General features: G+C 35.8%; 9 protein-coding genes and 2 pseudogenes across 13 annotated transcripts; 9 read left to right on the top strand and 2 right to left on the bottom strand.

The window, feature by feature from the left end:
• The first annotated feature begins 31,631 nt into the window (after positions 1–31,631).
• LOC143634431 (uncharacterized) lies at positions 31,632–34,492 on the top strand. 3 transcript variants are annotated; one of them, XM_077102520.1, is made up of 5 exons: positions 31,632–31,939; positions 32,283–32,337; positions 32,937–33,046; positions 33,131–33,375; positions 34,289–34,492. In XM_077102520.1, exons 3-5 carry the CDS (start codon positions 32,975–32,977, stop codon positions 34,437–34,439), a joined length of 468 nt encoding a protein of 155 aa, XP_076958635.1. In that variant the 5' UTR covers positions 31,632–31,939; positions 32,283–32,337; positions 32,937–32,974; the 3' UTR covers positions 34,440–34,492. The 3 variants fall into 3 exon arrangements, with proteins under 3 accessions (XP_076958635.1, XP_076958634.1, XP_076958633.1); XM_077102519.1 differs by having other exon boundaries at positions 32,283–33,046; XM_077102518.1 differs by having other exon boundaries at positions 31,632–32,015; positions 32,160–33,046.
• Positions 34,493–42,439: 7,947 nt separating this feature from the next.
• LOC143634449 (uncharacterized) lies at positions 42,440–57,825 on the top strand (annotated as a pseudogene). Its single transcript, XR_013153857.1, has 3 exons — positions 42,440–43,536; positions 55,994–57,001; positions 57,445–57,825. The product of XR_013153857.1 is annotated as an uncharacterized LOC143634449 (transcript).
• An 8,185-nt stretch (positions 57,826–66,010) lies between these two features.
• Positions 66,011–83,759, top strand: LOC143634466 (uncharacterized; the record flags this gene model as incomplete). Its single annotated transcript, XM_077102544.1, has 5 exons — positions 66,011–66,913; positions 70,662–71,594; positions 78,970–79,971; positions 81,218–82,233; positions 82,298–83,759. Coding segments are annotated over 3 exons (1,935 nt in total), but the record flags the coding sequence as incomplete, so codon positions are not given.
• Positions 80,799–82,078, top strand: LOC143634465 (receptor-like protein kinase HERK 1). The gene is made up of 2 exons (XM_077102543.1): positions 80,799–80,888; positions 81,218–82,078. The coding sequence occupies exons 1-2, from the start codon at positions 80,799–80,801 to the stop codon at positions 82,076–82,078; spliced, it is 951 nt and encodes a 316-aa protein (XP_076958658.1).
• Positions 82,361–82,849, top strand: LOC143634464 (putative receptor-like protein kinase At5g18500). The gene has a single exon (XM_077102542.1). It carries the CDS (start codon positions 82,361–82,363, stop codon positions 82,847–82,849), a length of 489 nt encoding a protein of 162 aa, XP_076958657.1.
• LOC143634462 (receptor-like protein kinase ANXUR2) lies at positions 82,937–83,401 on the top strand. The gene is made up of 2 exons (XM_077102541.1): positions 82,937–83,290; positions 83,396–83,401. Exons 1-2 carry the CDS (start codon positions 82,937–82,939, stop codon positions 83,399–83,401), a joined length of 360 nt encoding a protein of 119 aa, XP_076958656.1.
• An 11,096-nt stretch (positions 83,760–94,855) lies between the features above and the next one.
• LOC143634448 (putative serine/threonine-protein kinase PBL28) lies at positions 94,856–97,361 on the top strand. Its single transcript, XM_077102533.1, has 3 exons — positions 94,856–95,406; positions 95,722–96,627; positions 96,910–97,361. Exons 1-3 carry the CDS (start codon positions 94,990–94,992, stop codon positions 97,219–97,221), a joined length of 1,635 nt encoding a protein of 544 aa, XP_076958648.1. The 5' UTR covers positions 94,856–94,989; the 3' UTR covers positions 97,222–97,361.
• A 16,527-nt stretch (positions 97,362–113,888) lies between these two features.
• On the top strand, positions 113,889–116,203 carry LOC143634430 (uncharacterized). The gene is made up of 2 exons (XM_077102517.1): positions 113,889–114,311; positions 115,622–116,203. Exons 1-2 carry the CDS (start codon positions 114,032–114,034, stop codon positions 115,990–115,992), a joined length of 651 nt encoding a protein of 216 aa, XP_076958632.1. The 5' UTR covers positions 113,889–114,031; the 3' UTR covers positions 115,993–116,203.
• Positions 116,204–118,337: 2,134 nt separating this feature from the next.
• LOC143634447 (uncharacterized) lies at positions 118,338–123,237 on the bottom strand. Its single transcript, XM_077102532.1, has 5 exons — positions 122,900–123,237; positions 120,675–121,901; positions 120,451–120,600; positions 118,871–119,051; positions 118,338–118,697 (listed from the first exon to the last, which is right to left on the bottom strand). Exons 1-5 carry the CDS (start codon positions 123,128–123,130, stop codon positions 118,510–118,512), a joined length of 1,977 nt encoding a protein of 658 aa, XP_076958647.1. The 5' UTR covers positions 123,131–123,237; the 3' UTR covers positions 118,338–118,509.
• Positions 123,238–124,255: 1,018 nt separating this feature from the next.
• LOC143634429 (small ubiquitin-related modifier 1-like) lies at positions 124,256–125,647 on the bottom strand. Its single transcript, XM_077102516.1, has 3 exons — positions 125,325–125,647; positions 124,527–124,676; positions 124,256–124,432 (listed from the first exon to the last, which is right to left on the bottom strand). Exons 1-3 carry the CDS (start codon positions 125,430–125,432, stop codon positions 124,370–124,372), a joined length of 321 nt encoding a protein of 106 aa, XP_076958631.1. The 5' UTR covers positions 125,433–125,647; the 3' UTR covers positions 124,256–124,369.
• Positions 125,648–133,815: 8,168 nt separating this feature from the next.
• On the top strand, positions 133,816–141,819 carry LOC143634461 (pentatricopeptide repeat-containing protein At5g48730, chloroplastic-like; annotated as a pseudogene). The gene is made up of 4 exons (XR_013153861.1): positions 133,816–134,081; positions 139,798–140,204; positions 140,937–141,632; positions 141,772–141,819. The product of XR_013153861.1 is annotated as a pentatricopeptide repeat-containing protein At5g48730, chloroplastic-like (transcript).
• Positions 141,820–144,179: the final 2,360 nt, after the last annotated feature.

The raw sequence follows: 144,179 nt of genomic DNA, 5'->3' as shown, positions 1-144,179 counted from the left end.
ATTTCACACAATGTCGAATTTTAAATTTATAGAAATGATTTTATCTTAACTTAACCACACACATATAGGCAAATGCACCTATCGTATATGTAGAATAGTATTGGTAAGAACTAAGTATCGATCTACGGACACACTTGTTTGATTTTTACTACTAAATTGTTGTACTTGTTTTAACTGGAGTAAACTTCAAGATAGTTTTTGTTTGACAAATATATCTAAGGAAATTTAAAGACACAAATTAAAAACAATATTTTTTGGGTTTTTATAATTTTTTTGTAGAGATGATCAAGGATAAAAGTGTATCATCTTGGTTAAGACTCCTATTAACTTGTTTAAACAATTAAAACATATGATATGAGTTTGCTATACTGATTAAATGTGGGAATAATACCTTATTTCTAAGTCATGTTATTCCATGATAATTAAAACATCATCTTATGTAAGCAAGTGATTTATATTAAGTATTTCTAAGATAACTTACCTTAAAGATGAGACAACTCCTTAAATTATTAAGTGAAATGTCCTTGATATTATAGTTAAGTTGTAGATGATCAACCTTGAATTGTCAAGTGTTAACCCGCACAACTCTTGAACAATTATAGAACTTATGTAATAACCAACCAAGAGTTGTTTAATTTAGGTTATGTTGCACACTCACTTGACAAGTAACCAACTGAATTTAGTGGATTAATATCAACAATGCCTTTTCACATTAAAGTTGACATTCTCATTTTAAAATGATCAATTACTACCAATACTTCATTTGATCCATGTTCATATTAAGAGTTATGTTAATATTAACCAAGCCCTCACAAGAGTGGTAATTTCTCAACTTATCATCAAGTTCGCTACTTGGTGTCTCTTTCAAGATTTATAGTTTATCAACCAAGGCCTCAAAAGAGTGCCAATTCCTCAGCTTGGCGTCAGGCTCGGCACTTGGTGTCTCTTTTATAGTTCATATCTTTTTATTTAACCAAGGCCTCACAAGGGTGGCAGTTCCCCGGCTTATCATCAAGCTCGGCACTTGATGTATGTTTTAAAAGTATTTTAACATTCCTCGAGTGATAATTACAATATAACATTACATTTTAGAAACTAGTCATGTTTAAACAATATTATTAAACTTAATTAAGATTCATTATAAACTAAGAGGATACGATGAAAGTTTAGTTAATAAGAAGCATAATGTTATTCATCAAAGTAATAGATACAAACATCATCAAATTAGAACAATCGAACCAATTTTGATGACTAATCTTTGATGCTATTAATCTCCTTGATATTCAAATATGGATAGGATAATTCCCTTATTAATGACGGTGAAAGGAGGTGGCTGAAGAATTAAGTGAATTTGAAGAGGTAGATGGGTGTTATTGATGTGCATTCAATGAAGAATGATATGGTATTTATAGGCTGATCGGAGCACTCAACACGACTGTGGTGAGTTGGGCACGGCCGTGGTGATCATTTTGCCCCATTATAATTAATGTTCCTTGTCAGATGGTATAGCAGGAGAGAGAACACGACCATGGTGAGTCCAGAAGAGTCCAAATTTGTCTTTTTTTCTTGTACTATCAACATAGGCGTGTTTAGGGTAAACATGACCATGTTGAGCTTTAGAATCTTCTATTTTTTTTTCTTTTCCTATTGTTTTTGACAACATGGGGTGTGTTGAGGTTAACATGGTGATGTTATGTCTTCTTGAATTTTGTCTTTTCTTCGTATGTTCTTGACATTTCCATGGCATGCTCATCATGGGGTGTGATGAGTCTGTTTTTACATTTTTCTCTGTTTTTCTTTGTATATCATCTCGTTTTATTCTTTAAGGTTATATTTACATAGAAATAGAAATTATATACATTAATGGTTGTTTATTCTAATATAGTTGCGGAAATTATACCTTTTTGGAGATATTTTAGTGCTGAAAACATGTATAAATTGTTATACATCAGAACTCCAAATTGATTAATGAGCAAAGATAAACGGTTCAATGACGATAGGAACATATTCCTAGATGTTGATGAACACAAACCAATTGGTTGATAAGAAACTAAAATCCTAGAAAAACATTTGTTTAATCAATTTAAATATATGTAAAGCTAGATTAACCGAGTGATTAATCAAACCTCAATCCAGTCATAGATAGAAGTCACAAAAACCATTAGTTCTTACAAAGCCTACATATGAAGTGGTCACAAGTGATTTAGCCTTGCCACTGCATCTCGGTTCACTTGATTCTTGGTTGGAAGGATGAATTCATTAATGATTTGGTGATTCACATGTGTTGATTTGATGATTCAGAGCTATAAAATCGTCCCAAATGGCAGAGGTATGAAGATATCTCGAATTAGGGTTGAACACGGCTTAAATATGGAAGAAAAAACCCAAATGTTGACAATATGCGTCGGTTCCATCGTAAACTATGGTGGAGCCACTTTATCTTACGGTGGACTCCACTCTTATGGTGGTTTGCTTCTGCTTTATGGTAAGGTTACGAAATTTTCCCTTGCCTCCACCATAAGCTACAGTTGAGCCATCATAGCTTACTATGTACTCAAAACTAACTTCTTCGTTTTCCATTTTTTATGCTTGTTCACCGTTCTGAACTCCCGGTTGCTTCCTTTCATGCATAAATGATTCCTCATCCTCTTAAATGATTCCTCGTCCTTTCCAATTAGTTCCTTAAAGCTCTGAACATCTATAATCATTATATCAATCAAAGTAATCGTGTTCCGTAAACATAACAACTAAAACAAACGATATTAAACACTTAAAAATCCATCCTTTTACAACCCACACTTATCTTTTTCATCACGGATAAGTTTTACGATGGAATCATAATCAGACGCTGATCTTTCAAAACATCTTGGTTACTTATTTAATGGCAGATTAACACAAAAATTTCGATTGTCGGTATTTATGTCCAATTAAACCCATGCCCTAATACTTACCGAGACAAATGAGGTGTGACAAATTCATTAGTTCATATGATTAAGGGAGACCGCACTAAAAAGCCCTGAAGCCACCTTACCACGCTTCATTGTGGTTTTATCAAACCAGACAACCCCAACTTGACTTAAACCTTAAGCCCAGTTGATCAAAACTTTACACGACAAGATGTCCAATTTTTAATCACATATGTTATAGCTAAGACAATCAAGGACGTTGTTGTCCGCCTAAGCTCAAGCATCAAATGGCCATTAGATACACTTTAAGGTATAATTAAGTAACTACCTATCAAGTGGTCCCCACTACATGATATATATCCATTATCAAGCAACACCCTAGAGCTCATCATCCCAGGTGAATATACACGATTTCATTTGTAGAGTTTACACACGTTGAGTCTCAGGTAAGGTCTTTCTTAATGCTATGGACCATGTCAAAAAGGACAATGTGTAGCTAACAGCGGGAGTGATCAACTCATTTGTTTAAGTTTACTGCGAAGTACCTTGTGATCATAACAAAGTTCATGTATATTTAAACACTCATAACAAAATACACAGTAGATATTTTAACGTTCAAAACCTGAAGACACTTATGTACATTTAGACAATTAGAACAAAATACACGACGTATATTTAAACACTCAGAACAAACCTTTATATATTTAGAACAAACTTTGAACGCTCATAATAATAACTTTAAAAACTCGGAAAAAAAAATCTAAGGCATAACAAATTTATGTCCAAAACGAAGTGCACTCTTTAAACCTTCATAACAAAAAACTAAGACAATCTAAACAAATTTCTTGCTATAAACAAACACACTTTAAACATTCACGACGAAAATCTAAGAAACTCAAAACAAATTACACACTTTGAACACTCAGAACAAAAATCTAAGACAATCAGAACAAATTTCTAACCAAAACAAACATGTTTTAAACGTTCAAGACAAAAACTAAGACACTCATAACAAAATTCTAACCAAAATGAATTACACACTTTAAACTTTCGGGGAAAAAATCTAAAACACTCAGAACAAAACTTTAAACAACGTTCACAAGCACATATCTGAAACTTAAAATTTATGTAACATGAAACTAACACTGAAATCATTTCATATAATCTCGTAATCATCAAATGATTCATCGATTTCATCATATGAACAAAACTGGAACGTATTTAGACTTTTATCAATTTAAATCTATTTTCAGTTTTCAATTGAAGTGGTATCTGCAATGTTGTCAATGACGATGGTTGAATGATCGTAATGTTTAGCTAGGTTGGGAACGAATTGAAAGAATTTACAATTTTGTCATGTAACATCCCGTTTTTCGGGTTTTCGTTTAATAAATTAAAATACAAGTTATTATGAGTCAGACTAGTGTTGGGTTAAATGGATATGGGTTATGGACTTGGGCTATGAAAGAAAGAGGAAAGGACCATGGGCTTAAGCCCATGATCCATAATTATATAAGTCATTAAATGGCCTTTAATCATTCATTTCACACATTCCATACACCTCCCAAAACACAAACTTAAGCTCTCTCTCTCTAGTCTCTCTCTAGCCGAAATATCGAGGAGGAAACGGATCCCGACCCAAGGTATGATAGTATTTTGTCGTATGAGCTTAAATCCGTTAGATAAAATCATGAAACGACGAGCCGACACCGTTAAACCGTTTAAGTCATGAGATCCGGGTGGAATCGGGTATAAACCGAACCTAATATGAGCTTAGGGGTCACCCTAGCTCAGATCTGGATCGAACGGAATGAAAAACGATGAAAAACGGTGTAAAACGGTGAAGATACGTTTTTCCGGTGAGTTTTCCGGCAATGGCGGCGCCGGAAAAACGTGTACGAGGTTGTCAGGGAATGTTCTGACAAATCTAACCTAACCCTAATTCGCTAAGGAATAACTAGCGAATTAGAGGTAATTCGCCAGCTGATTCGCTAAGGAAAGATTAACGAACTAGCTGTAGTTCGTATCCAATTCGTTAAGGGAAAGGGGTAACGAATTACCCTTGATTCGTTATGACCAGTTCGTTAAAGGAGATAACGAATTAGAAGGTCCAATTCGCTACTTGGACTGGTTCGCTACATAGACTAATTCGTTAAGAGTCCAGTTCGTTAAAAGTCCAATTCGTGTAAGTAACCAGTTCGTTAAAGGTTCCGATTCGTTACAAGAACCAGTTCGTCATGGCAAGTCAGTTCGTTAAGGATAAGTAACAAATTAGAAGTTTAACAGAATGACAGAATGGTCCCTGGACTTAGAAAAGAATGATTTAATTAAAAATAAGCCCTTGAACTTTTAAGTAGCATATTATTCAATGATTCAAAATGCTAATGGAAAATGTGTTAAGACAGTTAATGAAAATAAAATTTTTCCAAGCTGACCTGGCAGCTTAACCCCAGCCAGGGGCTCTGCCCCTTGGACCCCGCTAGGAGCTGCCGCCCCTAGAACCCCGCTGCCAGGGGCGCTGCCCCCGGACCCCCGTTCGTTGAGGGTTATAATTAAACTAGAAAGGCGATATGTGTAGTGATAGTTTACTGAAACGTATAATTATTATACAGTTAGTCGTGCACAGCTCAAGAAGGGAATAACCGTAAACGGTGAACGCAACCGCATTGAGATGAGTTTCCTGCCCCCACTTCCTTGTTATGTTTTCGGAGTTGTGTGCATACTCAATGTGATAGTTAATACACTTACCTTTAAGTGGTAAGTGTATGCCTTGTATGATTTATGTATGATGATTGCCTGACGGTGCGTGAACGATCTTCGGATATTGCATGTACCGTCAGGTGGTAGCTAAAGATGTGATCGCCATGTATGATGTAAGATAAGATGCATGTATGAATATATATGATGTATGCATAATGTACGTACGATATGTTAATGGTACGTGAACGCTCTTCGGAGATTGCACGTATTGTCAGGAAAAGTATTTAAGAACAGGTATAGTATGAAGCTATGGAAGAAAGGGTACCGGACCCTAATAATATCCGAGGATGAAGGGTGACCGGACCCTAATAATAATATCCGAGGATGAAGGGTGACCGGACCCTAATAATAATATCCGAGGATGAAGGGTGACCGGACCCTAATAATATCCGAGGATGAAGGGTGACCGGACCCTAATAATAATGTCCGAGGTATGTAGGTGAAACGCCCTTTATAGTGTATGGTTAGATATGAATGTGTATGGATGAATGATGAACATGATATGTATGTAATGCGTACCTTTGGGCACGTATATGTGTATGAAAAGTAAGTTATGTGATTAACTAGAACTCACTCAGCATAGCTGACTTTTAGTATACACGCACGCAAATAGGTTGAGGCAGCTCGCGTGACTGAAGACACATGGCATGGAAATCGAAGATACTGGCATCTCGAAGAAATGTTGTGATGTTTTAATGACTATGTTTTGTTTTAATTGACTACGAATGTTTTATAAGACATGATTTGATGGTTATGTAAAATGTTATGGTTGAAGTTTTATTATTCCGCGAAAGTTTTTGTTAACTCTGATATTTAGAACTGCGTTTATGAGTAAATCCAACGTTAAAGTAGGGCTACCGGTAACGGGGCCTTACATGTCACCGCGTGTTTTGTGAAATCAAGGGTGTTGATAGTCGTGTACGTAAAATATGATGCGTAATTATTTTATTGGATTATATATATATATATATATATATATATATATATATATAAAGGTTTCAATATAATAATCCTTAATCGTACATTACGTACGTGAGTTCTTACACCATTGATTTCAAAAAACATGCGGTTGGAAATATTGTAAATTCCATCAACTCTGATTCACTGCTCCCATCGATTTCGTCCACCTTCATCGTCACCATTCAGCAATCCGTCATCGTACAACGCTTTCGTCCACCGTCCACCGTCGAAACCACCATCCACCGTCATCATACATCGTCGTCTATTGTTGTTCACATGTTTGTTTATCTTTTGATAAAACTGAAATTGAAATTCACATGTTTGTCATCATACCGATACCGATTGGGTACCGTCGATACCGAATCGGTACCAAAGTTTTGAGTTTCGGGATCTACCCGGAACCGATATTTCCCGAATTTTACCTTCAATACCGGTACCGAACCGAATATTTCGTTACCGGTACCAAGAATTTGTGATTTTCGGAATCTGTATTTTCGGTACCAGTACGGTACCGAGCTCATCCCTAATTATAAGTGGCTGAAAGGTCAAATAAGAGTAGAAAAAATAATATGCCCGTCTTATAAAATTATAACATGTAACAATATATAAATAGTTACTTATTTATTAAATAAGATATGGCTCATGGTGACAAATGATTAAATTCAAGAACTTAAATTAATTAGTAGGTAATCACTATATGAAATATATTATTTTTAGTATATGTTTGATTTTATTTATTTTATTGAATTTTATATATTATTTATCTTTAATAAATGCAGCGAATAAAATATAAATAAATAATTGTAATCTTCTATTTGTGGTATGGTGGTAGGACTAAGAGGCTTGGGTTCTCCCATTGAGACCCAAGTTGAATATCACTTGTGTCACTTTTATGTGTATATTGGCAATAAAATAAATGATTTTATTTAGATCTTGTGCAAAGGTTGTCAATTTGAACAATGAGTCATTTCTTTTTAAGTTTGTCAAACCATGAAATATAATGCAAATAACATATATGTAAATATAAACATACTAGTTTTTATCCCTTGTATTACGGGGGTTGTTTTATATTATTTGTTTCTAATATATATTTGTTGTTTGAACTTTTTTTTATTGTATGAAATTTAATAATATACTTATGGTTTGATGATAAATTATTTCACAAATAAATGAGATGTTATAATTCGGTTTAAAAGTTATACGGATTTGATGAGACCCAAGACCCGTTTATTTTTTTTACTATAAAATTGGTTTTTTAATTTAAATTATATAAATCTTTTTTTAAATAAATCGTATATTAATTTTTTAGTGTATACCTACTTTATAAGATTTTTATATCAAATATTTGGTGAGATTAGTTTTTAATTTAATGAGATGTTATAACCTGTTTAAGAAATATATGGGTTTGGTAAGACCTATGCTCGTGAATTCAGGTCAAATGCATGAGAAGCCTCCAATTAAAAATCAAGCAAATCTGATGACTCCAAAAAATGGGGAGCGACCACATCGCGACACGTAGGATTTTTATGTTTTCATTTATATATATTATAGATAGATTTTACGTGTAACATTTAATACCAAAATGGCTTGTATTCAAGTGTATAAACGTATTTATTAAAAATGAAATCTCTTTCAAATTATTTGGGTGATCAAGTACTATAATAAGTATATATGATGTCGTTAAAAAATTGACATTTAATGTTACAATGTGATAATGATCGACAGTTATGGTTTATGACGTATCTTTAGGAGTATTCTTAACCTATCCTTTAAAAATATGTAAGGGATTTTATAAATGATATGATATGTTATAAGTGGTTATGCGTAGATGAAAGAGAAAATATTATAAAGGGAAAGTTAAATTTGAGGTTTCACTATTCACATCGTATATTATTTTAATATTTTCATAAATTTGTTGTGAGTGAAAAGAGGGAAACGATAAAAGTGTATTATTTAATTGAAAATGAAAGAAAATCTATAATATTTTTTTTAGTTATATGATATATATATATATATATATATGGATATATGGTAAAGAACAATGCTCTAATGTTTTTTTTTTCTCTTTCTTTTATTTTTTTTTTAGAGTGAGAAAGAATAAAAAGAGGTTTATTATGTAATAATGATTGACACTTAATGTTTATAAGTTGGTTGTGGCTCAATAGTAGAGCACTCACTTTACAAGTGAGAGGTAGGGGAATCAAATCTCACTATCACCAACTTATATGGGAGATATGAGGGATGACCCTGGTTTGCCAGGGTTCGAGTCCTGATCTCACCCGGTTTTACCGGCTCCTCGCTGTCGTGCCGTTTGGAGGGCGTGGGGGTCGGGTTTTATCCGGTGAATCCCTCAACAGGTGGACCGCTAGGGGCTCCGTCCGTCCGGACTAGTGGTCGGCTCGGGCTACCTTTAGCCAATGGAAGCCACGTACGGGGTACCCGGCGTTACTTAGTTGGCCGTTCAAAAAAAATTGACACTTAATGTTTGAAGTATATATCTTTAATGCTATTAATAGCAAAAAAAATAAATAATTAATGGGTTAGGTCAAATAAATGTGTTATTCCATTTATGTCATTTCCCACGTGATTTCCTTCATAAAGTAATTTCAATTATTACATGATTATTTCTTATTCTTTCTACAATAACTAAACTTTTTATTAGGCCGTCTGTAGTGCCGGCGTTTTAGGCTATAACGCCCGGGGCACACCCCCCCCCCCCCCCCGGTGTTTTGGGATGTTTATTTTGGTCCGGCGTTTCATGGATAACGCGAGAAATGGCACAAAATTCAAAAATATATCCGTTGCAATTAAAAAAAACTTTTTAAATATTAACACAAATATACTATAAAAACAAACTCAAACCTCAATTTTTTTTTACACAATTCTACTACTTCTCTATCACATATTCTTTACACAATTCTACTACTACCAAAATATTTCTGTTTAACAACCAAAATGTTCTCGGTTTCGGTCAATATGTCCGACAAGGCAACGCAATCAATCCCGGCCCGAATAATCCACAACCGAACCCATCTACCGTCCCTATGCCAGTAGTCTCCGTCCCTCAATCCCCGTATCCGTTCGAAGCGCAAATGGCCGCATACAGGCAATATCTAAGTTCCGGAGCCCCTATCCCAAATACGGTGCCCGGTTTCCAAAACCCAACCACAAACATGATGGTCGGTCCGGGTTCCCAACCCGACTATGAGACGGTGCCGAAGACACAATTCAACCCGGAGCAACAACCCGTCCCGGAGACTCGCAGCGGTTCGAGCCAACGTGTACGTCCGAGAAAACGCGTAAAGTAACCCGCCGGCGAAGCTCGGGTTAAAAAGAGGTTTCACCCAAAATGGGGTCCGGTTATGGAGGTCGACACCGAAAGTTGTCAGCCTAAAAAAAGGTCTAAAACATCGTCTTCGATTGATCCAGAAACGCCCTGTTCCGACGCTCGAAACTTCAACTTAAGCGACAAAGAAGCCGGGAATCCCTATGCGGATATTACCGAGATGCCTCGACCGGGGGGTAGAAAAAGCAGGGGGAAAGGGGTCGCGTCGTCGTCGGCAACGGGTTCGAATGCCGAAATGGAAAGTCATTCAAAGAAATAAACATTCGACTCAAAGATATACAAGAATTTGGAGCTAAACGTATTCAAGTAAATTTAGAAGCCGTCGAAGTACTTAAAAATAATGAATTGGACCACGACATCGAGGTTTTAACAAATGTGTTATCCGAAGACGACCCGAAAGTCCAATCTCTAAAAGCAATTCGGCAAGTGAAAATTTTTGAAAAATACATGTAGTTTTATTATTATTTATTGTTGTATTTTTTTAATGTAATGTATTTTTTTACTTTAATTTAGTTTTTATATGTGAGTTTAATGTATTTTTTTTAATTTTAATGTATTTTTAATTTTATATTTAATTATTTAAATGAATTACTATTTAAATAAACAAAAAAAATTAATAGTGACTGGGCATCACGTGGCGCATAACGCCTGAGGTGGAAAGTTATAACTACACCCTGTTTTTGTAAAATATAAAATATCTTCTTTTCATTTAACACCTGCAGATCAGCTTTCGATAAATTAACAAGATGCATCGGATCATACACTCTTAGCACTTCTTGTTCGTCTTTGTCTTCCATCACGGCTTCAGCAGTCTGGCAATCAACATACCACCATTTCAGATCTTTCAACACATCTTGAGGCATAGTCTTCATTGGAACCTCTTTCATGCATCGAATCGGTTTGTACTTCATTACCATCCATGGCTTGCCATCTGCTCTCATTCCTCTTTCCTTATCTTCCACTAGCTTTCCCTTCTGTGGCTTTAATAACTCAAACTTCTTTTCTTTAATACTTTCTTTCCACACGATCTTCCCAATAACTCTGGCCATGTTGTCGTCGCTTCTATTAATCAACCCCAATCTAGCCAAATCCTTCACCTCACATTCAGGCAATGTATTGAGAGATCTCAACGTCCTCTTAAAGTATTGGATCCCATCATATCTTTTCACCACGAACACTTTTAAATGTTCATCATATAGCCAACAGATAATTCCTTTCTTTGATTCAGCATAGCCTTTGATATTATAACTTTTCTTGAACATGGTTGGAACAGCAGGCTTCTTGGTTTTGATAAACCAATGAGCATAGCCTTCCTTCCATTTAGGCTGCTCCTCCCATTCTGTATCATCATCTACTGTATCTTGACATACATCTGACTTTTCAACTTCAGGGATCTCGTGTTCAATATTCTCCTCAACTATTTCACCTTCTTCAACATCATCTTCTATCACAATTTCTGCACCAATCTTTTCAATCTTTTCGACTGGTAGAACATCATCTTCACACATAAATTCATCATCCAACATATCATCATCCAATTCCTTCAAGGCATCGATCACATCATCTCCCATCTCCTCGTCATCTACCATCACCACCTCATCACCACCAGAACCGCCAGCTGCACCTGCAGACTCCCCCTGAGCTGTGGTTGTCCCAAGAGCTTGAGTAGTTCTTGGCAACTCACCACCTACACCTTTCGATGCATTGGGATCATCGTCTCTGTCATTCTTCTTCTTTGTCCTGAGCTCGTCGCCTTTACAGCTCGTCTCCCCCTGAGATGCCAAGAACTCCTTCATAGCATCTATAATTTTTCCATGTTCAACAGGAGGGACGACTGTAGTTGATTTTCTGCTACTAGGCGTTGAATAGCCTGGGTCTGGATAAGATTCACCCTTGATTGTTCTGCCACGACCAGTTCAAGTGCGGCTATTCTTTCCGAGTCTGATAGGGTTGCATCGAAATCGAACCTCATATGCGATAAATCGTGAGTGTACTGAGGAGGGATTTCCGATGAAACCGGGACATCAGAAGTAGCTGTGGACGTAACCGCAGGTGGTATCGTGACCGACAACCCTGCAGTGTGAACCACTGTCGACTCAATAACCTGTGCAACAACCTCCGATGCAGTAAGCGTTGGAGGCGGCAACGATACAATATCTGGAGTCGTCAGCTGGAGTGTGATGGATGGGAGGCCAACAGATGATAATGTAGCCACCACGGGAACGTCCGTGGCGCTTGGCCTTGTGACCTGTAATGGTGTAGGGACAATTGACATACCTGACAGTGCGGGCGGAGCGAAACGTACCACCCTAGAGCTCTCACCGGCTCCCCTACCTGCACCTGTCCTGTCCCTTCTTGAACGTCTGATCAACTTATGAATGTCTTCTTCTTCTTCTGACTCACTGTCGTCATCTGTCCTCTTTCTCTTCCCATACGTTCTTTCTCGAGTTACCATCATACGTCTTGCCTCATCCATTACATCATCAAAATCTGAGTCAGCCACCGTCGTAGCTGCTCTAGTAACATCCACCCTCGAAACTTGTGCTACCGAGACCTGTACATCTTCTTGAGGATCAACTCGGTCCATATAGAAGTAGCCTTGACCTCCAAACACTTCATCAAGGTCTATGTTCTCCTCTAGTGACACAACAGGCGCAGCAGGTATATGTTGAGGTGCTCCTGCCTGTTGTGGTTGAGGGTCTCTGAACTCGTCCCCATTGGCAGGAACATACTCCGGGTTGATTAAATACCCAAAGAGTGGAGTATGCCTAGGACGGAGCTCAGGTTTGCTCCTCGCGCTCGATGTCCTGCACTGAGCGAAGATACGTTTGTTCACACTCTCCACGTATCTGATCGGGCGGCGCTGAGGTAGATTTGGAGCCACATGGTTCAAGATCATCTGGATGAATCTTGGATACATAATGAACCTCTCACGCGCCACTGCCCGTCTTTGTCTATCGATATCATAGAAGACCATCTGACTGAAGCTATAACGTTTGTTATAAGTCAGAGCAGTCATCGCCGACTGCATGGTCGCACCCATCCCGTCAGTACTCGCCTTCCTCCCTGACATGCAGACAATTATTACGTGCATGAGGAAGCGCCACTGATCGAGTAGGAAACCCTTCCTTCTTTGTGTATCGCCCAACGGGCCCGAATAGCCCATTCGTAAAAACGCTCCATCTCGGAAAGGAGCCACAAAGTCCGTCGGGTCATCCCTGGTCTCATTCCCGAAACGTAAAGCCGCCCGGATTTGTTCAGAAGAGAACTGAACTTCTTGATTGTTGACGGTTGCTCGCATAACCGGGGGCTCAACGCGGCAATCGTATTCCACCGTCTGCCAAAAATCCTCAATATTGGGTAAGGATATCGGCAGAGTAGTTGTGATCGCGTGGAATATCCGCGAGCGAAGGAGGAAAGTGATGATTTCGCGGTAATCCTCCACACCACTCGCATCTGGGTCTAACGTAATATACATATTATGACCCGGGAAGAACTGCCTTTGATTATCTCCTCCATCATCACCGCATGCACCACCAACTCCAGCAATAGCAGCCATATCTGCAACAAACGAACCAAGTTAGATAAACGTTAAAGCATAACACAAGTTCGCTTGTTACCATGAGCGAAGTTGTGATAAAATCTGTATAGGCGAAGTTAAAGGTGGGGCGAAGTTGGAAACAACTTCGCTTTATCTTTAAGTTCGTCTAATAACTAATACGTAAAAAGGTCCAGGCGAAGTTAATGATAACTTCGCCTCACCACAACATCGCCTCAGGCGAAGTTGCGGATAACTTCGCCTAATCCTTAAGTTCGCCTGAATCTGAAACGGCGACTGTTAGGTTTACGAAACGACGTGCAGTTGGTGAATTTAACGATTGTGGACTCCGTAAAACTCGATTTTATGATGGTCTAGACGTTCAGGTTGTTCACAACCACGTAAAAACAAGTTTGAAAAAAAAAACGGTTAATAATGGCCGACCGACCGAGGTCATGAAACCGGTCTAAACGACCTTTGATAAAACACCAATGACAAAGATTATTAGCTATGACGACACTACGAACCTTGAATCGATAACGGAAACTGAGAAAAAGAACAAAGATGAAATCGAAAGACAAGTTCGCTGGAAATAGGTTAAGTTCGCTGGAATTTCGGAATAAGTTCGCTGTGTTCTTGGAATAATGAAACGTTTGACTTTTAAAAACCTTTATATAGGGTATGGGTTATACAGGCGAAGTTACGGTTAACTTCGCCTAGGCGAAGTTATTCACAAGTTCCCCTGTTTAACAACTTCGCCTATATTTACAAAATCAAACCTCATAATTTGAACATTTTGCAATTAACTTTTAAAACTTCCTTTAAAGAGTTAAAAGATACAATCAAGACCAAGTAACCAGTTATAAAATCATAAAACTACCTAAGTACGAAAAACTTTTAAAAATTAAAGTACAAGGGATCAAATTTCAGTCTCGACAGGGACTGTTACGTTTTAGAAAAGATCCGAACAGGAATCATGCTAATTACGTGACTGTCACATAGATCCGTGTTTAGCTGTATTATGACATAAAGAAACAGGTTGTAAGCAGGTAAATAACTTAAGATGGTTTTCATCGTTTCTGTGATACGAGTTAAGTTCAATTAAGCTCAAAAATTAAGTGGGCAACAACTCAGAGATTATGATGCCTCCTATCTATTCTCAAAGCGTGTTTGGCTTTCCCCAAGTCACCCCGAATTGACTTTGACCCGTAGTGTCTGATTAAGTTGTAAGTATTATTCGATCTTTAGACTCTGCTTCCCGTTCTCTTTCTTACATCATGATTGACATTTTAAGTTAAAGAATGTCTCAATGACTTAAATTTTTTTTTTTTTTTTTTTAACAAACACATAGAGAACAACTGCAAGTTCCGAATCTGGATCACTGCAGTCTCTTGACACGCTTTCTTCACGGGAATCAGAACAATAACAGGCTCGTGTATGACTGGGTAATCGCTTTTCTACCTATCATTCGGAAAGATATATATGAAGACATGCAGAACTCTTAAGAAGTTTCCACATAAAATCGAGTAGATTTAGTTAGTATCACTTCTACTTTTACGCACCATAAAAAGCTACCATGACATACAATGACTGTTCTTAAGCCTTTTAAGCCTAATAACTTCACTAGTTAAGCACACAGAATCAGTATATCTATCATTTTCCAAGGTTGGATCAATTTTCTGTTAAACATAGCAAACGAACTTCTTACGAAGTAGTAGACTTGAAAAATAATTTCATTTCCCTTAAAGAAAAATTTAACTTCTATCGCCCCGACCAAATCAAAGTCTTCAGGTCAACGGCTATCCCGAAGATCCAATGGATCAGCTGGACCGACCACATACTAGTATGTGTCCTTCTAACTAAGTATGATCGACTAATTTTAAGCGAAAGAATGAAAACTCATCATAAACCGCCCCGGTCACTTTCAGTCGTCTAGTTAATGGCTATCCTCATATTCTACAAGTAGAAATGAGGACCAAACATATCCGAGGATATGTCCTTCAAACTGAGGTAACCGACATAATTTTAAGCGATAGTGATATTATTATTATTATTATTATTTATATATATATGCACAAAAAGCATGGTTACTCGGGATTGATCATCCCATTCAACTCAACAAGGTTTTGAAATCTTGATTTGTCAAACGCTTTAGTATATAAATCAGCGAAATTATCAAGCGTATCCACCTTTTCAAGCACAATCAGTTTCTTCTCAGCACAATCCCATATAAAATGATGACGTATGTCAATATGTTTAGTTTTACTGTGCTTCACGGGATTGTTAGTTACTGAGATAGCAGCTGTGTTATCAATGCAAATAGGAGTAAGTGAGAAATTCAGACCACAGTCGCGCAACTGTTGTTGAATCCACAGAACCTGGGAGCACCAGTTGGATGCTGCCATGTATTCTGCCTCACATGTTGAAATGGCGACTGATGTCTGCTTCTTGCATTGCCAGGACACTAATCTGCCTCCTAGAAACTGACATCCTCCAGTAGTTGACTTCCGACTCTGATTGCACCCTCCATAATCAGAATCTGTGTAAGCGACTAGCTCCAAGTCTCCTCCTCTCGGGTACCACAACCCCAGCTTCGGCTTGCCCTTGAGATACCGCAGTATCCTCTTCGCACCCTTCAAATGAGATCCTTTTGGGTTTGCCTGAAAGCGTGCACAAAGACAAACAGCAAACATTATATCAGGCCTAGAAGCAGTTAATTACATTAAAAAACCTATAATAGCCCGATATTGGGTTGGGTCCACGTCTGCATCGTTGTCTGAATCAGCACCCAATTTGTGATTGACGCAGACTGGAGTATCGAATGGAGTGCTGTCCTCCATCTTGAAATGTTTGAGCACATCATGGACATACTTGGTCTGATGAATGAACATCCCATCCTTCTTCTGATCAACCTGCAATCCTAAAAAGAAAGTTAGTTCACCCATAGCACTCATTTCAAACCTTTTCTTCATGACGGCCTCAAAATCCTGACACATGGAGACTTTTGATGCAGCAAAGATAATGTCATCCACGTAGACTTGCACCAGCAGGAAGTCGCTTCCTTCTCTCTTGAAGAACAACGTGCTATCTATCTTCCCTCTTTCAAACCCATTTTCAAGCAAGTAATCTGATAAAGTTGAGTACCAGGCACGAGGTGCCTGATGTAGTCCATACAACACCTTGCTTAACTTGTACACGTGGTCTGGAAAGTCTGGGTCAGGAAAACCCGGAGGTTGCTCAACATACACAACCTCATCAACTTTCCCATTTAGAAACGCACTTTTCACATCCAACTGAAATACCTTCATCTTCTTATAAGCAGCAAATGCCAAAAACAATATAATGGCTTCCAATCTTGCCACAGGAGCGAACACTTCATTATAATCAATCCCCTCTTGTTGATTAAAACCTTAAACGACTAGCCTCGCCTTGTTTCTTATAATAATCCCTTTCTCATCTCTCTTGCACTTAAAACCCATTTTGTGCCTATCGCATGCACATGCTTCGGTTTTTCAACCAAAGTCCAAACTTCCATTTTCTTGAATTGAGCCAGCTCTTTTTGCATGGCCTCGACCCACGAGCTGTCCTTTAGAGCCATTTGGTAATTCTTTGGTTCAATCTGGCTGATAAAGCAGGTGTACAAGCATTCATTGATTATGCCTGTCTCCTTAATGCTTGTGTAAACACAGGTGTGCTCATTCAAGCTACGTCTTGTTTGTACACCGGAGGACACATCACCAATCACATTCTCCAAAGGGTGATCTTTATGAATTCTCGTGGTCGGAACAGAACCGACATGCAAATTGTCTTCCAAGTTAGAAGAGAGCTCGTCAATGGTTGTTTCTTGCTGAGAGTGAAACGGATTGAAAAAATCTTCTTCAGGAGAGGCAGCAGGGGTATCGATAGCATTTGATGAGGAAGGTTGACATTTATCAAACAGCTGTCTTTGCACTAGATTTTCTTCCTCATCAAGGATCATCTTCGTAGCAACTCTCTCTTCTTCTTCTGCACTATCCAAATACGGTATGTTAAAAGACTTAAAAAGTCTATCATAGTCGAAAAACTCAGCAGGTCCGTTGCTTGGTTTTGGCGGTTGGTAACTTGTGATATCGGTGTTACACACCACCTCAACCTTGCCGGTCGATGTATTAAAGACACGTCTGTTGGGAGTTGCAACAACATAACCGACTAAGATTCCTTCATCGGCTACTTCACCAAATTTAGAATTTGTCTTTAAAATCGAACAAGGGGACCCGAATGGTTCAAGACCACTCAAGTTGGGCTTTGTAAGGCCCCGTTACCGGTAACCCTACTTTCGTGTTGGATTTACTCATAAACACAGTTCTAACTATCAGAGTTGATTAAAACATTTACGCGGAAAATAAAACTTTCATAAAACATTACAATATTTCACAACTTGTCCCAAAACATCCCTTGTCTTCCACATTAAGACATTAAAATTAAAACATCGTAAGTCTTCAGATGCCAGACTCCTGTTCAGTGCCATGTGTCTCCTCAAGCGAGCTGCCTCATCCTACTCACCTGCGTGCATACTAAAAGTCAGCTACGCTGAGTGAGTTCTAGTTAATCACATAATCATACAATACCTTCTTACATTTCATACTTAATCTCTTAACTTTCTTTCATATACACCTAAGTGCTCTTACCTTCATTTTTACTTTCTTACTTTCTTTACATACATAATCATACTTTTTAAAGAGCCTTTCGCCCTATAACCTCACAGATATTATAAGGGTCTGGTCCCTTGTTTTCGAATATTAGAAGGGTTCGATTCCCTAACATCACAGATATTATAAGGGTCTGGTCCCTATCATCACAGATATTATAAGGGTCTGGTCCCTAGTTTTCGAATATTAGAAGGGTTCGATTCCCTAACATCACAGATATTATAAGGGTCTGGTCCCTAGTTTTCGAATATTAGAAGGGTTCGATTCCCACTTCGTTACCATACAACCATACATCATACCTCAAGTATTATTAGGGCTCGGTACCCTTTTCGTAACCATACAACCATACATTATCATTTCTTTCTTCTATTATCACTACCATGCTCATATACATAACATACATAACATTCTTACCTATACCTAGCGTTACAACCTGACAGTACGTGCAATATCCGAAGATCGTTCACGTACCATCAAGAAACCATTCTTACATAACACATATATCACATAGGGCATACACTTATCACTTAGGATAAATGTATTAACAACACATCAAGTATGCACACAGCCCCGAAAACATAACAAGGAATGGGGCTAGAAACTCACCTGAACACGGTTACGTTCACCGTTAATCGTAATTCCTTTCTTCAGTTGTGCACGGCTGACTGTATAACAAGTATACGTATCAATTAACTATCACTTCTCATAATGTATTTCTATCTTTATATGACCCACAACGAACGGGGGTCCGGGGGCAGCGCCCCTGGCAGCGGGGTCTAGGGGCGGCAGCCCCTAGCAGGGTCCAAGGGGCAGAGCCCCTGGCTGGGGTCGAGCTGCCAGGTCAGCTTGAAAAAATTTTATTTCCATTAACTGTCTTAACACATTTTTCATTAGATTTTTAATTTATTTTCTAAACGAACTTGGCTTTAGGCGAAGTTAAACCTCAGGCGAACTTGGCTTTAGGCGAAGTTAAACCTCAGGCGAACTTAGCTTTAGGCGAAGTTAAACCTCAGGCGAACATAGCTTTAGGCGAAGTTAAACCTCAGGCGAACTTGTCATCAGGCGAACTTAAACCTCAGGCGAACTTATCATCAGGCGAACTTAAACCTCAGGCGAACTTGTCATCAGGCGAACTTAGCTTGCAGGCGAAGTTCATCAGGCGAACTTAGCTTGCAGGCGAAGTTCATCGCTTGAAGGCGAAGTTGCCCAGATGAAGGCGAAGTTGCCCAGACAGCCTGCTGTTTGGTTTCTGTCCAACATTTCGAGCGATTTTAACACCCCCGCTATGGTTCAATATCACCCACTACGCTTCCCGACCATTTCCGGTCACTTAACACTAAAAAGCTTGGATCTTTAAACTTCAAAGTTCAAGGATCTTACCTTTTTGAGCTTGTTGGATCTTGTTTCCTAGCTTAATCACAACCAACCGCTCTCTCTTCTCTCTCGGATCTTGGTCTCTCTCTCTACGGCTCTCGGCCTCTCTCTCTCTCCTCGGATCTCGGCCGCCGGTCGGCTGGTGTATGGGGTGTGTGTGTGTTTTGGAAGTGTGAAGGAATAGATGTAAATGAGGATATTTTTGGGTTTAGGGGATATTTATATCCCTTAAATCCCATTCTCATTTAACCCATCTCAATTAATCCAAGCCCCTGATCCGCTCCTACCCGATATTAATAATTAAAAACGCGAAATCACTAACATAACTTTCTTTATTCAACATTATAAATTTTAGGATGTTACAGGCTTCCTCCCATGCATAAGCTCATAACACGTTTTATTAAGTCTTTTAACAGTCAAGACTCTGTTCAGGATATAACATGCTGTAGCAACAGCTTCAGCCCAGAACACCACAGGAAGCTTCGAATCAGCCAGCATAGTTCTAGCTCCTTCAATTAACGTTCTATTCTTCCTCTCAGCCACTCCATTTTGTTGCGGAGTATACGGAGCGCTGTACTGGTGCTCAATCCCTTTCTGAAGGCAGAAGATCTCCATTTCAAAATTCTTGAACTCCGTTCCATTGTCACTCCTGATGAACTTAACCCTTTTATCCATAACGTTCTCAACTTTGGTAATCAAATTCTTCACCATTTGAGCCGTTTCATCTTTTGATTTCAGGAAATATACCCACGAATATCGTGAGTAATCATCAGTGATCACCAAGCAATAAGAAGTACCTCCTAGACTTTTTGCATTCACGGGACCGAAGAGATCCATGTGAAGCAATTCTAGAGTACTAACAATAGAATTGACCTTCTTGGTGTGATGGGATTTCTTGTGCTGCTTTCCCTTCTTGCACGCTAGACATTTGTCTTCAAAGTTGAAACTTTTCAAGGGAACGCCCAGCACAAGTCCATTCTTGACAATGTGGTTCATCTTCCGAAGATGAATGTGCCCCATTCTCCTATGCCACAATTCGGACTCCGATTCGCTCGCTTTTGTCATAAGGCATGATTCTTCCGTGGCCATTTCAGTCGACCTCATGTCCATAATATACGTATTTCTCTCACGTGGAGCCGTCATCACAATCCACTCCTCTGGTATCTGAAAACCAGGATGTAACACAATCGCCTCATTCTTCGTAAAATGTACGGTGTACTCCTTATCATAGATCTGCGACACACTCAGCAGATTGTGCTTCAATTCTTCGACAAAGTTTACTTTTTCTAGAGTCATCTTTCCATTAGACACCGTTCCCATTCCTGTAATCTTGCCTCCACTTTCTCCAGCAAAGCTCACTCTCCCTCCTTGAACAGGTTTCAAATCGTGTAACAAGAATTTGTTACCCGTCATGTGCCGGGAACAGCCGCTATCCACAACCCATTGATTGTTGGCAGCCCTGTTCAACTGTTCCTGCACGATTAAAGCAGAGAGTTAAAATCTGGGGACCCAAGACCGATTGGTCTTGGGTCGATACATCCCGTACCTTGGCTGTCCAAAGTTAGTATCATAATCATTTCTGTGAGTCCTAACAGGATACCTTCTTGTGGATTGTCTATGAGGCCATCCAAACCGTCTTGAATTAAATGAATTATTAGTTATGGTTTGGGTGTTACCAGTGAAAAACTGAGATCTATTTCTTTGAAAACCTGGATTAGTCCATTTTCTGAAATTCAATGGGTTTTCAGTTTTATCATTAAATTGATTACTGTTAGCTCTTTTCTCAGATTTTAAAGGCCTCACACCTCTGAATTTTTGCCTCAGAGGGCAATCAGCAACAAGATGTCCTTGTTGATTACATCTAAAACAACACCTATGCTCAACTTTCTTTTCAACAGTTGTTTTGGATGTCGAGGCTGTATTACTGCCCGTTTGTCTCACATATGGTGGGACATACGGGTTTAGTGGAGACTTCTTTTCATATGTTTTCTTTTTCTCTCCACTTTTTGGTAATACTTCCTCTTGATTTGCCTTACCAGGCTCGGATGACTTATCCGAACTTGATGAGACTGGACTCGGATCAGAAATTTTAACACTTGAAACAGGCGAACTTGTTTCGCCTCTACTAACATCTGGTTCTTTACTAGTTACTTTAATTGGAACTGTCTGAACAACCTCAAAGTCAACAGATTTCTGAACACTAGGATTAAAAGTGTAATAGTGATTATAAGGTGGTGGAACCTCATGATAACCAATTCCTCCCCTCTTAACAAAGGAACCTTGATCACTAACAAGGTGATCAAGAATAGCAGAGGAATTTCTGAACTGCTCAAGTTTTCTATTCAGTTCCACCACTTTCACCTGGTGATCAGCAATCTGTTTTTCTCTTTCAGCTATTAGCTTGGTTTTTTCTTCCAAAACTTCATAGCTTAGATCAATCACTTGTATTTTTTCTGCAAGTTTTGCTTTTAGACTTTTAATATCCTTTTCACAAGCTTTTATTTTAACTTTATAGCTATTTTCTCTTGCTTTAGTAAAGTGATGATCTTCTTTTAAAGTTTTAAACTCAGCATCCAAACCAACATACTGATCAGTTATAGTTGCTAATTGCTCAGACAAGTTTTCACATTTAGAACAAGTAGGTTTAGAACATACCTCGGAGAGCTGGTCTTTAACATCTGCCATGAGAGCTTTTTCTTCTCCGGTAACCTTCTCATTTCCTTCAGTTTCAACCTTCGCCAAATTGGCCTGTTCGAAAGTTTCTTCAGAATGCAGGTTCCAGTTGTATTCACCATCTTCTCTGGAAATCATAGCACTATAATCTTTACTACCCCCATTATGCTGTGTAGACTTGCCTTGACCACGTTCTACACGCTCATTTCTGCACTCCTTAGCAAAGTGGCCGTTTTGCTGACAGTTGTAGCATCTTACCTTCGTCTTGTCAAACCCTGGCCTTCCACCGACAAACTTTCTTCCGGTCTTTTTCATAAACCGTTTCACTCTTCTCACGATCATAGCCATCTGCCATTGCAGATCCATTTCTTCCAGATCATCAGCATCAATCTGGTCATAGTCTTCATCCAACATAGCTGGATCAACAATCTTCCCCTGAATGTAGTTCTCATAGGAAGCAATAAAAGAAGCATAGAGAGCAAAATGCTCTTCAGCAGATTTGACACTCATAGGCATCTTAGAGTAGTTGTTGCTAGGAATACTTAGAGAGAAACTACTCTTGCTTGCTTGCGGTTTAGAAGCACTAGATCCACCTGCTACAAAGCAAACATCACCATTCGTGTTGACTGACACATGCCCTCATGTGATGAGTTGGCACCCGACTCTCCCTTCGAGTAGTAGGCAGCTGATTCAGTCTTCGAACCTGAACTAGAGTTGACTTTAGCACCATACATACCTGGATCTTGAACCTGATCCGTAGGTGTCTCCTTTCTAACCATGTTAAGCTCAAAGGTTCGGAGCTTGTTGACTGCCGTTTCCAGATCATATTGGGGAAAGTCTTTGTCTTCCCTCATCAGCACCGTGTACATCTCCCATTTTGGTGGGAGAGCATCAAGAAGCTTCTCAACTATCTCTTCTTCTCGGTAAGAAATTGAATAGTTGCTCAGTTCAGTCATCAGATGATAATATCGGGTGATGATATCATCTAGAGATTCATTCTTCAAATACTTGAAGACTGAGAACTGGGTTTTGAGCAATTTGATCTTCGAAGCACGGATTCCCACATTTCCTTCAAACCGGTTCTCAAGAGCTTCCAAAAGCTCTCTTGCTGTCTTGTACTTTCTAAACGTATGAAGGATCTCTTGTGGAAGAGCCATAGTGATAGCAGCATGAGCCTTGCTCTATGCCTCATACATCTTTTTCTCTTCATCTTCCATTTTGCTGTACTTCTTGATCTGATCACGACCTTCGTACTCCATAGTTAGTGGAATATAACCATCCTGGATGCATACCCACATTTTCGCATCCTGGTACTTGACATATTGTTCGAACCGATCCTTCCATGCAACGAAATCGGTTCCCTTTAGCAACCTTGGTGCTTTTGTAGCTGAGCCTGCTTCTACTTCCATCTTTACTAACTCAGAGATGTTAATTGATGACATCTTTCTCGAAAACTAAGAAACCCGAAAAAATCAAAAAAAAAAAATTTCATCTGAAAAGTACTGTAGGCGAAGTTACGGATAACTTCGCTTAGACTTAACTTCGCTGGATCTTTCTTAAATTCTTCTGAAAAGTACTGTAGGCGAAGTTACGGATAACTTCGCTTAGACTTAACTTCGCTGGATCTTTCTTAAATTCGCGTGACTTGGCGAAGTTGAGTGTACCTTCGCTTAGGGTAAGCGAACTTAGGAAGTAGGCGAGGTTGTAGAGAACTTTGCTTGAGATAGGCGAACTTGAGAAGGTAGGCGAAGTTGTTGATAACTTCGCTCAACCTTTTATCTTCGCCGAAACCCTACGAACAGTGACGGCAACTTCGCCTGATGAACACGAAGTTTATGCAGATCTGATTTCTGGGCTTTTCGAGGTTTTTGACGGTGTAAAGGGTTAAATACGATGGTAGGAGGTAAGAATGACACAAAAACACAGAAAACACGTCCCGCGAATAGTCGAAACGGGACGATTTCTACACCCGCGTGAATATCCCGAACCACACAATCGAGCAAAAGCTCTGATACCAAATGTGGGTTCCCTGGATGGATCAACACGAGATATCTCGATCTACGCAGGTGCGGAATCCCTGCGTAGGTCGTTACGAGCGTAGAAGACACGAATAGATCAAACACGATACGATAAACAAACACGTTATATTATAACCAAAACACGTGATACAATATCACTATTACAGACACGAACTCTCGTCCTCACGTTACAGCTCTCGTAACTTCGATAATGATCACACCAACTCCTTTTCTAAGCTAAGCCGTAACCTATATAAATACACGACAACTTCGCCTGGCATGTTCAGGCGAAGTTGTCCATAACTTCGCTTGACTAACAAGTTCGCCTAAACAGCGAACTTGTTAGTAACTTCGCTTAAGACATATAAAACATAATTAATCATTACAGACTCGATTACAGACACTAGACTATGAACTACTGACATTATGCACCAACAGAAAGTAACTGTAACTGAAGAAGTAGTCAGAAAAGCACTTCAGATTGGAGATAAAGCAGACTATCCTCGCACAGATTTTACTGAACAACAGCTAGCTAATTATTTGCATGAGATTGGCTATGAGAAGGCTCATTCATCTTGTGAAAAGAGATATCTGCCAAACTACTGGAAGCTATTGGTTCATATTGTTGCTCACTTCCTGTCGGCACAAAAAGGCGGGTTTGACAAAAGCAACACTGATTGGGTTGGAATTATGATAATTTTGACCTAGAGAAAAGAATATAATTATTCAAGGCTGATCTTCTTATATATGCAAGATAATACACTCTCAAAGAAGCCAAGGATGATTTATCCTCGATTCATCCAGTTGATTTTGAATCACTTGCTTCCCCGATACTCCCAAACCAGGTAAAACAGATAAAGTTGGTAAAGATGGGAATAAGATAAAGTTTGTTAAGCCCTTTCATGCCAAGGAGGTTAGAGATGTGGCAATGACTATTATTCTAAAACCTACCGGTAAAAGTTGTTATAAGTATCAGGGTAAGCAACCGGGTCCCAAGATTGGTCAGTTTGTTGAAACAGAGTCAGATATGGATGAGGCATTTGTTGGAGATGATGATGATGATGATGATCCTGATGATGGTCAGGATGGAGGTGATGATAATGAAGAGGAAGAACATGTTGATGAGCCTGTTGATGATTCAGATAATGTGGAAGGCGAACACAGATCAAAGCACAAGCACGATAAGAAGAGAAAAGAGAAAGTTGGTGAATCCTCTAAACGATCAGCATCAAGAAGAGGAAGACGAGTCAGATCGTCCTCTCAAAAGGGTAAAGAAGACAAAGGAACCCAAGAAACCTTTATCTTCCAAGCTACCTCCACTAAAGGTAAATTTTCCTTTGACTTCTGAGATGGTGTCACATTCCCTAGTTACCCAAACCACAGCACCTCAAACCACCCTTCCCGACCCACACGTAGTTTCCCCTAGAACATTGGCCAAAACTCTTAAAACCATACAAGATAAACTGATAAAGATCACAAAAACCACAACCAAAGTTACCTCACCTAAGGCCCCAAACAAACCTCGGCCCAAACTTCACATTAGGGAAAGACCTGCACCTCAAAAGCTATCCTTAGTTGACCAACCCATTACCCCTCCTGAAACCTCATTAGCTCACTTAGATGAACCAATACCCTCCATATTTGAGGACATACCCACAACCACCCAAACCGAAACCTTTACCATACCTAGGACCACATCACCCACATACCAATTTACCTCACCTATCAAAGACACATCCTTTTAGACATCCACTTTCACTACCTCTAGTCTAACCGAAACCACCCCAACCACCATAGAAACAACCACCACAACCACCAGCCTACCCTTAGACACAACCACACCCTTCCCAACCCTAACCTTGTTTATACCAATCACACAACAACCAACCATAGCCACCACATCTCCCTCAACCCATAGGAGCCCCGTGATTAATATCACGTCAGTCTCAACTAAGAAGTCAAAGAAGTCTCCAGTGCTTAAAGACCATATCCAAGATAGACTAGCAGCATTGGAAGAGGCTAATGAGAACCGTGCCCAACGGGAGCTCAAGTTGATTAAGTTTATCAAAGATCAACTAGCCGTCAAATAAGAGGTCACTCGCCAGCTCGATGCTTTGGTTGATCAGTTGGCCATTCTTCAAGAAAATCATAATGTTGATCGAGCAAGAATCGAGAGTCTGCAGAAAAGGATTGAAAATCAGCATTCATTAATCACAAAGAACACTCTGCAAAATGCTGAACAACACGCCAACATGGAAAAGATTGACTCTAGAGTGAGCAAGATAGAAGTTGATTTTCCTTCCACCTCTAAAATAGTTGACGATCTTAGGAAGGAACTTAAAGCTTATCTTGAACGTGTTTTTTTGGATTACGAGTGTCTTGATTCAAGAGTTGGTGGTTTGGAAAGTTCTGAGAACCAAGAGGTGAGAAGACTTATGGGTGAAAGTGAAAGATTGAGGACGTTGGCTGAGAAGTTACAGGGACGGATTGAGGAGGAACGCGCACTACAGGGACGCATGAATGAGTCGTTGGTCAATCGATACCTTGCTGTCATGGAGGTTATGCGATTGACCAATGAGGATGTGGAGAACCTAAGGGTTCATTTGATGGGTACGTTTCAAAGGTTTCTACGTGTAGCCGAGCTAAGGGCTGAGCTGGTCAATAGACAACAAACCTTGTTTGCTCAATTAGCCACTGATGCCGAGAGGGTCATAGCTCAAGGAAGTACACATAGCTTTCTCTACGCGGGAGAAACAGGTACAGAAGGATGAGAAGGTGGATCAGGCTCAAAGCATATTGATGAGCCTGAAGTAGTTGTTGGAACTGTCACCGGCACTGAGTTTGTGGTTACTACTATTGTTTCATCTGAACAGGTCAGTACTAAAAGCTCAAAACTTGTTGCATCCACCACTCGTGCAAAAGTAAGTGCCACACTCACCACCGAGATGATTACAAGTTCCGATGTGCAACCCGCAGCACAAGGTGGTGGTGATGATAGTGATGATGAGGATGATGATGACGAGTCCAATGGTGATGACGAGGATGATGATAAAGGGAAAGATGATGATGATCACGAGCAAGATAGTTATGATGAACATCGTCATGGTGGAAATGATGATGGTAGTGGTGGTGGAAGTGGAAGTGGAAGTGATAGTGGTGTTGCCACTGAAAATAAGACTTCTGATGTTGAGAAGTCAAAAGAGGCTGAGAAAACTAGGGAAACGGAGGCTGCGGTGGATGCCGAGCTCGACTCTTTATTTAACGTATGCTCTTTTGCAGGTACCGTTCTCATTGTTCAAGAATCCGTGGAAGAATATAAAGATGATGATGACGGCATCAATTATTCTTCCAACCCCGACACACCACCAGCTGAGGAGAATATTGAGCTAACCGTTGACAAGCATGTTGTCACTCCCGTTGCTGCTCTTGTTCGAGGAAGACCAATCAGAGGAGTCAATTACTATGGTGTGAGCAGGATAGGAAGCATTCGATCGAGGTCCAAGCCGTATCATGATTTGAGTCTCATTGCGTACGCCAAATACCATAGAGATAGCAACAGTTGGGTTGTCAGACGTACAAATGGAGATCTCACATATCTCACCATGCAAGACTAGCATACTCTATCAGAACTTGACTTGAATTTCTTTCGAAAGACAGTAACTCGAGATGACGAGAGACATACTACCGAATCATTCTTTCAGAATAAGTTTTTGAGAAGAGAATGGAGAGTTGGCTATCCAACGTTTGCTGTCAATCCAGGTCGGCCATTCAAGATAAAGAAGATCAATCCTTACAATGACAAGCCATCCAAAGAAAGACTCTACAGGATGACCGACAATCACGGTCCGCCGATCTTTCATAGGATGCCCTTCGCGGATGACCTTCTTCATGATATTATAGCTTGGGAGTTCGACAACACATACGATGATGTCATCATGCATTGCACTCACAGCCACGAGCTCACATTCTTTGATGAGCATGAACTGGCTGGACTTGGACTCAGCGACCTGAGGAAACTTGTAGAGTCGCCCCTTTGCACAGTTGAAGATGTCCGTCGTGACAACATGGACGCCATCGTGGGAAAGTTCAACAAGTTTGCTAGACTACTTGTTGAAAGGCAACCGTTTGAAGAAGATCCAGATGGTGTATTTGACTATGAATTTGAAAGCGAGTGGTGAGAAGGAAATAAGACAAATACCAAAAGACTAGAGGGAGATTGTAATGCCCAGTTTTGTTTATTTAAGTCTTTCGTATTTGTAATCGTTAGCTTACGTTTATGTTTCGTTTACGCTTGTAAGTTTTGGGCCCGAGGCCTCTTGTACTTGAAGCCTATTGGGCTTGTTAGTAATGAAATGGTGTATAACATACTCACACTATATATAGTGTGTGTATGGAATACACAGTATTCCATATTCTCTCTAACTCCCAAACTATCTCCAATTCCTAACCCACCTTCTAGTTTTTGGCCTCCCCCTACCACATATAAGATTCGAGATCTCGGTCCAACTAGTTGCTTCCGCCGACTAGTTGTGAGGTTGATCCAAGAACAACTAGTATCTTAGTTTGTTTTGTTGTTTGATCCGGTTTCGGAACCTACATTTAAGTAATGGAATCTTTCAACGATGCTTATGCTTTATTTCCTTTGCAATAATTGGAGATTATCCGGGCTTCCAGGAAGACGACCTACTTCAGCTAATAATCATTAATTTCACAGGAGTTAATTTATACAATAGGCTCAAGTTCAAGGGGTTACAGTTGTAACTAACTCAGTTTGTTCTGTTTTTCTTCCTTTGGTAATATTAGATATCGGGGATTATTAGATATTTTCACAATTTCACTCCAACTCGCTGGCGTGGCCGCCAAAATCCATCTATCCTCTCCATCTTGATCTCCATCCCATGCACTCTTACTAAAAACACATAACAATTATCCTCTATATTAATTTGCAACTTTTGCAAGCTTCTTATGTTGTAATCTTGGCTTTTTATGTTGTACAAATTCTCCTTGCCTTTCTCTAAAACATTTTTAAACTGTGTGCTTCTCTGATTGGACCACAAATACCATTAACCACTCCAGGGGCTTCTAACCATTCCAATCCTCAAAAATAACAACGATAAGTCGATGGTGGTGAGGCATAGCAATGACGAGGAGGAAGCATCTCGCCGACTCACCGGTATGTCTTTCTTCAAGCTCGACCCATATTTACTTCGAGACCTAATGTTTGTTTGAATTGTTTAATAAGAAGCTGGACATTTGTAATTGATTGATTGTTTTTTTTCGTTGGTATTGTAAATCAGGTAGGTGGTGGTGCATCTGGTCATTGTCGCCTCCTATTCGGTCGTCTGGGTCGCCGGAAATCGAGGGGACTGGTAAGTTGTTTGTTTTAGATATTTTTATTAATTCTTGCTTTGAATTTGTTGTGGAGTTTATGTTAATCGACTCGAGTATGTGGAATTGAATAATGCACAAAACGTTCGTTCGAATTTAGGGTTGGCCTCTGTTCAATTTTATAAACACTGATTTTACAGGCCATTGATCCATCATCTAATGTTTTTGTTCGAATCCAGATAATAAGCTTATAAAGTTGTTGTTACCAAACCACAAACCCTATTTCTGTAAAAAAAAAAATTAATTGAGTTCATATTACATGTTGGTAACTGTAGCTGGGGTTGACCTTCCAAAAGAAGAGAAGATGCTGGTAACACATTACAATTGTTAAAATTATGTATGTGTTTTCAGCGCAAAAGAAATATTATTTTTTTAGTGTTATTTTTCTTTTGCAGATTGTTGTGTATTCTGTTGTGTATCACATCCCCATGAAATGATAACAACCCATGGGTGCAGCGACCCACAAAGGACCCAAATCCAACGCTCTCTGCAATAGGAAAACTTAAAACTGATGATGGTCACCCTCAAGAGCAACCACATCTTGGCAGTCAACAACGTAAGTGAACCGACAATCACGACACCAGCGAACACACAACTTATGTGAAATCTTGCAGCTTGAGTTTATTCTAGATATTTATTACTGGATGCCTAATGGAGTAAGAGGGCCGAATAGAAGAGCTAAAGGTGTGTTCTACTGATTTTGTCATTTTACTCCCTTGGGTTTGAATACATGATGTTGTGATGTAAAATGTTTATAAAGTGCTCTTGCATGATAAATGATTTTTGCAAAAAATAACAGCTCAAACGGCCAGCCAAAAAATAAATAGTTAAAAAACCATATGTGTATGTAAGTATCTGGATGCTATATATAAGTGTGTTTGTATGCATCTTAGTATGTGTGCGTATACAAATTTAATAAATATTAGAAAAACTAAATTGTTCAAAATTAGTCAACACTGATGACAGTTTTGGTACAAGTAAATTATGGGTCAAATATTAGCATGAATGTGTGTTCTATGCAGTTTTGGAATCAATTGTTTCATTTTGGTATGGAGCTGCTGATTTAAAAGAATGCTACATATTAAAAGACGAATTTGGACCTGCAACTTTCAAAGGATTCAAATACAACAGTGAAGGATAGTTTTTGTTTGAGTGAATGATAGTTTTGTTTGTGTAAAGGTTATTCCATGTTTTGTTTACTAATGAGTTAAAGCCTTGTAAATTTGTGTGACATACATGTAATGGAACTAAAAAGATTTTCTTTCAATGTGTTTTTTTTCATGACTTCTCAGGCTGTGTGACAACACACGATGTCGAAACTTTTAAACAAACCCAAGCGAAACTTTTAAACACAAACCCGCGCAACGCGCGGGTTATAAAACCTAGTTTCTATATATCTTTGAAATTCTTAAATTATGATTGCTTGTTATGGAAATCATTTTCATGGGTTACAAAAACCATGGATGATTATTGAATAATAATAATAATAAATAAATATATATAACAATTTTTGAAAATTTATCATGTAAATACAAGGAAGCAATCTGATTCATCGTAGACAAAAATTCATTTTCCACAATAACATACATGCATACGGGGGATTAATTAATTGTACCTCATGCAGTGATAGTTGCACCATGCCTTGCTTACAGGTAAGAATATATGAAGTCAAACCCGAAAAACCATCAAATATTCGCTCTGATATATTTTAGAGAAGTCTCTTAATATTACTTAACAGTCCCAAATGTTATATAAAACGTGTATCTCTCGCGTTGTATTTCTAAATCTTCAAATTTTTTGACACATATTTGTTTTATCATTATTGCCCTTTTACATAATCTATTATCTATCTATCTAAAGTAAATACGAAGTTTGGCGGCACAAGAATCTTACTGCACGTCCTTGTACATTTATGGGTTATCCTCTTTACTGCCACGTTTCTTTCTCACCTCGCGATTGATGTTATACAATCTGCCCTTCATAACTGAAAACAAAACAACTGACCCTAATTGATCGACTCTGTGTATTCTTCTTTATAACTCAGCAGATTTCCATCGATTGTTGCCGGGTTTCCGGTAGGTGGCGGTTGTGTGGTGGTAGTCTGCTGAACGGTGGTCTGAGTCGTTGTCGATGGTGTTGTACGATGACTGACGCAAGGTAACCTGTATCTCTTCTCCTGTTAGCAGCCCCACGTTCATCTTCCCTGACCGTCGTCGCCGGATTCTTCTGTGGCGGCGATGTCGTCGTGGTAGTGATGTGGTGGCCGTCTGTGATTCGAAGGTTTCTGTGTAGGTGCTTCTCTGCAATTACTTATTTTGATTTTGTTGAAGGGTTAACATCAAACCCTTTATTTATGTATTGTATGTCTCTAGATGTAGGCTACGATGATCACTTTAAATAATGAGATAACGATGACCCGAGTTGTGTTTAACGTTTCTTCTTCTTCTACCTGTTATGCATGTTACGGCCATTTATGTATGCTATTTGTCTAAGATTTGGTGTTGTAAGCTTCAATGGAACCCTATTAATTGCATTTAAAATAACTTAAATAGTCTCTTATTTCAGCTTTTGTTGCTAAAGCTTGATTAGGATTTTGATAAATATATTTGATTGATATGTTATTTGTCTCAGATTTGGCGTCGTAAGCTGCTCAACACCCGCAATAGCAACAAAGACAAGTTAAAAGGTACTGCGCAGTCTAGCGTTTCATTTGAAATGTTATGAGCAGATATTATATCTTTTAAAATCTTTATTTCAAGGATTAATTAACCAACAAGAGATATTATTGCTTAGAAAATGTTGATTTCTATTTAGCGTCAAAATTAAACCTGATTACAAGTTTGGTTTTCGACTCAGTCTTTAACCGAAACCGAATTCATTATTCAGCTTATAGTTCAGTTGCATCTAATAAGTTAACATTTTTAGTTTTTACACCTGGCCCGTTTTTTAGATTTTATCTACATGCGTTCATTGTTCATTATCCGGTTTTTAAAGCAGCTTACCAAAAAACTAAACTGAGCCGGAGCCATTAAAATCGAACCTGATTATGCATTCGTTTTCTGATCAGCATTTAACCGAATACGTTCTTCTTTATAGTACGGATACAGTTAAGAATACGCGAGATTGGTTTATGTTAACGAAAGTTGTGTTGTTATTGATTACTTCAATGTTGTAACGTGGTGTATATAGGTGTTAAAATCCGTTAATGTTCTAATGAGAATGCGACTTTCTTTGTCTGGATGTATACATTTTTTTTCTTAATTTAGATTTACTTTCTTCATCCAGGTAACAATGACCCTCCAAAAGAATCGCTGCAATAAGAAATGGAACTAATGACGCACCACTTGAAGTTAGGGTTGTCAGAAAATGGATATTTCCTACTGGTCGACATCAACGTAAGTCTGCCTTACCATCTCAGCCATCATGTCTCTCACGCATTTACCAAATATTTAGCCCAATAATTATCAAAATGTTTACAGGGAGATGCAGTTGAGGCTGTGGCTCCTGCGAAAACCACACAACACCCGATTGGATCACTTCAAGTTAATTGGTGCTACTCAATCCAAAAACGTATTTGCACTTTGAAGCGATATACGATGCAAACAGTTTATCACAAAGCTTCCACAACAGTGGAAAAATGCATGCAGAGACAGCATACCTGCATTTCACCTAAACTTGACACACGAGCTGTTGCATACCCACACCAACAAAGATCTCCTGGCAGGTACTTAACATGTCTTACCAAAATTCTGTTTCCAGTTCTCTATACAATGCTAACTTAACTAATTCGTAGTGACAAACGACCCTTTTGACCTTCCCATGTTGACATGAGCAAAAATATCCTAACCAGGCCCGTCTCCAGAATTTATGCTTCGATAACACCTGACATATCCCACATACTAGACCAAAAGGCCATAGATCCTCGGCGGATCTACTATCTGGTGTCGGTTTCAGCCAACACCGTATGTTTTTGCGTTTATAAATAACGCAAAAGGCTACAAATTGTATACGCCGACTTATGAACAGGCCTGTCTCGCCTTTACTCATTACTGTTTGGACTAACAAAAGGGCCCATTAAATTATGTATAAATACATAATTAAATAGAGGGAAATTACCAATAGGCATAATGAAAATAAGTCAACAAATGTGGTGATTGTGTTATAGTTAACTTTTCGTAGTTCCAACAGCTTAGGTTCTTAATCTTTGGATTAAACAATGTTTTACCTGTTATGGTTTAAAGGAAAATTGTATATGAATTGTTTTGTTTTTTACATGATTAATGAGGTTAATCTCTGAAGATTGCATACATTTGATACAATTTTAGGAAGTAAATTTGTAGTTTTAACAAATATGATTAGCCCATATGAACATAATCTCTAATTCTTTTGTTGATAATGATGTGTGCACATGAGTTTTATGGAATTTGATTTATATTTTGCATTAGTTTAATGTTTTGACAAATTGATATGTAATATGCAGTTTGAATATTTTACATCCTTTTAATTTTGAAGGAAAATTAGTATATCGTCTATGGGTCTACGGTAATGTTTGAATGGTATGCCATTGATGTGGTCACCAAACATAATACAAACTCCTAATTCTGTGCTTCATTATACTAAAACACCTTTCAATACAGGTTATGTGAAACCCATCAGTCACTTAAATCTATCTCTTTGACTGCCACAACAGCGGACGCGCCGGCAATAAAACAAGTGCAGCACCGGATATCCATCTTTTGCAACAACGGCTTACTGCAAGTATCTTACAAACCTAGAAGCTGGGAATAATTGTAGTTAATCATCTATAAATCATGAGCATAACTGCAGCTCCAACACTACAAAGCCCGCGCGCAACGCGCCGGGTCAACCACTAGTTTAGACTAAAATAATAACCACATCAAACATCGTTGATTCATCAATGCCATATGGACAAAAACACTCAGCATATGCTCACATATATCCAAAAGAAAAAATGAAGATCCACACAAAGCCCAAAATGAAGTGAAGACCCACTCAAATGTTAAGTGTATGATGAGAGTGGCCCAAGTAGAAAAAAAGCCCAAAATCAAACTGATCGTGTAACTGATAACCTATGTTAAGCCCATAAAGGTAGTGTATCTTTAACATGATCTCAAATACTAGATCATATTATGTCCCTCCTTGATTCACTTATTTTGATCAACACAATAATGGGATCTAGCTATCCGCACAACTTTCTAAAACAGGGTTAATGCGGATATGGGAATTCGGGTTATTGTTCACCTAATTGACTAGATTGATATTTCGAAAGTGTTGACCGCAAATGGGAGGAGTATTTGACAAGTGAAACTGATAACCGCATCTTCCTTGTCATAAATCATTCTTTATTGATCTATTTGCATGCTGTTTATTCTCAAATGTTGATGTTTATTGTTGTCAATTGGCCGCTTTACAAAACAATTAATTTTGTATACACTTAAATCTTCTTTTGTTAGCTGCTACGGTATCACGACTGAGAGAAAAACAAGTGGAGATCCTATGAGCTGACATCCGGATGCTCCTAGTTGATATTTTTGTGCTGGTCTATAAGCTCAATGCCCGTAAGTCATGGATCCACTGGTGTCACTTTGGAAGTAAAAAATGTAGACAAAAATTATTGGCAAACAACATGACAATTTTTCAAATGAAAGGTTATGTTTTTCTTAGCAGACGATTTTTTAGCAATATAAGAACTCAGAATTTGAAACTTCTTAAAATCGAACAATCATCATCGATCTCGCATGCAATTCTTTCGAATGGTGTCGTCATTTACAAGTCACGGTAATTTTGTGATACATGCAAATATATTTAGTATTTAGAATTTAACATCACTTGAATAATGATTAATATTTCTAATCTACGTCCAGATACGTGAAACAAATTATTATAAGAAATTAACCTTCGTTACCCTGAATAGGTCATATCCAAAGAATATTAATGGAAGCCCACTTGTTGAACTAAAGAAATAAAGAAAAACAACAAAATGTAAGCATCACTAAAATATAAATATTTTTGGATTGTGACCTGTGAAGACATATTGGTTAAGGATACTAATTTGTCCAGCAAATGTGAGCAGCAAGAAAGGATATACTATTTGTCCATTGATTATGGCATGTATTACTATATTTCTTAAATGAGAAAATTTCAATTTGCCTCCCTGTAATATATCGTCGCGAGATGGAATATTCATTGAAAAAGAATTTGCGTATGTTGAACCATTGTATTTCTCGGGCGGTTTTTTTTACTCCTACCGTCAGTTGACTATTAATGGTGAAGGGTCAAGTTGTCATTGTACATAATAATAATAAATTAATAATAATAATAATAATAATGATGAGTAGATCTGATGATCTTCATCATCATCAACCTCATCACCTCCACCCTTCCCGTCGCACCATCAAAAGCTCGCCAAAGGAATTTTTTCCCTTTTGACATCAAGATTCTGATTTTCAACCTCCATATTATTTTCCTCATTCACTATAATAACCTTATCACCGTTGGGATTTTGATCAATCGATTGAACATCTGACATAGACTCCTCCCAAATTTCATCATCATCTTCTTGAACAGGCCCTAATTGCATAAAATCTGTTGTGTACACAGCATCATGGGCCACCGATTTGAGTCTTTCTGCCCGGATACGCTTCACTTCAGCTGCAGATGGCTGATTACGAGATGGTTTTACACCTACGGACCTTGTTTTTTGCACAAAATCATTAACCGGAAGATCATAAAGCATAGGATTATACCTTTTCTTAGTTTTAATTGGACCCTTCTTTCCTCCAACCTTGATTCTGGTATTTGTCCGATAGCTTGAGGAGGCCGGTTGAACAGAGGGAGCAACACCGCTACGTGGGAGCGCCCATTGAGGAGACAAACCTTCAATTGAGGCTTGAACATGTTCAATTGATGAGAAGTTGATGTCGATGGAGGTTTTAATTTGCTCTGATGTTGTAAAATCACCCTTAATTGGGTTCGATTTAGGTGCAGAGGTAGAGGATGGAAGCACGTCTTCCTTATCTACGGGTCTTGAGGGCAAACTCACAATGGGTGCAAGTGGATTAGGTTGTGAATGATTTATATCAGGTGGTTGATCGGTGGACTTGAACCACCGATTCAAGAGTTCATGACAAAAGAAAAGAAACGACTCCATTTTTATGTTTTAGGATAATCTTTCTGCAGATTTGGATCAATTAGTATGTTTTATGCAGCTGTAATTTATATACTTTGGTATGTGGAGATGATGACGAGGAAGTGATGAATATATATTTCATTTTGTATAGGTATAACAAACATCAGATTAGTTCAAATGGTATGTTTTTTTTTTTGTTAAACCAAAGGTCGGGGGTTCGTACCTAGCCTTTACACGATTTTTAAACATAAGTTTTAGAATTAATTATAGGCTTAGGGGTAAAATGGTCATTTCAACCTTTTTTGGTTAGTCAAATAACGGTCAACTGATGGGAAGGGCTCAAACTGACCCGCCCAAATTTCACAGACGTGCAACATGCGTAAATTCTTTTTCAATGGTTATTCCATATCCCGACGATATTTACCTGGCAGGCAAATTGGAATTTTTTCTTTCTTAATTTTGACAAGTTTATTTCAACACCAAACAATCAAAGGCATAGTGCACCATAGTTGACCGAGCTAGACTCATAGCTTTTAAAAATGATTGTGGGGCTTCTAGTCGCTAGAAGGTCATGTAAGCAGAGTAGGTTAGTTTGGTTCAAGTCAATTTTTTGTATTAACTAATGTAAACAAGTTTTTATACCCGCGCTTTTATTTGTGTACATGTTATACTCAAATCTTCGATGCAGTTGAAACCTACGCTGCTATTCCAAAGTTTATCATAGCCCTAAGATGACAAACGATGAAAAGGTATAAATCTTTGGACATATACATAAAAAACACAATAAACTAATGGTCTAAGAACTTTATCACGGTCGGTCACTTTCATCCGCCTAAAAGATTATCATCCATGAAAAAGTTGTTAGAAAATCCTATTTAATAAAATTCAGAGATGTAAATATCAATTTATACCTATTTAAGCAACATAAGGAAAATAAACTACAAAAAAGCTATGAATTTCAAACTGTTTAGACATCATTACATTAACGGACGAATAATATAACAGAAGAAAAACACAATGGGTGTATAAATTATAATCATCGTCATGCAATTGAAGCATAGCCTTCCTTCGAGACAAACAGGGGTCGACAGGTCTAGGTCTCATCACAGCCGTAACCTAGGGTCCGGCAACAGTTACAACATCACAATATATAGAACAAATGAACAGTCATTGCCGCTGCCATACACGACATCCGTATCGTTAATTTACAAATGGGTGAAAAAAATTATAAGAGTAAAGAAAGGCCACCGGAACACCACCTCCGCCTACGGTTTCCTAACGGCGGAAACCCATGGGTAAACGGCCGACAACACAGTAAGAGGCCATCGGACCATCACCGCTACTTAGGTTCCGAAACAGAAACCAACCACCATGCGTTTATAGATCTACCCCCTTCCGACTGTCTCCACGCCAACAGGCCACCGGAGCATCAACCGGTTCTAAAGTCGATGTCGATGATGTTGTGAGACAACGGTTAACCGGTGATAAGACGCTCGATTCGGTACAACAGAGGAAGACAAATCCGCTACCGTAGGCGTCGTTGAGCGACCACCGGCAACATAATAACCATCGCTACCACATGCGTCGTCCAACGATAGCCGCAACGTCAACCATCACCATCACCTCTCTGTTTGTGATCGGCGGAGACACGATGGAAGTGAATAAGAAAACCTTTGGAAGTAAGATGTGATATATCAGATGAGAAAGTAATAGACCACCACATATCTGTGATGACTCATACATTAACGTTGATTGAAGAGTCATCTAACCATGTGTGTCATCCAAGTGTGTGGTTGAAAAACGATTATTTGATGAATAGTGCTAAGTGTGAGACTGACAATATAATGGTTTTTGATATTTATATAATTATTACTCTAGTCTGTCATTTTTCTTTAAAAAAATCACTAACCACTTTTTTGGTAAACATTTTCTATTCATGTATTTTTAAAAACTTTCTGAGTAAACAAAACTCACAACTGACATAAAATTTATGAATCACTTGATTTATCAAGAAAGTTATATAATTATTACGCATTCACACTAACAACTTGATTATATTAAAATATGGGTAAATTTTGTTTGTGTTAATTCTCTCAACATCATTTATTGGAAAAACCAAATATTTAAAAGAAAAAACTATTATTTATTATGTTGTAAAACAAAATAAAGTCAAATAATTATGTTATCGACTAGAATAAGTATGTACCAAAAAAAGTGAGAATTCATGATTGGTGTGCACAAATGGAGCGGATTCCCGTGCTATTTTCTTTTGCTAAACAAAGCATATCAATCAACTAAGTGGAAGAGCTGTCATTTTTTTACACTGAACTGTTTACACGAAACGCGCTTTAAATGATTCAGGATTGAGCTTAACAAATTTCATGGTTTAAATAGGTCGATATGCTTAAAACATGTATAAATTTATGACTTAGTAGGTTAAAACTTGTTTGTAACCTGTTTAGATTTTTTTATTTAAAAAATATATATATATATACTCTAAAGTCCTAAACTGAACTTATAGTTACATACGACATTTCATTTTTATCTGTAAAAACTCGATATTATATTTTTTATGGATGTTATGAATTACTTCTATGGTCTTTTGTTTAAAGTATATTATGACTTTATGGTTTTCTGTTTCAAATATGTTATGAGTTGACTTTTATGCTTGGTTTTCAATTTTTTATTTCATCACGTGTATTATTTGTTGTGTCTTTAAATAGTTCACTTAGCAGGTCTTAACATGTTAACGTGTTACTAAACAGGTCCATGTTTGTGTTTGGAAAAATTAACATGATTGTTAATTGTTTTATGTTCGTGTTTAGTACCACAAATCATTGTGTCTAGCTTATCGTGGCGTTACTGACATGTTATGAGAGTCTACTCAATGGTGTGTCCAATTTGTGAGGAAGAGATCAACTTGGCGGAACACTTGGTGTATCATGTCAATTTGCACAATCCGTGTGGAGCGTTATTGCTACATGGTCTAAAATCCCCCTAATTTATGCTTTTTCGACTAGAGACCTTTTGGGATTACATTGAGACTCTCCCTTCTCACCATAGAAAGCAAAGCAGGGGTGGCGGGGTGGTCGACGGTCATAGGCCCGACACCTTGTTAGGCCCGAATTTTTTTAATTATTTTTATTAAAAATAATATGTATATTTAATGTTTAAACTTAATTACATAACCACTAGTTTGGTATAGTGGAAAATGAGTATTACTCTCAATAAAAAAAAGGTCATGGGTTCAACTTTCATTTGAGACATGTTTAATTCTATTTTTATACCAAAAAATTTTACACAACCCAAATTATAACTAAGTAAACTTATATGATAATTTAATTGTTTAAACCAACAAAATACTCCTTTTTAATTAAGGCTTAAAAAAATTTCGCCTTCGGCCCAAAAATATTTTTGCTTTCTCGGAACCGGGCCTGAAGCAAAGGTGTTCTATGCGGTATTCTTTTATGTTCGGGTGTTGAGAGGTACATGTCAAAACATTGAAAGATTATGTTTATGTGAATTGAAACTCTCTCGTCTTGGTTTACCACTCTGCCGATCCTAAGTTTCTAACATTTTCTATTAGGATTAGGTAATTTCAAGATAAGAACTCTGGAATAAACAAAACTTCCAACTTGGACATTAAATATACGAATCACATGTTCATCAAGAAAGTTATATAATTAATTAAGCATTCACATTAGGGGTGTGCACAATTTGATTTGGCTATTAGGTATATCGAAAATAACCAATCGGTTTTTGATTAATCGAGTAATTTAGTTGAAACAAAAAAAGTTTGTCATCATCGTCGTCGTCGTACTCGGTAAATCCCACTAATAACAAAGCTATGGTAGGGTATGAGAAAGATAAAATGTATATCCTTATTTTTATCTCTTAGGAATAAAGAGGCCGATTCCGGTGAGCCTCCGGCTCGATATTACTACTTTTGTAAGTAAACTAATTGAGACAATAAAAAGTTAGAGTCACCTAGTTGATACTATAGTGAAAGTTTATTTCAACTTTTTTTGCGCAATAATCTGAAATTTAGTCAAATTAATATCTGATACATTCTAGAGAATTACTCAACTGTGGAGATTAGGAGTGAACACTTCATAGTTTTCAAACCATAGAGCCGATTTAACCGAACCAACCTTGGAATCAATCAATATCGCTTTAGTGGTTCTAGAACCTACAATCTTAAGTGAGGCCAGAACGTATAATCTTTTGGTTGAAGGCTATACGCCTTAGGTATTAGTTCTTGAATTTCCTTCCATGCATGTTGAGTATGGTTAGAATTTTCCACGTTTTTTTTTCAAATATCATGAGTTTACCATTAAAAGATTGAGATTGCAACCTAACCGACAAACTTGTATAGGAAAAATCAAATACGGATTCTGTGATGTAAGACCATCAGAAATGTTAACGCAAGTTTGCATTGTATGGGCAAGTATACAAGCCGGATGTTGGAAATTGCACGTAATCTGATGGATTAACAACTTATTTGGTAATCACTATTCGACAGTTGAACGGAAATCAACCTTGTATAAAGCTGGCGACGAAAATATACACCGACAGAAGATCTTATTTTTCAAGTTTTTATAATTAATAATGTTTTAACGATATCCTTCGCTAATTTTCCAACAACTCTTCCAATAGCTATAAGTCCATCGATGAAACTCCAGTTTTCTAGTGATGCTCTCACGTCCCCATTCTCTTGTATTCCATAGTGCTCTCGCATCCCTCTTTCTCTTTACCTGATACCCACACATCCACTTGCAAGGAATTAAGGTAGTGTGTAGTGGAGAGGAGAGGGGTACCAACCACAATCTACATCAGCACAAAGAGACGCTAAGCCCAATAAGCGGTCGCCAAACCTCCATCCGACAAAGCTTTAGCGGGCGCTATAGGAAGGAGGGTATGCATGGGGTTAACTCAAAACCAACCAATTTATCTTTAATTTTTAGTTAAAACTACTACAATCTTATGAAAATGTGGTTAAGTTAAAGTTTCACTAAACATAATCTAAAAAAGAATAATGTATTTATCCCTCTCAATCAATAACCTATAAATTAAACCATCAATATTATTGAAACTGTATATAGAAACTGTATCGATTAACCGGTCGCTTTAGATTCTTGTTCATGTCGAACCGATCAGAATTACAAATGAAAAGGTTAATAAAAAATTGAGAACATGAATATTAATTTCGTATTACAATAAATTTAGAAAAATAATGGAAAACCATGATTGTTATCAAATATGTAGACATAAAGTCGTTTGGATGTTTTTTTTGACAAAAAAATCTCTCAAGGTGGAGGGATACTTTATTGAGAAATGGCGGAATTTTAGTCTATTATACATGGTTTGGTGATTTGAATCATTTGATGCAATTTTTGTTTGTAAATTTGATCATTTTTGACCAAATATTATATATAAATGATTAAGTTGGTCGTTAAATAAATAAAAAAATTTGTACCTACTGTCCCATACAATATTCATTTTTGTCCACTATATTAGAGGAGCCAACTCGATCGAAACTAGCTAATTTATTTCATTTACCTTACCACCAACTTTGCCTTTTCGGTTTGTGTTTTTCGATCATCTCTCTTTCCTTTTATTCTTATTAATAATCCCTCTCACATCTCCGCTTGATAGCTGCAGTTCCCTGGTATGTCCGTTCAACCGGCACACAAGGCGGTTTTCGTAAATCAAAGAGAGGAGAACCCGGGTAACAACACGTCTATAGTGTAACCCATTTGTTTGGCTCTCTGTTTTACTTAATAAACAGATCGATCGAAACATGGCATCTACTTTACACACCAAGCTTGCTCACTTACTAATCCCACTTGAAGACGTTGTAAACGCCACCAACAACTTTCATCAACATAACCTCATCGGACACGGTGGACTTGGAACAGCATACAAAGGACAACTCTTACGGTCTGGGAGTTTGATCAAGATTTCTGCGCTCAGGTTAGATCATCGTAAGCATGGGGAAGGAGACATCGAGTTCTGGACGGAAATCACAATGCTTTCTGATCTCAATCATCCAAATCTAGTCTCTATTATTGGATTTTGTGATGAGAAACACGAGAAGGTCATCATAACCACTTACGCGGCCAAAGGAAGCCTTGAGAAGCATCTGGACAATCCGAACCTCACATGGACACAAAGATTGAAGATATGTGTAGGCGTGGCCCATGCGTTGAGTTACCTCCATCATGATGAGGGGCGTGGTTATGGTGTTATACATCTTAACATCAACAGCTCCACGATTTATTAGACGAGAACTAGGAACCCAAGTTATCCGGTTTTAAAGTTTCCGTCAAACAATCAGTTAACCGAATGGACCGGGTCATTCTTTCTGAACCTATTGGCGCAATAGGGTATGTAGACCCAGAAATTGAAAAGACCAAAGGTGTGACACACAAGTCTGATATCTACTCATTAGGTGTGGTTTTATTCGAATTATTGTGCGGGAGAAGAGCATATATTAAGAACGAGACGAGTAGTTTTCTAGCTCGATTGGCCAAATATCATTATGAAAATGAAACGTTGCAAGATATAGTCTATCATGATCTAAGGAATCAAATGTCCCCGTATTCACTTAGAATATACTCAAAAACGGCATATTCTTGCTTAGAAAAAGAACGAGCAGACCGCCCAAATATCCTCATTATTGTCGATAAACTAGAGAAAGCATTGAAGCAAGCATTAAAGTTTAAGCCGGGTTTTGTAAGTCATTTCTTATTAAACTTTTTTTTATGTATGAGGTTTAATTTGTTTTTTAACACCAAATTATTCCACCTATTTTCATACACCATGAGACTTAGAACATCATCATTTCAGATGTCTATCATCTCAAAACATATTTTGATACGTTGTCTCTCATCTCCACACACATTTTGATACGTTGTTTAATTTACTTACAAATAGCAGTTAAGAAAGAAATAAATTAAATTACCATAACTTTTTTGTATAACACCTGTTTATTACGTAATGATTGTTATATATTGTTTTTTTTTTTCATATTTTAACTCTCAATATAATTTTTATTTTTACTTTTTTATTGGGAATGATAATTAATGGAGTGATTATTGACAATCCTAAATCCTAAGACTATGTGTAGTGGGACATTTTCCAAAATGCCCCAAAAAGCGTTGGGAAGACAACCCCATGGCGCTTTTTTTTTTTTGGGGGGGGGGGGGAGACAACCCCATGGCGCTTTTTTTTTTGGGGTGGGGGCACTTCCCACACAACGCCGAATGGGGTAGGAAAGGAGGAAGATGACAGGCTGTTTTATTTTCTTTTTCTTTTTAATATAATAATAATAATAAAATATTAATGAGAAAATGATTTGAATTGGTTTCATCCACTACACCCATTTTAGTCAAAAAACCTCTTTGGTGACGTGGAGCCACACGACGCAAAAAACCCAAATAAGGGCTCCATCCACTGGACAAGTCTGATTTCATAATGAATCGCAACAATTTGTCTTATGTTTGCCTAATACATGATTAGTATGTGTTGGTTTTTGTAACACCTCGGCTTTAAGCGGAATACGCCCAGGTGTAACGTACATATCACTCATAGCTCGTAACACTATTAAAGTGACAATAATTATATTTATTTCATTCGTAACATAACAAGTACACAATTATTCATAATTAAAAAAAACACTTCATCGAAAAAATAAATAAGTTCTTTATTCAAATAACTTAAGGTATACTAATGATCTTCATCCTTAGCATGTCATCAATTAAACCTATAGCACGTTGAAAATAATATATTTGTCAACAATTAAGTTGGTGAGTTTTCATAAGTTTTTGTGTATACATATATATATATATAAACGGCACGATTCAACTTTCGTAATGTAATAAATATTCAAGCGTAAAGTAAATAAAATCAATTAAGGTCGTCCTCCCGTTCCTTTAGTCGAGGCCGTAGTAATAAGGGAAATGAGAACCACCTTACGAACTGTGACATTCGTCAATTTCGGATTTCGATTTTTCCTTCGCGATTTATTTTAATAAATTATAGTTCAAACCCGTATTGTATTGTAAACCTGACCCGGTAATTTTATTAATCATTTAAGTCGATCTTTAAAGTTCTCACGTACTTGGTTCATCAAGCCCGTCATGCAGGCGTGTACTAATCGTTGTTCATTTAACATAAAATTTGTTTATAAATTGTAAGGGGTACTTCTTGCCATTCTCAATCTATGTTAACAATTTGTTAAGTTTAGTAACCTTAGTATAATATTTAGGAGTTGGAGGACCTGTTTGCAAATAACTAATATATATATATATATATAAATACATAAAACCCTAAACCTAAAACATAAACATCAAACTACCAGCCGCCACCCCACCTTTGTAGCCGTTTTCCGGCGGCCGGAATCAATTCCGACGGCCCCATCACCTCCGGCGGACCACCGACGCACGCCACCACCACCTCCATCTTCTTCCTCTTGTTTTTCCGGTGAACACCTCCGACCCCATAACCCCCCTCATATGTTTTTCCGGCCACCTCCCTTTCTCCCCACGATTTTCCGACCACCCCACCGCCCTGCCGTTTTTCCGGCGTCTCCGGATCTCCGGCGACGAGCTCTCTCTCTCGTCGTCCCCCTCTCTCTCGGCTCCCTCTCTATCTCTAACTCTCTCGCGTCATCTCTCTCCCTCTTCACTTTCTCTCTCTCTCTGTTTCGTTTCCGGCGCGTCTCCGACGGCCGGAATCGGCTCCGGCAGTTTCTTTGTTTCTTCATCTCCGACGGCTCGCAAACATACAATAGGTAAAGTTAATTCGAGTTTTGGTATTGTTATTTTTCGTATAGAGATTGTCATATTTAAACCGTTAAAAAAATCGATTATGTTGTTGGATTATATAATTTGAAACGGGTTGATTTGGGTATTGAGTTGGTTTGTTTTGGGTAAAAGATGAACACCCGGGAAATGGATATAATAAGTTCTTAGGTTTAATTATTTTGGTTCGGTTGGTTTGTACATAAGTTGTTGAACGAGAGGTCTCGGGTTCGAGTCTCGTCCTAGCCGGTTTTGGTAGTACCTTTTCATACAATAAAATTTATTGTTGCTATTAATACTTATATCGCTACGTAAAGATTATTATTAGTATTATTACATATAACTTACTATTATACTTATTTATCAGTAATATTATTATTATCATTATTATTATAAATATTTATATTATTATTAGTATTATTATCATTATTATTATAAATATTAAAGTTGTCATTATAATCAATAAAGATCATATTATTATCCATTAAAATCATATTGTTATTATTAATTACTTGCAATAATACTATTGTATTTATTTTTGTGAACTCGTTTAAAACTCGAACCGACATCGAGTATGGTATCATTGTTTATTGTCAATATTATTTACTATTATTATTATTTTTTTACCAACAACACTTTGATTAATACCAAGGTTTTTATTATATAACTATTATTACTTGTATTATTAATAATAATTATTGTTATATATACTATACTATTAGTAATATTAATAATAATTATTGTTATTATTATTATCTTCATTATCTTATATATATATATATATATATAACATATCTTTTTTTGAAGTATTATTATCATTACTATCATTACCATTAATAATAATATTATAAGCTTTATTATCAACTCATTTATATAAAACCGAACTCTTGATTTAAATGTGGTTAGTTTTCTATTTAATATTTGTGATCATTAAAGCTCATTAGTACGTTATCATTTTATTTGGATTATCAATTAAGTATAAGTTCAAGCACGTTCACCGGCAACCCGATTAACAACCGAACCTCCTCGTTCAATATTTCCAATATAGTTTCATTATGGTTTCAAGTTAATTAATAAATATTACATTATTTATTTTAGCTAAGGTGCTTATCGTTTCAAGTCGGATCTGTTCGTTTACCGTTCGAGCTTCGTTTATTTATCTATTTATTTCTCGGTTCATCAGTCGAGGTGAGTACTTTCATACCCCTTTTTCCATCTTTTGTTTTGGGGTGACATTTCATACCTATCAAACTAAATGCTTTATTTACTTGAATCTTAAACCCACAAACGTGATTGTATACTTTACTTGAATAATTGCTTGATTTGGTGTTCTATGCTTACATTTTATGTGCCTATGTTTTTATCGCTTTCAATCATGGGGAAGTCTATAAATCCGTGATCTATCTGGTATTCTCTTATAGCACGGTGTCGTTAACGTAATGCAATTAACGATATTCTATTAAATCTAGACTACTTGGCAACCCCTTGTAGCTAGGTGGCGCTAACGTAATTCTATTAACGATTGTCAATTTATCCAAGTTGTTGCTTTTATTTATTGTTTTGTATGCAAGTTTTGTGGCTTTTTATTACTATATACTTATATGCTCAAACTTATGAATTGCTCACCAACCTTTGTGTTGACAAACTTTATTTTATGAAATGTTACAGGTTTGATTTTTGTTGACTCGAGGGCTTGACGGAAAACGTTACCAAGACTATTAGGGTATTAGTAAAATGAACAATATGAATGCTATTTGTTTATATGAACGAGATGTGTTATTATTGATTTGTTGAAATAAAATGAGTCGAATAAATATTGTCACTTTAAATAGTGTCTTGTGTATTTGTCAAATCACGTTGCACCCCAGCATGTTCCGCCTTTGGTCGGGGTGTGACACGAACAATCAAAGTCGTAACTTTAGACGGCATAGGTACGTCCCATCGGACTCTCCCACTATGTGTATGCGTTTGCGTAACTTCCACCATAAGAATAGTAAACAAGTTGCAAGCAAGTTCACGTATAATCATAAAGAATATGCAATAATAGTATTAGCATGTACGCTAATTGTGAATTGGTTTATAAACAAGCACATAACTAACGATATAAAATTTGTGACATGCGCTACACCCCAAAAATATTAAAAACGTTAAAAATGGAATTTTGAATAACTCACTTGGAATAAGGAATACGGTAACGAGGAGATGGAAGTGATTAGAGCAACTAGTTGGTCTCGCGAGAAGTTCCGACAATTTGTCATAGTTTTAAAAGTATAACCAACATAAACATCCTAACGGGGTAAAATAAAGGAAGAAAAAAAACATGAAATACGATATGACGGGTTTATGACGGATTTGGGGATCGTTAAAGGGTTTATTATATTTTATAGAATATTTGATAAAAGTGAAATAACATTTCATTAGTTTAATTACAAACGTCGTTTTCTACTTTTCTACCCTCTCCACCACGATTGCACATGCGCCACACCTCCTTCCTCCGGTAGTCCAAATACTTGGCCGACCACATACCACCGACGTCCTCCGCCGTGGGCTCACGCCTTTTTTTGGCCGCCTTCCTCCAGCCTTGCTTGTTGGTACTCTTTCTCGAATCCTCTGATCGTGACGGTGAGTTTAGATTCATTTGTTAATTGTTCTTGATATTGTTATTTATTTAGGTTCATTTGTTAATTGTTAAATTTTAGATTATAATTAGCAAATTAAACCCGCGGTAAAACACTATTATGTAATGAACCGACCTGAATCGTTGAACTGATCCGAAATTTTTATATCTGATTCCATAAACACTATTACAAAAAGAGGTATTTGCTACGGTCAATTTTGTAGCAAATCTGTAGCAAAACAGGGTTTGCTACGGGATTTGCTACGGATTTGGTCCGTGGGTACAAGTCTCGTAGCTAACTTATTTGCTACGAGTTTTTGCTACGGAATCGGAATTTTGCTATGATCTTAGATACCAAAATAAACGTCGTTATTTTAGTTGCATTAGCTACAGATTTTGCTACAAAATTGTTGGCTACGGATTGTTAGCTACGAATTATTAGCTACAACATTTTGCAACGTTTTTTTTAACTATGAACTTTTAGTTACAAAATTTTGCTACGATATATAACTACATAATTTTGCTACAGAATTTTTTAGCTACAGAAATTGCTACCAACTTCAGCAACAACTTTGGCTACGGGAATTGGCTATGGTTTTTGCTATGAAATTTAGCTACAAATTCGATTGAGTTTTGCTATGAATGTAGCTACGTAGATTCCCATGCTTTCACAACAGATTTAGCTACAATATTTTCTTAATATTCTTTCGAACTTTTCTCTATAAAAAATATATTCAAATTTTTGTACAATACCATACCAAAGATAAAAATAGCATAAAATATCCAAAAGTGCATACAATAAAAAACAAAATTTAGTTTTGCAATATCAACCTATATATGAGAAAATATTTCTAGCTGGTTTCATGATAATAACTAAAGTTTCTCATTTATTTGAGCATATAATCTCTCATTTTCTTCAATTTTCTTCAACACAACATTTTTTTTCTGCTTTTCGTTCCAACCCGCTCTATATTCTCGTTCCAACTCAACTATCTTTTCGTTCCAACTCCGCTCTTTATCATGTGCAACTCTACTAGGATTGGGCTCCCGAGACTCAACTCCACAATCACTGGGTCTCCGTTCACCATGGAATCAACTACCAACATCATGAACACCACCACTACCATGGTTATCTTTACTACCATTCATAATGTATATACCGGCACCCTACGTACAAATAAAATTATAATATGTTAAAAAAATTAGCATTTGATGATATACAAATTGCATTATATTATATATATTAATATGAAAAATCAACATATATATATCGGAAAACTGTAAAACATAACTAAACAACGACATTTATAATTAGTCATACCTTTAAATCGAACAAAAACAAACACACCTCGTGAAGTTGGAGCGACTCATAGAAAGTGCACCTGAAAAGCACAGTAAAACAAAAACAACATGTGTCATTTTACTAATATTGAACCTCATGATGTGAGATCTAATATTTATGTTTGTGACTAAGAAAAACTTAAAAACAAATTATGTAAGTTGTCATATCTTATATAACGAATCAATATCAAAATTCGTCGAGAAAGTAATAGCCAAACTGGTAAATCGAAACCGTTATATCAAAAAAGGCATACAACATAATCAAAGAAACCCGTCAATTCAATAAGTTTATAAACAACAATAAAAAGTAAATGTAATAACTCACAATGCAAAAAGTTTGACCCGATTACCGGTTGATGATTATAGTAATGTCACAAGTGAAAAGTAGTTCTAATATGTTTCATACATCATGTATTGGCCAAATAAACAAACATCTCATCACAAAACACATGAACAGATTCAGAATTCACAAGACAGATTTTAACATGCAAATGTGTATTTTATTACCTTAGGAAATCATGAAAATAAATTATGAAAATTTTAAAACAGTAACACAAATGGACTAGGTTTCTCAAAATATTTTTATTATAATTTTATCTTACATACAAAAAAGAAAACAATTCAATCACTACAGATAGGTACAAAGAGTTCAGCAGATTGCGTAACAAAACGTGTTGACTTGGTTAAGCCACAATACTAATCCAAATCAAGCAAGACCAATTAGATTAAATCTTAACTCAAAAGGTGAAGTTTCAAAAGTGGAACAAGCCCATTTTGACTTGTCAAAAAAGAGTTATGATGTCGGAAATGTAGACCAGATCTCGAATCCCAGCATCAGCTTTGACACATGTTTTTGTAAAATCATAAAAATCATTCAAAACTCGTCCAAAAATTACAAATAGTAACTTTCTGGAAACTAGACTCAAAGTAGAACATCATGGTAACAAGAAAAGATCTAAAAAAATAAATTATCATCGAGTTAGAGACCAAATAATAAACGAGAACAAATCTGTAAGCTAATTGCTGTCATCAAACCTCAAACCCTAACATGTTTATGTCATCTCTAAGGTTCTAATTCATCAATTAACATCATAATCATCCATATTACAAAGATTTAACATCTAGGTTTGTACAATAACTAATCAAAAACATGAAATCAATGCATAAAACTTACCATCTAGTGTTAGGAATGATGAGAATCACTCATATGCAACACCAATTGCAAGAATTGAAATTGCTTATGGTTTGTTGGTGGTTTGTGATCGTGAAAAGGGATGGAGGCAGAAGTATCGATTGTGGGAGGGGAACTAGGGTTAGGATTTTGTTTTAATGTTATTTTAATCATCATTTACAATAATAGTCCCTTATTAAACAAGTTTTGACTAAAATGAGCAATTTTAACACCAAGTCGGGTCATAACGAAACATTATGAATAAAATACTAAGGCAAGAAAATAAAATATAGCCTCGTTGATATTTTTGTTAAAGATATTTTATAAAATCCGAACACGTACAACTTACACGTAATGGATTGTAATTTCATGAAATAAGCTATGAACTAAACACATAATCACTTGACATGTAATTCACGTAGCTAAATTTATAAACATATGTTCGAGATATTATTTTCGTATTTCACCAACGTTCGGGGTTAGGTTCACGTGATTCGGTAATTCCTGAATTACCGCTATGTGTATGTATGTGCAATAACCGGCACACTTAATTAATCCTAACTAAGTGAAACGCATGAATGAATGTTTGAGATAATGGAGTTTGCATTAACGACACTAAATCCTAAACATAAATGAGTAAGCCACAACAAATAACAAAATAAAAATTAAAACAAAAAGGACAAAACACTGAACATTGCGGCGACGAACCAACGCGATTTCAGTCGGTATCAATATTGTCTGTGTTAAAGTTTATTTATGAGGTTTTAAATATTTATTTTCTGATTTTACTATGATATTGCTACCGTTTTTTTGAAATCAGTTATATAATACGTGTTTTCTAAAGTTTTCTGTGGATTTTACTACTGACTTTATGAAGTTATTTTCATAATACATATTTCTCAAGTTTGGAATGGATTTTGCTACCAATTTTTGAAGTCGTTTACATAATACTTATTTTCTCATATTTGCTATGAGTTTTGCTACCGTCTTTATGGAATCATTTTTAAGATACTTATTTTTTAAAGTTTTTTACGGATTTTGCTAAGATTTTTTTTGCAACAAAATATTCGTAGCAAAATATGTCTCTAGCTAATCCGTAGCTAATCGTAGCAAAAATTGCGACCGATATTTTATGTAGCAAAAATCCACAGTAAATGCCATGTAAATTAGTTTTTTCTATTATAGAATTAATGGTTCTTGTTCGTTATGGAGTTATGGTAAAAATGATATATTTCTTTTTAAAGCAGTCTAAACTATTTTTTTTATCATCTTTTCACTATGCATGTCAACTTGTTTTAAAGTATTCAAACGCAGGTTTACAATAATAGTTGTTGACAAAGATCTATGTTATTTTGCTACGTTACAGATTTCGGAAAATTAGTTTTAAATTTGTTTTCTTTTCCTACCATTTTGAAATGAATTTTATGTTACTTTTTTTATTTCCCCAAATTTGCTACGAAATTTGTTACGAATTTTACTAAACTTTATGTTATAAAGTTTTAAATATTAATTTTTTTATTTTGCTACGCATTTTTGATACCGTTTTTTTTTGAATCATTTTTGTGATACTTATTTTCTCAAATTTGCTATGGATTTTGCTACCAATTTTAAGATTTCAGTTTTTATAATACTTATTTCTCAAGTTTGTTACGGATTTTGCTACCGATTTTATGAACTAATTTTTATAATACTTATTATCTTGAGTTTGCTACGGATTTTGCTATGAGTGTTTTCTTGCAACGTAATATTCGTAGCAATATCGTAGCAAAATGTGTCCCTAGCTAATCCGTAGCTAATTCGTAGCAAAAATTGCTACCGATTTTTTTCGTAGCAAAAAATCGGTGGCAAATACCTCTTTATGTAGTAGTGAAAACTGAAGCATTTTAAACCAATGCACAACCTAAAAAATTAATCAATCCACCACTGATAGCTAGATACACTATAAGAAATACCTATGAGATCGTTAGAAGTAACAGTTTAAAATATCAAAATATATTTCTTGTTATGTTACCTATAAAAATGCATGCTATTGGTTATGACTTGAGTAAGATGAGTGCATATTTTTGGTCATCAGGTCGGTATCTCATGATATTATCCCGTGAAACTTTTTAAAAACTAAGCTAATACATGAATACTCGTTTCATTACCAATTACAAATATAGGTTTCGTGATTATTCATCTGTCCATGTTTGTTTTCCGTCCCTATTGTGTATATAACAATCATCTCACACAGCCACTTACCACCATTTGTAACTAGTGGCTAACCACCACTACCAAACGGAAGAATAAAAAAAAATTCAAAACACATATGCTAATTATAAATAGACAAATCATACTTATCATTGTGTATGTATATTGATATTCCATTTTTTTTCGTTTTATTAACTTCAACAACTACCCTTACTGTTATTTAATTACATTTACATTTACATTTACTTATTTTAGAAAGATCATGTCACACGCAACTTAATCATACTCCTAAATATACACCTTATCTACAATGGTGGTAGAACCTAACCTACTTGGGAAGAACACCGGCATGTACAATTACTATTAGACTATAAGCCCCTTAGTTTTGTTACGCTTCTCCCATTTATGTAGATGAGAATTTCTAACTTGTGTCCATTTGAAAATTATAGAAAAATTCAGTTAACACTACTTGTCTTGGTTAGAACATTCCCATATCTTCCACTATATTTAAATCTAAAATTACAATAAAAATCACTACATTTTCTCTCGTTTTCAATTAAATAATATTTTATACCATGATTATTACATTTTATCGCTGCTTCACTAACATCCACTTTCAAAGTATAGTAAAAATTACTGGGGTGATGTAGGAATTTTTTAAATATACAGAAAAATCACTGCATAATCACTCGCATCTACTCACAACATCTTAAACCACTCCTTAAATTATAAAAGTCTCACTCACATTATTTGATGGATAGTACGTTAATGCTCTTACATCCTCTTTAACCAGTTGCATTACTTCTCCCCTTATAAAAATTTTATACTTGCTGAAAAATGGGAAGAAAAAAAAACCCTTCAACCCAACCCTCAAATGTAAACGAATTTAGGTAACACCACCTTCTTCTCCATGGCCTATATCTTAGTTTTTAACACGATCATCCTCCCATACTCCGTATTAGACTATATCTGTCTTTGCTCTGACCCTTCTTTGCTCCGACCGACCAATATTTGTGTTATCCCTCCTAACATGTCTTGCAAGTTCCTAATAGTCTTGAAAGAGTACAGAATGACCTAATTGTTCAATCATCTCTCATCGGCTACATCACATGGGATTGGGGACTTTTGCTACTTTACCGTTGGATTTAGCTCCCACAGTGGGTTCTAACGCTTACATGTACCACTCTAGCTAAGTCTTGTATAAAAGCGCACTTGTTGCCGTTTTAATTTAAGGCGCGATTGGTTACAAAATAGGAGTCTGACTTTGTTGGTGTTTTTTTGTCAAAGAGGTGGTTAAATAAAGGGTCAGGCTAAACGTGCCTCCTGCTACTTGTCATACTCCTTCCCCGGAAAAACCAACTTTCATATTACCCCTTGAAATCATATAATTAACAAGTTAACACAAAATTAATTATTTCAGATTATTTTTTTTACAAGTTGCGTTTTCTTTTTATGATTTCAGGTTTAGGATTTCGGGTTTAGGGTTTCGGGTTTAGGTTTTAGGGTTCGGGTTTAGGGTTTATTTTGTAAAATATATATATATATATATATATATATATATATATATATAAAGATATACTATTAAAATTAAAAAAAAGATATTATATATTTACAATATTAATACTTAAAAAAATAAATTAATAGTAATACTTGATAGTTTTTAATTTGATATGTGTAGTGGAGATTATTAAGTGAAAACAAATGTTGTAGAAACTAATATGTATATTATTAAGTGAAAAATAATGTTAAGAGTTAATGATAATTAATCTAAAAAGTTCGAGAGTATATTTAGTAAAAATGGTTTTAAAAAGGAGGGGGGGGGGGGGGGGGGCGGGGTGTTACGTTTAGTAGCACCGTTAAATAAATGTATAGATGTAGTTCCAGTTTCTTGATCTAACTTTTTCTTCCTTTTTTCTTGAAACTTTGTTTTGATGTTTGAATAAGTTTCGGACTTGTTTCTAAAGATTATCTTTTTAATAAAAGATATTAGTTTATTTAAGGAATGAGATGTTTGAGGTTTTTAAATTATGATGTTTAAATTTTGAAAATATATATATATTTTTTTAGTCAAATGCATTGAAAATAATCAAATTATACATAAGATAAATAGTGGTTGTCGGTGTCTAAATTTTTTGGTTAATTTTATATAGACTTTACTTGCCTTAAAAATAAGAAACAACCAAATGCATTTCACACTTCCGGTTGTCATTTCCATTTTGATAAGGTGGTAAGGTGGCTTGGGTACGAAATTGTTGGTCAATGGTTGAATCTGATAGTGTATAAATATTTAGTTGTAAAATAAATAAAATAAAACTGTTCAACCACCATCTCTGGTCAACATCCAACCACCAGCATCTCAGTAGGATTCAAGGTCAAGAAGAGAGTCACGGAATTACACTTTTAAAACCTCCTCGGTGACAAACCATTTTCTGATCGAAACCCTTGATGTGAGTGGGTTGTGAGTAGCAGGTCGGAAAAACGAAACCCAATAAAGATGAGAAACCCAGAACATTGTGGTTCACATCAAGAAATGGAAACACAGTGGCTGTGGTGTACGTGAGGGAAGACACGAAGCCACTAGCATCAATGGCATGAAGCCCTTCACTCCTTCTGCCCATGCCACATAAGCTTCCCAAATTTTCTCTCTCTCTTCTGCTGTGGACCATGATATCTTTTTTTTATCTTCTCTCCCCGCCCTTATATAACCTTATCTACAAGATTTTCCTCTTTCTCATCCAAATCACCATGCCATCTCAACAAGGACATGTAAGGGCCTCACTTTTTCTCCACCATTGGAGATAGTCTAAAGATATTATTTATTGATGAGACGCACTCGTATAAGATATTATTCATTTATTGATGGGACCTATTAACATAATATATTATTTATGTATTAATAGGACCCACTAGCATATGACAATATTTTTCTTTTTATGTTCAACTTTTTTTGTTATTTCAATCTAAGTGATTACAAATATATTAACCACAAAATATTGTTCTCAAACTTTTAACAAATATATATAATTTCATACAGTAACTCTCTTTTCTCTTCTTACATCATGTTTGTAGGGAAAGAACTTGGAACAATTGAAGATTCAGCTCGATGATGTAAAGTTAGCCACCAATAATTTTTCAGACAAATCCAAAATTACATCTAACAGTTACTATACTTGGTACAATGTAGAACTCGATCATTTTGATAACAAAAACACTTTCTCTATAGAAAGGAAGAGTAAAAGTGAACCACTCAAGACAAACAACACTATAGTTATTAAGCGCTTCCTTCCTGTTGATGACGAGCAAGAAGAAGAATTATTTTTTACAGAACTGGAAATGCTAACTAGTGTTAAGCATCACAACATAGTCAATATATTAGGATTTTGCGTTGAAGGTTTTTATATGATGCTTGTCACAGAGAAATTTTCAAATGGAAACCTTACTAATTATTTGCGAAACATCCAAGCAATGAGTATTTTGACTTGGGAAAAACGTTTGAAAATCTGCATTGGTGTTGCACATGCCTTGAATTACCTTCACTTTGAGATGGAAGATAATAAAGTGATGATACATTCTAATATAAATTACGCCAGAATTGGGTTCAATGAGAATTGGGAGGCAAAGATTGAGGACTTTGAGCATGCAATATTCCTGCCTCCAGATCACAAAGACGAAGCTGTATATAGAAAAACATATTTTGATTCATGGTACCACGTAGATCCAGAATATGAGAATACCGGCAAGTTAAAAAGAGAGACAGATGTGTATAGCTTTGGAGTAGTTTTGTTTGAAATCATATGTGGAAGGCACGCTAGAGACGAAATTTACCTTTACGTAAGCAAGAAAGGTCTAGCTGATGTGGCAAGACAAATCTCCTCCACAGGAGCATACGAGTACATGATAGATCCTGCAGTAAAGGAGGAAACTGGTAAAACGTGTTCTATTCCAAACAGAAGAACCAACAAGGATTCTTTGCAAACATTTTTAAAAATTGCAAATCAGTGTGTGGTAGAGACTCAAGACCAACGTCCAACAATGAAAGTTGTTCTCAAGGAGCTTGAGAAAGCATTACTTTTTCAAGTAAGTCAGGTGTGTGTAATATACATGTGTTTTAATGCATAAGGAATACATATAAATTGCTTCATTTTTAATAGCTAAATTACATATTACATGAAATGATCACGAAAGAATTGGCACGTAGACATCAACATTGATCCAAACTGAAACGGTTGAAGCTTATGGGGGACTTTGCCGATTGCCTTTTCATTTTGATTCAAAATGTGTTTGTATTGATGTATTCCATAAGGTCGTAATATTTTTATCTCATGTCAAATTTCCGTTATCTTAACTAATTATACTTCACTAACAAATTTGGCATGTAATCTATTTATTATTTATTTGGTGGTTTTTAAGGCGTTATCTTTGAACACTGGTTTCGTCAACATCTTATCATCTATTATATTATCAGTTTCCTCATTGTATTATAGATTTTACTCAATAAATATTTATATTATTTCTTAAAGGTTGAGGGAGTACAACAGCCAGATAAGGATCAAGTTGTTAAGAAACTTGAGACACCAACTCATGAAGTTCTCGTAAGACCTTTCTTCTGTTTTTTTTCCTATTCGCCACTTCATCATTTTTGTCATTAAAATGTTTTTAAACGAATTGAGATATGCAAATTGAATATGTTTTACATCACCAAATTTATAGTTTTTCATCATAAATATATAGCTTCTCAACACTAAAATGTTGCTTTTATCAGTAACTTTTTTTATCTCAATTTTTTTTGAAGGAGCAAGTACAACAACCAGAAAATGACCAAGTTGCTGAGGAAGTTGACAAAGTATCTCATGAAATTTATGCATGGCCTTTTCTTTGTTTCTTTTTTGACTTGATCATCCTTTCTTGTATTTTTTTTAAAAGAAAAGGGAAATCTATAAATTTAATTGGAATTTCACGAAACTTCAATATAATAGAAATAGTAAATTGTTATATATAGTTTTTGAATTAAAACAATAATCTACACAATGATGTTGATCAGTTCTTCATGTAAGTAAACATGAATAAAATTAAACCTATGAACCTATGAAGAATAGTAATCGCAGCAGAGTATGATGTAGTTGACATGTTTGTCATCTTGATCGAGTTCTCCTTTTAGGATGTATAGTTAAGGATGATGTTAGGGTTCTTGAGAGGAATCCGGTTTTAGGAGAGATGAGGCACACACAATTGTTATGTTTGTGTGATTAAGTTATGATGTTAATATTATCTCTCTTTATATATACCCAATGGGAAACCCTTTATTAGTTAGTAAGGGTAATATAACCCATCAACAATTACCAAACTAATATATAATAAGGTATAATTTAAATTTTGATCTATTATAATATAAATGATTATAATGGCCATATGTATATATATATATATAGATAAAGGATCCAATACAATAATGGTTTATCATACAATACGTACGCGACTCGTATACCCGTCGATCTTCAATTTAACGCGATGGCAGTTTTGTAATTTTCGTCAAATCTGATCCACTGCTCCCATCGATTCCGTCCACCTTCATCGTCACCATTCAGCAATCTTCATCGTACAACGATTTCGTCCATTGTCGAAGCCACCATCCACAATCATCATACATCGTCGTCTATTATTTGTTCACAGGTTTGTTAATATTTTGATAAAATTGAAATGAAATTGAAATTGATGAACCTAATTCATCAATTAACCTTTAAATTGATCTAATTAATCATCAATTTGAAGATTCGGTCGATTAATTTTTTCAATTTTTAGTGGGTTATGCCTGAACGTTTAAACTCTTTTGCCTGAACGTTTAAACTCTCTTGCCTGAACGTTTAAACTTTTTTGCCTGAACGTTTAAAGGTTTAACATTTGAAAAAACACAACATTTAACATTTGTTAGTTTAGAAGTTCTGTTTAGAAGTTCTGAACTTCAGGTGTTTAATTTTTTTTTTGTTAGTTTAGAAGTTCTGTTTAGAAGTTCAGAACTTCTAAATTTTTTTGAACACCCAGAACTTCTTAGAACGTTTAAAGATGTTCATGATTTTTGAACACCCAGAATTTCATTGAAAGTATTAGAACGTTTAAAGATGTTCATTTTTTTAACACCCAGAACTTCATTGAACGTTTATTGGTCTTCAGTTTTGTTTCAGAACGTTTAAACATAACATTTTGAACTCTAATAAGAGCTCGATTGAGTGCGTTATTTCTGCAATCCCATAATCAATTGATGATTCTAAATACTTCTACACATCAATTCGATTGATTAAAATCATCATTTTGGTGTTTATTTTGGTCAGAACGTATAAACTTTGAGTAGAACGTTTAAACATGAACCCTAATCATAGCTCAATTAAGTGTGTTAATCTGTATTTTCATAATCGATTGATGATTCTAAAGCCTCTTACACATTAATTCGATTGATTAAATCATCAATTTTTGATCAATTTGAAGATTTTTAATGTTTAGTGACGTTCTATTTCAATTTTGGTTTTTGACTTTTGAGATTTCATACTGTAAGCTGTGATTACAGTTAAGAAATTGGATTATATTGAGCGACAAGTTCCGAATTTGGATCAGAGTTGATTTGTAATCGACGAATTTTGATTGCGAACTACTGTTGGGTTATTTACGAAATTGCCACCGCGCGTTTTTTAATCAAACGTTCTGGAATGTCGCGTACCTAATGTACGATAAGCCCTTATTGTACGTTAACCCACTCCTATATATATATATATATATATATATATATATATATATATATATATATATATAGGGTAAGGATCCTAAGAGAACCCTTTGCAAATTGAGAACTTTGAGAACCATTTTGGATCACTATAAACACCTTTAAAAAAATATTTAAAAAAATCATAAAACAAAAAATAATAAAAATTTTAAAAAAGTAAAAAAACCAAAATTCTTATATTTCATTCCGGTTTCACTAAAAAAGTAAAAAAAAAAACGTCGTATTATACACATATGTATAATTTTATTTAATCTTTAGTTACGTAATATACACATATGTATAGTATCATTTATCTTAAATTATACATATGTGTACAAAAAAACATGTAAATGTACATATATGTATATATTATACATATGTGTATATAATTTAGCTAAACCGAGTTTTTTTTTATTTTTTTAGTGAAACCGGAATGAAATATATGAATTTTGGTTTTTTTACTTTTTTGATTTTTGTGTTTTTTTTATTTTATGATTTTTTTTTTATTTTTGGGTTTTTTGTGATTCAAAATGGTTCTCATAGTTCTCAATTTCAAAAAGGTACTCTCATGATCCTGATCCTATATATATATATATATATATATATATATATATTGTTTGGTTGTTAAGGGTTCCTAAGAGTTTTTAACTTTTTTAAAGTTCTTAAATGATACCAACCCTATATATATATATATATATATATATATATATATATATAATCTTACATTCTCCCACTTGGCCGAGTAATCATTTATTATGAGTATTAGATAAGCCTGATCAGAAGTTAAACACTCATTTTAGCTTTAAACTCAAACTGGGGCAGAGAAATACATTCATTGAATTGAACATTAGCTCAAGACCTCCATTAATCATACTGCAGTCCATATTTAAAACCTAAGTAGTTATGATCAAAATTTTCAAGTAATCCCTTCAAACGTTTGATTTGTATAATAATTTGTCTATATGTCATTATGCATGCAGAACATATTAGGAATACAAAATCAAAATTGACGAGGAAAATTAATAGTTAATCATTCATAGTACGATATGAAATTGTACATGGTCATCAATAAACCCCTCATGATTATAAGCGCTTTCATAATACTTATGGGTAATAGACATTTAGTTTTAGGATCCTTAAGCATATCATGAATGTATTCGATATGAAAATTTAGACTCCTCAATTCGTTCATAAACGAATAATTAGTTTCATATCAAAATTTAATACAACACCTCTCAAATTGTTTCTGTTTGAGAAAACATGGTAGTTGACTTTATCACAATAAGTTTTTAATATATAATTTATATGGAGTTTAATAAAACTTATGAGTCCACTAATAAATATTCAACAACAATTATTGACAACGTTGTAATTAATCAACATATTATGTCATTATGACTTAGGTTGTTGTTATCAGTTCATTATGACTCCTCCATGAGACAGATTTATTTACTGCCATAAGAATATATCTCGAAAAGTATATTTTCTTATCTATGAATATGACAAAGTTTAGAGAAATCTACTGGTTTGAATTCTCACTTTTTCTTTTAAATTATAGTCTTTTGTTTCTGCTAAAGATATTTTAATACTTATTTAGATGTTTCACATTAATCTAGACAAATCTAGTGTGTTGCAGTTTTGAGTAATATCTGAACGAGTATATACTTGAACTTATATAAGGCTTCTACTTAATGAAGCATAAGGAAATAATCCATATGATCCTATTATCCTCTAAAGTAGAGCAGTAATGTTTGTTACATGTGTAAGGAATATCTCTGAGATCTATATTATCAAAGTATGTGTGAACAATGCTTTGACTTATGTAACATATACTTGTCAGAAGAATGTCATCTATATAAGGGCAAGTTTGTTTTTAGTTTCTCCCACTCATTTTAAGGTAGGTACATTAATCCACTTGGTTTTTGATGAAAATAATTGTATAAATATTTCATCTCATTTTGATGTTTGCATTAACCCATATATGGATTTTATTGACTTATAGACTAAAAGTTCTTTGACCTTTAGTTTATAACTTTTAGGTTGTTTTATAAACAAACAAGTATGTAAGCCAATTGTTAGGGAAAATTGTTTTAATGTTCATCTGATGTTGCTCTTAACTATTATAAGCTACTAGAACAATAAAGATACTTAAAGAAATCATTTGTAATATAGATAAGAAGATTCTTTGATAGTTGGTTTCTCCTTGAATATAACATTTAACAATCAATCATGCTTCTTAATGTCTTAACTTTTTTTATTGGGATTTAGTTTAGTTATGAACACTCTTAGGTGATTCAACCAAATCTCAAATGTTATTTTGACTTATGGAGTCAATTTTGCTAATACTAGCTTTATTCCATTCAGAAGATTGATTGATTTAATGGTTTAATTATAAGGGGTAGGATCATCAAACTTTCCAACATCCATTTCAACTTTAGTTAGGAAGGTTACATAATGATCAATGTCAGTAGGTTTTAAAATTCTAGATGGCCTCCTAAGTTGATCATTGGGTAATTTAAAAAGTTTCAGTTTTATGGATTAGCTCTTAGTTAGGTTGCTATCATTTTCAGGATTCTAAGTGTGTAAGAGTTGGTGCAGTTGGTGTACAAGAGGTGTAACTGGAGTTAAATTTGGAGGAAAATTTAATGACTCTCTCCCCCCGCTTTTTGTACTTTTAACAAGTCATTATAAGAACTTTTACTGCTCCTACTGACCTTAGAAACACTTATATTAGCATGCCTACATTACTACTCCCCCTGTTCATATGTCAATATTTAAATACCAATAAATTCTAATAAAGAAACAAGTTAATGATGTAAGTCGTCATAGTTTCTCTTGTGAGGACTTTTTTAGTTAGAAATCAGAGTATGCCCACATTTAAGAAACAATGAAACTTTTGTAAGAGTAGTAATAAATTCTAAATTATTAAGTTTTGATGGAATAGTGTGCGATGGAGCAGTGTTTTGTATAAGAGGTGTAATTGAGATAATATCAAGTTTTCACTCCCCCACCTCTTGCAAATCTACTAAGTTATAATTGAGACACTTAAAGCTCCCACTGATCTTTAATATCTCCTGAAAAATACAAGAAAAGTTTCAATGATGTACATGACGCGGGAATATGTCATATATATGTTAGACTTGATTTGATTCCATTAACGTTCATATGTCATAAGAGATATAGGAACATAAGTTGAAGAAATCATATTAAGTATATATATGAATGGATTTCTTTAAAACCGTGGACCATGGAAGACATATTAGATACAAGTAAATAGCCTTTTAAATGATAAAAGAATTATGTCTGAATTATTCCGTTTAAATAAGTTTCATGAATTTAAGTGAGATATAACTTCTAGTGGACCATACTTATTTCTTAAGCCATGTAATGTTTAAGGCATTTAACACATGATTGAAAATCACTAAAAATGAGATTATGAAACCCCCCCCCCCCATCAACCATTTCATGATTTCTTATGAAATTTGGTTTTAATGGATGAATTTTATAGGTCTCATTTGTATTTTGTTAACTTTTTATTTGCATGATAACAAAAGTTGTGAAAGTATATAGTATCATCTAGTTTATTTTATAAATGTTTCAGTTCAGATATTGATAACAAATAATATGAGAGTTTAAGGTAAGAGTGATTTTATGTAGGCTATGCAAACCTCATAACTGTCATAATATAGCTTAAATATTGATACTAAATTCAGATTAATCTCCAGAATATTTAAGGTATCATAAAGTGTAATTAGAAGACAGTTTATCATGGCTCTAATAACCTTAACATTTAAATTTGTCACTAACACTCATGTTAGTTAGTTGTTAATTTCGGGTAAACATATAGAACTAGACTCAACCAATCATGTGTTAATGGGAATATTAGGATTAGCAGACTTAAATATCATTAATATACAACTATCAATTTTAGCCGGTTGTTCTTTTGAATTACGGATAGTCTTGTTGCTTATGCCTAATCTAATGACATATTTTTACAATGAGACTTCTCCTTAGAGAACTTAGAGCTGGAAGTAATACTTGTATTTTCTCCATGAACCTTAGAATTATCCTATTTTAGGTTTTAGTGGTAGTGAATTGAATATCATCTTATTTCCAATGCCAAACATTTATTTTCTTGTACGTATGTTGCTGATCAACACACTCATTTCCTTTGGAACTTGATGAGTGTTATAGTTAATTCTTGAGGCATCAAATTGTACTAGTCAAAATGTAGTATGTAATGCATTAGAAAAGGGTCATTATTTCCATTGTAAGCCCTTAATTTTATGGGTAATGGTTTTGTACATTATGATGTATTCAACGATACCATTTAACCTTGTAGTTAGAATTTGGAAGGTATGCATGCACCTTATGAGTTATTTTGATTAGTCTTAGGAAAAACTAAATCAAGAATAACTCTAGTATAGCATTTATTTAAATAAGTTCTTGATTATCATTATCATAAGAGACATTATGAGAATAGAGAAGAATAAAACATGGCAAATGGTCCCTCGGCCTCCAAATAAAAACATTGTTGGGTTGAAATGGCTATTCAAAACGAAGCTCGGGCCCAAAGGGGAGATTCTAAAACATAAAGCAAGGCTTGTAGCTAAAGGATATTCTCAACAAAAGGGGATAGACTTTAGTGAAACCTTTGCTCCGGTTGCTCGGTTTGAGACTATCCGAATGGTCTTAGCCACAGCAGCTCAACGTGGGTGGTCCCTCCACCAACTCGATATGAAGTCTGCATTCTTAAACGGGGATCTTGAAGAAGAGATTTATGTTCAACAACCACCTGGGTTTGAAGTTGAAGGTCAAGAGGATAAGGTGTACATGTTAAAGAAAGCATTATACGGGTTGAAGCAAGCACCTCGTGCTTGGTATTCCCGTATTAATGGATATTTTACCTCAAACGGATTCATTAGAAGTTACAATGAACCTACACTGTATGTTAAGAAGGATAGTACAAATAATGTTATCTATGTGTGTCTATATGTAGATGACATAGTTTGTACAAGTTCTAGTGTGAAACTAGTTGAAGAATTTAAGAAAGGTATGATGGTGGAGTTTGAAATGTCGGATATGGGCCTTCTCAAATATTTCCTCGGGCTAGAGGTGAAACAAACAAAAGATGGTGTGTTTGTTAGTCAAGGAAAGTATGCAGAAAGTTTGCTAATTAAGTGTGGAATGATGGGCTGCAATAGTGAAGAGACTCCTATGAACCCAAGCGAAAAGCTGCAAGTTGAGGATGGTGCAGATAAGGTGGATGCCACCTTGTATAGAAGTCTAATTGGAGGGCTGATGTATTTAACTCATACGCGGCCTGATATCAGTTTTGCTGTTAGCTTACTGGCACGGTTTATGCAAACTCCATCCAAAATTCACTATGGTGCAGTCAAACGGGTTCTGAGGTATGTGGCAGGAACAATAAGGTTTGGTATTTGGTATGAAAAGGGCTGTGAAATAAATCTTGTGGGCTATAGTGACAGTGATTGGGCCGGATGTGTAGATGATCGAAAGAGTGTGTCGGCCAACGCGTTTGGATTGGGAAGTGGTGCGGTTAGTTGGTGTTCTAAGAAGCAACATACAGTTGCTTTGTCAAGTACTGAGGCTGAGTATATATCATCCACGGGTGCAACGTGTCAAGCCATTTGGTTAAGAAGAATGTTGAAGGATCTGTGTGTTGAGCAAGACCAAGCTACGGTCATCTACTGTGATAACAAGTCAGCAATTTGTCTTACCAAGAATCCAGTGTTAAATGGAAGATCAAAACACATTGAGCTAAAGCATCACTTTATTAGAGAAATGGTTGCTCAGAAGGAGGTGTCTCTGGAGTTCTGCCGAACCGAGGATTAAGTGGCTGATGGTTTAACTAAAGCCTTATCTCGAGAGAAGTTTGTGTATTTCAGACATCTGATGGGTGTTCGAGAATTTGAATTAAGGGAGGATATTAAAATATAATTCAAATTGAAGTGGTTGAAGTTTCCTACTTTCTAGTAATTTCTGTTGAATAAGAGACGTTCAGAAGTAGTTGCTGGAGGTCCTATTTATTTGGTCAAAGCTCTTGTTTACGTTAGTTTGTTTCAGTATTTAAGGAGTCTTTTGTGTTCTTGTTTTAGATATATTTTCCTTCACTTTCAATTGATAAATCCAGAAAGTAATCTTTGAGTGATTCATTTGTTATTCAATTACTTTTTATTATTGCTTGCTCATACCAACATTCAGATAGCACCCACTAATTTGTATAAACACCATTTTAATCACCCGTTATTATTTTAACAACTTATTTATTATTGTGATCAATATATGTATTTTAATTGGTGCGTCATGTCTGACAGAAAAGCAAGACGAACAATCCCAGAATTTCACTTGAAGACATAAAAGTAGCCACACAAAACTTCCATAATGACAATTTCATTGGCGGAGGAGGATTTGGGGGAGTTTTCAAAGGAAAGCTGCAAGGCAATGAAGAATTGAAAACCATTGTTGCAAAGCGACTGGATAAAAGACTTGGTCAAGGGGAGCAACAATTTTGGAATGAGCTCCAAATTCTTTTCGAGTATAAGCACGAGAGCATAATTGATCTTATAGGCTATTGTGATGAAAAAGATGAAAATTTTATTGTTTATGAGTATGCACCCAAAGGAAGTCTTGATAGGTATTTGAAGGATGTTTCTCTTACATGGGTGAAACGACTTGGTATATGCATTGATGTTGCAACCGCGTTATATTTCTTACATGGAGTATATGGAAAACAAGCAAAGGTGATACATAGGGATATTAAAAGTGCTAACATTCTACTAGACCTTGAATGGAAAGCAAAACTTTGTGATTTTGGGCTTTCCTTAATAAGCCCAATAACTCAAAAAATAGAGTATGTCATCGATTATGCTTGTGGCACACCAGGATACATGGATCCACTTTATGAAAAGTCAAGATTCCTAACCATAGAGTCTGATGTTTATTCATTTGGTGTGGTTTTATTTGAGATCTTGTGCGGAAGCTCGACGTTTGAAATTCAAAAACATAAAGGCCATTATCTACCAGAGTTCATTAAAAACTTATTTGAAGAAGGAAAGCATAATGAAGTGGTGTTTGAGCAAATAAGGGAACACATCGAGCCAAAATCTTTGGCTACATTTCAAGAGATTGCCTACGAATGCTTACATCATGAAAGAGAAAAACGGCCTACAACAAAACGACTTCTAACGCAGCTTAAGAAGGCACTTGATATTCAAGTAAGTTTCAAATGCTTTAATATAATCAATAATCTAGGTCCTCTTTGGATGGATCTAACAACCTTACTCGTATCGATCCGTGTTGTTAGCTAGCAGAAATCACTAACAACACTCAGATCTTAGTTTTGTATGAAAAGAAAGAAAATAGAAAGTGGAGGTGTTTGGTAGAGAGAAAAGTTTGTATTTAATTTCCAAGTGGGTTGTTTAGAGTTGTGGAGAAATGGGGTTAGCGGTTAAGTGACCTTTTATATGGTCCCCCATTTCTCCAGGTTTACATAACATGATACAAAATAAACGTACTAATATACGTAATACACCGACTAATAGCAAATAGAATATTAGCCATACACTCTCACTTTAGGATTGAGTACGCCCAGGAACCTTCATCAAGTTCCTTGCTACGTCTTTATTTCTTGAAATCTAGTACTTGTCTTGATCCAAGAGTTTGAACGAGATTGGATCTTGGACAATTCTTTATTTTCCATTCTTGCATACTTGAACTTCAATCTTATTTTCTGGGAAGGATCGGCAGCAGCAAATTTTAGAAATATAATATGCGGGAGGCTCGACATCTAACTTTCCTTTGTTGACTTTCTTGTGCCGGCTTGTTTATTTGTTTTGTCCTTCGACTGATCAGTAATTTTTAGGTTCAACCGTCAATTATCACGTTCTCGTGTTCTTTTAAGCGCTTCATCTGCAACTTAAGTCTCTGCAGCCCAAGACACTTGATCTTGATCTATCTGTCCATGTGCAGCTGCACAAAACTTATAGCGAATAAGACTAGTTCATATACCCTCTTTGGGGTCAAAGACGAATTTTCTTTCTCAAAACATGCTTTGTTTGAAGTGTTTGCAAGATAACTCTAAAATTTTAATTTTATAAAAACTTCTCATAAAATACCAATTTCAGTCAACTTGTAAATGATTGGTTTAAGTCCCAGTTTTCCGAAGAACTTTGCATGAACGACCTTGACAACAAAACACATGATTTTAATAAAACAAAGATTTAATACAATATGTATGAACACATAAAAACTTAAAATCTTTTTGGCATTTTCATATGCTTTAAAATTACGTAAATATCTAAAATATTTTGAATTTGAAACATAAAATAAAACAAGAAAAATGAAAAAGACAAGAGTAAAGATGAAATTAATATTATATAACAATAATATTTATAGAGTTTTCTAATGACTTATAACTTTTGCGAGAAAGAACACAACATGGAATCATATTAATCGATAACGTCCTAGATCACACTTATATTTGGATGTTATTATGCAAGAATCCAAAGTCGATTGTAGATATAATTTGTCCATTTTAAATTTAACAAGTATTTTGATGTCAACGTGATATGTTAAGGTATATATTAAGCACGACACTTATGCGGTCCCCATTTAATATGACAAATTACAAACTCCATCATACCTCGGGCATAGTTTTTGTTTATCAGTATCACCCCGAATTGACTCCGACCCCTAATGATTGATCAAAACATTTTGAGCTTATTTGAACTTTTTGCAAATTTTCTTTTCAAACATAAAGGTTGAACCATGGACTTACTTGCCATATGGACTTACAAGCCTTCATATACAGTGTTTAGGACTTACTTGTTTACCCCCACATTACTTGGTTCTAATATACCCCTTTTTGTTTGTTAATTTTCAACATTTTTGTGCTGAAAATAAATTCTCTTAATTAAGCACTTTGCAGTTTTTCTGTTTTATCAATTTGATTTTCAATATTTGTATGTAAAGCAAGAATAATTTTTATGGTGATCAATCACTAATGGGCTCGTGCAAGACAGACTAATAAAATTTTTGCCTTCATCGATATGACTTATATTGGAGTTGACAACCGCTTCATAATAGTGTAACCACTAGCATATGCGGGAATTTAAGTTTATATCACTTTGACACTTACTCATTTGTCAAGTCTATCTACACATCAAGCAATGATCTTGTTGGCTTTTGATCTACTATTTTCATGTGTTAGGATCATTAGAGATAATTTCTTATCATTTTTCAAAGATCGGATCAATTTCTTAAATTTTATAATTTTTAATTATCTGACCCCTTTAAGTAGGAGCTCCCTCTAAACAAGAGAATAACTTTTTAAAGCTTTTTCTGGTTTACTTGACAAAGTATAATAAAATAATGATAAAATATAAAATGTTTTTCGTAAGTCAAGTGACTCAATTTTGTTTTTCTTAAAAGAAATAAAAATCTTTTTGTTGAGTTAAACTTAACTCATTTTCTCCGACATATCAGAAAAATATTTACAATTTTATATAAAAAAATATAGATATGTTGTTTTAATCAAAATTGATCGATGGCTTTAGTGAAAAGGTCAGCAAAGCTGTTGGTAGATAGACTATCCTAAGTATGCATTATCACATCATATAACAAAGTTGAAGAGATTCAATCCAAAGCCCAGCAAGAGAAGTAGTTGAATGAGGTGAGTTTGAGAAACGTTCGACAAGTTGTGGTTGAGCCATTTGAACAAGGTTGGTGTAGTTGAAGCACAAAGTACCATTTGAAACATTCCCTTGCTTGAAGTTCGTCCTCCCATGTCGCTTACGAAAGACTCGAATCTGCTATCGAATGGTTTAGCATCAAATAGCAAGGGTTCGTCTCCCATCGACATGCGACCACTATCTAAGTACCAAATACTCTTGATAGTCCTCATTGATGGACCCTACATGCACTAAGAGATTAAATAGACATGGGTTACCAAGACATTTTTGTCTCGAGAAAGTCGACCATAAATCGACAAAAACTGATTTAATTTCTTAAAATCAATTTATTTTCTTAGCGACTCATCGCTTGAAGAACAGTCTATAGGAATCCAAGCAAAAACTTGTTCCTTGATTTTGGCAATTTTGGACCTATCTTTTCTTGATTTTAAAACTATTTTTTGTTGAATCCTCAAACTTTTCAGTCGAACCCTTTTTGATTTTTTTAGAGGTGTAAATCACCCACCCAAAGGGAGCTCACCTTGGGGGGTCGGTTCTTTGTATAATGTTATCAATCTTTTAACCAATAACGGGATCGATCATATCTTATCTTATATTATCTATGTTCAGTCGTTTGATTTATCGCACCCGTCTCGAAAAACCGTGTCAAGAGCAAAACCGTTTGTGTGGTCATGTTGGGACCTACAAATAACTTCTATTAAGAACATGCCGAAACTTACAATGTATCGACATACAACAAATATTTATAATTATTTTGATCCGACTAAAAATAGTATGTAGATGTAGGTCCCAAAATGACCACGGACAGATTTTACACTCGATAATAGTTTGAGATGAGTGCGGTCAATCAAAAGACCGAACATGAATATAAATATAAAGATAATATATAAATGAACGATCTCGTTGTCGGTTAAAAGATTGATAACATTAAGCAAGAACCAGCTCACCTTGGGTGGATGATTTACACCATGGAAAACACACACATACAATAATACATAAAGCCCCTATTTATAGCCTAACACTATCTTCTAGAAGCCTTATCCCATTGAAGGTAAACTTGCGTCCCAAATCTCTCGTTTCGAGTCCGGTTTCTTCGTAGGCTTTAATTATTAACTTGACAATAAAATATATAACGGGTTTCGTAATTTGATAGTTCAAGTCATAACTTTTTGGCCTTATAGCAGATGCTTATGTACAGGTGTATTGATTTTACAAAGTGTAGTATTGCATTTGTAAGTCATTGTTTTCTCAATCGTTTCTACTTGATAAACAGAACATGGCATCAACAATGACCAAGTTTGCTCACTTGAAAATCCCACTTAAAGACGTAGTAAAGGCCACCAACAACTTTAATCATAATAACATCATCGGACATGGTGGATTTAGTACCACGTATAAAGGACGAATCTTGCAATCCGGAAGGTTGATGAAGATTGCTGCACGGAGGTTTGATTGTAAGCACGTGGAAGCAGACCTTGAGTTTTTGAGGGAAATTTCAGTGCTTATTGATCTCAAGCATACAAATTTGATCTCTATTGTTGTGTTTTGTGATGAGGAAGACGAGAAGATCATTGTAACCATGCATGAGGCCAACGGATGTCTTGGGCAACATCTAAGCAACTCGAACCACACATGGACGCAAAGATTGAGAATATGTTTAGGGGTGGCTCGTGCGTTGAGTTACCTTCATTATTCCAAGGGACGCGATTATGCTATTATACATTGTAACATCAATAGCGACACGATTTTATTAGACGAGAACTGGGAAGCCAAGTTATTCGGTTTTGAAACTTCCATCAAACAATCAGTATACCAAAAGGACCAGCCCTGTCTTTGTGAAGATATTGGCACAATGGGGTGTATAGACCCAGCGACTGAAAAGACGGGAGGTGTGACCCACAAGTCGGATATCTACTCATTCGGAGTCGTTTTATTTGAAATGTTGTGCGGGAGGAAAGCATACGTTCAGAATCAGGCTCAAAGTTTTCTAGCTCCAATGGCCAACTATCATTGTGAAAACAAAACCTTGCATGATATAATATGTCCTGATCTACAACGGAATCTGATGTCCCCGCAATCACTTCTCAAGTACTCAAACATATCATATTCTTGCTTAAATGAGAATCGAGCAGACCGCCCGAATATGGACTATATTGCTGATGAACTTGAGACAGCACTCGAACTTCAGCTGCGACTTGAAAATATTGTAAGTTTATTATTATTATTATATAACTTAATTTGAATATTTGTGGATATGGTATTGTGTGATACCGTCTGATTTCCCGAACTAATTTATTACTTGGATAAAAAATTATTGAATTGCTAGAATTTAGCTGATTATTTGATACTTTTAGTCAGTTTATGAGGTGAGTTTTAGATCTCATTATATTACTAATGGTGTACGAAGCTGAAATTATAACCCAACCTATTACCATCCACGGTCAAGCAAATGGAGTGCTTGGGTTGGCCGTTGACGCTTTGGTCGTACACTCCTTTTTTTGTCTTTTTTTTATCTATCATTATGCTATAATAATAATAACTTAAACATTAACCTATTTTAAGACTTTTCTTTTTAGTTGCAACCGATTGACAGCATGCTATATTTAATCACTAAACTATTAACAGTTCAATTACATATTTACCGTTAATCTTATGTTTATATAATACAATTATTATTAGAGTAAATTACACTTCGTGTTAGGATTATATTATTAATTTTGGTCTTTAGAAATTACACACTTAGTGTAACCCATTGAATATTTGTTTCGAGTATTATATTGTTAAAATAATATACTTTTTTAAGAAACATAAAAACAAAGAATAAAATAAAATATACAAGGGTTTGGTGTTCTTCAAAAACCCCATGGTTTATTTCCGAAAGAAATTGCGGTTTTTGCAAGAGAGAACTCTTATCCTTAAAGTCTTAAAGAGTGTCATCGTATGCAATCATTGGTTTATAGAAAATATTAAAGATCCTTGAACAAGGCCTATGTATCAAAATTGGGTTTTCGAGAAAAACACCAATACTTATCTCTACAAATTATACTTGGGTTTTGAAGAGCACCCATACTTAGTTTAAAGGGATTAAGGGTTGGCACACGCAGAGATGGTGAAAGGTGGTGATCTTAGCAAATTTATAATTTTTATATACAATTGAAACTTTAATTAATCCTGTTAGTGTAATCTTGCGTAAGTACGGGGACCTAGTTGTCGTATTTACAAACCTAGGGGTTTTTGAGTTAGTTTTTCTTCTATTCTTGTCTGACAAGTAATTGTATGGTTATAAATATGGTTTATTTGTAATCAAGTATTAACATCTTATCAATCAATTCAAAGGTTTAGACTTGAATCTTATTGTCTTCAATTGGTATCAAGAGCTACGGTTAAGGTTCTAAAATCGTCGGCGAGGATTACCAATCAAGAAGATCCGGCAAGTAAGGACGGTGTTTCACCGCGAGAGTTTGTGACGGCGGTGATCGGAGATCAAGAGTCAGCGGTAAAGAACAAGATTCCGGTGACCGATGTGTTAGGAATTTTAATGGCGTAGCAGCGGAGGCTTAGACAAGACTCTGGCGACTTACGTGAACAAAAGTTTCGGCGGCCAAGGTTTTCGTCCACGGCGAAGGTTTTTAATTAATTACCAAGGGATTTTTGTTTGGTCGGTGGAAAGATATTTGCATAACAGGAAGTTTTGTGATACTTGAATATTATAATAGGTTCTAATCTTCAATTTTCAAGATCTGTTGAGAAGGTTTTTTTTTGAAGTATGAAGATAACGATTGTAACAAATCAGTTTGTTTTCTTTTGGCACAAGTGATTAAAGGCTTTTGTCAGGAAGTGCAATTAAAAGGTCTTTTAAAGATATTTTATTTGTTTTCAATTAACGTATCATTGGTCAAGGAAATTGAAAAAGATGGGTGATCGGTCAAGTAATCAAGTTGGAGGGTCAAGTAATCAAGTCGGTTTTCCTAAAGAACCGAGTTCCCTCTCGATCCAGTTTTCGATTCTTACGTCCACCAATTACACAATTTGGACGGTAGAAATCAAGGTTATCTTCAACGTTCAAGGGTTGTTAGAGGCTATCGAACCAAGAACGGGAACGGTGGTTGACCCGAAGATAGATGGGTTGGCGATTATGTATCTTTATCAAGGCATGTAGAAGGCTTTGGTGATGCAAGTGGCTCACCTTTCCACCGCTAAAGAGATATGGGATGCACTGAAGACTCGTTTCGTTGGGGTTGATAGGGTTCAAGAAGCACGGATCGAATCTCTTCAACATGAGTTCGATGTACTCAAGATGAAAGAAACGAACACGATTGATGACTTCTCGACCAAGATAAGCCAAACAGCTTCCAAAGTAAGCAATCTTAGAGAATCGTTTGAAGAAAAGACCCTCGTGAGAAAGCTTTTGAAGTCCGTTCCCAGAATGAGGTATATAGAGATTGTTGCTACCATTGAACAGTTTGCCGATATAAAGACCATGACGTTCCATGAAGCCGTTGGACGCCTAAAAGCGTTTGAGGAACGATCTGGAGATGAAGACAAACCCGTGTCCGATAAGCAAGAACAACTCCTATATACATATGAAGAATGGAAATCTAAAAGCAATCAAGAAAGGCGTCATGGGAAAGGAAAGATGAGAACCGAATCAAGTCAAAAGAACAAGGGAAAAGGTAAAGTTGTGGATTGGGAAAAGAAAGAACCCCGAGTGAAGAAGGATCGGTCAAAGATTAAATGTTATCGGTGTGATGAACTAGGACACTTTGCCACGCCATGTCCTAACCGAAACAAGGAGATTAACGATAAAAGTAACCTCGCTCAAGATGGCAGACCGGTTCTAAACATGATGACGGTAGCTCGGAGTAAGGAAGATGTCGTTTTTCTAAAAGAAGACCGGGTTGATCCAAAGCAATATGCTTCAACCCCATGTGATAAAAACACATGGATTCTTGATAAAGGGGCGAGTAACCACATGACGGGAAATTCGGAGTGGTTTTCCAACATTGATCGCAACATGACTGGGAAAGTAAGTTTCGGTGATGGTTCGTGTGTTGAAATCAAATGTCGAGGCACAATAGTAGTTGAAGGTCAAAGGGGAGTACAACGAGCATTGAGTGACTTTTACTTTATTCCATCTCTCAAAAATAATATTATAAGTCTCGGGCCAAGATCGGGATCCAAGACGGTATCTTACGGATATTCGAACAAGATGGAAGGCTTCTAATCATGGTACCGCGTTCCTTTAACTGGGTTTATAAAATTAATTTAAAGGTTGTTTCTCCGGTTTGCTTACAAGTCAATTTGCATAATGTTGCATGGATATGGCATGCTCGATTGGGACATTTGAATTTTGATGCCCTTCGGGTCTCTTGAAACTCGCGGATGGAGTGCCAAGAATCGAACACCCGATGCAAATTTGTGATGCATGTATGCTAGGCAAACAAACAAGATCGGATATCCCGAAAGAATATAATTATCGTGCAAAGGTACCGCTCGAGCTCGTGTATGCCGATGTTTGTGGCGCGATTACTCCCGAGACACATGGTGGCAACCGATACTTTTTACTAGTTGTTGACGACTACCCCCGCTATATGTGGGTTTTCACGATAAAGAGGAAAGATCAAGTTGCGGGTTTACTCATTGATTTCGTGAAAAGGGTGGAAAACGAAACGGGCAAGAAACTCAAATCATACGAACCGACAATGGGGTGAGTTTACATCCCATGTGTTGGAAGATTACTTGTCAAGTATAGGTGTGGCACATCAGTTTACGGCCCCGTACACCCCACATCAAAACGGAGTAGTTGAAAGAAGAAGCCGAACCATACTTGTTACGACTCGAAGTCTGTTAAAGGCAATGTCACTACCACAAGACTTATGGGGAGAAGCGGTTCATCACTCGGTTTATTTACTAAATCGGTCACCAACAAAATCTTTGAAGGATTCGACTCCGTATGAGCGTTTTAAAGGAAGAAAACCGAACTTTTCACACGTTAAAGTGTTCGGATGCACGGGTATGTCAAAGTCCTTGGTACCGGTCAAAAGAAGTTGGACGACCGAAGCGTGATGATGATTCACTTAGGTACTCAACCTGGAACAAAATCCTACCGTATGTTTGATCTGATCAAAAGGCGAGTACACGTTACGCTGGATGTCAAGTTTGACGAGTGTAAAAGGTACGCGTGGGCTGATCTTGACAAACAAGAGGGCGAAAAGGGTCCGGAATGGATCGAGTTTATTGTTAGGTGCGATATTGAACCCGAACCAGAGCAGGTGACAACCAGGTTGACACCGGGTCCGTAGACCGTCATGATACCGGTGAGTTGGTTCGTATAAAAAACGGAAGTGAGTCGTCAAATTCAGAAGGTGGCAACCCACCTGTAAGCCCGACTAGGCCCAACACTAGCCTAAACGAAGAACCGTTACAAGTTATCCAACCGCGTCAAACTACTCGAAAGACAGTTTTACCCAAGAAATTTAGCGGCTTTCTGGTTGAAGGTATACCGACACCCGCCGAGCAAGACCTGACAACCGACAAGGTAAATATCCTATTATTATTCGATGATGAACCGGTAAATTTTCAAGAAGCGAATAAAGAAAAACATTGGAGAAAAGCAATGGAAGCGAAGATCGAGTCGACTGAAAGAAACAAGACATGGCGGTTAGTCGAACCACCACCCAAAGTAAAACCGATAGGTTTAAAGTGGGTCTATAAAATCCAAAGAGATGAAGCCGGGAAAATAACCAAGTATAAGGCCCGACTCGTAGCTGGGTATGTTCAGAAATATGGGATCGATTTCGAAGAGGTGTTCGCACCAGTGGAGAGATTCAAAACCGTTCGACTTTTACTCGCGTTAGCAGCAAACCGAGATTGGCAAGTGCATCACTTGGATGTAAAATCCGCGTTTCTTCATGGTGGTTTGAAAGAAGAGGTGTACGTATTTCAACCGGATGGGTTCGTTAACAAAGGTGAAGAAAGAAAAGTGTACAAGTTGGCTAAAGCGTTATACGGTTTACGCCAAGCTCTAAAGGCGTGGAATACTAAACTAGACGGGTCGTTAAAGGAACTCGGTTTCACTCGATGTAAGAAAGAACATGCGGTTTACAAACGGTGTTCCGGTCAAAGGTTACTACTCGTTGGAGTTTACGTTGATGATTTGATAGTCACGGGTACAAGTGTGCAAGAAATTTCAAATTTCAAAAGACAAATGGAGTCAAGGTTCGGGATGAGTGACCTCGGGTTGTTGCATTACTATCTCGGGATCGAAGTGAAGCAAAGTGATCGTGGGATAACGTTAAAGCAAAGTGATTATGCAACGAAGATCCTAAAAGAAGCAAGTCTTTGGGAGTGCAACTCGACTCAATTTCCTATGGAACCGGGTTTAAAGTTGTCTAAAGAAGATGAGAATCTGAAAGTAGATCCGACCGGTTATAGAAAGATAATCGGAAGCTTGCGGTATTTAACTCATATATACGAGGCCCGATTTGAGTTACTCGGTTGGTTATGCGAGGTTGGTTATGCGAGTCGATTCATGCAATCACCAACTCAAGCTCATGATCAAGCGGTTAAATATATTCTCCGATACCTAAGAGGTACACTATACTTTGGTATTACTTACTCGAGAGGCGGAAACAGTATGTTGCACGGGTATAGTGATAGTAGTCATGCGGTGGATATGGATGATGGTCGGAGCACCTCAGGTTTGATTTTTTTACTATGGAACATCACCGATACCATGGGTTTCTCAGAAACAAGGAACGGTGGTGTTATCATCATGTGAAGCCGAATTTATGGCAGCTACATCGGCTGCATGTCAAGCCTTATGGCTTTGGGGTTTGTTGTCAGAGATGTGACCGGAGAAAAGGAGGAAATCGTTACGTTGAAGGTGGATAATTCATCGGCTATTGCCTTGATGAAGAACCCGGTTTTTCACGGGAGAAGCAAACACATCAACACACGATACCATTTCATTCGGGAGTGCATCGAGAGAGAACAAATCAAGGTGGAGCATGTCAGTGGAGATTTACAAAGATCAGACATCCTTACAAAAGCGTTGCCACGGTTGAAGTTTAACGAGATGCGAACCTTCATCGGTGTCACAAGATTAGGGGGGTGGTTGTTAGTGTAATCTTGCGTAAGTACGGGGACCTAGTTTTCGTACTTACAAACCTATGGGGTTTTTGAGTTAGTTTTTCTCCTATTCTTGTCTAACAAGTAATTGTATGGTTATAAATAGGGTTTATTTGTAATCAAGTATTAACATCTTATCAATCAATACAAAGGTTTAGACTTGAATTTTATTGTCGTCAAATCCAGCTAACTATACTTAGTTTAATACGGATTTGGGACGGGTGCGCTTAATTTAATTAATCCAGTTAACTATTGTTAAAATTTAATTTTACTAATATATAGGATTTAAATTTTACTAATATATAAAATTTAATTCCCGAAAGGCCGAAAGGTGGGAAAAAAGAAAAGCTGGGTCGGTGTCACTAATAGATTATATCTTTATATAGCAAAGATTATTTGATCTTAAGAATATAGTAAATTGTATTAAAGTTGCAAACTTGAATTTATTAAAATGCATAGAAATGTTAGAATTTAGCTGATTATTTTTTTGGGTATGAGGCATACAAACATGTAAAATTTTACCCCATAAAACTATTAGAGGAATACATGATACCCGGGTCTGTCTGTGTACTGATGGCTTATAATCGAGTACAAGGCTGATATTATTAAAACCCAACCTATTACCATTCATTCCACAGTACAGATGGAGTGCTTGGGTTGACACTTTAGTCGTACACGTTTTGGGTTTAAAACTTTTCTCTTTAGTTGCAACCAATTTTTAATCTCTAAACTGTTAACAGTTCAATTACATAATTACCATTAATATTTTATTTTTATAACATTATTATTATTATTAGAGTAAATTACACTTTGTGTTAAGATTAAATTTCAGTTTTGGTCTTTAGAAGTTACCCACTCTCAGTTGTTGAATGTTTGTTTCTAGTATTATAATGTTAAAATTATCATTTCATCCTTTGTTTCTAGTATTATAATGTTGAAACAAAGAATAAAAATAAAACTATTTGAGGGTTTGGTGTTCTTCAAAATCCCATGGTGTATATGGACCAGGTTTATTTATGTAAGATATTGTAGTTTTTGCAAGAGATCGACAACTCTTATTCTTAAAGATCATCATATCAAAAATGGGGTTTGTAAGAAACACTCAATTCTTAAGCTAGAATCTCTACAAATCAAACTTGGGTTTTGAAGAGAACCCGTTTCCTAATTGTTTAAGAAATATGGATTTGGATTCCTTTTAGATTATCATTTAATCTAGCTAACTACATTTAGTTTAATATGGTTATTTAATTAATTCACATTTTATGTGTTTGGGCCATATTATACTATCTATAAAAGGTTTATGTCTAGATAAAAAATAAGGGCACACGAAAGGGGAACAAAAAAAAGCAGGTCGGCGGTGGATTTAAAATATTAACATGATACTCTTAATTTCTACTCAGTATTGTAACTATTTCATTTCTTTTTTTCCGTTGCACATATTTGCTTTGCAGGAAAAGAAGTTTAAGTTAAAGTGCTTGAAGATTCCTCTCGCTGATATTAAATCAGCAACAAATGATTTTTCAGACACACATAATTGCATATTGGGGTGATGGGTATACTTTGTACAGAGCAGAGCTTAACCACTTTGATAAAGATAATTATTTATCCACAAATGGGAAGAACAGAGAACATCCAAAGGTAGTTATAAAACGATACCCTTATGGACATGAGTACCATGGTGAAGAAGAGTTTTATACAGAAATCGGAATGCTTTGCAGTGTAAAGCATCCTAACATTGTCACTTTAATTGGATTTTGTCTTGAACATTCTGAGATGATTACCTTCACCGAGAATGTTTCTAATGGATACCTCTATGATTATCTAGAAAACGCCAATGATATGCGAATTTTGACATGGGAAAAGCGTTTGAAAATCTGCATTGATGTCGCACATGCATTGAAGTATATTCACTGTGAGATGGAGGACCAAAAGGTGATAATAAAACGTGATATAAACAGCTACAGCATTGTGTTGGACGAGAACTGGGGGGGGGGGCAAAGATTGTTGATTTTGGACACTCTGTATTCCTGCCTCCAAATCAAAACGATGAAGCTCTCTATCTTGGTTGGTTAGGCAGACCGCCCTACACAGATCCAGAATATGAGAAGACTGATAAATTAAAAAGAGAATCGGATGTTTATGGTTTTGGGGTAGTTTTGTTTGAAATTCTATGTGGGAGGGTAGCCTATGACCCAATTTACACGAAGCATAGTGACAGAGGGCCGGCCCATGTGGCAAGACAAAGCTTCAGCAAAGGAACACTAGAGGACATGATAGATCCTCTAATAAAAGAAGAAACTAGTGAAAGCAATGTTGTTCTAAATAGAGGGCCCAACCGGGATTCTTTGCACACATTTATTCAAATTGCACATCAATGTGTGCCAGAAACTCAAGACCAACGCCCAACAATGAAATTCGTTGTCGTGCAACTTATAAAGGCATTATTCTTACAAGTAAGTTGTTCTAACTTCATCCTATTGATACCTAGAAGTAATCACTGTGATAATTATTGATACCTAGAAGTAATCACTATGATATCAAAACAAATGTAAAATGCTTGATACATTAGATTAAAATTGATAAAACACAAACTGTAGTGTTAAAAATCCTTTCCACTTTCTAATGTATTTTGTTCAACCGGTCAAGTTTACATATTTATTAATTCTAGTTGGTTAACATTGAAGGCTTTTTAATATGAATCCTACCTATTAGACTATGGATTTATTGTTGGGATTAATCTTGATCGGGTCAATGGGTTCGGGTCGTTGGTTAGAATGGGTAAGCAGGGTTTTAATTTCAGTTTTATGTTTTATTATTTATTTCGGTCATGGGTCCATTTCTTTAATTGAGTCAAGTTGTGGGTTAGTGTGTTCTGTTCACGTACACCACATAGTAAGAGTCTATTTAAGTTAGGGTTCCGGTATGAATGAATGATAGAACGTTTTACCTTTAAGTCAAGGTCATGAACATTTATCATTCTAGGATATACAAGAGGGATTGCTAATTGCACAGAGAGTGGAGTAACATAACTGATCCAAAATGATCGGTCATCTATACGCCCATCCGTTCGTAGTCCACTACTTTTAATCAAAGCTAAAAATCAAGAAACAAGAAATAAATTAGGTAAATTCGCGTAGTTACAAATGTGATGGCACAAAAGCTTCTAAAAACACCATATTAGAAAAAACATACCGAGTGTGTATAAAGGCAACAACTTGAGTGCCTCAGGAAGAATAAGTTGTCCAGAAGATGAAACCGTTGCACAAAAATTTCGGTACGAATGAAGAATGCTAATGCAAAGTTCTGTCACACGTTCCCTCACTTGCACCAATGGGGTAGAAACACCTCCATTTATGACTTTGTTGTTCATGTTTTTCATTGTTTGAAGTCTATGATGTCACCAGGTTATCAATTCATATATTTTAAAATTTTCTACCACCAATGTAGTTTTTATCACTACTTCATAGTCTTTCGTTACAAATTTCCAGCAACCTTTGAACACTGACGGACAAAACCACCGCATCACTAAATTTTTTCACCAGTTAATAGTGTTTCATTACTAGTATGCATTTGAAAACTAAACTAATTGTTTTCTATTAGCTTTCACCAGTTTCAAGATCTTCTTTCAACAACTGTATAATCTCCTATTTTTATTTTAACAAATTATAGTTGATTTCGTGTCTTATGGTTGATTGACAGAAAAACAACAAAGACAACCCCAGAATTCCACTGGAAGACATAAAATTGGCCACACAAAACTTCCATGATGACAATTGTATTGGCAAAGAAGGATTTGAGAAAGTCCATAAAGGAAACCTTCAAGATGGTAATGACTTTAATACTATTGTTGCAAAACAATTAGATACAAGGCTTGATCAAAAGGAAAAACGATTCTTGAGTGAGCTACAAATTCTTTGGGAGTATAAGCATGAGAATATCATTGGTCTTGTAGGCTACTGTGATGAACATGATGAAAAAGTCATTGTTTATACTCATGCATCCAGAAGAAGTCTTGATAGGTATCTGAATGACACTACTCTGACATGGATGAAACGACTTAATATATGCATCGATGTTGCAAGCGCGTTGGATTTCATTCATGGAAAACAAGCAAAGGTGATACATGGGGATATCAAAACAGCGCACATTCTACTTAGGCATGATTGGAAAGTAAAACTTGCAGGTTTTGGGCTTTCTATAATAAACCCAATAACCCAGGAAATAGAGTATGGCATCGATTATGCATGCGGCACACCCGGATACGTGGACCCACTTTACGAAAAATCAGGATTTTTAACCACGGAATCTGATATTTATTCATTTGGTGTGGTTTTATTTGAGATCTTGTGTGGAAGATCGACGTTTGAAATCAGAAACCATAAAGGCCACTATCTACCAGAGTTCATTAGAAACATATTTGAAGAAGGAAAGCATGATGAAGTGGTGTTCGAGCAAATAAGGGAACAGATCGAGCCAAAATCATTGGCTACATTTCAAGAGATTGCCTGCCAATGCTTATATCATGAAAGAGAAAAACGGCCGACAACAAAAAAGTTCTAACGCAGATTAAGAAGGCACTTGAAATTCAAGTAAGTTTTAAATGCTTTATATAATCAATAACTTCTGCTTGTGTTCACTATATATAAAAAGTTATTTTTGCCATTAATCTATTAAGAACATGAAGAAACTTACAACGTATTGATGTACATACTGATGTCCGAATATATAATTATAATTAATTTGACCGAATAAAAGTAGCGTGCAGATGCTTATGTACAGGTGCATTGGTATTGCATTTGTAAGTCTCTGTTTTCTCAATCCTTTCCACTTGATAAACAGAACATGGTATCAACAACGACCAAGTTTGCTCACTTACAAATCCCACTTGAAGATGTAGTAACGGCCACCGACAACTTTCATCATGATAACATCATCGGACACGGTGGATTTAGCACCACATATAAAGGAAGACTCTTGCAATCTGGAAGGTTGATGAAGATTGCTGCACGGAAATTTAATTGTAAGCACGTGGAAGCAGACATCGAGTTTTTTAGGGAAATTTCAGTGCTCTTTCATCACAAGCATACAAATCTGATCTCTATTATTGGGTTTTGTGATGAGGAAGACGAGAAGATCATCGTAACTATGTATGAGGCCAGGGGAAGTCTTGGGCAGTATTTAAACAGCCCGAACCTCACATGGACCCAAAGATTGAAGTTATCTGTTGGTGTGGCTCGTGCGTTGAGTTACCTCCATTATGACGAGGGACGTGATTATGCTGTTATACACTGTAACATTAATAGCGACGCAATTCTATTAGACGAGAGCTAGGAAGCGAAGTTATCCAGGTTTGAAACCTCCATCAAACAATCAGTATACAAAAAGGACCAGGTCTGCCTTTGTGAACATGTTGGCACAATGGGGTGTATGGACCCAGCTATTGAAAAGACGGGAGGTGTGGCCCACAAGTCGGATATCTACTCATTCGGAGTCCTTTTATTTGAAATGTTGTGCGGGAGGAAAGCATTTGTTCAGAATGATGCTAAAAGTTTTCTGGCTCCATTGGCCAAATATCGTTATGAAAACAAAACCTTGCAAGATATAATATGTCCTGATCTACAAAGGAATCTGATGTCCCCACAATCACTTCTCAAGTACTCAAACATAGCATATTCTTGCTTAAATGAGGATCGAGCAGACCGCCCGAATATGGACTATATTGTTGATGAGCTTGAGAAAGCACTGAAACTTCAGCTTCGACGTGAACATATTGTTAGTTTGTTATTATTATCGTTTTTATTTTGCCTCTATCAAACTATCATTCTTGCATAGCAATTTTCCTTTTGTTTCTGTTACTCTATTTTATATTCTATTTAGAAGTAATACATAGGAATTGTAAAAAGACTTCAAACGTGACACAAAAATCTGGAACATTCAGAATGGGTAATGGGACCAACATCCGACTATAGAGCTCAGTAATTTCTGTGATACCTGTCGATAACCTGAACTCGTTACTTGGATCAAAATCGAGTATATGGTATGATCTTAAGATATAAAAACTTTAATTTATCAAAAGAAATAGAATTGTTAGAATTTAGCTCATTATGTCGATTATTTAGGTGAGTTTAAGTTTGGATTTTGGGTAACAGGCATATATACCAATGGTTAGTTTGTAACCACATAAAACTATAAGAGGCATGCCCGATACCGGGGTATGTCTTTTTACTCAATGGATGATGGGTATTCTATGATAAAATTGCAACATCAAAGGGCGGTTCGGTTGATCTCGAAGGGGTGGTTTGGAGGAGATCTAAAAGCTCAAGGGTTAAAAGGAAATATAATAACTTGAGGGTTAAGTCTGGTTAATTAGTTTAATTTTATTGTTTTAAAATAAAAATAAGTTTGAAGCAATGTTTTCAGACCCAACCCGGACGTCGACCCGGTCGTCTTATCGGGTCAAAGGTCGGACCGACCCGGGAGGGCGGACCGGTGTTTGACCCGGATGACGTCATAAATAATATATATATATATATAATAAATTAAAACATATATAAATATAAACAAACTAATAAAAAGGGTTTGAAACAAAACTAATACAATTAATATTAATAATAATAATAATAATAATAATAATTAATATTTAAAATAAAGTTAATGGGTTAGAAACTGTGGTCGTGATATGAAAGTGTAGTTATTCAAATTTAAAAAAAAATAAAGAATGAAATATACCTACCTAACAATGAAAATTGAGTTTAACCTAAATCTGAAATAGCGCAGTTACTTATTATCTTCCTCCTTTCTGCTCAAGAGTCCACCATAAATTCATCTAATCACACAAATCAGGTAAGTTTTATGTCACCATCTTCATCTCCATCTTCTTCACACCCCTATTCCTTTTTCTCATTCATAGTCCTGCTCATTTGTAGAGTCGCCGGATGTACGATGACCGTAATTGTAGCCGGAGTATGTTAGAATCTTGGATTTAATAACATTTACCGGTTCACCGGCGGGTCACCGGGTCCGGTTCGACCGCAAACCGCATGAACCGGCCGGTTTGTTAGAAAACGGGCTAAATACTATGAACCGGCCCAGTTTTTGTAGTGGGTCCCGGTCGGACCGGCCGGTCCGGTCCGGGTTTCAAAACACCGGTTTGAAGTTTAGATTGAGTCGCAGATGTGTTGGAACAGAATTAGGATTAGAGTACTATATAAACTCTTTTATGTGTTTCTTGTTTAATAGTCTTTCGTTGTTTTTTCTTCTTGATAATAAAAAGAGTCGAACATAATTGTTCAACGATCTGTGTGGTTTTGGTTCTTGATATTCACTTGCTAATCTAACAAGTGGTATCAGAGCCTTGTCGATCAAGACTCGGTTCTCGTAGTATACCCATCTCGTTCGCAGGTTGATACCGATCGAAGGCAAGAGATTACCGATCGCAAAAGATAACCGAACAAGATGGTAGAATTGCAGTTGAGTTGCGGAATGAAGAAGTTGAACGATCATAACTATAATGTTTGGTCTACTTGTATGATGTCCTATTTGCAAGGACAAGATTTGTGGGAGGTGACGAACGGGGCTGATGTTAACGAGTCGAGGACGTCCGGGAAGTACGTTTTGTTTGGTCCGAATGACGTCCGAATTTTTGATGAATTTGAAACCAAGTCTGTCCCGGTTTTACAAGGTAAAAGAAACGACACCGTGTATGTCTTGTCTGCCGAAACTGCTTATGTGGAGCGAACCAAACAAACCCAGAATGTTGATCTTTGGCACAACCGGTTGGGTCATGTGGGGTATGACAAACTTGAGCTGATGATGAAAAGGAAACTAGTTGTCGGGCTACCGCAATTAGAAGTGAACAAAGAAGTCGTTTGTGCGGGATGTCAATATGGAAAGGCAAAGAAACAACCGTTTGAAGACTCAAAGTTTCAAGCCTCATACCCATTGGAATTGGTCCACTTGATGTCTTTGGGCCCGTTAAGCATCCATCAGTCTCAGGTACACGGTTTATGATAACGTTTATTGATGATTATTCACGTTATGTTTGGATTGATGTCATGAAAGTGAAATCTCAAGCTTTTGAGAAGTTCATATTGTTCAAAAGTGAAGCGGAGACGGTAACGGGCTAAATCGTTAGTTGCCGGTCAGACAATGGTGGCGAATACCTAGCTGCTGATTGTTGTCAGTTTTTAAGGGATCACAAGATCAATAGACAACACACGTGTTCCAATACAACCGAACAGAATGGTGTATCAGAAAGAAAGAACCGACACCTAGCCGAGACGTGCAGAAGTATCATGCATGACAAAAACGTGCCTGGGCGTTTTTTGGCTGAAGCCATGAAGACGACAGCCTATGTGATTAATAGGTTACCACCACAAAATCAACAGTATGTTTCACCCTATGAGAAGTTGTTTAAAATTAAACCGAACATAAGCCATTTAAAGGTGTTCGGATGTGTTTGTTACGTGTTCATACCGAACCAATCTAGAACAAAGATGGAGAAGAAAGCTACAAGATGTATTTTTGTAGGGTATGATCAAGAGAAAAAAGGGTGGCGGTGTTGTGATCCAAACACCGGAAAATGTTATGTGTCGAGACACGTCGTGTTTGATGAAAATTCATCATGGTGGTCGAGTGAAAAAGAAGTCATACCAGATTCTAAACACCTAACCGATAAACTCGAAACGTCCAATGTATTCCTCAATTTTAATGACGAGGAATCGCGAACCGAGGAAGCCGAAGTACATCCGGAACAGAACCGAAGCTCATGGCGAACCGGGGTTCATCATCACCAAACAACGAACTAAACCGGTGACCCAGAACAAGAACAAAGACGGTCGGGAAGAGGCAGAAGACCTTGCCCGAAGTATGTTGCTAACGTAGCTATTGTCGGGGACAATGATGTCGAACCAGAAACGTATGAAGAAGCGAGTGAAAAAGATAAATGGGTCGAAGCCATGGAAGATGAAATTCGAGCTTTAAACCAAAACGAGACTTGGGAACTCGTACCAAAACCGAGTGATGTAAAGGTTGTTACAAATAAATGGGTGTTTAAATTGAAGCGAAAAGCCGATGGAACAATCGATCGGTATAAGGCAAGGTTGGTAGCTCGTGGTTTTTCGCAACAAGTCGGAATCGATTATGATGATAAGTTTAGCCCGGTAGCAAAGTTGAGCACGGTACGAGTCGTTTTAGCCATTTCCGCAAGTAAGTCATGGAACCTTTGGCAAATGGATGTTAGTAACGCTTTCTTATACGGCGACTTGGATCATGTGATTCACATGGAACAACCGAAGGGGTTCGAGAGTAAAGAACATCCTAACCACGTGTGTAAACTAAAGAAAGCTTTATATGGGTTGAAGCAGTCACCAAGGGCGTGGTTTGGGAAAATAAGCGAGTTCCTAGTTCATAATGGTTTTGGCATGGCATCTGCTTATGCGAATTTGTTTGTCAAACCAATCGGAACCAACGTCGTAGTCGTTCTCGTGTATGTCGACGATTTAATTATCACCGGAGATGATGAAGAGATAATCAATCAGTTGAAAGAGAACTTGTGTACTCGATTTCATATGAAGGATCTGGGCAGATTATGTCACTTTCTTGGTCTAGAAATTGAGTATAAAAATGATGAGTTCATTCTAAGTCAGAAACTTTATTGTTATGATTTGTTAATCAAGTTTGGTATGCTTGACTCTAAACCCTCAAATGCTCTTGTGGATACAATAATAAAGTTGAGTGCAGACATAGGAAAAGAGTTGGAGGATGCTACTATGTACCAGAAGATAATTGGTAGTTTAATTTATCTTACACTAACGAGACCGGATTTAGCATTTGTTGTAGGTGTCTTAAGCCGATATATGCAGAAGCTGCGAAAACCGCATTTGGAAGTTGCAAGACAAGTTCTAAGGTATATTAAATCCACTCTAAATTATGGTATTAAATTCAAGAAGCACTCGAAACTTGAACTCGTTGGTTATAGCGATGCGGACTACGCCGGGGATTTAGATACGCGTAGGTCCACGACCGGCTACATGTTTATGTTGGGTGGTAGTGCTATTGTTTGGTGTAGCAAAAGACAACCGACCGTGTCGTTGTCTACTACCGAGGCGGCATACCGAGCGGCCGCTGTGGCTACTCAAGAATTGGTGTGGCTAAGATTGTTGATGAAAGATGTGAACCAGGAGTTGGAAAATGATGAGGTAACTTTGTTTTGTGATAATATGTCATCAATTAAGCTTGCTGAGAATCCAACCTTTCACGCGAGAACGAAACACATCGAAGTTCATTACCACTTTGTGAGAGAGAAAGTGTTGCAGAAAGAAGTGAACATGGAGTATGTTAATACTCAAGATCAATTAGCGGACATGTTTACAAAAAGTTTACCGGGACCAAAGTTAATCGATTTCTGTAGGAAAGTGAAGATGGAAGTTGATGTTGAGAGGGAGTGATAAAATTGCAACATCAAAGGGCGGTTCGGTTGATCTTGAAGGAGTGGTTTGGAGGAGATCTAAAAGCTCAAGGGTTAAAAGGAAATATAATAACTTGAGGGTTAAGTCTGGTTAATTAGTTTTACTTTATTGATTTAAAATAAAGATAGGTTTGAAGTTTAGATTGAGTCGGCAGATGTGTTGGAATAGAATTAGGATTAGAGTACTATATAAACTCTTTTATGTGTTTCTTGTTTAATAGTCTTTCGTTGTTTTTCTTCTTGATAATAAAAAGAGTCGAACATAATTGTTCAACGATCTGTGTGGTTTTGGTTCTTGATATTCACTTGCTAATCTAACATTCTATACATGTGTATTATACGGGATTTGAGAGGCTGTTCTATAATCAAGTATGAAGGTAATATTATCAAAACTGAACTATTACCTTCTGTGGTCGAACATATAGAGTGGTTGAGTTGAAGCTTTGATCATACAGGTTTTTTGTTTGCATCTATCACTATGATAATAATAATAATTATTATTATTATAATTTAAACTTAAACATCAAACTGTTATTAGTTTTAAGACTTTTCTTTTTAGTTGCAAACTCTGTAGTCTGTACAATATGTTATTTTAATCTCTTAATTTGTAACTTTTTAAACTTCAATATTATTCATCTTTTATTTTTACGATACTATTATTAGAGTAAATTACGCTATGTGTTTAGATTAAATCTTGATTTGACTCTTCATAATTACCTAATCAGTGTAACCCATTGAGGGTAAGTTGTTCCTAGTATTATTGTCAAGGGATGCTGTCAGCAAAACACAGGTTTAATTAGTTTCCTTTTAGATTATCGAAAAATGAGTTGGCCTGGCACATTTGCCAAGGCCCAACTGTGATGTCAACAAAAAATTAGCGACGTCATTTCTTTCCAATTTTCTTATCATTATCTACTTGCAACTCTCTTTACAACCTTGTCACGTATTTGCAGGGAAACAACTTGAGACACTTGAAGATTCCTCTCAATGATATTATTTTAGCACACTACAACAAAAGGGATTTTTAGGACCTTTTGTGTGAGATGCTTGTAAAATAGGATCCTAAAATCTATTTAATAGGACAAATGAATATTTGGGATCCTTTTACAATGTACGTCACAGAACCGGTGTCCTAAAAATTTATTTAGTTGGATGGATGATTCTTTGGGGTCGTATTATCATATAGGTTAATAAGACACTGAAAATCTAAATCCTAATAAAGTAACCTATAAGACATGTAGTTGTTGGTGTCTCATTATGTAGTAATGTAATAGGACACTTGATCACTGGAGGTCTTATTATAACATAAGTTAATAGGACATTTGTAGTTAAGTCATAAATGTTCGGTGTTATAGGACCCTTTCTAGTCAATGTCATATAAGAACATAACTTAATAGGACATTTTACACCATAGTCTTATCATTTTAACCTTTATAAGACACTTAATCATTGTAGTGTTATTATAATACAACTTAATATGACATTTGATATTTAAGTCATAAAACATCTGTTTTATAGGACGCTTATTTGCTAGAGTTTTATTATAACATAACTTGACACGACACTTGAGTCTTATAATTTTAACCATTCACTACAAGAGTGTGAATTACTAATTATATTGCATATGGAGAATCCCTATACATATTTATTCAAAAAGAGCTTGCGTAGTTTTGGGGAAAAAAATAGGTTTAAGGTCGTAGCGGGAACACGATTTAGCGTGGAGGGATTTTGTGGAAGGGAACATTGAGTCAAAATTAATTAAGTTATGGAGGGAACTCAATTAACATGGAGGGAATTTTATTATAAATTCTAAGATAACAAATTATTTTAAATAAAAAAAATAATATATATAACATCTGATTTATTTTCTAGCAAGTAAATGTGTAATGTGTATAAACTTATCTAAATCAATTATAAAACTTTTATAAAATAAAATTTGTATATTTGCTAATTGATCATATATATACCTGTATTTTAAAAATTATGAATAATTAATGGGTCATATATACCTATATTTAACTATAATTACTAATTAATACATTTAACACTCATTTACTTTGATCGACTATCATTTGACATTGGTTAAGCACCGGTTTTTATATTTGCTCAAGATTGACACGCAATAGCTTATTTGACTTACATTTTTAATGGATGACCACAAATCGTTTAGATTTACCAACTATGATTCACATCTACTATGTTGAATGCAATGTGTTATGTTACTCGATAACTATCATATTGTATCATCGTATGTGATAACGGCCCACTAGGTGTCTTAATATGTCGTATACACCCAATTTTTATACGAATCACTATATTTTTATATGGCATGTATTAACTAAATTGACCATAAAACGTTGTGAATAAGCAAGCATGACCTATGTATACTATCTTTTTAAAATAATCATGTGGTATATTTTGCAATACATGCTTTAATGTGTCGTGAGGAGTCATAACAAGCTAAGTAAGTCATAACGGTCCAGTAGACGTTATGGGTCAAATACACCTAATTTTACTAAATCGTTATATCTAACCATTGCATAAGCTACACTAACCATGTCTAACAAATAATGGGTATCACCTATCAGAACCTGTGTTTGACCATCACTTAACTCTTATTGACTATTATGACATTGTTTGTCCATAATCGGCCATCAATGAGTGACCCTAAATGAACGTAAATAACCCAACTGGCTATCGAAAGCCTTAACTGACCAAAATCGACCATGATTGTACATCAATGACCATAACTAATCTTAATTTGTCCTAAACAACTCTAATTTCCATATTTTTATCTAATTAACCTTATTGACGTGAATCGGCCCAACTGACATTTCCTTAATTTTCCCGGTGCCTATCATCTCAACAGGCTAACTCATTCTAGTCTAGAGTTTATTCATTTCTCATGTCCCAACATTAATACTTAATCTATTAGACCATGCGTACTCGGCTCAAATTATGGCGTTTCGGGGTTAAAACGTTGGGGGCACCCCCCCCCCCCAACACGTTTTGGCTTGGCGTTTTCGGATGGGCATTTTCTACAAAACGCTATCATGGCACACACTTTCAAACATTTGACTGTTTTTAACTGTCATATTACCGTTTTTTTAAACAAAAATAACAATTTTTTTCTGTATAATCATCTTTATCCCCAATCAAAACTCACCAAATTTATAAATCTTTCTTTCTTAAACTCTATATATCCTCACACCAAATTCCTTATAAAACCTAATTTATGGATTTTCCCACTTTTATATATAACCAATTTTTCAGCCCTGACCAGCAAGCCGAAGACGACGCAGAGGAAGAGGCGATTACAAGTGCAGTTGTGCTCGCGACAACTTATACGAATTCTATTAGCTCTCGAACAGGACCGTATTTTGACTACACATGGTCTTAGTTAAGTAAATAACAATACATAAAAATGTAGATGGATTACTAAAATATTCGTAGCTCATAACTTTTATAATCTATATATCTCAAATGATAATATTTTTATATGCGTTTAAAGGTTTTTTTAACACATAAAACTTTTATCTTAGCAAACATTTTTTCTACTTAATTATACAAGTAGTTTTTTTTACTCCCCAAATTAAACCGGTTAACCTATCCCTCCTCGTTTTCGTTATTTTATCCATCCCTAAATTCAATTGATTTCATCGATAACTCTAAATCATATCAATTGTGAGCTTTCCTTCCATCCATCTCTATGTCAATGCATATATTTGATCCAAACAACCGACGCTTCACTCTGAACCACCACTACATCTAGTTTTAATTCGTGATTTTATTACATTACAATTTTTTTCCAAAGGAATTGTATATTTTATTGAAGGTATCTGTATATCTTTTGGCGATTCAAATTGTGTAGATATGAATAATGTATAAGAAGAATATATATATATTTTTTTTTGTGGTAAAGTATGATTGGGGTTTATTGAAGTTTTGAGATTAGAATCACTTTAATGTAATAAAATACAATTTGACATTTAAAGTTAAACAATTTACCCAGAAAATGTCACCACATGCCTCCCTTAGTGTTTTAGCAGTCAATTTATTGAATTTGTGGCTCTATAATTGGCTTTCACATGGCTAATTGTGTTGTAACAATTCTTGTAATCTTCTTGGGCAGAAATCAATAGGCGCACACGGGGTCAAAGTTGCAAGGCTAAATGTCTATAAAAAATTCACAATGATGATTCAGCTTGTGCTTGAAGTATGAAATTTTTGAAGAAATAAGAATGTCATTTAATTTTTTATGGATCCTTTTAATAGTCTGTCACATTCTCACTTGTGATAGATCAAATATGAAGTAGTGCGTCGGTTGTTGAACAAGACAATACATGGATATGAGATGTCAAAAAACAGTACATAAGGATCATCCATGTGCCAGCAAAATGATAAAAGGTCACTGCATGATTAATAGTAAGTATTCCTAATCCTAATTTTAACTTCACTTTTATACATCATGGGTAGTATATATTGGAAAATTAACTCATATAGACTCATCATAATTTTAATCTCTTTTGAGGATCCAGTATATTTATTTGTCAATTGTGAATGGAACTTTAGCTTTTGTGCATAACTTATATTAATTAATAACACTGAAACTGCCCAAGCTTTGTTTTAAAATCTCTTTTAGTAATTATTTTTCTATAACTGTTTTTAAATTAATAAACAGACGGTACTTCATTTTGTAAATTGTTTCTTCTTGCCAGGATGGAACCTTGACAACATCTCTAATATACAGGTGAGGGTTCTTATGAAATTTTACTTCATTATCTTTATATTTTATTTTGAATAATCACCCATTAAGTTAGTTTGGTAGGAAACAGAGTTTTATTTAAATGTTAGCTAGTGGTGAAAACCTAAGCTCTTGAAAGCATGAATTTATTTTGAATATAATCGCCCGTTAATAAACGGTTCATAAGTTTTAATCAATAAACTATATATAGGTGCATTATTTCATTTTTTAAACACGATAATGAAAAATGGGCCAGTTAAGATTGGATGATCAAGTTTAGAAGAGACTCCACGTATAGTAAACTTGCACCCACAAAGCTTCCTCGTGATGTCAAAGATCTAGGCGCGAGTGAGGTAATGTGAAAAGACAGAAATACTCCTGTAGGCCGATAAATCTGTAAAAAAAAAAAAACTAATTATGGGGCATATTAGGTCATTTTTCTGAAATGGGCCAGGTTGGATTGACCCACAAATAATATATTCATTTTAATATATTCTATTCATGCTTTTTTTCATATTATTTTTTCTATAAAATGTTGGCCTGCTAGTGTAAAACCTTTTTTTTGTGAAATAATTTTTGCACTATAATGACTCGAGTTTAATATATAACTGTTTGTTGAAAACTAAAATTTAGGTCGGAGATGAAGTTTTCCTCAAAAGTATTCTAAACCCTACCGAGTATGTAGAAAGAGGATGGGTGAAGAGCTTAGACCCAAATGAGCTAGTTGGTGGTACAGAGATTGGACCTAAATGGTGTGAGATAAATGTTGAAGTACCAATAAAAGTAGATGAAAAGTTGGTGAGACCATATGGGTTATTTTCCACAATTCAAGATTGTATCGGTGCATCCATCGCATGGCCTTGTCCATTCATCTCGGTATGTATTTGTTAAACTTGTGATACGAATAATTTTAATAACATGGAACTTAATGCTTATACATTGATGGTTTATTTAATTGTAGGTAGTCCGTGAGGATTGAGGACGTACGCATGATGACTCGGGATTTTATGGTGCTGGTTTCTTTTATTGCTTTTAATTTTTTTTGTTGAATGTTACAATAGTTTATGTTGGATATATAATGCTTAAACTTATTTATGTTTAGTTTTTTTTGTTATAATGAAGTTTTATTTCTTTCAATATTTAGATGTCCATAACCGTATAGTAAACTTGTGTGTGTGGACGTTTAAAAAATTGTTGTATAATATGATTTGTTAGGACTTCTAACTTTTGTCCTAAACGTTAGAACATTGTAAAAGTGTCATAATATGTTTTTTTAGGACGTTTAAGTTCATTGATATATTATGCGACCATAAAATTTAGTTTCATAATCTTGTTGGGGATTTTAGGACCCTTTTCTTTTCTTGGTACTATAATGTTCCATCATCAGGGTCCTATAAATTATTTTTTAAGGACACTTGTATGTGTATCAAAAGTTTACAATTAGGTAAGCACATGTCAAAACATAGTAAAAGTGTCCTAATATGTTTTTATTAAGACGCTTTTTAGGTTGTTAATGGATATATTATGCGACAATAAAATTGGTTTCATAATCTTATTTGGGATATCAGGACGCTTTTTGAGTTCCGAGACTTATTACAACCCCTTTACATGAAACGCTTTTCTCGTTGGTCCTATTAAATGAAAGGTCCTATAAAATAGCATTTTATGACGCTTTTGTGCGTACTAAAATGCCCTTTTTGTTGTAGTGGCAACAAATAATTTCTCAGACACATGCAGAATTTCAGTTGGTTATTTCTATACTTCGTATAGAGGTGAACTCGACTGTTTTGATAAAGAAACACCTCCATCCATAGAAGGGGTAAATGAAGGCAAACCATCCAAGAAGCAAAACACTGTACGTATAAAACGCATCCGTCCTAGAGATGACGAGCAAGGAGAAGAAGTGTTCTATACAGACATTGAAGTGCTTAGTAGTGTTAAGCATCATAACATTGTCAGTCTACTTGGATTTTGTATTGAAGGTTCTGACATGATCATTGTCACTGATCACAATGTTACTAATAAATACATTTATGATTCTTTGGAAAACGCCAATGACAAGCGTATTTTGACATGGGAGAAACGCTTGAAAATTTGCATTGCTGTTGCACACTCATTGAATTACCTTCACTACGAGATCGAACCAAAGGACGATAATAACCCGTATTTTAAACAGCTACACCATTGAGCTGGAAGAAAATTGGGAGGTTAAGTTATTTTGGTTTGGGTTATCTGTGTTGATGCCTCCAAATCAAGAAGATGAAGCTCTATATCTCAAGATGCCTGCTGACACACTGTAGCAGGGTCCACCTGGATCCAGAATATGTGACGAGTGGTAGGTTAAAAAGAGAATCAGATGTTTATAGTTTTGGAGTAATTTTGTTTGAAATTCTATGTGGGAGGTTAGCTGATGATCCAATTTACCTGAAAGAGAGTAGCAAAGGGCTAGCCCATGTAGCAAGACAAAGCTTCAACACAGGAACAATAGAGGAGATGATAGATCCTATAATAAAAGAAGAAACCAATGAACACAATTGTTTTCTAATTAGAGGACCCAACAAGGATTCTTTGCACACATTTATTAAAATTGCACATCAGTGTGTGGCAGAAACTCAAGACAAACGTCCAACAATGAAAGTTGTTGTCAAGCAACTTAAGAAAGCATTATTCTTTCAAGTAAGTCAATGCCCTAAACAGTTAATTACCATGTTCTACAAATGTAAAATGATTTGTTCACATTAGATTAAATTAATGAAGTACAAAGTGAATTTCATATGTACAATGTACAATAGTATCTAACTTAAACCGTTCTAGTTAATTTTGAAAAACCACACTTTTGAGTTTATAACTTCTGGTCTTTTAAGTTTTTAACAAGCTACTTTTATTTATAAGCAATGAGTCAATCACCAGAATTTATATATTATTTTCAAAGACTAATTTAATCATCCATCGTAATTTAACAGTTCATTGTTATCTTCTCGTGGTTGACAGGAAAACAACAAGGACAGCCTTAGAATTCCACTTGAAGACATAAAACAGGCCACACAAAACTTCCATGATGATAATTGTATTGGTGAAGGAGGATTTGGGAAAATCTATAAAGGAAACCTTCAAGATGGTGATGAGTTTAAAACCATTGTAGCAAAGCAATTGGATACAAGGCATGGTCAAGTGGAAAAACAGTTCTTGAGTGAGCTACAAATTCTTTGGGAGTATAAACACGAGAGTGTCATGGGTCTTGTAGGCTACTGTGATGAACTGGAAGAAAAAATCATTGTTTATGAGTATGCGCCTAGAGGAAGTCTTGATAGGTACTTGAACGATGCTTCTCTAACATGGATGAAACGACTTAATATATGCATCGGTGTCGCAAGCGCGTTGGATTTCATTCATGGAGGAGTTGGAAAACAAACAAAGGTGATACATGGAGACATCAAAACTGCAAACATTCTACTAAACCATGATTCGCAAGCAAAACTTGCAGGTTTTGGGCTTTCATTAATAAGCCCAGTAACAACAACTCTGGGTATAGAGTATGTCATCGATTATGCATGTGGCACACCGGGATGCATGGACCCACTTTACAAAAAATCAGGATACTTAACCATCGAATCTGATGTTTATTCATTTGGTGTGGTTATGTTTGAGATTTTGTGTGGGAGATCAACATTTGTAACCCGCGAACATGAGGGTCACTATCTACCAGAATTCATTAAAAACATATTTGAAGAAGGAAAGCAAAATGAGGTGGTTTTCGAGCAAATAAGGGAACATATTGTGCCTGAATCATTGGCTACATTTCAAGAGATTGCATATCAGTGCCTACATGTTGAAATAGAAAAACGACCAACAACAAAAGAAGTTTTAATGCAACTTAAGATAGCTTTGGAATTCCAAGTAAGTAATTATCATAGTATTACCAGAGCAGTGTTTCTTGGAATGCATTCAAATAAACCAAAACTTTTTAACTTAATGACATAAAACTTTATGTATACATCTTTTAAACAAATATGGTGAGTCAAAAGATGTCAAAACAAGAATGGCTCTATCACATTCTTATCTTTTAAGTTTCAACCGTTTAGTATAATTTATGCAATATTAATAAGAACAGATTCATCAAAAGTTTCTTTGTACAATTCTCATTTATACCCGTTTGAAAAGGTTTGTTCTGCTATGAAGGTACCTACAAAACCGAAGGTGAATGATCAGTCAGTAATTAACATAGAAGAAACAGTAATTAATATAGAAGAAACGATTTCTGCTGACGATATTGATCAGCCCAACCTGGATACTAATGAATCGGATAAATGTCTTGATATATCTGAAAGCCAAAAGAAGGAGGTAGAGGATTATGTGCATGCCTATAGGTCTCCGGCAAAAGAGGTCTTCATGAATTGGACAAGCCGACAATGGGAATATTTTGTAGTTCTTTGTCGAGAGCTACAAATCAATCCGGAAGACATGGATGACGAAGAAGAGGTAGCCTCTTAAAAGGATGGTTTTGTTTAACTTTGGAAGATGTTTTTGTAACGAGTATTTCTTATGTTTAAACTTGTGTTGTTTTTCAAATTGTTTGAGCTTGCCTTGTTTTTGTTTTGACTCATGCTTACGAAATGACCTTGGATGTTTGACTGTACTATATCAAGTATTTATGTATATATAGTTATGTGCTTTCCTAATCATGATTTGCTAAAGAGTAAAAGGTATGTAACCGCATGCAGATATCGTCTAATTTTGTTTTGTTAAAACTTAAAACGTAAATAGATTTATATATACTTGAGTCACCTGCTTAATAGTTTAAGGTGGAAAAGCTTAAAAATATTGTAACATTAACTCACAAGAAGCCTCCACATATATCATCCTACTTAGGGCATGTTTGAGATTGAGTTTGAAAAATGCTTATTGGCTTATACGTTTTTTCAAAAAACCATTTTGAAAAGCCAGAATTTGAGGCTTTTAGAAAACTGGTTTTTAATCTTTTCAAAAAACTAAAATAAGAAAAAATTTTGTGATTGGCAAACACATTTTTAAAAATGGATTATTCATATAAACAATTCCAATAATTCGAAAGCACATAACATCCATTTTTTATATCATTGTCAACTCACGATCAAAGTATGTTACGTGTTGCAAGTGTTTTTATGTTAAATGTTGTCAACTAGATTGCTAGTATATTTAGTAACAAAATCCTTAGGACGAAAACATATCATAGAGCCTCACGCTTTTAAAAGCAGACAAATTAAGTGGTTTTGAAGTTTTGTGTGTGAGCTACAACTATGAAAATCATAAACCTATGTTTAAAAAAATAAATTTTGAGTAACACAGTCGAAACACAAAACCATAATCATCGATAACATCATAATATATTCTAGACCAGTTTCAAGAGACGCATGAAATATAAAAGCCATAGCTGACAAAATTCAAAACAGAAAATTGATAAACTAAACCAAAAACATATAGTCTTCTTCTTGAGCAGATTCACCACTCTGCTTGTTGTGCTTCCTTGCATACCTCTGGTTCCTTAAAAACTTAGGATCCATCTACAAGCCAAAACACAATCATACATCATTAATAACCTTATACTGTTAAGAAAGATTAATACCAAACATATTAATCAAATCCATAACAAGTCAACATTCAGACTGTTAGCCTAAAACCAAATCAAAAACCAAACATTTAGATTTCAAGTTTTCAAAAATTGTTCAGTTTGGATTCAGTTTAATTATTTGAGCTTTAAACTTTTAGGCCTGAAAAAGTTTGGGCCCAGAAATTATTGGCCAAAAATATGTCCAAAACCATGAATTCGGGCTTTAATATTTTTATCAGCTAATATTATACCTATAATATTTGAAAAGCCCTACTCATTAAATACTTATAATCTGCTTAAAAATAAAACTCAAAAATGACAAACCATAAACTCGGCTCATTTCCGCTTTTGTCACATTCAATACCGAAACAAAACCAAAAGTTCAGTTTTTACAACAACATAAACCTAAACCACCATTATTAATCGATTCAGCTATTTATGTTCAGTTTCCGGTTAGAGGTCAGTTTTTTTATTTCATGCAAACCGGTGTTGTAGAACTCGCTAGGCGTTAACCAAAACAAAACCGAAAGTTTGGTTTTTACAAAAACATAAACCGCCATTTTTAAACGATTCAGCTATCTGTATTCAATTTTCCAACCAGTGTTGTAGAACTCACTTAAGCGAACTGAAAGTCCGGCTCCGGCCGTCTGTTCGGTGGGAAGTTCGTTTATGTTTATCTGTTTAATAAACAAACCAAACAATAACAAAAAAAAATTGTTCGGTAAGCTTAACGGGCGAACACGGACAAAGGTTGTGTTCGTATAATAGTGTTCGTGAACGTCCGGTAATGTCCGTTCAGTAGCGTTGTGCATGTTGGAATTTCTTGACGAATGAAGAATTTAAAGCTTGTTTCTCATGAAACACTAGAAATTTGTGGGTTTTGAATTCAAACTGTTAAGTATTTTTGGACATCATGTCGTGTAACGTCCCTTAATGTTTATGTTAAGTATTTTGATACGTTTATGTTTGTTTGTCCATTAATGTTCATTAGCGTCCGTTTGTCCATCAGTGTCCGTTAGCGTCCATTTACAATACTAACGAACGAACACGGACAAAGTCAATTCCTTAACGAATGGACACAGTCACAAATTTTTGTTCGGTGGAGTCTGTTTGTCCAACAAAACTTTTTTTTTTAATTGAACATGCTTTTAATGTTCTTTTAGATAGGAAAATTGGTTTTTATTGGTCCCAACTATTTTACTTTTGTCGGCGCGGGTCCCAACTATCATTTTGGCTGGCAACGGTCCCAACTTTCATATACGTTGATTCCACCGGTCCGCGACTAACGGAGTACTAACTCCGTTAGGTAACAACTGATGTGTCGTCCTAGTTGTCAAAATCAGATGACATGGGCATCCTACGTGAACCGGCTGTGTATTATAACTAACGTTTTATACTTAAACATTTTACAAACATAAATTCCCAATTATACACCACCTAAATCCCTAAATTCTCTCAACTCATGAACCCTAATTGCACCTTCCAGTCGATTCCCCTCTTGTATTCACTGGTCCATCAACACACTGCCCATGCGGCTTCTGATTGCAACCAGATAACAAATCAAACTATAATCATAATCCTCATGTATTCATAGATCCAATAGATCTATATCTTTTATCTTCATTACACGGGGCATTGGGCCTATTACGAAGTCAGATGGGGGGGATAATTTTACTTTTATAACAAATTGACCAAATTTACGCTTAATGGCTTAACCTAAATAAAAAATAAATAAATAACACAACAGCTGACAATGCAAGGTTTCGAACCCCTTAACTTTTGCATGATAAACTTTCGATTATTATCGGGCCTTGAAAAATTGTGTACCCTAAGCGGCCAATGAACCCCGCCACACCTCTCTAAACAACCCTGCTTACATATTTGAAGTCAAAGCTTGATCAAGCTTAAGACAGGAATAACATCAACATGCTAGCACATAGATTTACAGCGGTTTGGGCACATGTTAAAAATACGCCTATGTCCACTCCTTGGTGTGCACCAAGAGTTTATATAAACTAGTAACACCTCACTTAAATGTAGTGATCACCTTTGGAGCGTCTCTCTAAAAATGATAGTAATTATTACTTTTAACTTTTCACTAAGATTATTATAATCACTCTTACGAGTTTCTTCCTTTCTAATAGGATTCACATATCTATAATCTAAGTGGTTGGAGAAAGATATTACAATAGATTTACCAGACACTCTTTCTCCTGCACTTTAATCTTGAATCTTGAGGTTTATAATGGATCGATATAACACTAGGAGCATCCACAATGGGTATGAAACCCAATGTATGGATGATGTATTGATGTTGATTATGGCAGACAAGAGTGGCACCAACTTTCCTTGTTGTGGGCTGAAAGTTTGTTTCATAAGTTCGTGTCTGCAGACTTCATCCAAACAACGTAGGTCGCAAAAGGTGGGACCCTACTCTCACAACCACACGTGTGTGTGTAGAATAAAATTAGTTTTTGAAAAAAGTTTGAAATATGATGTGGAGGTTTGTAAATGTTTGTTGTTGTAAATGCTCTAAATAATATAAAAAGTGATCACTTTCTTAATGCGTAAGAGGTTGGTGAAATGTTGAAGAAATATATGTTCTTGGCATGCTTAAATACCCCAAGAGCAACGAGTGTGAAAGGTGAAAAAAAGGGGTGACTATATGAAAAGAATGAAGGACCAATTACTTTTGAATGGCTAATTTTATTAAAATAGTGACAAACCTAGCAAGAAGCTAGATTAGTTGAACAAAACGTACATCACCCTATTACAATTTCTCCGAAGGAAAAATTACACTGTGTTTCCGAATCGAGTCCAGCCCATTTCTCCCTAATTTTTTATCATATGAATGTACACCTTTTGATCTTCTATTTGATTCGATTAATCGAGACTCGTGTGTTGTTGAAAAGGGTCTCATTTCTCGCCTTCTATAAACTTAAACACACCATTAGTATCACAACTTGAATGACCTTTTTTGGGAGGGGGTTTGAAACCTCAATGTTTTTATGCAAATCAAGGAACAAAAATTGAAATAGTTTGCTTTATCGGATTTAAAAGAAGCACGGGTGTTATAGTTATAGATCAAAGTTGACTACGCCAGACAAAGATTTAAAAAAAATAATAGTAAAAATAAATAAAATTAAAAATACTTTATACGTCAAACATCTTTGCCTACACAACAGTGTAATCTTTTTCCTCTTATTTGTGCAATCCAACTTAATTTTCCTAAAATGATATAGAAAATAATCCTATCGGGGTGGATATCATTCACCATTCTATAAAAAATACAATATTTTTTATTAATTTTTCTATGGTTTTAAATTTTATTTTAGTTTATAAAATATATTCATGAGAGATTAAATTTTATACTATATTCATATAGTCGTGATCACTAGTTTGAGTAACGATTGCTCAATTTTCTTTAGCTTCATATGGACACGATTTAAATCGCTATGAAGCTCTCACATAGTAGAATGTAAAATTTATATAAATAAAATATAGTTATTTACGTCCAAACTCAATGAAAAAACCTCTAATTTTTCATTATTTTCCAACAAAATGTTGATCTTTTGCTTGTGGTGAACAAGGATTTTTGAAAATAGAGATTTCTATGAATACATAGGTCATGTTTCACTTAGATGGTTTGATTTTTTAAAATCATCAAATTAAAACAGTGTAATAGATACGTATACGCCAACAAATGCTATTTTTTTTCATAGAACGTTAATTATCATTGTTAAAATCATTTGGAAAGCATTATAATCTTGTTCAACTTCTATCTATAAACGTGGACATTACTTCCAACAACGTTTTAACAACCATTATACGTTTACCCGACTTAACGAGTCATGACACATCCTCATATCAACGCCATTTTCAAGTTTTGGTAGAAGCTAAACACCCATTAAATTTACTCAAAACAGTAAGTAGTTAAGAACATAAAACTATACTTGACATTGAACAACATTTGCGTTATAGATTATGTAGGTTTGCATTCCATTGGGTCTAATCTAGTCAACATCGAGTCATTTTTTAAGACATAATAGTCATTTAATGGACTCTTTTCTCTTCCCTTTGTTATTATCTCCACATACTATCTAATAGTTATACATTAATGTGTCCTTTCATTCTCTCCTCCCTTTCGTGACACCTTTTCATTGTCTATTTTACTATTCTATATTTCAATATGTTGTTGCTATACTTAAGTCATCACTTTATGCCGGTGGTAGTTTACTACATGTGGGTTATTACTTATTATATGAGATTGACGCTTGATGACGGGGGTAGCCCAAGGGAATAATAAAATGACTGGAACACATTAACGCTAAAAGGGTTAAAAGGTTAAAAGATTCATTTCCCGCCCAAACTTATGTAAACAAGTACCCACGTGCTACAGTATGATGTCAAATCACTGTTCACATCCTTGTCCCCTCTGACCAAAGGACATGCTCAGATAAAGTATTAATATTTTAATCATGGACTAACGGTCCAAAGCTTCCCGCTCATAAAGGTCAACTCTCTATGCAAGCTGGAGGTAGCTTAGTTTGTACACTGGACAAAGGGCTTGGTCTCTTCTTCTATATAATAAGAACTAAGTCATAAACAAGAACAGAATAAGATCTGGGCAGATAACATACTCTCCCTTATCTTCTCTTCTTCTTTGAGAAATATGTTTCTTGCTTATTTCTTTCTTACTTCAATAACTTCATAGCTTCACCAAGAACATCATCCTAGAATCGAGTCCAAACATCACGGTTCTGGACCCTCGGTGAACTATAACAACCAACTACAAACTAGTGAACCTCCTTCTACGTTTTGCAAACGTAGAGGGACACCACGACCTGCGTTAGGCTAACCTGAACCCTTGAAGCCTTTTAGCCTAACCAGTCCATTCACTATCATTGGTCTTATTTTTGTTGTAGCAACAAGTTGGCGCCCACCGTGGGGCTATGCCGCTTACTTTATTTTAAAGACCAGTAGTGTAGCTCCATCACCATGTCAGAAGGTGGATCTCCGGAGAAGTTAACCAAGTGTCAAGAACACCGATACCGAGCGCCGGCCAAGATACTCAGGCGACAACCTCAATTTTTTCCACCCCGGGAGGAACTCCGACGGAACCTTTGTTCCTCGAGTTTTCACCTTTTCGAACTCCAACCCCTTCACGATCCAGAGTTCCTTCTCCTCACGCAGGAGTCACGAACATCCCGGAGCGCATCGACTTGACGCTGGAAGGGGTATCACGGAATTTCTTGCAACTAAGGCATCTTCTTAACCAACACGTGAGCCAGGAAAGGGAAAAGGGGATAAGAATAAGGCTATATTATGACGAATCGGAGCCCTCATTGTCACTCGGACGTCCACCTTCCCCTCTAACCAGCTCATGACCGGCTGCTTCTCTTTTTGAAGCTGGTCCAAGTGTAACATGTCAACCCTTTAACCCATCTCCTTACACCTATGGGAGACCAAGCCCAACGGCTTTCCCCTTGTTTACTTCACAACCCCTTGGGCACGAGACTACTCTCGACCAAATATGGCAGTCACCAGCTTCAAGTGTTCCTCCCACTACCACTACATGGGAGCAAGCCATGACGGTCTTGCCCTTGGCTCGAAGTGCAGCAATGAGCACTCCCATGGGAACAAATCAAACAGCAGCAACCCCTGAAAGCCTTCAAGGCTTTAACCTCATGCCTCAAATGATGGCTCAAATGATGGAACATTTCCCTTGGACCCAGCTCATCAACCAAGCACTGGGTACTCACCAAGGAACAACAAGTCATAATCCTGCTGTAAGGCTAGATGAAGATCTGGCAAAACCTTACAAGCCCGGTAACCTATCTTGTTTCTCTCAACAAATCGCCGATTATGACTTTCAAACAAAAATCAAGATGCCACCCCATATAAGAACATATGATGGGACTGAAGATCCCGAAGACCACCTCCAGGTCTTCACTGGGGCAGCCAGAATCGAAAAATGGTCCCATGCTGAATGTTGTTTGATGTTTATGCAAACGTTAGTTGGATCGGCCAGGATATGGTTCAATGACCTTCCTGCTCAAAGCGTCCGAAGCTTCGAAGATCTGAGCAAGGGCTTCTTGGCCAACTTTTCACAACAAAGAAGGTACGTCAAGGACGCCACGGTCATTTTTCAGATAAAACAAAAAGATGACGAGAGCCTTCGAGACTTCATCGAAAGGTACAAGAAAGAAGGGTTACAATATGTGGGGGCTGACGAAAAGATGAGGGTGGAAGGCTTCATGAACGCCATCACCTCCAAATACCTCACAAGGGACTTTAACAAGTGCTTACCTAAAACCCTTGAAGAATCTCTCGAACGAGCTGAAGCTCATATCTGAGGCGAGGAGGCCCGTTGATTTCAAAGAACAAAGAAAAAGAGCTCCTAGTTGGCGAGGCAACAGCCCCAACCGAAAGAAAGGGAACTACAATCCCTATGACAAATATCCAAGGAGCTCAGATCAACGAAGGCCTGAAGGCCGGAACCCTCAAAGCAGGGAAAAGATTGTGAACTTCACAGCCTTAACCAAAATCCCTCAGGAGATCCTTGCCACCGAAGAAGTAAAGCACAACTTCCGACCTCCTCGACCCTTGCCCAAAAGCAAAAAGAATGAAAGCTCCACCTATTTTTGTGAGTTCCATGAAGAAAAAGGTCACCACACAAACGATTTCTTCAACTCAAGAGAAGAATTAAGGAAGCCGTCAAGTCTGGAGAATTGGCTTATATGGTAAAAGGGGTCAAAGACAAGATGGCTGAAAGAAAAAGCAAAGAAGTGAATATGGTGAATATAGACCAAGGTGTTCCCCACAAACGACAACGCTTGGAGGCTTGGTAGCTTCAATGCGTCTGCTTCCCACCACCTCAAGGTGACTTACTCTCAAACCCTCTAAAGGTGGAAGCTTCGTGGGAACACTCAGAACAAACAAAGCCTACATTGACACAGGGGCGGCCACAGAGATCATGTATGAAAGATTCTTCAACCGGCTGAGCAAGGAAGAGCGTTCAAGGCTTCAACCCTCCGAGTCATCTATAAAAGGTATCGCCGACGTACCCTTGAAGCCTTTAGGCCAACTAACCCTTGATGTCTGTTTTAGTGAAGGTAAGATGAAGAAAACCAAACCACTCACTTTTGTGGTTATCAACACACCTTCCAACTATGATGTGATCATAGGAAGGCCAGGGCAATGTGTGTTCAACATGGCTGTCTCGGTTAGTCAAGGTGCTGTGAAGTTTCCCACCGACAGGGGAATTGCAACCCTTCAACCTACCCAAGAGGTTTACACGGTTGAAGGGGAAAGCTCAAAAAGCAAAGACGAAGAGCAAGGCTTGATCATAAACCCCAAGTACCCCGAACAAAAGGTATGGGTTAACACAAGCCTTTCCAAAGAAACTCTTTCACACCTTGAAAAGTTGTTGATACACTATAGAGATGTCTTTGCTTGGTGCCCCGAAGACATGACAGGCATCCCTCGAAGCATTGCAGAGCATCAACTTAAAATACCTCCCGATGTAAAGCCTGTTGTCCAAAAGAAACGGAGCCTGGCTCCTGAAAGAAGCTTGGCAGCATGTCAAGAGGTTGAAAAGCTTGTACAAGCTGGAATCCTACGTGAGGTCAAATATCAATCTTGGGTAGCTAATCCAGTCATGGTTCGAAAACCTGACAAGTCTTGGAGGATGTGCATCGACTTCAAAGACCTAAACAAAGCATGTCCAAAGGATTGCTATCCCTTACCCGAGATGGACCTCAAGGTTGACTCTTTAACCGGCCATCCCTTTAAGTGTTTTCTCGACGCTTACAAGGGTTACCATCAAATTCTCATGAAAGTGGAAGATGAAGAAAAAAACCGCGTTCCACACGGACAAGGGTATTTTCTGTTACCAAAAGATGCCCTTTGGCCTACGAAATGCCGGTGCAACCTACCAACGTTTGATCGACAAAGCATTTGCTAGCCAAATTAGCAGAAACCTGGAAGCTTATGTTGATGATCTGGTAATCAAAAGCAAAACCGAGCATCAAATGCTTGAAGACGTACAAGAAACCTTCCAAAACTTAAGGAAGATCAACATGAAGCTTAACCCCGAAAAATGCTCATTCGGGTTCGAGGAAGGCAAGTTTTTGGGGCACATTGTGGGAAAACAAAGCATAAAAGCTAATCCCAACAAAGTCAGGGCTATTCTTGAAACCAAATCCCCACAAAGCAAAAAAGAAGTGGGAAAGCTTGCAGCCTTGAAGCGTTTTACCTCCAAGCTTGCTGAGAAATTCTTACCCTTTTTCAAAACACTAAAGGATTGCACCAATAAGAAAGATTTCAGGTGGACAGAAAAAGCAGAAGAAGCCTTCAGCCAAATGAAGCAATACTTGGCTTCACTTCCAGCTATTGCAGCCCCTGAAACGGGAGAACTGATCTCTGTCTATCTCTTAGTTGCTGAAGAAGCACTAAGTGCGGTTCTAACCATCGAACGAGATAAATTTCAGGTACCCGTTTATTTCTTTAGTAAAACACTAAAACTGGCAGAGGTCAAATATCCTCCTTTGGAAAAACTTGCTCTGGCCTTAATTCAAACAGCCAGAAGGCTTCGAAGGTACTTTCAAGCACACCCTATACAAGTGGTCACTGACCAACCCATCAAAAGTGTGCTTGAAAAACCAGAAAATTCAGGCCGATTGGCCAAATGGTTTGTGAAACTAGGTGAGCATAACATCACCTATGTCCCCAAAAAAACTATCAAAGCCCAAGTCTTGGCGGACTTCATTATAGAAATTCCAAAGCAAGTCATTCCTGAAATACATACAGCCGCCACTGAACCTTCTGACCCTGAAGCCTGGAAGCTTTTTACCGATGGAGCTTCCAGCATCGAAGGGTCAGGAGCTGGGCTCGTTTTAATCAACCCCGAAGGGTTAGAATTTACATACGCTCTTTGACTTGAATTTCAAACCACCAACAATGAAGCGAATACGAAGCATTGATCGCTGGTATGAAGATCACCAAAGAGATAAAAATCCAAAAGCTACAAGTCTTCACAGACTCGTTGCTTGTTTCAAGTCAAGTCAATGACAGCTATGTAGCCAAAGAGCCCAACATGAAGAAGTACCGTGAAAAGGCAAAAGGGTTGATGACCACGTTTCAAGAATGCACCATCAAGTAAGTCCCAAGATCACAAAACAAAAGAGCCGATGCCCTGAGCAAACTAGCATCCCTCACTTTTGCACACCTCACCAAGAAAGTACTGGTGGAAGTGGTGAAAACTCCTTCAATTCAAGAATTGGAGGTTCAACATGTAATCACTGAAGAAGGTCCCAATTGGATGACTCCCATAGAAAGGTTCCTCAAAAATGGTGAGTTACCTTTGGACCATACTGAGGCTGAAAGGGTTCAAATCAAATCCAGACAGTATGTGTTGCAAGGAGAAACGCTTTCTAAAAAGGCCTACCTCGCACCACTGCTGAGATGTGTAGGCCCTGAACAAAGCCAATATCTTATCAAAGAGGTTCACGAGGAGATATGTGGAGCTCATTTGGGCCAAGAACGGTGGTTGCAAAATTGATGAACCTTGGATACTTCTGGCCCACAATGCACCGAGATGCAACCGAACAACTCAAAAAGTGTGAATCTTGTCAAATTCATGCACCTGTCCCAAATAGCCCCAAGCACGATCTAGTCCCCATCTCCTCGGCTTGGCCATTCCACAAATGGGGAATGGACATAGTTGGTCCATTCCCACCGGCCAAAGGTGGAGTAAAATTTTTGCTAGTAGCCGTCGACTACTTTACCAAGTGGCCTGAAGTCAAACCACTTGCAAAAAAAACGGGCAAACAAGTCATCGAATTTGTATGGGAAAGCATCATCTGTCGCTACGGGTTGCCAGGAGTGTTGGTCACGGATAATGGGAAACATTTTACTGAGAAGCCTTTTAGCACATGGTGCAAAGAATTCAGAATCACCCAAGTGTTCAGCTCAGTTGCATACCCACAATCCAACGGCCAAGTCGAAAGAACAAACAGAACCATTGTGGAAGGTATCAGATCAAGGCTGGGAAGGCACAACAATAATTGGCTTGAAGAACTCCCAAATGTTCTATGGGCAATAAGAACAACCGAAAAGACGAGCCACAAACGAACGCCTTACAGCCTAGTGTTCGGATCGGAAGCTGTAATCCTAGCCGAAGTCGGAGTTATGACTCAAAGAACACTCAACATGGAGCTCAAATCAAATAACAATGAGACCATGTTGAATTTGCAACTCCTTGAAGAAATTCGTGATCAAGCCGCAATACAAGAGGCTAAGTACAAGCAAAAAATGGAAGCTTATTACAATGCAAGAGTGAAACATGAACGTTTCAAGCCTGGAGACCTTGTACTCCGAAACAACGAGGCCAGCAAGAAAGAAAATCAAGGAAAACTTGGCCCAAAGTGGGAAGGACCATACACAATCCTCGAAGCCCACAAGGGTGGATCCTACAAGCTGGCCGACACAGAAGGCAAAAAACTTCCAAGACACTGGAACGGCAAAACCCTTAAAAGATTTCATGCCTAGTCAAAATATAAAATGTATTTTAAGAGATGTATAATTCTCATTTTTGTGGACAACAACCTCTTGAATGAATGATAAACTTTTTTCATAACTTGTCTTTACTATCCTATAATCAGGTTGAGAACCTAGCAAAAAACTCCATGGCAAGGGCCATGTAAGGGGATGAGCTCCAGGCCACATAGCTCAATAGGTTCAAGGGTTAAATGGACCTATATAAGGGTGAGTTCCTATATCAATCCAACTCCATGAGACTTAGAAAATTTTTTCAACTAAAACTTGTCTCATAGACAGGTCTGAACAGCCTACACCAATTCGTTCCTTAAGCTTCAAAAAGTTTACGAAAACAAAAAACATACACTAAGTAGTGATACAAAGGATAGCCAACATGTGCTTTTTACCTAATGAAGCCTTGAAGCTAAAGTAACTACAGCACTAAAACTTCTTAAGGAAAGTTAGCTAAATTCACATCAAACTAACAAGACAAGCAACCAACACACAAATACACAGAACATCACAGTTCATAAACAAGGCCATTACAAGGCCATAACTAATAGCATTCATAATAAGCCAATTAAGGCTAAACAAGGAAATCATGAAGATTCCCATAAAAGTGTTTAAACGGCCAACAAGGCCAACGACAACCATAAGGCAGAAACTTTAAGAGTTTCACGCCTACATTGTTCAAGATTACATAACATTGTTTAACGGTGCTAAGAAAGCTACAAATTAAGTGTTTAAACATCAGAAACAGGCTTTGAAGTACTAGCCTTACCACCTTTAGCCTTCTTGGACTTCTTGACTTGCGGGCCAACATCAGCAACAGCCGAGCCTTCGAGGCTTGCAACATGAGACCCGTCGCTGCCCCCGGATAAAGTTTCTTCACTGTCACCAGAACGGGAGCGTTTTTTCGACAAGGACTCGAGCACCTCTTTAGCAACATTTTCATCAAGGTCGGCTGGTTTCAAACCCTGTAACACAGAAAGAGGCTTACCAAAGCATGATGACACTTCACCCACATAAGGGTAAGTGAGCCTCTCCATGGCACGAACTGAATCCATAAAAAGCTTGTAAGCTTCACAGTTGAACAGGGGTGACTTCTCCATAGGTTGGCCATCTTCGTGATAACTACAACCAGCAACGAAGCCCAAATGCCTACCATGGGCCAACAACTTCGTATACACACCACCCAACACCGAGTTGAATTCGCTCGAATGAAGCAAGTAAGTCACAACCTGCTGAAACCCATGCTCAATTAACCACTTATTGTCATCAGAAGTCTGGGTGACTGAAGCCTTTAAGCCTTCCTTCTCCATCTCGAAGGATCTCTTCTGCAACTCAAAGGCTTCCCGGTCAGCATCCAACTTGGCCCTGTCAGCCTCCATGGCTTTCTTCAAACCTGCCATCTCAATCTCATGGTCATGAGACAACTCGTCAATCCGCTTCACATACTCCTTCTCCTTCTCAGAAAAACCTTCAACATCTTTCTTCATGGCCGCCATAGAGGCCTTCATCTTCTCTTTCGTCTTCATAAACTCCTCATACTCCTCCATTCTTTTTCGAAAGCGGGTGACACCCTCTGCCAAAAGGGCAGAAACGTTACAAGAATTCAAGATCAGCCTGGACAACAGGGAATCACCCTCCATCTTGGAAATAGTATCACGAACCCCTGGAGGAGCGAAATTGGCTAACACGTCAGCACAAACTTCGGGATCTTTGAAACTATCCCCAATCTTGACGTTCCACTCCGGCACATAGATCGCATTCCCATCCAACCCTTGAACGACTGGCATCATAACCTTCTTCCCAGCCGACTTCCCCTTCTTTGAAACCACCAACCCTTTCTCCTTCTCACCCTCCACAGTTGGACCTTGGTCTTCAGAAGCCTAAATGTCATCACTAACCTCAACCGGTTCATAAGAGGATGAGGTACCAACATACTTCAGCAAACGTCGTGTGGAACGACGAGTAGAAGATTTTGGAACAGCGGTTTTGGTGAACCCTTTAACATCTGGCACTCCCACATAATCACCACCCTCAAAACGACCCTCCTTTCCTCGAACAACTGAATCATCCCCAACAACAGCAGCAGCATCAGTGAACCCAACATCCGAGGTGTCATCACTTTTCAAAAAGTCTAAGGCAAACATAACTACAAACACAAAGGAAAATCATTAGCAAACATATCAACAAAACAAAGTAAATACGGGACAAACAAATGCATACCCTTATTATCCCTCATAAGCACGGGATCCCGATTAGGCTTATCCCAAAGTTTGCTAATTCCTAACAAAACAAGAAGATGTTCGGGAAGAGGGCGAAGACGTGACGGACATTTCCTAATCGATTTCAAAAAAGCCTCATTTAACTCAGATTCGGCCGGCTTTGGTTCATTTAGAACGGCCTCGGGTTGTCTCCAAACGGGTTTAAATGGAAGGATAGAATCGGAAACAAAGAAAAAGCGGTCCTTCCAAGAACCGAGAGTTGTAACCGCCGAGGAAACCAAACATGTATTGACCTTAGTATGTTCAAACGTGTACCAATCACCATTTTTCTCTAAGCGAAAGAAACGGCGAAAACTCAATAAAGAAGGGTCATAACCAAGGGCGCTACACAAAACCTCAAAATGCAAAACCCTAGCAAGCCCTAACGGATGGATTTGACCGAACGATACACAGTAATACTCCAAAACATTGAGAACAAAAACCGAAAAAGGGTGTAAGAGATTGGAAAATTCGAAATGACGGCAATATAGAGCAATAAAACCCGCCGGACAACGATCGATTGAAGAATCGACCGGCGGAGCAATCGGCTTATACTTTAACCCTATTCCCCACTCAACACAAAACGATTCAACCTCTTCTTGGGTTAATCGGGAAAAACTGATCGAAAGATCCTTTTTCGCAACCATAATTTTGAAGAAAAATGAAGGATCGAAACTAACCTGATAGAAGATTGAAAGGAACTTGAATGTGTGTTTATGATAATAACTTTAAAAGAAATCTGGAAGAAAATGAATAGTTATTCCATTGATAACTATTAATGAAAAAACAGTTATTGGGAACCGCAATCTGACAATTACAATCACATCAACTGTCTTGTCAACATTTCAAAAAATTACCAAATCTGAACAAAGCCTCGAAGCCTACAAGCCTCGAAGCCTTTAAGCAATAAACAAGATGTGTGCAAAAGTCAGAAGCCCTTGAGCTTACTTCTTAAACACCTCTGACTTGGGGGGCTGATGACGGGGGTAACCCAAGGGAATAATAAAATGGCTGGAACACATTAACGCTAAAAGGGTTAAAAGGTTAAAAGATTCATTTCCCGCCCAAACTTATGTAAACAAGTACCCACGTGCTACAGTACGATGTCAAATCACTGTTCACATCCTTGTCCCCTCTGACCAAAGGACGTGCTCAGATAAAGTATTAATATTTTAATCATGGACCAGCGGTCCAAAGCTTCCCGCCTATAAAGGTCAACTCTCTATGCAAGCTGGAGGTAGCTTAGTTTGTACACTGGACAAAGGGCTTGGTCTCTTCTTCTATATAATAAGAACTAAGTCATAAACAAGAACAGAACAAGATCTGGGCAGATAACATACTCTCCCTTATCTTCTTTTCTTCCTTGAGAAATATGCTTCTTGCTTATTTCTTTCTTACTTCAATAACTTCATAGCTTCACCAAGAACATCATCCTAGAACCGAGTCCAAACATCACGGTTCCGGACCCTCGGTGAACTATAACAACCAACTACAAACTAGTGAACCTCCTTCTACGTTTTGCAAACTTAGAGGGACACCACGACCTGCGTTAGGCTAACCTGAATCCTTGAAGCCTTTTAGCCTAACCAGTCCATTCACTATCATTGGTCTTATCTTTGTTGTAGCAACAACGCTCATCAAATGTTTTGCCTAAGGATATGTTCGGCTACAAGCGAAAGGACTCACGGCCTTTGGTTATCCACATTTCGCGTGTATATGTTTAAGGAAATTTGTAGGTTTGTTTCGTCGGTAGGTTCTGCTTAATATGCTAAGCAAAGTATGAAAAAGTACGGAAAGAAAGTTTCGCCCAAGGAGCAAAAGAATGTTGTCTCAACGAAACCATGTTTATCATCAAAGGCGGCTGACGTGATGAACTCAACTGCATATATCAAGGGGACTAGAGATTTATTGTGTGTGATTTTGTAGTCGTCTATCCCGATATGAGCTCTTCTAAGGTTGGATAGGTACTTAACTATGTGTATGTGTGTGTGGAGTTTTATCATTTGTAATCATTCGGTTATTAAAATCATACAATGATACCATGCATACATCCATCTTTTATTCTTATTGTTCGTTTGATTATTGATTACAAAACACTTTCCATCGATTTCATTCAAGAGTGAGATTAAGTATTGTGCTTATCGATTCCGATCTAATTAGGAGCTCTAAGTGGGACTACACATACAATTTGTTATTAGTCCCTTTTGTGTGATTGTTGCCTTGATTCCATTAGCCACTTTATATGTTTTATTAACTTGTGTACATATGTTACACACACCAAAAAATATTTTAAGTCTAGTGGAAGCAATCTCCTTCTCACCTGAAATATAGATAAAGTTTGTCCCATTTCACTCTTTCTAAATTTGACCAATAACTTTTACTTTTAGTAAGATTTTACTAGATACGTTTGTTTATCTGTTTATATACACGTCACCCTAACTTGATCGTCATGTGTATCACTTCTAACATGTGTTTCACTAAAAAAATCCTTGTAACAACTAGCAAGTAAGCAACTTAGTTTCAAACTTCAAAGTTCTAAAAACGAATTTAAGAATAAAATTTTAGAAGTAAAAAAAGACCCAAAGAACATAGATCTTGTCGACACAAGTCCAAAACCAGAACCAGTTTCATGTGACCCACAAACCAAACTCCTGATACACTTCCCTATATAGATCATCAAACCCATACATACATACATACCCTTTATTCACGCTTCACTCTCATTCGTTAACCCCCTTTTCAACCCATTTTCATACGCTCAGTACAACACAACACAACTTCAACTTCAACTTCCATCAGATCTGGGCATTCAAAACCGAAACCCTAGAACTGGGTATTCAATATTTTACATGAAATCGAAGACCCAATTGAGTTAAATTCAAAAAGATTCAAACTTTATTAAAAAATGATCCAGTTACTGTTCTTTCTTGTATTTGCTGAGGCCTTTGTTGCGTTTCTGTTAATGGTGAAAATTGGGCCACTAAGAGAGCTGGTGATGAACGGGTTGGATCAAGTGAAGATGAGAAAAGGCACTGTTTTGACAATTGCTGGGACAATGTCTGTCATCTTGTTTTCGAATTGGGTTAGTATTGTCAAGATTCAGAACAAGGGTGCTAAGATTGGTACCATGACTCCCATGGATCAAGTTCTTTGGAGAACTCATTTGCTTGAGGCTTCTCTCATGGGTACATTTTGCTTTTTCTTTATGTTTTTGTTAATGATTTTAAGGGTATCCGTAGTGGGGCAACAAATGCCCACAAATTGAGAGATTTTGTGTTTGAACACCGCCCCCGGGCAAGAAATGGGGCGATAAGAGGGGGGGGGGGGTTGTCGCCGGATCTTTTGAAGAATTTTATGATTATTATTATATTGTGTTGTGTGTATATATATATATATATATATTTATATATATTGGGTTACAACGCCACTACATCCCTAAAACAAAAAAAAACACCCTTTGCTGACTAGACGCCACATGACACAAAACGCCTCATTTTGTAGCTCCTCCACTACACATAGCCTAAGTTTGGATATAAGATATGGTAATGATGTTATTAAGGGAAATGAGTTTTTAGTGCATGATAAATTGTTTTTTGATTTAAGTCAATTGGTTATCTAGTTATTTAATCCTGGTATTTGTAGTTACTATGATAGACTAGCATCCAAATACCCCCTAAGTTAATTGTGTTGCTTATTAGAAACAATTATATCCAAGTGCTTGTTTGTTTGTTTGTTGTAGTTGTTACATTCTTATGGTTGGTCAAGTTATTGTTATTAATTAGGGGAATGGGTGATTAGAAAAAACAAATTACCATGCCATTACCATTAAACTGGGATAATAAAACTGAAATAACCGAACCCATTGAGAAAATGGTGTTTTTTATTGATAACTTTTGTGTTCTGGCTTTCTGCTATGATTACATGTGTTTAAATAAATAGAATAACTAAACTGAATCGTCGTAAAATCAGCTTTTATGTTTTTTTTATAAATAGTATATTATAGCCAAAAAAAAGTTTCATTACGCCTTTTTGTAAATAATATATGACACGTCTCCTCCTTTATAACTTAACAAACTTGTTGCTTTTCTAGAACCGAAGGTTAACTGAATGCTGATTTAACCGAACTGCCTTCCCCTATAATGTAAAACTGAAAAAACTGAACCGTTTGTAACCGAGACCAATTGGTTGTGAAAATTTAAAAACCAAAACATTAGTTATATCGGTTGACCTGGCTCATTACTGAACTGATCCAACCCTGAACCCATGCTCTACCCTAATTAGGGGTGTATTTTTCGTGAGTAGCTTGTTAAAGTGATATAGGTAGACAGACCCACATAATACTAACAGTTGAGGAATATGATATATGCGAATAAAGCGTTAACCTCATTGGTTTTATATGTTCTTGACTCTGTGTAATATGTTACTTGTGAATTATTGTAATATGTTACACGTTAATTATTGTCATAGTCAAACTAGTATGCCTTGACTTATGCAGGGTTTTCACTGTATCTTGGCTTCTTAATCGATCGAATGCACCATCATCTTCAAAAGCTAATTAATTTGAGAAAAAATGGCGGTTCATCTAAAAAAGAAGTTGAAAAGCTGGAGGCAGAGAAGCTGCAGTTAAAAGAAAATGAAGATAAATCAAAAGAAGAAATCAGGAAACTGCAGAAAGAGATATCCGGTTTAACAGAAACCATAAATAAGTTAAAACTCGAGTCCCAAGAAAAGGATAAAAAGATTGAAACTGCAGAAGTTCACGTTACCTCATTACAGAAACAGTCTGCGGACTTGCTTCTTGAATATGATCGTCTTCTTGAAGACAATCAAAATCTTCAAGCTCAAACAAAAACCCGACATTTTTGAGGTTAGATTGTTATGATGCTATTTTAACCTTATTTTCCTAGAATTCGGTTCCTACATGGGGTTTTAAGCAGTGGGATTACAAGATTTGTTTTTGACTTTAGATATGATCTCATGTACCTTATTGTGATACTCGGGTTCCAATTTTCGTGTTGGTTTTTGGAAATTATGATCTTGTATACAGACGCAATTGAGTCAATTTGTATTGTTTAAATTTGAGTTTCTTTCTTTCGTGTTTTTTTTTTTTGGGCATTGTTTTAAATAGTCTGCAACTAGAAAAGAAACACACAAAACGCGCTCCCTCATGTCAAAGCTCATAATGTCTGATCATATGAAGCTCTCGCCTTGTGTCTCGTCCCTTGGCTTTAGGGGCATAAATGCCTCAGAGAGTCTAGCATTGTTTTTAGATCGAGTTATCGGTAAAGAAAGGTTTTGATTTCATAACTTGAACTCTTAGATGTGACAAAACGGGCTGACTAACATGATAACATTGGCTTAGATATTCATCTGGCTTATAATGATTTTTTCCATATAAAACATTGTAAATAATTAACTTGTAAGATATAATCAGTATACACGTTAGAGATTATTTATCTGCTTAAAACCTATAAAAAGACCAGTTTCATTTTTGTAATATTTTTGTATCATTCTTGTTTGACATGTGACATACAAATACACAATCCCAGTTGACCGGTTTTCATTCAAACGATTGACACTTCAACGCCTATAAAATTTACATCATTTTCCCTGTCTAACGGTTTGGATTCCAATTCCAGTATGACATTCTTTCTTGAACCCTAGATAAAAAAAAATGCACATTCAGCGTGTCACATTAGATTTCTTACGAAATGCATAAACGTGAACCAGAATAACAGCCTCTTTCTTTTGGATATTCTTGATGATTGGGGGGTTTACCGTTGAAACCAATTGTACCATCTAATATGAAGTGAATTCGAGATCCAGATTCCAGACGGCTTAGTTTATGGTTCAGTTTTAACAGTTCCAGTTTGTAACTTCAAATCAATCATGTAAACTGAACTAGCCTTTTAATATTATGCATATATTATTTTTTCATTTTTCGAGTATTATAATCATAACCATATTTACAATTTAAATACACACACAAACTAGTTAAGCCAGGGTTTAATACACCAATTATGCGTTAGAAAAATCGGATTTAGTTTGTTTTGAATATGAGATTAGCACCCCAGAAACTACAATAAGAGAAAAAAACAGAAAATACACATTCCTCCTAACTACTTTTTTTTAAGCTCGCAACATTATGAAAGAATTCAGCATTTCACGTTTCATCCTAAAAAACAGAAATTAGCCTTTTACAGAAATAAGTTCTTTCAAAACTCAACGAATTCCCTTGTAAACAGTTGGTCACTATTTTTTTAATGTAAGCCATGTTAAATTTATACAACGCAATTATATGAATACCTACAAATTGAATATGATTCATGATGACCACGACTATGAGATGGAGTAACGGTGAGTTTTACTATCACTAATATAGTGTGTACAGTGTACTCATCAATATACAATATAAAACTTTAGATGCGTACAAAATCAACTTTAGTGACAACTGACAAATCATTTTCCTTAATTTACTACACTCCAGCATTAAAAAGCTTTGGCAGTTTGGCTTCTAAGGTTGAATCCTGTCAAACAAACCCCAACCCGCCTCAAGCCCCACACCGCAAGAGTGAGAAGTAAAACCAAGCCTTCCAACCAGACTCAGTAGTGCACGGTGAAAATTAGTTTCTCCTTGGCACTTGACAGTGTTGGAGATAGAACCCAGGATACTTCGTACTTCTCAAATTCCCATCTCCAGAATAGGAATGAATAATGAACCCACCAGCCCTTAGGGCTTAGGGCCAAACCTGAAACATTCAGGATGGGTAACAGGAAAGGCATTCGGGTATGAGACCGGATATGATGTTAGTTTTAAAAGTTTTGAATGCATGGTATTAGGTGATATCGGCCCAGTTACCCGAAAGATACATACCCGTTTGCCCAAATCATGCCCGCTAACAATTTCTTTTCCTTTTATATTCTCTGTCCTTGGGTAATAGAATAATATGCTAATTCTCTAACTTAATAGTATTTATAATTTAAACTTTCTTGAATTATAAAATTATATCAAAGTTAAAATTTTAAGAAATGTTTATCATCTAAGAGGTAATTTTTAACAAACTAAAGGGTATGCACGATAATTTTAAGACATAATGGGACACAGTTTTACAATCGGGTATGAGACTGGGATTACCAATACATGTCCAAACCCGTCCCTGCTCCGGAACCAAATTGGCTATACAATGAATCTGGGCTTACAAGAAAGAATATCAGAAGGTCTTCTAAATGGTGATAAATTGACCGGGAGTGAACTGTGAAGTAAATTAATAATACAAAATCTGGATACACGAGAAAACAATATGGCTCTAACGTTCCTAATTTCTATAAGATCAAATGAAACAAAGCCTCAGCTTTTGTTCAACGTAACAACATACATAAAGGTCATCCATCATAATATTGCCACCCAACAGCAATGGCGGCTACTAATAAGATTTTTATAATTACCTTTAAGCTTATAACTTTTGAGGATGAAGAAGCAGGCGGCGTTGATGATGGTGGTTCCCAAGTTTTCCCTCTCAACTTAGCTAACAACTTGGATAAAAACAATTGGAGCTTACCAGCCCTCTTATCTGCAAGTTTAAGATAAATGTATAAATACAGTAAAGTAAAAAAAGCTTTAATATGCTAATTATGATTACAGAAACAATCTGGTTACAGTATTAAGAGTCATGTCTTATAATTTTAAAAGCAAGTTTGCATTTTAGATTTTATAGAAAAATATCACTAACAAGAACTGTGCTACCTTTGCTCTTCAAAAGTCTTTCTTCTTCGTTAACACGCTTTATCAGTGCATTTAGCAATGACCCAAAATATAACGCAAAGACAGTGCATGTGATTGTGATGACATTGTAAGGCATGCTAAAATCAGGGGTTGTCAAAGGAACAAGAAGCACTTCTGTGTAAGATAATATTGTTCTCCTTTCCTGCGACAAATAACACAAGAAAAATGTAGCAAAATGTTAGTCGATTTGGGTTGTATTTTATCTCAGATGAGTTAAACAAAAAACATAGCTAAAGGGGAACAGATTAAATGGATTAAACAGTTTGATATCGTACAATGTCTACTTTTAATGAATTTAACCTCCTAAAATTGTTTTATTCAAAGATTTACATTATTGTAATAACATAGTAGCATTTATACTTTATAGGCCTGGAAATGCACTTAATGTTCAGCAAACCATTCGGCAGGAGGTTCGTTTATTTATTAAATGAACGAACATGAAAAAAACTTTTTGTTCATTTAGTTAAATGAACAGATTTGACACACGTCTCATATATTCGTGAACACTCGTTCATTTAAGTTCGTTTACGTTCGGTTACATTTAGAGAGAATTGTGGTTTGCGCCCTGTGGTTTGTTCAAATTTGCTATTTAAGTCCAAAAGTTTAAAATTTACTTTTTCCGTCCCTAGAGTTTCATTTAGTTGCAATTGTTAAAGTATAAACGACCGGTTGACGAACGTGAACGAACAAACATAACCGGGCATAGACGAACAAGCGTAATAGATGAAACTTAAATAGTAAACGTAAGCATCATTTTGTTGGGTCCAAGTTTTTTTTAATAAAAGTAAACTACATGCTAATGGGTGATATTTTAATTTTCTAAGATTAGACTAAATTGTAATGGGCCAATTAAAAGATTCATAAAGGAACGAAAATACGTTTAGTATTACGTTTGTTAGTTTAAGTTTTTTTTAAGTTCATTCCTTTATAAATCATTTAATTTTTTGAGGCCCATTACAATTTAGTATAATCTTATGAAATTAAAATATCACCCATTCGCATGTAGTCTACTTTTATAAAAAAAATTGGACACAACAAAATAATGTTTATGTTTAGTATTAAAGTATCACCGATTATGTTAGTTCATCCATGCTCAGTTATGTTTGTTCGTTCACGTTCGTCAACCGGTCATTTATACTATTAACGAACGAACATAAACAAACATGAACATGCTTGTATTTTTTTTTTGCAAACGGAGACGAACAAGAAAACCCTGTTTGTTTAAACATATGTGTTTGATTGTTTGTTCAGTTAAAAATTAAACGAGCAAACACAAAAACGCCTAGCTATTTATAGAAAAAATAAAAAATCCACAAAAGGTGTTATGGGCCATTCTAACCCGGCCTGGTTTCAACCAGTACTAAAGAGACCAAAACCCATTTGTCCTGTTACCCCACCCACCCAAACTGCCCATCTTGCCACCACTACAAGTCTAGAAATAGCTAGTCAAGCCTTAGCTGCTCAAGGCTGGAAGTACAAAATGCAGGTCGTTCATAATATGTCTTCACGTTCAATAATTTCTAAGTGCAAGTCTCAAATACCTGCATCTTTGACACCATAGGTGACTTGATCGAAGTATCATCCAGTTTATACTGTAACCGTGTTTGAAAATCCGGGTAGCTGATTATGGCAGACGGGATGTCAAACCCTTGGTTAGCATCTGGAGGATATTCATCTATGTGCAAGAAACCCTGCAACAGCAATAATGCATCAGTACAGTAAGTAGTCAAATATGTATTTATCTTATAAGATGAAAGATGTGTACCTTATCAAATTCTAAAGTTAATGAAGCTGAATTCATGTCACAAGGTAATCTTAAGATCATTTCCATTACTCCAGGGGACACCTTATCTTCAGAGGGCGAGACACTCATCTTTTCAATAATATCTTCAAGAGATTGTGATATTCCATCCACATATATCTTTGTTGTATGATAATACACTTTTATATACCAAGGCACAAGTTGAAAAACATCTACACGCAAATAGCACTTTTCTTCATTATTGTTGCCTTTTAAGAGACTTTGACTCCATTCTGTTGACTGCAAAGAAAGAGCAATAGCACCCGTCTCGTTCCCACTACCCATTAAGAGCCGACTTACACGTAACGGTGCTTTCACACATGACCAACTTACCGGAAGCTTCCACCAGAATCCCAAATCAAATGGTTTAGAACTACGATAGTTATTAATTGAGAAACCATATAAGATAGAGTAGCCTTCTTTATGTATACTGTTGATTTCTTTCATTATTCGGTCAGGCGGAACTGAAAATCCAAAGATTGAATTACTTCCAAAATCTTCAATATTGTTCCATGTATCTTTCATGTTATAAACTAAGTTCCCTTCAAGTTGAACATAAACATTACTAGTCTTAGAAACAGCACATTTCCCATCAACCGTTTTTCCAAATAATGAACTCATACTCCAGCTCGGTTGTAACTTTCTGCTACTAGAGAATGAAGCGTGTGTTTCCAAAGAATCTGGTTGAACAACAACTGTAAGTGTTTGTTCAAGCACAATTCCGTGTAAAGGCACTGGATCAAACTCATCTGAAGTTAAATGCAACCGTTGAGAATGATAAAAACCACTGTAAATTGATGGTCTGTTCATTAATGAAGAAAGCCCGGATTTGTCTCGACATGGAAGTAACTTCAACCACGGAGTCAGATTCTCAGTACAAACAGCCTCTCGAGGTAATAAACCGTATCTTAAATTGCCTGAAATTGACCGGAAACTCCAATCAGGAGCAGTATAGGTGGTAGAAGATTCAAGAAAGTTGATTGAAGCGCAAAAGAGGCCTGAAAGTGTGTGTGTTAGATTTTTCCAAGAAGCATCAACTTGATCTGGAGGTACATCAAAAACAGCCCATAGTTCAACTCCAGGAGGTTTGGCATTGCTGGTTGCAATAGGGTCAAACCCACCCCAACTGTCATAGTTCCAACGACCTTGAGTGAAAGACAATTCCATTTCTTTAATTCTATATTTGTGAACCTGAGTAGGCAGCATTATACAATGTTATTCTATAATCGATATATATCAAAACAAAACTCCAAGATCGCTATTAAACAGATACAAACAATGTACATACAATAACAACCATATCCAGTAAATCCGTGCATAGCAATAGCTATCTATAGAGTTTGGGGAGAGTAGGATGTAGGAAAACCTTACCTCTATCCCTAGGGATAGAGAGGCTACTTTTAGAGAGACCCCCGGCACCAGCAACAAAGAGTTTACAAGCCATCGGCCATAAAAAATATATAGCGATAAAGAGCTACCAAAACACATAACAAAAGTCGTGGTGGGGGAGTAGCATAACATCATAAAAGAAATATTTTGAATAGACCACACACCTCCACAAACCCCAATCCTGGATCATGTCCTCAGAGAGGTGCAACTCAAGCAAATCCTGCCTAATTTGTTCATCCCTAAATGAACATATCTAACCTCATCCAAATTACAGAATTTTTATATCTAGAATGCTACAATCTTCATGATCAACATCACAGAAAAGGAACAATCCTTTGCTCTGGCATACAACTTCAGTAAATCAACTGATGTATAAAAACACATTCATGATTCACCATTATGGTGACTATGGATTAAAAATTAACTAAACCACATAAGCATTGGAACTGAAATCTAATTCTATGTAAATAAAGCAACAACTAATATGAAGCAAATGCATATCAATGCAATTTAAATTAATCACATCAGCATCCATCTAATACTTCATTTCTGAGAAAATAAAGCAAGCATAACTCTAAATAACTGCAGAGTAAGTCCTTATAAAGCATCTGTGCAACCATAATCCCTTAACCTAATTACGTTCTAATTTCATAACCCTAAGTTAGACCGGAGTTAAAACCCTAACTCAACTACAACAATTAAACAGCATATGTTACTAATTCACCTACTGATTCATATATTCAATAAAACGCTAATAAACAAGTGTTTATTAATTTATTATCATACTAGTGTAACTATACCAGCTGATATATAGCTTTCGGAAACAGCCGGTGGTGACGGCCATAAGAGCTCGTCGGCGGGACTGTACTCTGGAAGTGAAAGTGAGTTAGCAGTTTCCGATCGGGAAGTGGCCGGAACAACAACTCCTCCGTGAACTCTTCTTCTTCGAGCTGTTGTTCTGCGGTGGATTCAGATGATACGAGGAGTAGGAAGAGTAATAATAATATGAAGATGGAGAGCAAACGAGCCATGGAGATATGAGTAATTGCGAACGTGAGCTATGGTGATAGAGTTAATCGCGTTGACGATTCGGCCATTGAAGCTGCTGCTGAAGGAAGTTCAGAATGTGTTTTCAGTGACGATCCAAATCGGAGATGCCTCAATATTCGCCGGGTCGTACTTCGGATCCGATACTGGTCAATGGGTCGGGTTTTGCCGGTTTGCTAAATTTTTTAATATATTTTTACTACTTTATTGTTTTTTAAATTTTACTCCATAATTATGATAAACTTTGACTAAAGATAATTTCAATTTTCACTTTTGTTACAAAGAACAATTCATTGATTTGTACTTGATTTTCACTTTATGTTTTCTAACAATAATAATTATGATCGAAATGAAGAAACGTATATGTTGAATCTATTGTACTTAACTAATTCATATGATCCCCGACATTAGCATTAAACATTATGAAGTAACATCAGAGACTTATATTACACTCAAAGACATAACAAATAACGAACATCCTCACAAAATATATAGATACGGCTTTAGTTAATATATAATAACCGAACTATTCATGAATAATGAGATAACTTTACATATAAAAAAGATGGGCCTCTCATTACTAAACAAGCTTAAACGTGATACATATGACAATAGACATTGGTAATTCGAGCTATTCATGGTAGCTCTAAGCATGAGTGACAACTTCATATCATTCATGATAAGTAGATAACTTGAAAAGATTGTTCTTACATTATATTTAGTATTTATAAAACTACAAAAAATCAACTTTTAAGTAATTTAAAAGTAATTTCTTTTGTTACTTTTATAAGGCATGTATTTCTTATTATTAATGTATTTATTTGTTTGGTCGTAACAATAGTGTGTATATATAATAAAATTTGGTTGGCCATTCAAAAAAAATTCTTTTAGAACAACTCCACACTCTCTAACTCAACTTCTACTTTAGATATTTTGTTAACAACAGGTTCATTGGTTCGATTTGTTCAGGTGGTTAGGATGTTGGGTTAAGTTGTGATAAACTGAGGGATGGCTACTTGTGGATTTACATTGCTCTCTTAAGGCTGAACTATGTGTATAAGCTTCATAAATAATATATTGCAAATATAAGGAGACAAGACATAAACATAACAGTTAACTGATTACCAAGATTAATACTATGATCCAAACAAAAGATTTCCTTCATAACAAAATATATATATTCAACCCTACCAACTTCCTCTAGCTTCTAGAAAGCTAGCATTTCAAATCCCACCTCCAGTTTGATGCAGCATTGCATCAATTTCATCACCTTCCTCCATCTCAAGCTGCATACATACACACAATCACTCATAACTCAAAACAAGTTACTTACAAAATTATCAAACAAACAACCATTTTGTTAAATTGTTAAATAACAACCTGTTCAGGGGTCTGCTCTGCTTGAAGACGGCGACCATCAAACAGAAACGCGATAGCGTTCATCTGCAGAGATTGCCTATCACAGTAGGCGTTCATCAACTTCTTGAGTTGGGTATTGCGTTTGATCCGAAAAAACACTTCATTTCCATCCTACAACAAACAACAAAATGTCTACACTGTTCAACAAAACATAAAATGTCTATAAAGCACCAAAACTAGAAAAATGAATATAAAAAAGATTGCTAAAATTTGTGTTGAGGCAGGGGCGAGTGGTCAACCAACCCCCAGCCCGACAGCCCTATAGGACCGAATTTTATATTATTTTTAAAATTATATATAATTTTTGATAAATAAAAAATATATATATTCTTAATGTTGAAACCTAATTACTCAACTAATTTGAGGCCCAAAATTTTTTTTGTTGCCTTAATCCCTAATTGTTTTCATAATTCTTGGTGACCGCCAATCATGATAAATATAATTTATTAAATTCTCTGCTAATATATTCTATTAAAATGCTCAGCCAATTTGCTAACTACTAATATACTCTATTAAAATGCTTTTCCGATTTGCTTTCAATTTAAGAAGCAAATTTTAGGCTTTTAAGTTTTAACACAAATAAACAATTAAGCCTAGCATCTCACTTTCAATTACGTCATTCAATACACACATCAAATTCATAGATCTAACAAACTACAGAATCAATCAAATCCGTAAGCACCACTAATAAATACGTTACTACTAACATCAAATCAAAGCAAAACAGACACTAACAAACTGCATAATAGGAACCAATACCTGGCTTTTAACCTTGAGATTGATATGTGCGGAGGAGGACTGGTCCATAGGCTTCTTCTCATCTTCATTATTAGCTGCACAGCTTTCGCCTCCAGGAGTAGACGACATTGTTACGATTAATTCTAGGGTTTACTCGATTTTGCAGGGTGGGTTGGTTGTGTTGTGATATATGGCGATGGGCGGTTTATGGTTTTATAGTGGGTTTTAAAACGCTATATTTAATTGTGATTTGGGTTCCGTATCGGGATGACACGTGGGCTTTCAAGTTTGACTTTAATCGTAGCGGTTAAAGGTTTTGGGCCCGCTTAAAGTAAGTAGGGTTTTTATTATATTATTATTTTATATTTAGAGATGTGATTTATGTGAATATATGATATCGAAAGTTTTCGTGACTAAAGTTAGAAAAAAAATATATCACGTTACACAAATCATCAATAAAGTTGTCACTATTTTGATTTATGTTTCTCTTGTTGCATCTATTAGTTATTTTAAAGTCTTTTATAATAAAATATAATGTTTATATCAAGACACAAGACAAACACGCAACAAGTTGTATCCCAATTTTTTAGTTATTTTAATGGAATTCTCAGCACGTCTGAATATGCCAAATAGTACATCCCTAACTAGATTGAGTCGGTACTTGAATCTGGATAACTCTTTACAATGTACCACATGCTCACCATACGAGCCCAAATATGCCTTGCGAAAAACCGGGCATATGTCTGTTAGGCTAAATGTATATTTAAGAAGGTTATCATATATAAAAGTACATATGACTTTCATCGACGTTTTTCATAAGAAAATCCTTTAAGTTATAATAACTGATTAAATAAATCTATGTATTTATTTAAATCACGTTAACAACATATGCACTACAATTCAAATATTGTTAGTAGTTTGTACCTATATGTACATAAAAACGATAATCTATAACGACAAAACTAACTTTATATGAATACTCGTCACAATGTGCGATAGAATTTCACTACTTTATTTATGTACCGAAGTGGTATCGTGCAATTTGTGACTAGGAATATTAATATATTATTATACAATTGGGTGAATTTTACTACTTTTAATATAAATAATGATCTGTACACAAATTTATACAATACTAGAGTAGTTCATATGTTGTTTGAACCTCATATATATGTGGTTCAAACCTTATTGATCATGTGAACTGGTAAATTGAAAAAAAATGTTGTAATTGATTTGTATTAGGAGCTAGTTTTATTATTAATTGGATTACATATGTATTATGATTAACCAATAAAAACAATGTGTGATTATTTGACTATGAAAATAAATGATTTTTATGTTTGTTGCGGCTTTGGCTGTTTGAATGTGTTAAATTGTTAATATGAGTGTTTTGATTATACCCTCACACCCGGCTTTGTTACGGCTTTGGCTGTTGTTAAATTGTTGATTTGAGTGTTTTGAATGAAAGGATTGTATAGATTGAAACAGTATTTTGGATTCATGTTTGCATAAGAACATGTTGAAATTGTATAATAGTGGGTTAATTTATACGTAGTATTTTAAATAATTATTTTTCTAATAGCCAACTACTCCTTTTCTTGCTTCGGTCAACGAGTCCAACGACTATTTCCTTTCTCCTATGTTAGGTTGTCTCATGCCTGACTAACACGAGTTCGGTGTTCTATAGGTTTGCTACTGATGTGGCCAAGTCCCTCTCATGCTCACACACCCATTGAATATAGCCTAGACGTATGTTGCTATTAGAATGATTAGACATGAAGAATAGAAAATAATGTTCATGCATTGTATAAACTCTTTAGTACATATATATGGACAAATACTTTACATAAATTGATGAATTGGAGAAAGATGATTATTGTTTTATACATGTGTTTTAAATGCCTAGGTTGTGCTTATGTATAGTTGTTACAAAAATATCGTTGCACTCATACCTTGAAAGACTATTGATTGTTTAGTAAGCAAAGATACATGCCTATAACATACTATGTTAGAAACTCGTTATTATTGCATATGTTAAATAAATGAAATACTAAATAGTTAGTAATGAAAATAAAAACAAAAAATGGGTCTCTAATAAGGGAATTAATTTTCTTTTTAAATCCAATTTGTTTCAAACTGAAATCACATAATCGTGACACGTGACGTTGGATAATAGATATGATTTTCAAAAAACTGAATGTTGCAATTGGTTATAAACGGCTAGCCTAATATTAGTTTGGTCTTGTACTTTTCATTGTGGCGTATATGGTAACTATAAAGTTGTTAGTCACATGTCAATGTGAATTGAATACAAATCTAATTTATGAAACTATTAAACGTTTAAGAAGTTAACAAACGTATTTTTATTATTTAGACATATCTAATCGTGTTTACGAGTTTTGAATATCATAAAGTCAAGCTAATAAACTTTATTGGTTTTTCAAACTTTTGATATGTTTGCATGTAGAATTATTAGTTAAACTAAATACCCCCAAATATAAATAAGCAAACAATAGTCGCATAAAACTTATTATTAATATACATACTAAGTGTCTGAAAACGTGACGCTTTAACTAGTATCTGCTAGTTAAATCACAACACGCACTACCGACTCTTGTTAGCTACTTAGAGGTCTGGCTCACTAGTTGGCGGGTTGAATCCAAGCACAACATGATAACGAAATTCGTGTATGACAAGTTTAATCGTAGATTAATACGGACACAACCTGTTTAATCTGACATAAGTTATTTAGGGGTTTTTTTTAAACATGTTTAAAAAATTAAATATAGACGAATTAACTTTTAAGCAATTATGTTTAAGCCATGTCGTGTCGATTTATTTTCAAAACTTTCAAATATTGAAATAGTATCCAAACTATTCAATTTATCACTTAAAAGTTAAAACACATAATAGAAATATATATAAAGGTAAAGAAATGGGTTTAAAGGGTTAATTTGCCCGTATGATTGATACAAACATGACCTACTTAGTTAAACATGTTTTTTGTTTGACCCAAATATTTACAAGACACATTTAAACGTAACTCAAGCATACAAATTTCATATAATGTATGTTTCGTATTCTTGTTTAGTGTGGAACTTCACACCGCTATCAATCCATAACACAACTTACCAACATTTTGTATATATCAACCACGATGCATTTTAACATTGCAAATATGAATAATCTCATCAACAATAAAACCGTTATTAGAAATTCAAGACATATGTATAGCTTGTTTTTGCCTTTATTATGTAAACTACAACATAAAAATAAATCTTATAATATAAAGTAAGTTATGTAAGTGCAGACTTGATTACAAATATTGTAAGTTAAAAATCATACTACACCAATGCTCATTAAATGACTTAGATGATCATCGATCTTCAAGTGAATACCAATTGGTATTGACTTCATTGAATGAACTTTTATCAAATATCAAAACACAGCCTATCGTGACGATGACGAGCCCAATTATATGAACAATATCTAAATCAAGAAGTTCACGTTGACACCTCAACTTCTCAAAACAACAATAGATAAACTAATCAATCATTGAAGTAAAGCAACACAAATAATATTAGTTTCAAAATTGTCAAAATGACATTTTGTTTTAGTTAGCCTTCTAAATGAACCGAACAAATACAATGAAAGTATGTTCTTGTTATGTGTTTATTTTTTTAAGTTTAACGTAACAAAATATTGAATGCGGACAGTTAAACGAATAATGGAGTTTCTTATTTATGTTTGTTCGTTAAGAAAGAAAACATGTTTGTGTTCGTTTGCGAACAATCTAAACGAACAGTTAACATGATAAACGAACGATTCACAAACGCGGACGAACAAAAATAGCATAACATAAATGAAATAACTAACTGAGTTAGAACTTAAAAGTAATGTGAAGAAGAAAGCATTGGACTTAAAAAATAATTAAATGTTATTACAACTAGACAAAGTTGCAATGAGTCAATATAATTAAATGTTATGAGTCAATATACATTCACGAACGGAAAGTAACAAACTTAAAACAAATGGTGACTAATGAACATAAATAAACGTTAAGAAGACAACATATAGTTTGTTTAGATTTTCGAACCCTCAAATCTTGAATGATAAACTTTGTGGAGTCACTAGTTTTCTATTTAATCTCGAAATAGACTAAAAAAAGAAGTTTAGGATTTGAGAAACATAAAAACTAAATTATGGTTATACAATAAATTTAAATGAATAAAAATAAAATGATATAATGCTTTTTATAAAGAAAAATCCTATGACTCCTGTGTCATGTGACTTGAACCCAAATCTTAATTTTAAAAACTCAGAAAATGGATCACTAACCTTTTTAATAGGGTGATGCATCTTTTTCTCGCATTAAGCATGTCATGATACAAATACTCATATGATTTTAATTTGGTTGCATATTAGCATTCCACCTCAAGAATATGAAGAGTCATAGGAAAAGCTTCACAAACATGCAAATAACCAAAAAAATTAAAAGATATGGATATGATTGAGTTAAACTAGAGGCTACATACGTATTGAAATTAGACGCCACAATATTTAGAAACAAATGCATACCCGAATTGAAGCATGAACCAACACTATCTTGAAACCAAGACACACACGATCATGGATATTGATTCCACTATTAAATGAATGACTATCCAGCATATACAAACTCAAATCATCATCACAGTCAAATTCAAGGATAAAACTGATGTTCACCAAATTTTCTTAAGTAAAAAATGACCAAAACATAAGAAAGCTATGAAGGTCCGTAAGAGGAAAACATCATCATTATAATCTTTTATCAAACACTTCCAGACTTAGTTCATCTTCACAGTCACATTCTCATAATCGTTGGTTGTACGTATAAGCAATATGCACAATTTCTCATAATTTAAACGTATTAACTCCTAATGGGTTTGTAGTCAATTGATAAAGATAAAGTTTTTAACCACCTTGTATTGAAGTGGTTCGGGAGGTCTCGCATTCAAATTACACGAACAAAAAATTAAAAGAATTTTGTAGTTAAAAATTATAATAATAATAAATATTATAATTTTTTAACATTTTTACATATTTTTAGCCATCACCACTTTGGTGGGATGGTAAAGGCTTTGGCCTTTTAGTGAGAGGTCCAGGGTTCGATTCCTGGCATTGGCGGTATAATGTAAATAGTAGGAGGAATGCTTGTATGTTCAAAAAAAAAAAAATAATAAATATTATAAATAAAATAATAACCCCCAACAAGTAATCCCTAGGATTAGATGAGTAGGCGTCCACCACACGGAGTAACTTCCCCCCATCATCTTGCGGCTTCTGGATCCTTCCTCTACACTTATAAAAAAAAACCTTCTTTTTCCACCCGCAGCTTCACATTCAATTGCGTGATTCTTCCGTCCAATTTCTTCTCAAGCTCTCCAATCAGGTAATTCTGTCTAAACTGTTATTCAATTAATCTCTTTATATTTCCAATAATTAATCAATAGATTTTAACAAATTGCCAGGGTCTGATAACTGTGTTGTTAGATCTAATTGTTCGGCCGTTCGTCAACCATGTCTCATATCCTCTCTTTGACTTTATATTATTATTATTCGTAGCTTGTGATTTGAGCTATCTGATACTTTTTTAAATGATTAAACTTTTGTTAGATTGAAGCGGATTTGAAGTTAGAATGGATTAGGTTTAGGTATAGGTATAGGTATAGGTGTATGGTGATGATTGTTAGAACCTTAACTTTGATGATTACGCGGAAACCAAAGAGATCGTGACCGAGAAAGGGCTCAAGCTAGGGCTGGTGGTAAGCCCAAGCAATCCAAAGCCGATGGCTTGACTCCTGAACAAAGACGAGAAAGGTATTATTGACTTGTTTATGTACGAGGGTTGTTAAGTTAAAGTTATAATCCCTTGTTTATATTGATATTTTTTTATTATAATTTTATATATATTATTTAGTTGTTTTTATTAAAATTTAATATTTAATAACAATTATTAAAAATTAAATGTTAAATAAAAGTTAACTCATAGAGAACTAGACTAGGCATGAGATCAGCTTGTTTCAAGCTCTTTATTTAAAAGTCTGCCTTATTTTTTATTTTTTAATTATTCCAAACAAATTTATACGGAGTATTATTTATTAGGTGTGTATATATTTGTATGTAATAAATATGCATATAGTTAAATATATGATAATTGTATTTGTATAATAATTATAATAATTAAATATAATAATTATAATAATTAAATAAACATACATCAAACTAAAAATATATACACGATTAGTTCGTTAAGGTTTAAGTTTGATTAGTGAAGCTCCGACTTGTTTATTACAATTTTTGGGCTTCATTTAAGGTGCCTCAGGAGTTCAACTCGAGTTTTTTATTTTATTTTTTTATTTTTTAAGCCGGGACCAGAATAGCTCACATTGTTATTAATTGAGCGAACCGTTTGTAGCTAGATATATTAACCTATTTTTACCGATCATATCTAACATAACATAATGATTGTTGGAGCAGGGATGCAAAAGCTCTTCAAGAGAAGTTAGCAAGAAAGGCTGCTAAAGAGTCAGCCGGAGCAAACGGTGGCAAAAATGGCATGAAAACCAACAAATAAACGGTGTTTGTGTGTGGAAATGGTATATAATACATTGGTGGGATGACATGATTCGGATCTGACGGGGTTTGTTTAGAGTCATTTGTTGTATGTTAGGTTATTGAAATCATGTTAGTGACTGGTGGGATGTTTAAGTCGTTGATTATTCATCTTGTAAGCGATCATTGTTATGGATTCTAAATCTTTTTATGAGACGTTTCTTTTGTTTTATGAATCTTGTTATTGATACCAATCAACAAAATCGAATATGGCTGAAAACAAACCAAACGGTCTAGCAAGCAACAAGACAAGTGTAAAAATATTTGAACACCATAAGCTTCTTCCATTGAGCCGGCTTTTCATTATTCTCAAGTCTTTCACGAACACCGATACGAGATCAATCTAATGGCATGGGACGTTATGCCGGCTTTAGCTAATTCATCAGGTGCACCACAAAACAACCCACCGAGGAAAGGAGCACACTTTCTACCCACCAAAGCCCCCCGCCACACTACAAAGCAAATTTTTTTAAGACCAAGGCATTTTGGGACTTCTCTAGTAGCCTCAAGTAACATGATATTTAGACCTTTAACTGAAAAACTGGCTGTATCGTCTACTCGTCTACCAACCACACCACTTTATCCTCTCTTGGCTCCAACACAATTGGTTGACATAACAAAAGCTGTAGCCTTAGCTTTGTGACTTCATAATCTGATGTTGGTGCTCTCAACCACCATGTAGTTCACAACACCCAGGAATCCATAAAGAAGACAGTCTGTCACATTACAAATTTTAGACTCCTCAAGAGAGAATAGGGGAAACTAGGGGTGCAAATGAGCCGAGCTGTTCGCGAGCTACTCGAGATCGGCTCGTTAAAAAGCTCGATCAAGCCGAGCTTAATCGAGCCCAAGCCCGAGCTCGAGCCTAAAAATAAGCTCGTTTAATAAACGAGCCCGAGCCCGAACTTCACTTATCAAGCTCGAGCTGGCTCACGAGCCTGCCATTTATATATTTTTTTTAAATATATATTTAATATTATTAATTAATATATAACAGCCAATAAAGCAAAGTTAAGCACTGTTTTGTAAGTTGTTAGATTACACAAGTGAAAATTTAAGTCATTGTCTTGTATTGAGCAAGTTGTTACCAAGGAGGCCTGTCAAATTGGTATGGCCGGGTAAGTTCAGGTCAAACGGGCCGATTCAAAAAAATTTAGTTTTATACTGGTATGGGCCGAGACGGTGTTGGGTCAAAACGTATCGGGTCAAATCAATAATAAAAAGCGAAAATAAATAAATAAATAAAGGAAGCGCTGCGTCACAGATAGTAGACCGGGGTGTTTTCTAAAAAGGCCGCTGCGTATAGAAAACCCACCCATAGTCACATGGTTCGCGGTACGCTCCGGTTCAAGAACGGGATCGCATTTCGCTAGTGTCTAGAATTCGTTACGAGTGAGGGTAGGCTCATTTCGGGTCGCTCCCACAATGTGGTACGTACCAATTAAAATTGAATTTATATATGTAATTTTTTAAAATATATGCACATTATAAGAAGTTACAGGGTCAATTTTAAATGAGAACGACATCTTCAAGGGTAAAAGGTGTAATTTAAGTTAACAACTTTAACATAAAAATCCTTTTAACCCTAATTTCAGCCGACATCATATTCTTCATCTTCGCAAATTCTGGAAAATTAAATCTGGTGCCGTTCGGTGTCCCATAGAGTTGGATCGTGTTTTGAATTGATCTAGAGAGCATCCGAACTAGTTGAAACGAATATCGGGAATGCCAATTTCAGGATTGGAATCGTAAACCAGAGCGAACCTGGTCCGTACGATCCAGTTCGTAAATCGCGGCACTTTGAGTGACTATGAACCCACCCCCCAAAATAATAACAAACAAAACCCTCACCATCCCCATGGTGTCTCTCCCGGTGAACCCCTTCCCGCATAATAATCCTAGTGACGTAATCAATTTCAATCACAAATCACCTGCGGTTGACGATAAAACCGTAAGGAATAAGAAAATAGCGTCGCAGAAGGCGATGTCGGTGATATTAAGACGAGAAGCGACCAAGGCTGTCATTGAGAAGAAGAAGAAGGGATCCACCAGGCTGTTTCCGGGGACTGTACTTGAAGCGCTTCACAACGTATCACTGCTTTGCGTTGGGAGTCTGCTCTTAAGGTATTATTATTCAATTAGGTTTTGATTCATTATTTTCTTTTTGGTCTCAGTTGAATTCGTCAAGTTAAGGTTAAATTGGTTCCTAGAGCTTACACATGCATCCAATTCTTTTTTTTGTTAACAATTTTGCCTCTAGTTTTATTTCAAAACGATAACAGTGAGAAGGGCCACCACTCGTTTATTATTTATTAATTAGTTTATTAATATATACTAGCTTTAGAACCCTTGTATTACGCCGGGGGGGGGGGTGTTTAATGTTTAACTATAATTGATAATATGATCCAAATTAAAGGTAAAAATACAAACATAATTATGTGGAATAATGTACTACATATATACTTCGACATATACTACAATCTACATGTGTAAAAAGTTTTGTATATACACATTATAAATTTATAAAAATCTTGTCACAAGCCATCGGAAAGCTATCCAAAACAGTTGTCTTGCCTGCTTTTTCATCTTTGACACATTCTAGTGTGTGGCTTTGTTGTTGTACGAGTAATTTTACTACATAATAGCAACAAACAAAAAGAAATGGAAATTTTCTTCTAGAAACTGGGTCTGCATCTAAAGAATTTGAAATAAAAAATACAAACCATTTTGATCCACATGACCGATTTACCGTAACAATTTATATTCTAACTCGTTTAAGCCAAAGTGTGGACGATCAAATCAACACATTTAGATTTATCCGCCATGACATCCTTACAAAAGGATGAGTACATCAGAACCTTCATCTTAACATTTGAAAGTCTGCAATATCAAAAATACCCAGATATAAAATCACTATCTGCCATGCCGTTTTTGTTCATTTACATTGTAAACTGTTCGTTTTGGCTTTAAACGAACGAACATGAACAAAAAATTTTGTTTGATTATATGTTCGTGTTTGGTTAATGTTAAATAAGCGAACACGAACATGCCCACGATCGTGTTCTTCGCTTCATTTACAGGCCTAGTCATTTTGGTTTGGGTAGAAACGACTTTAATATAAATTGATGAGAGTGTTTATTACCATGTCTTTGCAGCTTATATTAAGTGATTACCTTGTACATTGCTGCCAACTACAAAAATATTGCCACTGGAGCAGTTGTAGACACCTTAATATCATTTAATAGCCTCTCCATCCATACCTCCAAGCATGCATTCATTGTTATCATAGATGCCCACTAAGACATAAAATTACAAATAATACACAAAAATCAAAATCTCAAGTATCAAATAGTAAAGACAAAGGAATTTAATACCTCATCCAAAATTTTCTTGCTTTAATGCGACATCGAAAGATTTAACAGTAGATCTTGAGGAATCAGCAGCCACCAAAACATGCAAGAAACGAAACGGCTGCATCTTCTGCAAGCTATGAATGAAAACTTAAGCATAAAAGAATAAATATAAGATAACCTCACAGTTCACAATTTATGCAAGAATTATGAAACCATACATGAACTTACTTCTCTGTGTAATGCAAAATTATTCAAAATCAACCATTATTTTACCTTCGCCTTATAGTACACATAGATTTCATTATAAGGTTGATTTTGTAAAGTCCTGCCAATTAGAAGTCCAACATGTCAAAAGTTTCTTCCTCCATCTTTTAAACAATATCGTAACACTTATAATGACTAACAACAGTGTTAGAAAAAATAAATAAGCAAATAAATATAATACTAAAAAAGTGCCAAACTATGAAAGGGAAAGACTTCTTTAACCTTGGTTTTCTTTTCAACTTCCACAAGAGGATTCCCGGGCTCCCATCTAATGTCTCTAAAGCCAAATTTTAAGATGACAGCAAAATTGCTCCCTTTAACATGTATATTTTCATATTAATTTTAGAGTTTAGCTAAAATGACCAAATTGGCATATGAATTTGTAAACAAATATTTTGTAATTTAACACATCAACAGCCCTATAAGGCTAGCTACAACAGATGTTTTACTCTTTGAAGGTCCTAAAAAAGATGTCATCAAGCCCTTTATTATTATATCATCTTAAAATTGGTACATTAAAGATTATGTGTCAATACTTTAAGTATTAAATTCATGAATAAGTAATATTTAATGAAACATACTTTCAACACTTCCTTGACATACTTCAACAAACAATTAGAGTGCATATTAATCAATCACCAAATTAAACGTGTATTGATCAATTAATCACCTAAATCAAATGCTCATAAACAACACAATTTGGCATGTCACTTAATTTACATCTAAATCACAAACAAAAGCAGCCATATAATAATACTCTTCACATGTGTAGTCCAAAATATATATGTAAAACAGATTAAATTTGTTGAAGAACAATCAAATAGATCAAACCGATTAAAGATCAACCAAAATGCAATGATATGAATGCAAAAAAATTGATTCAAATATAAAATCATATAGTACAAACCCTAGATTCCAATATAAAAGATTGGTATAACATATGGTTCAATCGAATATATTCATCACCTGGAATAAATCCTTCAATCGTCCAAGAGATGAATGTTGAAACCCTATGAGAAGAGAATGTAATAATAGTTAATGATTATAAACATCAAACAATAAAACCCTATGATCAAATCTATAGGATATGAAAGAATCTGCTATGGAAAGAGATCGTGCACCTTCGATGAGTGAGACATAATTCAAAGTAGCAGATAATCAGTTCAATATTTAAACGATGAATATGATTTTAAAAAACCTAGGTGAGGAGAACGCGAACCAGAATGTATTTGTGAACAGGTTTAAGTTTAAATAGGATCCAAATAAGATGGGTAATGGGTTCAAACTTCGGGTAATGATCCGCTACGCTTTGTTAATGTAAGGAAGAAAAGATTAGGCGGGATTTTAACCTTTAGAGTTAACCATAGCCTGACAAGTGTCACCAATTATTTTCTTTTATTAGTATATATATACATATATATATATATATATTAATTATTTTTTATATATTTTGTGAAAAACCATGATGAGCATAGGCCTGAGCTCGTGCGCAACATGCCAAAGCTCGGCTATGAAGTCTGAAGTTATTACATAGAAGTCCAAAAGAGTAGAAACTTAAAAATTCATTAGGCTTGTTAAGGCTCGGCGAGCTTAGACGTGTTTCCCATACGGGGCTCGAGCTCGGGTTAGATAACCAAAGGAGCTTTAATTGAGTCTTGGGCTCCGTCAATCTCAGTGACTTCCGTACCAAGCAGCCGCCTCGGCACGAACCCGAGAAAGCTCGGCTCATTTTGAGCTTTTCTATCGGTCCGAGCTCGAGTAGCGCGCTAGCGGCTTGCCTCGTTTGCATCCCTATGTCAGATCTTAGACAAGCATCCACTTCTCAAATTTTGGTAGTTTTTTCATATTCTGAATAACATTTGTGCTTCCAATTTGATTTCAAAAATATGACGTGAATTTGAAGAAGTCAATTGGCTTATTTGATTACTGGTCAGAAATCGGAAGTAAAAAAAACTCATTTGATTTGGGACAGAGTGAGTATTAGTCACCAATTTCATGTTTCAGATTCTAAATGGTTACAAAATAATTAGGCATAATAAGTTTGGGAGACCTGATGAAATGATAAAAGTTCTTAGGGGTGAGCAAACTCGGTTCGGTTTCTATACGTAACCGATATCTGGCTTTTGAAAATCATAACCTAAATCAGCTCAGTTATTTCAGTTGGTATGTCGGTTTTCGGTTCAGTAACCAAACTTGGGCTAAAATTTTAAACATTACACAAAAAGCCAACCAGCCTTTTGCTTATAAATACATGAGATGGAGGTATAAAACATAAAATACATGAAAATGGAGGTATAAAAGCTAGAAATATATGAAAATATGGGCTATTAGTCCGTGTGATACACGGAGTTGAGTATAAAAATAATGAAGTTAAGAAACATTTATAATAAATATATACGCATTATATTTGCTAAGGTCATATTTACAATTTACAACATTTAAAATTTACTAACGTATAGCTACAATGCAAATTGAAAATCTTTAAAAGCTTCTTTATATACAAGAATGGATGTCGTATTCGTAAAATTACCATCTTTATCAACAATTTTGCTAATACAGTTTATAATTTTGTTAATATTGTTCTCATTCTTCTTGTCTAGTTAGTTGTCAACATATTTAGTTCGTTAACAGTGTCATCAATCAAATATAAATTTGCATTAAAATTAATACTTCAGGAAACTTACAACCCATTTAACACGTTTAACTTTTAGCTAGGTTATCTTATTAACCAAATTAAAATAAAACACAACCCAAATCAAGTAATTCATAAATGTGTTCATAAAGTTGTGTCTAAAAAAACTATTTGTGAGAACTTAAAGGTGAGTTTTAAAATATGACAACCTTCAAAGAAGCGGATCTCAGCCAATCGATGTGGCGGGAACTCGATGATGTCATTGTAGTGTCTATACTCAGGATCAAAACACATACTGCAATTATGTTATCGAGCAATTCCAAACATACCCTTTTGAAAACTTGCATGGTATCATATTTACCCAATTAAAAAGCGAATATCATACATACCCATACAAAAGACTTCAAATTAATATTTAAGCATTTCATTAAATACAAATTCTAATATGACCATTATACCCTTCTCTTCTTCATACACTCTAAACTCACATATCCCAATGCAAGTTTGGAAAGAAGGGTTTATGTGTCATAAATTTGTAAGAGACTATACTTGACCAGAAAATCTAAATTGATTGTTTGGCCACATAATTCAAATTTTTTTTTAAAAAAATCTAAATTGATTGGGTTATGTTATCTTAAAATGTGTCAACTGGGGACAACATGTCAAACATGAAAGTAAACCCCTCTAAATCGCATTATGCAATAGAACTGAACAAAGAAATTTAAGTGTTTTGGACAAAATATTCTTCAAAGTCAAAAACTATAATATTTTGACTCGTAAAAGAAATTTCTCATTTTGCAACAGTTCATGATATACAGAACCACAGAATATATATTGTAGCATGTACATAGGGGTGTGAGTTTCTGGCACTACACAAACCTAACATGAAGTTCGTGGGTTTGGTATAAGCGGGTCGGGCCAGTTTCAGGTCGAACCCATTTAGCTAAATGGGTTGTGATCGCGGGGTGATCCATTTAACTCATTTATTTTTTAAAGTTGTGTTATGGAAATAATTAAATTGGCCAGGTATCTTATGCAAAAATTTAAAACTAAAAAGGAATTTGGCATAAGATTTTATAACTTAAATGTAATTTTTTTACATAAAATGTATTTTTCATTGTAAAAATGTTAATTTTCATTTCCGTCATCGGAATCGATCTCCAAGCATTACAGTCTCCAACCCCTTCAGTTTACTCCTAAAATCGTTGACGTCAGGAGAATATGGTTCTTATCTGGTTAAACAATGAAATTGGGAGGTAACTGCACAAATTCTATAATCTATTCTTAAACATAAAACCGTCTGTATAGTTGAAGGATAGGGCTCTCACATGTTAACATAATTGATTGTCCAAAAAAACCATGGAGGATTGCTGTGTGAATGCCACGTAGGTAAAAAAGGCTTTGTTTTATTATAATAGAGATATGGGTTGGTTTGGTGAGGGTACACAATAATAAACGTAACTGATTTTTGGTTAATTTCGGTTAGGTTATGTCGGTTTCGTTTCGGTTAACTGTTCAGTTATTGCTCAACCATAACAGTTCTTATAGTTATTAAATGTTTTATTACTTAATATTTTTACTTTTTATTCAGGTTTTTGAACTACTGCGTGAGCAGGCATGGTACAAACCTTATCCTGCAATATATGTGAAGCTAATTGTGATGCTTGGAAAATGCAAGCAACCCGAGAAAGCGCATTCTTTATTTCGAGATATGACTGATGAAGGTTGTATTGTGAACCAAGAATCCTACACTGCTCTTCTTTCTGCTTACAGTAGAAGTGGATTGTTTAGGAAAGCATTTTCGATACTGGAAGAAATGAGGGAAACTCCTAACTGTCACCCTGATGTGTACACATATTCAATCCTCATAAAATCATGTCTTCATTTTCATGAATTCGACAAAGTGCAATCTTTGCTTTCTGAAATGGCCACACAAGGAATCAAGCCCAATACGGTTACTTATAACACCCTTATTGATGCATACGGGAAAGCAAAAAGGTAACTTTGTTTACTTATAAGTTGGTTGATCCATGTTATGTTTTAACTTTATTGGGGTCTAGGACTGTAAACGAACCGAACGTTTAGGGAATTGTTTGTAAATAGGCGGGAAGTTCGTTTATTTTATGAACTAACATGAACACATTTCTTGTTCGTTCGTTTATGTTCGTTAGCTTACGTTGTTTAAGCTTTCTAGTTTGCATTTGTTTAGTCATCTCTATTAGTTTTTCTGGCCCAATAGATTGATGTCCATGTTTACTTTTAATTGGTTTTTGGTCAGCTTTGTTTGTTCATCTATGGTCACTGTTGTTTGTTCGTTTACGACTGTGAACTGTTCATCTATACTATTTATATACTTACATAAACGAGCATGAACAAGAAAACTCTGTTTGTTTAATTGTTCATGTTCAGTCATTTGTTCAGTTAAAGACTTAACGTTTAACTAATGTACACGAACACGTTCCGTTCTTGTTCATTCGGTTCGTTTACAAGCCTAAATGGGTCAGACGGGTATAATGAAAAAAAGTTGCCTACAGAAAAAACAAGTCTAGTGTGCAAAAGTCAACCCATTGTGTATATTTATCTAGAACTTTGAACTGATTGTCCCAACTTAAAAAAAGGAACTTTGAAACGAAATTAAGTTGTAAGCTGTATTTTTTTTTTACTTAACTAATTGGAAGTTCAAACTTTACTTGTAGTCTATTAAATAATATTATTTACTTTTTTAAACAGATTTGTTGACATGGAATCAACACTTGTGGAAATGTTGAGGCAAAGGGAATGTAAACCGGATGTATGGACCATGAATTCAACACTAAGAGCGTTTGGCGGCAGCGGGCAAATAGAAACAATGGAAAAATGCTATGAGAAGTTTCTCAGTGCGGGAATTCAACCTAACGTTAAAACCTTTAACATACTCTTGGATTCATACGGTAAAACCGGAAACTATAAAAAGATGAGTGCTGTAATGGAGTACATGCAGAAATACCATTTTTCATGGACACTTGTAACTTACAATATAGTCATAGATGCATTTGGGCGGGGTGGGGATCTAACCCAAATGGAGTTTTTGTTTAGATTAATGCAATCCGAGAGTATAAAGCCGAACTGTGTGACACTTTGTTCACTTGTAAGGGGTTATGCACAAGCTGGAAAAGTCGAAAAGATTGAGGGTCTTTTGAGGTATATTGAGAGTTCGGATGTGACTGTTGATACGGTTTTCTTTAATTGTTTGGTGGATGCTTATGGTATGATGGGGTGTTCGGCTGAAATGAAGGGGGTGTTGACAATGATGGAAAGTAAAGGGTGTCAACCTGATAAGGTTACATATAGAACCATGATTAAAGCTTATAATATGAACGGAATGAGTAATCATGTGAAGGAGCTTAGGCTTGCACTTTCTTTGGTTGGAAAACCGGAATCCATACGGTAAGTTTAAGGTAAATATTATAGTGTAAAATTTATGTTATTATTGGAATAATAAAGGTTTTTGTATTGGTAAATATTATAGTGTAAAATTTATGTTATTATTGGAATAATAAAGGTTTTTGTATTTGATTCTTTGTAGAGGAAGGAGTGACACATGAGTTATAAATTAAGGGTAGTGAGATTTATGGATATAGCCTATAGGTTTAGGAAACTTCATCTATCAATGATGTAATATTTTAGTTAATGATGTGTTAATAGCTGTGTATATGATCTCTGTTATATATCTATACTGATTAATAAATGAAGGTTTACTTATGTCACATGTCATTACCATGTTAATCCTTACAAAATTTTCTCTCCTCTCTCTCATATTAAATACATTTATCTTTTTAATATTTTATTTTCAGTTTTTAATAATTCCATCTTAATTTAAAAGAATTAATACCGTAATAAATATGTTAATTTGTTTAATATAAAATTTATTGCATTAGTTATTAATATTAGATTTTTATAAGTAATTAATACGAAACGGGTGGGTTTCTTTAACCGATTAAAGTATCAAACATTGTTCATGCCAAAACAATTTAAGATTAGAATGACTTTTGTTCCACGAGTTGGTTTAAAAAAGTAGCCAATTTCAATTAAATTTTGATGTAGATTATAACAAAGAAATAATTTATGATTTATGAATTTCTAACAACTTTTTATTTTTCAAATTGCGTAATGTGTAACTTTTTTACCGTATAATATTATCTTTATATATGTGATACATCTTTTTTGTATTTTACATTATGTTATTATTTAAAAAAATTACTTATTTTAACTCGTATGCTACACGGGTAACTAACCTAGTTCATTATATATACTAAAGTTAGTAAGTGTACACCTTTCTTGGGTAAGCCTACTTTATGTATCATGCATTGGTTTTACTTATGTTTTATAAGTTTAATAATGATTCAGCTGATGCGGTTTATAAATACTTAGGGCGTGTTCGTTTCGTGGAATTCAATAGAATTGGATGAAATGGGATTTTAAATTCCAAAGGTTTCTGTGTTCGTTTCACTATTAACTGGAATTGAATGGATTGGAAAGAGAATCCCATCAAATCCCATTTTCATAGGATTTTAAAATCCCACTAGTTTGTAAAGAAATGTCTTGTTAAACCCTAACCCATAGCCGCTCTTTCATATTATCATCTTCACCACTACCACTGACTCTGCTCCACCGCCTCTCTCCCTCACCATGCTCCACCGCCGTTCTCTACCACTGTGAACCACCGTCTTGCTCGTCTACCTCCACCGCCGTTCTCCTCCACCACAAGTTAGGGTTATGTGTGTGTTTTAGTTATAGTGAGTCACGGAGAAGTTGAAGCATATATTATTATTATTAATATAATCAAACAACAACTACCCTGTCACTACTTGTTGCGGTCCCCTTATCGAAAAAGCATATATATTACTCCATCCGTCCCATTATAAATGTCCTAGTTTGACTTTTCAAGTATTTCTTTTGCAAACTTGACTGTAAATATTTTTGTACGTGTCATATAATACTTGATGAAAATTATATCAATGTAAAATACATTTAAAACCCAATCCATTCATATATTTTACATCAAGTATTATATAACACAAACAAAAATATAGTCGGTCAAAGTTAAAGAAGAAATACTTGAAATTTCAAACTATGACACTTATAATGGGACGGAGGGAGTATTAATTATTATTTATTAATAAACTTTAATTTTTGTTTTGTGTTTAATACTTGTCTAATTTATGTTTCTTGTTTGATTTCTTACATCATGTATGATTTTGTAGCTATTAAAATTGGTTTTCCATTGTTGAGTTTTATGATTTTTTTATCAAAGTTGATTTCATAATCCGTCTTTTGAAAGGGCTATCCTTCTTATTATTCCCATTTTTGAACATGGGTGTAGGTATATCTTGGATACTTTTCAAAGGGTTATCAAAAGTTTTTTTGAAATTTTGAACTATTTTTAACAAATGTTCATTGCACACCAACTGTTTGATGAAATGCTTCAACTAGATTTGTGCTTGATGAAATACTTTGATATAATTTGTTAGATATAAATTATCATAATATAGTTGTTTCAACAAGTTTTAACTCATTGTGTGTTGGTAACGTGTAGATAGGAAATAGCTCGACTTAGTTTACAAACTCGCAAACGTAACCAAAGGAACACGACATTGATTTTGGCATGGTGGAACCAACTTATTACAACTGTTTCTTTGCTTATGCTTTCACTTTACAATTTGGTAGTCAAATACAAAATAGATAAACCATGGATTCGACACTCTTCAGCAAAACTAGATCGATATTCAATATTGTATAGGTATGTTTATGAGAGTGGCATCATGTATATATCTCAAATTAGGATGAATCGAGCATGTTTTATCAAATTGTGTGACATTCTTAAAACATTTGGAGGATTAAAAGCAAATAGGAATATGGACATTGATGAACAAGTAGCCATCTTTCTTCACATCATAGCTCATAATATTAAGAATTGGGTCATTATATGTCGTT

Source organism: Bidens hawaiensis, unplaced genomic scaffold (assembly GCF_021521415.1).
Source record: "Bidens hawaiensis isolate Kalapana, Puna unplaced genomic scaffold, B.hawaiensis_p1.1 tig00007049_1, whole genome shotgun sequence".
NCBI classification, from domain to species: domain Eukaryota; kingdom Viridiplantae; phylum Streptophyta; class Magnoliopsida; order Asterales; family Asteraceae; genus Bidens; species Bidens hawaiensis.
The sequence above is the reverse complement of the archived record's forward strand: the minus strand, read 5'-3'. Positions and strand labels throughout refer to the sequence as shown.

What these genes read in the sequence shown, in the direction of transcription:
- LOC143634431 (XM_077102520.1), top strand. Translation starts at nt 32,975, where the DNA reads ATGGAACTAATGACGCACCACTTGAAGTTAGGGTTGTCAGAAAATGGA. An exon ending in TCCTACTGGTCGACATCAAC is followed by an intron (nt 33,047 to 33,130) that starts GTAAGTCTGCCT and finishes AAATGTTTACAG; the next exon opens with GGAGATGCAGTTGAGGCTGT. An exon ending in CAACAAAGATCTCCTGGCAG is followed by an intron (nt 33,376 to 34,288) that starts GTACTTAACATG and finishes CTTTCAATACAG; the next exon opens with GTTATGTGAAACCCATCAGT.
- LOC143634465 (XM_077102543.1), top strand. Translation starts at nt 80,799, where the DNA reads ATGAAGAATGCTAATGCAAAGTTCTGTCACACGTTCCCTCACTTGCAC. An exon ending in TTTATGACTTTGTTGTTCAT is followed by an intron (nt 80,889 to 81,217) that starts GTTTTTCATTGT and finishes GTTGATTGACAG; the next exon opens with AAAAACAACAAAGACAACCC.
- LOC143634464 (XM_077102542.1), top strand. Translation starts at nt 82,361, where the DNA reads ATGGTATCAACAACGACCAAGTTTGCTCACTTACAAATCCCACTTGAA.
- LOC143634462 (XM_077102541.1), top strand. Translation starts at nt 82,937, where the DNA reads ATGGGGTGTATGGACCCAGCTATTGAAAAGACGGGAGGTGTGGCCCAC.
- LOC143634448 (XM_077102533.1), top strand. Translation starts at nt 94,990, where the DNA reads ATGAAGCTCTATATCTCAAGATGCCTGCTGACACACTGTAGCAGGGTC. An exon ending in AGAAAGCATTATTCTTTCAA is followed by an intron (nt 95,407 to 95,721) that starts GTAAGTCAATGC and finishes CGTGGTTGACAG; the next exon opens with GAAAACAACAAGGACAGCCT. An exon ending in AGATAGCTTTGGAATTCCAA is followed by an intron (nt 96,628 to 96,909) that starts GTAAGTAATTAT and finishes TCTGCTATGAAG; the next exon opens with GTACCTACAAAACCGAAGGT.
- LOC143634430 (XM_077102517.1), top strand. Translation starts at nt 114,032, where the DNA reads ATGATCCAGTTACTGTTCTTTCTTGTATTTGCTGAGGCCTTTGTTGCG. An exon ending in GCTTGAGGCTTCTCTCATGG is followed by an intron (nt 114,312 to 115,621) that starts GTACATTTTGCT and finishes TGACTTATGCAG; the next exon opens with GGTTTTCACTGTATCTTGGC.
- LOC143634447 (XM_077102532.1), bottom strand. Translation starts at nt 123,130, where the DNA reads ATGGCTCGTTTGCTCTCCATCTTCATATTATTATTACTCTTCCTACTC. An exon ending in CGAAAGCTATATATCAGCTG is followed by an intron (nt 121,902 to 122,899) that starts GTATAGTTACAC and finishes CTGCCTACTCAG; the next exon opens with GTTCACAAATATAGAATTAA. An exon ending in CTATGGTGTCAAAGATGCAG is followed by an intron (nt 119,052 to 120,450) that starts GTATTTGAGACT and finishes TATTTGTCGCAG; the next exon opens with GAAAGGAGAACAATATTATC.
- LOC143634429 (XM_077102516.1), bottom strand. Translation starts at nt 125,432, where the DNA reads ATGTCGTCTACTCCTGGAGGCGAAAGCTGTGCAGCTAATAATGAAGAT. An exon ending in ATCTCAAGGTTAAAAGCCAG is followed by an intron (nt 124,677 to 125,324) that starts GTATTGGTTCCT and finishes TGTTTGTTGTAG; the next exon opens with GATGGAAATGAAGTGTTTTT. An exon ending in CAGAGCAGACCCCTGAACAG is followed by an intron (nt 124,433 to 124,526) that starts GTTGTTATTTAA and finishes GTATGTATGCAG; the next exon opens with CTTGAGATGGAGGAAGGTGA.